Below are 143458 nucleotides of genomic sequence, written 5' to 3'. Positions count from 1 at the left end.
CTGGATCTCTGGCTCTAGATAGCCCACGCAGCAAGCCCTAGTACATGTGAAATGATGCTAAAGTGGGACCCCTGGAGAGAGGAGTTCACTCTGCTCAGCCAGCCTGACCTGGGAAAATAACTAGACTCTACAATCTGAAATACTATCAACTTTCTAACTTCTTTCCTTTTTTTTTTTGAGACGGAGTCTCGCTCTATCCCTAAGGCTGGAGTGCAATGGCTGATCTCGGCTTACTGCAACGTCTGCCTCCTGGGTTCAAGCAATTCTCTTGCCTCAGCCTCCCGAGTAGCTGAGATTACAGGCACACACCACCATGCCCGGCTAATTTTTTGTATTTTTAGTAGAGATGGGGTTTCACCATGCTGGCCAGGCTGGTCTTGAACTCCTGACCTTGTGATCCGCCGCCTCGGCCTCCCAAAGTGCTGGGACTACAGGTGTGATCCACCATGCCTGGCCTATTTCTTTCCTTTCTTTCTTTCCCTCCCTTCCTTCTTTCCCTCCTTCCCTCCCTCCTCTCCCTTTCCTTTCCTTCCCTCCCCTCTTCCTTTCTTTTCCTTTCCTTTCCTCCCTCTCTCTCTCTTTCTCTCTTTCTTTTTTCTTTCTTTTATTTTCTTTTTTTTCTTTTGAGATGGAGTTTTGGTCTTGTCACCCAGGCTGGAGTGCAATGGCATGGTCTCAGCTCACTGCACCCTCTGCCTCCTGGGTTCAAGCAATTCTCCTGCCTCAGCCTCCCAAGTAGCTGGGATTACAGGTGCCCGCCACCACGCCCGGCTAATTTTTTGTATTTTTAGTAGAGACGGGTTTCTCCATGTTGGTCAGGCTGGTCTCAAACTCCCGACCTCAAGTGATCCACCTGCCTGGGCCTCCCAAAGTGCTGGGATTACAGGCGTGAGCCACCGCACCCGGCCTCCTTTTTTTTTTTTTTTGTCTAAGACAAGATCTTGGCTGTGTCGCCCAGGCTGAAAGGCAGTGGTGCGATCTCAGCTCACTGCAGCCTCAACCTCTAGGCCTCAAGCAATCCTCCCACCTCAGCCCCCCCGCAAGTAGTTGGGACCACAGGCATGCACCACCACGCCCAGCTAATTTTTTTTATTATTTGTAGAGATAAGGTCTTGCTAAGTTGCCCAGGCTGGTCTCGAACTCCTGGGCTCAAGCGATTCCCAAGCCTCGGCCTCCCAAAGTGCTGAGATTACAGGCATGAGCCACTGCACCCAGCCAACCCACTCTTGAGAATACCCATTTCATTTCCTAAAAGCTCCTTTTGTAGATCTTGAATTCCCTGCTTCCCCCTTTTGCTTCCACATAGAGCTTGCATATCTTATTTTGAAATGTTTTAGCCGGGCACGGTGGCTTACGCCTGTAATCCCAGCACTTTGGGAGGCCGAGGCGGGCAGATCACAAGGTCAGGAGACCAAGACCATCCTGGCTAACACAGTGAAACCCAGTCTCTACTAAAAATACAAAAAATTAGCCGGGCGTGGTTGCAGGCGCCTGTAGTCCCAGCTACTCGGGAGGCTGAGGCAGGAGAATGGCGTGAACCCAGGAGGCAGAGCTTGCAGTGAGCCGAGATCGCGCCACTGCACTCCAGCCTGGGCGACAGAGCAAGACTCGGTCTCAAAAAAAAAAAAAAAAGAAAGAAAGAAATGTTTTTATTAAGTAAAGCAAAAACCAACCCCAGCTAGCTTAGGTTGAATGGGGGCACTTACCAAAAGACAAGTTGAGGGGTGTAGCCTGACATGGATGAGAAAGGACCAGGCCTAAGAAGTGGAAACACTGGGGCTCAGGAAGACCCCCATCTCTCCACTCTGCCTCTCTCTGCATGTGTTCGTTCTCCTCTCTCTTGCAGATTGACTGCATCTGAGGAAAATGACGGCGTCCAGGGCTCCCCTGAGTAATTGGACTTACTTCAGTGCTACTGTGCAGATGACATCTCCTTCAGTAATTATTCCAAATTTTCAGGGCAGGGTTAGATTTACCCAGTATGCGTCAAGTCTTGCTCCCGTTTCATTCCGTAACAGTTGGGAGAGCAGAGTGTTTAGTACAAGCCAGAAGCTGGGGGCCCACTGCATGCAAAGAGGAGGGGAGAGGGAAGTTAAGGAGTCATCATGAGCCGGGGGCATTCCACAATGTAGCCCCTACACCTGGCCTTTCCAAACCTGCCATTCACCTACCACCTTCACAACCAGCTATGTCACCCTGAAGAATGCATTTAGCCGCTCTGTGACTCAGTTTCCTCATCTGTGGGATGAGAATGGTGAGGACTGAACAAAGTTGATCTATGTAAAATTCTTAGAACTGTGATTGGTGCCTGGGAGTGGTGGCCCACGCCTGTAATCTCAGCACTTTGGGAGGCTGAGGCGTGAGGATCATTTGAGGCCGGGAGTTTGAAACCAGTCTGGGCAACAAAGGAAGACTCATCCCTAAATAATTTTTTAAAAAAACAAAACGAACAAACTGATTGTCACACAATGAAGATATAAAAAAACACTTAGTTTCATCTATAGTTTTGGTACAATTTTAAAATAAAATAAAATAAAAACACTTAGCTATTATTTTGCTAAGAGCCTTATTTTTTAGTGTGGTTTTTGTGTGTGTGTGTTTTGTTTGTTTGTTTGTTTTGGAGATGGAATCTCACTCACTCTGTCGCCCAGGCTGGAGTGCAGTGGTGTGAGCTCAGCTCACTGCAATATCTGCCATCCGGGTTCAAGTGATTCTTCTGCCTCAGCCTCCTGAGTAGCTGGGATTACAGATGTGCGTCACCACACCTTGCTAATTTTAGTATTTTTAGTTGAGGTGGGGCTTCACCATGTTGGCCAGGCTGGTCTTGAGCTCCTAACGTCAAGTGATCCACCCTCTGCGGCCTCCTAAAGTGCTGGAATTACAGGTGCCTTATTGTTTTTAAATTTCCTCATGAACCATGTTAGATTATTACTATCATTTATTTTTAATAGACAGCTTCTACTTTTTTTTTTTTTTTGAGCCAGAGTCTCGCTCTGTCGCTCAGGCTGGAGTGCAGTGGCAGGATCTTGGCTCACTGCAAGCTCTGCCTCCCGGATTCACGCCATTCTCCTGCCTCAGCCTCCAGAGTAGCTGGGACTAGAGGCGCCCACCAGCATGCCCGGCTAACTTTTTTTTTGAATTTTTAGCAGATACGGGGTTTCACCGTGTTAGCCAGGATGGTCTCGATCTCCTGACCTCGTGATCCGCCTGTCTCGGCCTCCCAAAGTGCTAGGATTACAGGCGTGAGCCATCGTGCCCGGCCGACAGCTTCTACTTTAAATTAGTTTTGTAAAATGAAACTGTTAGAGGTGATGAATGAAGGCCAAAAAAAGAAAGTGTATCACTTCTGTAAATGAAAAATCAATATCATTTTCCATAAACAGAAGGTAACCACTGAAAAATATGCCAAAAAATAAAAAAAAAAAAGCTAACTTCTAGCCAGGTAGCATTGCCTGCCGAAGGCCCTGATGAAGGTGAGACCAGCTCTCTTGGTTCCAAAGAAAGGTCTGCAAGTATTAGAAAGTTGTTTAAGGCATATTAGCACAGTGCTGGGCGCGGTGGCTCATGCCTGTAATCCCGGCACTTTGGGTGGCCAAGGTGGGGGGATCACCTGAGGTCAGTAGTTGGAGACCATCCTGGCCAACATGGCAAAACCCAGTCCCACCAAAAACACAAAATTAGCCAGGCATGGTGGTGCATACCTGTAGTCCGGCTACTCGGGAGGCTGAGCCAGGAGAATTGCTTGAACCTGGGAGGCGGAGGTTGCAGTGAGCTGAAATTGTGCCACTGCACTCCAGCCTGGGCAACAGAGCGAGACTCCATCTGAAAAAAAAAAAAAAAGACGCATTAACGCTAAATTGAGACTTTCTTCTGTGAGTAAGCATAAGGATGCATCATCATAAGTAAGGGCATTATGTTCTCACTTTGGGATTCTGTGAGATTAATGCTTCCTCCTTGTATCACTAAAATTCTCTCCCGTGCCGTAAACAGGGAACCACTTTGTTATATCGTCAAATCTCCATTCATATTACAACAACCAGGCTTTTGTCTAGCAGGGATCACCACTTCCTTCACCACACCTCACCAGCACTCCACACTACCCCAGTGCGACTCCAGCACCTGCTGTCTTGCTGGCTGAGTTGACTGGCCCTCAAGAACTAACACACCATGGCCAAATGGTCCACTTGGGAAAACACATGTTGGTCCACTTTGGAAAATATTCTGGCAGCTCCTCTAAAGGTTAAACGTGGAGATAGCCCATGACTCAGCCATTCCACTCCTGGCTGTAGGCCTAAGTGAATTGAAAACAAATTCGGCCGGGCATGGTGGCTCACACCTGTAATCCCAGCACTTTGGGAGGCCGAGGTGGGTGGATCATGAGCTCAGGAGATCAAGACCATCCTGGCTAACACGGTGAAACCCCGTCTCTACTAAAAGTACAAAAAATTAGCCAGGCATGGTGGCGGGCGCCTGTAGTCCCAGCTACTCGGGAAGCTGAGGCAGGAGAATGGCCTGAACCCAGGAGGCAGAGCTTGCAGTGAGCAGAGATCGAGCCACTGCACTCCAGCCTGGGCAACAGTGCCAGACTCGGTCTCAAAAAAAAAAACAAAAACAAATTTGGCCGGGCATGGTGGCTCACGCCTGTAATCCCAGCACATTGGGAGGCTGAGGCAGGTGGATCACGAGGTCAAGAGTTCGCCAAGATGGTGAAACCCCATCTCTACTAAAAACTACAAAAATTAGCCAAGCGCACTGGCAGGTGCCTGTAATCCCAGCTGCTCGGGAGGCTAAGGCAGGAGAATCGCTTGAACCCGGGCAGTAGAGGTTGCAGTGAGTCAAGATCGTGGGCGACAGAGTGAGACTCCATCTCAAAAAAAAAAAAAAATACATTCATAGTAGCCAAGAAACGGAAATAGCCCAAATGTCCATCAACAGAAGAATCAATATGTAAAATGGAAAATTATTTAGCAATAAAAAGGAATGAAGTACTCATACATGCTACAACATGGATGAACTTTGAAACCATTACGTGGCCGGGCGCAGTGGCTCACACCAATAATCTCAGCAGTTTGGGAGGCCGAGGCAGGTGGATCACCTGAGGTCAGGAGTTCGAGACCAGCCTGACCAACACGGTGAAACCCAGTCTCTACTAAATACAAAAAATTAGCTGGGCGTGGTGGCGGGTGCCTGTAATCCCAGCTACCTGAGAGGCTGAGGTAGGAGAATAGCTTGAACCCAGGAGGCGGAGGTTGCAGTGAACGGAGATCACACCATTGCACTCCAGCCTGGGCAACAAGAGCGAAACTCTGTCTCAAAACAGCAACAAAAAAAGAAAACATTATGTTTAGTGAATGAAGACCAACACAAAGGGCCACATACTGTATAATTTCACTTATACACAATGTGCAGGATAGGCAAATTTAAAGAAACAGAAAGTAGATTCGTGGTTTCCTAGGGTTGGAGGGGAAATGGGAGGAGAGTGTTAATGAATAAGGGGTTTCCTTTTGGGGTGATGAAAATGCTCTGAGTGAGATAGCAGTGATGGTCGCACAACTCTGTGAATATGCTAAAAATCATTGCGTTTGTACACTTTAAATTAGTGGGTCATATGGCATGAGGATTATATTTCAATAAAGATAATTTTATCTTTTTTTTTTTGTTAATCCCAACAATCTTTTATTTATTTAACTAGTTTTTGGGGAACGGGTGGTGTTTTGTTGCATAGAAAAGTTCTTTAGTGGTGATTTCTGAGATTTTGGTGGCCACATCACTTAAGCAGTGTACACTACACCCAGTGTGTAGTCTTTTATCCCTCAACCCCCTCCCACTCTTTCCCCTGAGTCCCCAGAGTCCGTGATATCATTCTTATGCCTTCGTAAAGCTAATTTTAAAAGTATATAGCTAACTCATGCCTTAAAAGGAGTTGGATGATTGATGTTCCACTTCCTCAGAATGTGTGGCTAATTGCTGTCCTGCCAAACCCATTGACTCAGGACTGGGTTGCAGCCACCACTTACTTGGATCTGTTTGTGTGTGCACGAACGCTGCCTGTAGCAACAGATTTGAATATGTGAAAAGCTTTCCCTAGGAGAACGGTCACTATGGTGCACCCAAATACTAGCATTTAGCATTCAGGGTGGCTTAAGCCAATCCACTTCAAAAAACATGTTTCAAGCACCTACTGAGTGTCAGGCAGTGCCATCACAGCTGGACACACAGCAGCAAATGGGATTGAACGAGGCAGGTGGCTGGGCCGGGGGACATGGCCCTGACAGAGGCGACACCCGAACAGGAGAGACACAGGAAAATTAGCTGGATGTGGTGGCACATGCCTTAGCTGTAACACATAAAGCTAAGACAGGTTAATCCTGAAAGGGATGAAAAGTGCTCCAATGGTAATAATATAATGAGAGAGTCAGAGGCTACGGGAAGGGCCTTCATTTTTTTGTTTGTTTGTTTGTTTGTTTTTGAGACAGAGTCTTGCTCTGTCGCCCATGCTAGAGTGCGGTGGCGTGATCTTGGCTCACTGCAACCTTCATCTCCTGGGTTCAAGCGATTCTCCTGCCTCAGCCTTCCGAGTGGCTGGGATTACAGGCACCTGCCACCACTCTCAGCTAATTTTTGTATTTTTTAGTACAGACGGGGTTTCACCATGTTGGCCAGGCTGGTCTCGAACTCCTGAATTCAGGTGATCCACCCATCTCAGCCTCCCAAAGTGCTGGGACTACAGGCATGAGCCACCGCGCCCGGCCTCCAGGTCAGTTTCTATGGCTGCAGTAGGTTCCAAAGTGTCTCTGATGGGTTCATTAACAAAGTCTTTTTTCCTTTTGACTCTAACGATCATACTTTGTTGAGACTGAAAAACTCTACTATTCCCTTTTTGAGCTGCTTCCCTCCAGCCATTCACAGACCAGCTCATGTATGTATAAATGGACAGATTTGAGGGTATTTCATGTGACACAGCTTCATAATCTCACTCTACATATTCAAGACAAAAATAGCAACCCCTGCTTGGGGCTGAAGTCCTTCTAGATCCTTCCCTGTCCCATAAAGCCTTCTCCCAATGGCCAATCGGCTGTCAAACCCTATTGATTATATCCCTGCAGTGCCCTAGAGTCCTCCTGCCAGTCCTACTGTCATTGATTCAGCATCTTCAGGACCTCTTACCTACATAATTTAATAGCGTCTCTTCTTCCAGTTTTTCCTGCTTCCCTGGTTAAAAACACTATGAGTCAGCCGTGATACCTCCTTCCTCCTCACCTTGCTTGTCTAAACCATCAACCTGTCCTGCCAATTTTGCTGCCCAAGAATCTCTCAAAACTGTTCACCCATCTTCATCTTCCCCACGGACACCCGTCCAATCTAACCTCCTACAGTTGATAATTGCAGGAGCTTCCACACTGACCACACTGGACCCTTGGCTTCCACTCCTGTGCTTATACAATCTATCTCCCTGCTCTGCTGCCTGAATAAACTGGTGTTTTGTTTTTTTTTTCTTTTTGAGACAGGGTCTCGCTCTGTCACCCAGGCTGGAGTGCAGCAGTACAATCATAGCTCGAATTCCTGGGCTCAAGTGATCCTCCTGCCATCATATCCAGCTAATTTTTTTTTCTTTTTTGTAGAGATGAAGTCTCACTATGTTGACCAAGCTAGTCTCAAACTCCTAGGCTCAAGTGATCCTCCTGCCTCAGCCTCCCAAGGCACTGGAATTATAGGTGTGAGTGACTACACCCGGCGCTACTTGCTCTTATCTAAAGACATCTGCATGTTTTCCTCATGCCGGCTCACTTTTTCCCCATCTATTCACCTTGAATTTTTTTTCCCTCCAATTCATTCTTTAAAGTCCATCTCTTTTTTCAATTTCAAAAAGTATGAAGTTTTAGAAGCCAGAAATCTAGAGCCTTTTTTTTTCTTTTTGAGACGAAGTCTCGCTCTGTCACCCAGGCTGGAGTGCAGTGGTGTGATCTCAGTTCACTGCAACCTCTACCTCCTCGGTTCAAGTGATTCTGCTGTCTCAGACTCCCAAGAAGCTGGGACTACAGGTGCATGCCACCATGCCCGGCTAATTTTTTGTATTTTTTTAGTAGAGACAGGGTTTCACCATATTAGCCAGGATGATCTCAGTCTCCTGACCTCATGATCTGCCCTCCTCAGCTTCCCAAAGTGCTGGGATACAGGGGTGAGCCACTGCACCCATATAGGGCCTTTTTGAAAAAAATGTTTTTTCTAATTGTTAAATTTGTCAACTTTTAAAAAAAAATTCAATCATCACCAAAAAAAAAAAAAAGAAAAAAAGAAAATTCAATCATCCGGCAAAGCCATTAAGCTTAATAAGGCAGACCCCAGTTTCTGCCTGTGTTTTACCTAGATCTTCTTATTTGATCCCCATAACATTTTTAAGTGGGTCACTATCGTTATCCTGATTTTCTGGAGTGGAAAACTGAGTCTCAGGAAAGTGAAACAACCTGTACACATCCACATGATTTGTTAGGGGCAGAGTTGAGATTCAAACACACACAGTCTAGCTCCAGAGTTTAAATGCTTAGAAACAAAGCTGGGCATATTGGCTCACGCCTGTAATCCCAGCACTTTGGGAGGCCAAGGTAGGTGGATCACTTGAGCTCAGGAGTTTGAGACCAGCCCGACCAACATGGTGAAACCCTATCTCTACTAAAAATACAAAAATTAGTTGGGCATGGTGATACGTACCTGTAGTCCGGGCTACTTGGGAGGCTGAGGCACGAGAATCACTTGAATCTGGGAGGCAGAGGTTGCAATGAGCCAAGATTATGCCATTGCATTCCAGCCTGGGCGACAGAGCCAGACTCTATCTCAAAAAAATAATAATAAAATCCAGCCACGGTGGCTTATGCCTGTAATCCCAGCACTTTGGGAGGCCAAGGAGGGTGGATCACCTGAGGTCTGGAGTTCAAGACCAGCCTGACCAACATGGAGAAACCCTGTCTCTATTAAAAATACAAAATTTGGCCTGGCAAGGTGGCTCACGCCTATAATCTCAGCACTTTGGGAAGCTGAGGTGGGCGGATCATGAGATCAAGAAATCGAGACTATCCTGGCTAACATAGTGAAACCCTGTCTCTACTAAAAATACAAAAATTAGCTGGGCATGGTGGTGCGTGCCTGTAGTTCCAGCTACTTGGGAGGCTGAAGCAGGAGAATCGCTTGATCCCGGGATGCGGAGGTTGCAACGAGCCGAGATGGTGCCACTGCACTCCAGCCTGGTGACAGAACAAGACTCTGTCTCAAAAAAAAAAAAAAAAAATGAGCTGGATGTGGTGGCACATGCCTGTAATTCCAGCTACTCGGGAGGCTGAGGCAGGAGACTCACTTGAACCTGGGAGGCAGAGGTTGAGGTGAGCCAAGATCGTGCCATTGCACTCCAGCCTGGGCAACAAGAGAAGAACTCCATCTGAAAAAAAAAAAAAACTGCCGGGCACGGTGGCTCACGCCTATAATCCCAGCACTTTGGGAGGCCGAGGCAGGTGGATCGCGAGGTCAGGAGTTTGAGACCAGCCTGACCAATATGGTGAAACCCCGTCTCTACTAAAAATACAAAAATTAGCTGGGCGTGGTGGTACACACCTGTAGTCCCAGCTGCTCAGGAGGCTGAGGCAGGAGAATTGCTTGAACCCAGGAGGCAGAGGTTGCAGTGAGTCAAGATCGCACCACTGCACTACAGCCTGGGCAACAGAGCAAGACTCAGTCTCAAAACAACAAAAACAATAGCAAAAAAAAAAAAAAACAAGAAGCAAGTGAGTCTTGTTTTATTTGGAAACCAAAATAAACTGAATCAAATCAAAAGGCGTCACACTTTTAGTTTTATGTGAGGGACGGGAACAGATGTGAGTCACATAAGACAAATAAGGCACTAAGCCCTGTGAATGCCTTAACCCTCTTGGTTTTCTTCTCAATTCAACTAAACAGGACTCCTAGAATGAAAGTAAGTTATAAGTGCTTGGTTTGTTGGGTTTTTTTCCTTCTGTCTGTCACCCAGGCTAGAGTGCAGTGATGTCACCACAGCTCACTACAGCCTCAAACTTCTGGCCTCAAGTAATTCTCTAGCCTCTGCCTCCCCAATAGCTGGGAATACAGGTGCACACCATGATGCCCAGTTAATTTTTCTGTTTTTCTATTTTTGTAGAGACAGTCTTGATATGTTGACCAGGCTGGTTTTGTACTCTTGGCTTCAAGCCAATTTTCCCACCTCAGCCTCCCAAAGTGCTGGGATTATATGTGTGAGCCGCCACACCTAGCAGTTATAAGTGATCTTGATTTGCAATCAGACAGATCTAGTTTTATAATCAGCACCACCATTCAATAGCTGTGTGTCCTTGGGCAAGTTACTTAATCTCTCTGGGTCTTTCTCATGAGTAATACATGGATAATAATATCATCTCCTTGCATGTTTCTCTGGATTAAATGAGACAATCTAGGCTGGGTATGGTGGCCCATGCCTTTAATCCTAGCACTTTGGGATGCCAAGGTGGGAGAATCACTGAGCCCAGGAGTTCAAGACCAGCCTGGGCAACATAGTGAGATCCTGTCTCTACTTTTTAAAGTAGAAAAAAAATTCAGAGAATCTATTTAGAGTTCTTAGCATAGAACCTCAATAAATGTTAAAAATAAAGCAATAATTGTTTAAACTGGTTTTCATCAGCTTGATATTTACAGTGCCTGTTGCAGAGCCTAGCACTTTTAAATACTGGGTGTTTAAAAAGAAACTTGGGTACTTATTTTCATGTTTAGGCTGAAATACATGAATACATATCATGCAATCAGGCTCAATTATAATATTTAGGTTTTTTCTTTTTTTCCCCATCTCCACACCCCTATATTTAGATTTTTTAAATACAGTGTATTAATAAATTACTCATGAAAGGAAACCAGCTTGTCCCAAAATTATATAGGAAATAATGCATATCCTACAAAATAATAAACCAGTTCATTTCTTTTAGAAGGAAAGAAGGAAGGGAGGAAGGAAAGAAGGGAGGGAGGGAAGAAGAGAAGTCCACAGGGTTTTCCCACAGAAAGAAAAAGAAATCTCACAAATCGGTATAATGAGAAAGATCAAAAACTCCATAGGCAATAGTATGAAATGACAAGTATAATTTCAGTTCTAATATTACCATAATATGGTTTTCAAAGAACTTCATTCCTTTTTAATCAAATAATTATGGGAATAATATGCCAGTTGGCACAGAAAACTGTAAAAGTATTTTATTAGAGAAGACTAATTAGAAAATCTAGCATTTCTTTTAGCATTTAAAGGCCCCACAGTTTGGGAGGTTTTATTTAGCGCGAAGAGAGAAAACTTTCAGTTCTCTTTTGAGTTAGCAATCCATATTATTTTTATTTTATTTTATTTTTTTTTTTTTGAGACAGAGTTTCGCTCCTCACCCAGGCTGGAGTGCAATGGCACGATCTCAGCTCACCGCAACCTCCGCCTTCTGGGTTTAAGTGACTCTCCTTTCTCAGCCTCCTGAGTAGCTGAGATTACAGGCGCACACCACTACGCCTGGCTAATTTTTTTGTGTTTTTAGTAGAGATGGGGTTTCACCATGTTGGAGGCTGGTCTCAAACTCCTGACCTCAGGTGATCCACCCACCTCAGCCTCCCAAAGTGCTGGGATTATAAGCGTGAGCCACCACACCCGGCCATATTATTATTATTATTATTATTATTATTATATATTTTTTGAGACAGAGTTTTGCTCTTGTTGCCCAGGTTGGAGTACAGTGGCACAATCTCGGCTCACTGCAACCTCTGCCTCCTGGGTTCAAGCGATTCTCCTGCCTCAGCCTTCCGAGTAGCTGGGATTACAGGCGCCTGCCACCACGCCCAGCTAATTTTTTGTATTTTTTTAATATAGACGAGGTTTCACCATGTTGGCCAGGCTGGTCTCGAACTCCTGACTTCAGGCTATCCACCCACCTCGGCCTCCCAAAGTGCTAGGAATACAGGCGTGAGCCACAGTGCCCGGGCTGGGCCACATTATATTATGTTTATTAATTAATTAATTTATTTATTTATTTATTTATGTTTTTTGAGACGGAGTCTAGTTTTGTTGCCAGGCTGGAGTGCAGTAACACAATCTCAGCTCACTGCAACCTCTGCCTCCCGGGTTCATGCGATTCTCCTGCCTCAGCCTCCCGAGTAGCTGAGATTACAGGCACCCGCCACCACACCCAGCTAATTTTTTTTTTTTTTTAGTAGAGACAGGGTTTCACTATGTTACCCAGATCTCCTGACCTCGTGATCCGCCCATCTCGGCCTCCCAAAGTGCTGGGATTACAGGCATGAGCCACCGCGCCCGGCCTATTTTTAAACAATTACAATTCAGCAGCCCATGGATACTCAGACTGTGAACTGCCTTAGGGCTGAGTAGCTGGTAAAGGTGAAATCCACGTTTCTGAATTCTGACCTGGTAAACCAGCTTCCTCAGACCTTGTAATGAGTAAGATGGGTGCCCCCAACTGCAGCTTAAGTGACAGTTTCTTCCACCCACAGGCCACTTGCTTCCCGCTGTGAGGAACCACAGGCCACACTCTCCTCCCTACCCCCACCAGACACATATCAAGCCATCTTTGGTAGCTGTAAGAACTTTCTGCAGACACAGTCTGGCTCACTTTTGGGGACTCTAATCACGTTCAGTATTATTGGGAGTTGGATTCTGACATGGTCAGTAGATGAATCAAGATCAAAATACTTTCTAAATTAGTACTAAAATACTCAATATAATAACCCAGTGTTTTCAGAAAGAAATCTGCACAGCTGGGGCTTGACTTTTTCTTGTTTTTGTTGTTGTTGTTGTTTGTTTTTGTTTTGTTTTGTTTTTTGGCTCTTGTTTGTTTAAAATAGATGGAGAATGTATGCAAATAGGCAAAATTCTAAACTTACTGGTCATAAGTAAGGCCCTCTAATTACTAAGCAACACTAGACATTTCAAGAATTGACTGCATTTACAGAATGCTTTCCTCACTGTAAAATGTGGGTAAAATTAGAACCTGTCACACTGGGTCATTGTGAAGGTTAAATGAATTAATACCTGCTCAATAAATATTATTTTTTCAAGTGTTCAGTCCTCCCGGGGGGTGGTCTCTCTTAGGTGTCACAATGTCTAATAAGGGCCAGCTACATAATTTGTAAGGTCCAGTGCAAAATGAAAACACGTGGCTTCTTGTTCAAAAAATTATTAAAAATTTCAAGGTGGCCGGGTGCAGTAGTGCATGCGCGCAGTCCCAGCACTTTGGGAGGCCGAGGAGGGAAGATTGCTTGAGCCCAGACATTCGAGACCAGCCGCTTCTGAGCACAGAGCCCTAAGCAACTGCTGCCCAAGACACACACCAATGAAGCTGGCCCTGTGTCTAGCAATTCCGTAACTTAGGGTTAAGAATACTGAGGACCATACATTTACTCACTTAGCGTAGACATTAAACAAACAACACTTCGTTAAGTCTCCTGAACAAGTCACCCAATCCTGTAAACCTATGGGTGATAAAATCTGGGGATTATGCTGTAAAACCAAGTGTCCTTATCTTGGAAGTCTAGGGAATCCATAAATAAATTTGGAGAATATTAATGAAACCCCTGTAATTGTGCACCTAATCTGTTTGTGTGTCTTTTCCTGGGGAAACGCTCCATGAAGAATCCGTGAATCCAAACACAGGGAGTTGGAACTCCTCCACCAGCCTTTACATTCCTAAAATCGACCGAGGGCGGGGACTCACGCCTGTAATTCCAGCACTTGGGGAGGCTGAGGCGGGATGATCACTTGAGCTCAGGAGTTTCAGACCAGCCTGGATACCATAGTGAGACCCCTGTCTCTACCAAAAATACAAAAAATTAGCCAGGTGTGGTGGCACGTACCTATAGTCCCAGCTACTCAGGAGGCTGAGGTGGGAGATGTCTTGCGCCTGGGAAGCGGGGGTTGTGATGAGCCGAGATTGTGCCACTGCACTCTAGCCTGGGTGATCCAGCAAGGCCCTGCCTCCAAAAAAAAAAAAAATCTTATTTATTTATTGATTGATTGATTGATTTTTGAGTCAGGGTCTCGCTCTGTCACCCAGGCTGGAGTGCAGTGGTGTGATCTCGGCTCACTGCAACCTCCACCTCCTGGATTCAAGTGATTCTTCTGCCTCAGCCTCCCAAGTAGCTGGGATTACAGGCGCCCACCACCACACCCAGCTAATTTTTGTATTTTTAGTAGACACAGGGCTTCACCATGTTGGCCAGGCTGGTCTCGAACTCCTGACCTCAGGTGATCCACCCTCCTTGGCCTCTCAAAGTGCTGGGATTACAGGCATGAGCCACCATGCCCGGCCCAAGAAAAACCTTATGTGAATTCCAAAGATCTTCTGTAGGCCAGTGTTGAAAAAAGATAAATCAGTCAATCAATCAGTCAATCCCTAAGATCAGCCGGGCACGGTGGCTCACGCCTGTAATCCCAGCACTTTGGGAGGCCAAGGCAGGCAGATCACGAGGTCAGGAGATCGAGACCATCCTGGCTAACAAGGTAGAACCCTGTCTCTACTAAAAACACAAAAAATTAGCTGGGCGTGGTGGCGGGTGCCTGTAGTCCCAGCTACTCAGGAGACTGAGGCAGGAGAATGGCCTGAACCCAGGAGGCGGAGCTTGCAGTAAGCCGAGATCGTGCAACTGCACTCCAGCCTGGGCAATAGAGCAAGACTCCGCCTCAAAAAAAAAAAATCTCTAAGATCTTTGTATTCCCCATTGTTTAGCATAGGTGTCGCATCTAGTGGACAATCAGTAATGCCAGTTAGCAAGGTAGGTAGGAATGAATGCCAAGTGGGTAGGGAACAAATGGCATTAAGTCCCTCCTTAATACTATGGTAAGAAAACAGAAGAAAGAAAAATCAAGTTAAGCATCAAGGCTGCTAACATTAAAATCCCAGCCCCACTGTCACTGCCATGTGAATTTACCTGGTCACTTCATGTTGTTAAGCCTCTGTTTTCTCATCTGTGAAATGGGAATAATAAATAATGTCTCCTTCACTAAGCTGCTCTGGGGATTAAATAAGCTAATCACTGAGAAGTGTGCTGGGTATACTGTGAGTCTCAACTTCTGTTAGATCTCTTTTTTTTTTTTTTTTTTTAATTTTTTGAGACAGAGTCTTGTTCTGTCATCCAGGCTGGAATGCAGTGGCTCCATCTTGACTCACTACAACCTCCACCTCCCAGGTTCAAGGGATTCTCATGCCTCAGCCTCCCAAGTAGCTGGAATTACAGGTGTGCACCACCAGACCCTGCTAATTTTCATTGGTTTTTGTTTGTTCTTTTTCTGCTTTTTTTTTTTTTTTGAGATAGAGTCTTGCTCTGTCACCCAGGCTGCAGTGCAGTGGCACAATCTCGGCTTACTGCAAACTCTACCTCCCAGGTTCAAGCGATTCTCCTGCCTCAGCCTCCCAAATAGCTGGGATTACAGGTGCACGCCACCATGCCCAGCTAATTTTTGTATTTTTAGTAGAGACAGGGTTTCACCATGTTAGTCAGACTGGTCTCAAACTCCTAACCACGTGATCTGCCCGCCTCAGCCTCCCAAACTGCTGGGATTACAACCATAAGCCACCGCACCCAGCCTAATTTTCGTATTTTTAGTAGAGACGGGGTTTTACCATGTTGCCCAGGCTGGTGTCAAACTCCCGAGTGCAATCAATTTGCCCACCCCAGCCTCCTAAAGTGCTGGGATTACAGGCGTGAGCCACTGTGCCTGGCCACATGTATTTCTTGTGTTTAATTTTGTACAACTTCAAGCCAATCTGTAAAAGAACAGTAAAGAAAACTTTGCATCTCTAAAATTATATGGCATGGCCTTTATCATACAAGTATATAAAGAAACAAACAACAGTATATATATTTTTGGGGACTAAATCTTTCTCTGTCACCCAAGCTGAAGTAGCTGGGACGACAGGTACATGCCACCATGTTCAGCTAATTTTTTTTAGTTTTTATAGAGATGGGGTCTCACTATATTTGCCCAGGCTGCAATAGTTTTTTTATAAAAGTAACTCTTTTTGGCTGGCTGGGCACAGTGGCTCATGCCTATAATCCCAGCACTTTGGGAGGCTGAGGCAGGCAAATTGCTTGAGGTTAGGAGTTCAAGACCAGCCTGGCCAACATGCCAAAGCCTGGTCTCTACTAAAAATACAAAAATTAGCCAGGTGTGGTGGTGTGCACCGGTGGTCCCAGCTATTCAGGAGGCTGAAGCAAGAGAATCACTTGATTCTCTCTTAGGAAGCAGAGGCTGCAGTGAGCCAAGATTGCATCACTGCACTCCAGCCTGGGCAATAGAGCAAGACTCTGTCTCAGAAAAAAAAAAAAAAAAATTAGCCAGGCATGTCATGCACCTATGGTCCCAGCTACTTGTGAGGCTGAGCCCAGGAGGTCACAGCTGCAGTTAAGCCGTGATCATGCCACTGCACACAAAACAAAACAAAAAGAAGCCAAAAAGGAATAACTAAAATAAGATTTTCTGGTATTTCTGCAAATTTGGTGTGTTTTCATTATCTCTTTTTTTTTTTTTTTTTTTTTTTTTTTTTTTGTAGATACAGGGTCTCACTATGTTGCCCAGGCTGGCCTTGAACTCCTGGTCTCTAACAATCTTCCTGCCTTGGCCTCCCAAAGCACTGGGATTATAGGCATGAGACACTATGCCCAGCCTCATTCTTGTTATCTCTTTTTTTTTTTTTTTGGAGACGAAGTCTTTTGTCCCCCAGGCTGGAATGCAATGGCGCGATCTAGGCTCACTGCAATCTCTGCCTCCCAGGTTCAAGCGATTCTCCTGCCTCAGCCTCCCGAGTAGCTGGGACTACAGGCGCCTGCCGCCTCGCCAGGCTAATTTTTGTACTTTTAGTAGAGACGGTGTTTCACCATGTTGGCCAGGTTTGTCTCGAACTCCTGACCTCAGATGATCTGCCCGCCTCGGCCTCCCAAAGTGCTGGGATTACAAGTGTGAGCCACCAGGCCTGGTCTCTCGTTCTCTCATTCTCTCTTAATACTCTCTCTCCTGCCCCCTTTTTTTTTTGAAACATGGTCTCACTCTGTCATCCAGGCTGGAATGCAGTGGCAAGATCATGGCTCGTTGCAGCCTCGACCTTCTGGGCTCAAGGGATCTGCCTGCCTCAGCCTCCCAAGTAGCTGGGCCTGCAAATGAGCACCACCATGCCCAGATAATTTTTTTTTAATTTTCGTAGAGACAGGGTCTTTCTGGTGCCAGGCTGGTCTCGAGCTCCTGGGATCTAGCAATCCCCCTGCCTTGGCCTCCTAAAGTGCTCGTTATTATAGGCATGAGCCACTGCACCTGCTCCCTTCTTCTTTACACATGAAAATCAACAGTTACTCGCTATTACCAGCATAGCTTCATTCCTCTAAACCTGAGTTTATCGTGCTTTCCATAAAATACTTTTCCACGCCGCGCGCAGTGGCTCACGCCTGTAATCCCAATACTTTGGGAGGCCGAGGCAGGCAGATCACGAGGTCAGGAGATCAAGATCATCCTGGCTAACAAGGTGAAACCCCGTCTCTATTAAAAACACAAAAATTAGCCGGACGTGGTGGCACGCACCTGTAGTCCCAGCTACTCTGGAGGCCGAGGCAGGAGAATTGCTTGAATCTGGGAGGAGGAAGTTGCAGTGAGCCGAGATCATGCCGCTGCACTCTAGCCTGGGCGACAGAGCAAGACTCCTGTCTCAAAAAAAAAAAAAAAAATTAAGTCCAACTTCCAACTTCCAGGCCAGGCATGGTAGCTCACACGTGTAATCACAGCACTTTGAGAGGCCAAGGTGGGTGGATCACTTGAGGTCAGGAGTTCAAGACCAGCCTGGCCAACATGGCAAAACTCCGTTTCTACTAAAAATACAAAAATTAGCTGGGAGTGGTGGTGGGCACCTGGAATCCCAGCTACTCGGGAGGCTGAGGCACAAGAATTGCTTGAACCTGGGAGGCGTAGGTTGCAGTTCACTCCAGCCTGGGTGATAGAGCAAGACTCGATCTCAAAAGAAAAGAATTAAGTCCAACTTCCAAACGCTGTTTTCTATAGCATAGGAACATTTTCCAGGTAGCTGGATCCATAGGCAAGCCATTCTACTTTAAGTTATTAATAAACACACAAAAGCCAACTCATCAAAATAGAAGCTATGGAAGTATTTTAAGTATAACTGTGACCACATACTAAACAACTTCTAAGACCTAGCTTTAGCCAGGTGTAGCTAAACGTTCTATGTACATTATCGCCTGTTATCTTTGCAATAACCAAATGGAATGAATTCTTTTTTTTTTGTTTTTGAGACGGAGTTTCACTCTTGTTGCCCAGGCTGCAGTGCAATGGCGCAATATCCACTCACCACAATCTCCGCATCCCAGGTTCAAGCGATTCTCCTGCCCCAGCCTTCAGAGTAGCTAAGATTACAGGCATGTGCCACCACGCCCGGCTAATTTTGTATTTTTAGTAGAGACGGGGTTTTTCCATGTTAGTTAGGCTGGTCTCAAACTCCCGACCTCAGCTGATCCACCCACCTCGGCATCCCAAAGTGCTGGGATTACAGGTGTGAGCCATCACACCCGGCCAGAATGAATTCTTATTAAACCCATTTTATAGCTGAGGGAGCAGGGGTGCAAAGCAAAAGCTTGATGAATTTGTCCAGGGTCTTAAAGAGTGAGCAGATCAGCCCAACAACTGAGCAGTAACTTTGAATCATGCACAATTCCTGGAAATGGGGGCAAAGCAAAAGTCTACTCCCAGTTATTTATTTTTTCCCATTTCTTTTTTTTTTTTTTTTTTTTTTTTGAGACAGCATCTGGCTCTGTCGCCCAGGCTGGAGTGCAGTGGCACGATCTCAGCTCACTGCAACCTCCCCACTCCCCGCTCAAGCGATTCTCTTGTCTCACCCTCTTGAGTAGCTGGGATTACAGGGGCCTGCCACCAAGCCCGGCTAATTTTTGTATTTGTAGTAGAGATGGGGTTTCACCATATTGGTCAGGCTGGTCTCCAACTCCTGACCTCAGGTGATCTGCCCACCTCGGCCTTCCAAAGTGCTGGGATTACAGGCGTGAGCCACCACACCGGCTCCCAATTCTTTTTTTCTGCAAAATCTATTGTCCGTATTACTGTTTTTGACACAACACCAACCTTGGCATTGGCGTTGTGATTCTCATCTAATCTCTTCTCTTTCCTTCCTCATGAGGTGATGTATTTGTGTCCCCACCTCCTATAGTCACCTAGCCCCTGAGCAATGGGTGATTTATGGAGAGAAATTCCACACTCATTCCCTAAACAATCCATGCCTCACATTCAGTATTCCATCACTTTCAAGCCAGGACAGCACTATTTATTTCTTTTTTATCATCCGTAATCTGTTTTCAGTGTCTGCATTATCATCTGCTAAATATAGTCTAATGTGCTATTTGTTTCTAGGTGCCAAGACCTAGATGTGTCGCTTTGCCCCCACCTCAGGAATTTCCCAAATAAATCATAAATCATAAAATAGAGGACAATTGAAGTTAAGAGCCAGGCCAGTGCCTCACTCCTGTAATCCCAGCACTTTGGGAGGTCAAAGTGAGCGGATCACTTGAGGTCAGGTGTTCGAGACCAGCCTGGCCAAGATGGTGAAACCTTGTCTCTACTAAAAATACAAAAATTAGTCAGGCGTGGTGGCGGGCACCTATAATCCCAGCTACTTGGGAGGCTGAGGCAGGAGAATCCCTTCAACCTGGGAGGCGCAGGTTGCAGTGAGCTGAGATCATGCCACTGCACTCCAGCCTGGGTGACAGAGCAAGACTGTCTCAAAAAAAAAAGTTAAGAACCAATCCCAAGGATCCAGAAAGAAGTAGCCTAGGTAAACATTTGCTTATATGTCGCCTGTATTCTCTTCCCACCCTAATCCCATCATTTCTTCTTATAGGAAACATGCAGTGATTAATAAAAGCGCCTCCTTGAGCACTGATTTATTTTTGTCTCTGAAGGAATTAGAGGTCAGATAGTCTCTTGATTATCTCGCCCTGGCCTGAGGCTGCTCATTCATTCAGTCCTTCCCTCAAAGGATCTCTCTTTCACCTTTTCAAAAGCCAACCCCTTCCTTTCATTTTGGAAGGCTTCAGTCAAAAAGGGCTACAAGTTTGTGGCCGGGGAGGTCTCCCTGCTCTTTCTGAGAGGCATGGAAGCAGCCAGCAGCCTGTTCTGAAATCAGAACTCTATCTGCATGAGACTCCAAGTCAGCTTGGAGACCACTAACATTCCCATACCTAGGCCGTGAGGATAGAAGCATGCCTGGTGTGTAAGAATTTCAGGGTAAGCAAGTCTTTGAAAACCAGTCTTAAATTGGCCCTCAGGGAGCCGTTAGAGTGACTGTACATTTTTGAGCTCAGCATCAGATTTTTTTCTTCTTCAAATGAACATTTAAATTGCCCCCTCTGCCATTGTATTGTAAGCACTATAATTAGCATGATTTAAACAATGCAGCCACAACTAAACCAGATTATTTATCTGGACTTAATCTAGAAAGAACAAAGAAACCCATTCAATTTGCCCTGAAATCCAATTTGATACATAAACATGAATAGGGAAAAGTCAACATTCTGGGTAACTTTAACACAATTATATGATTTTTAAAGTACGGTACTCTAGAAAAAGACAAATGTCTTTTTTAAAAAATGACATACATAAACTCACACTTGCCACTATTCTCACTTAGGGGCCTTTCTCATTCAGGAGAAAGCCATTCCAGCTGCTACATGAAAGATACTTATTGAAAACTGCTTTGTGTATCACAGCTGTTTGTGTATTAGGACACCCTCCCAGATGCAGTGACCTCTAAACTGGCTCATTTAATCAAGATATAAATAAAAATATAAAAAAATATAGCCGAGAATTCAAAATGCCCAACTTTCAAGAGCTGATCATGTTAGAAGCAAAATCAGTAGTGTTTCTACCTCTTCAGGCTCTTTGCAACAAGACCCCAAAAAAGATAGTCTGTTGAAAACACAGACTTCTCCCACCCCTTTGTCATTTTGTTTTGGTAGGGCCAACTGTGTATCTCTTTTTCTTAATGTTACAATTGTTAAAATAAAAATTCATTTGACACAATCCAATTTTAGGTTTGTTTATTATTATTTTTAAAATATCCAATATGTTCAAGCTTTCTCTGCAACCTTTGCTTTCTGTTTAATACTATTAATTATTCTTGTTCTTGCTGCTATAAGCTGCCCCTATCAGCAGAGATTCAAGAGAGATTTGAAAGAGTGAGCATATTTATCAAAAGAGAAAAAAATAAAGAAAATAAAGACAGCACGAGAGCATATTGGATACATAAACTGTTCTTCCTGAAAAGATAAATGATTTGGTAATGAATAGATCCTTTAGGCCATAAAAAATCCATTTATTTTCTTTTGAATTTGAATAGAAGAGATTTGCATTTTTTTCCTGCGCAGTTACACTTAAATTAAAATGCAGAGCATGAGGCTAGCATACAATCAAACTAAATAATAACTAGGGCATACTGTATTATTCATAAAAACAAAATTAATAGTTTGGGGAAGGAAATCATTGTGGTAAGAAAATGTACATTGACACCAAACACCTACTGTCAGAAGGAAAAATAAAGCGATGCAGACTACTTACGAATGGGTAATTGAAGTTTGGCATTTTATTTGGGAATGGGGAGCAAGGGTCAAGGCGTTTATCTTGTACGGAATCTACAAAGTCGAAAATGTCTGCTTTTCTGATAGCAAAGTGCTAAGAACATTTCTCTGTATTTTGATGTCTAATTATACAAAGAAAGAGAGTCAACAGTATTTTTTTTTCTCAAAGCAGAGTAGAATCAAGATATTTTTCCCCCCCAAAAAAACATACTACAAGCGCATGTCTTTCTGTAGCTGGTCTGACAGGCACGATTGGCCCAGAACAGGAAGGTTGAGCAACAGCCCTCCTAATCTTTATGCTTCTTCCTTTCTCTCAACCTTCCCTTCCCCCAACCCGCACACACAGGAGAAAGTATTCCGATGTCTTTGATTGCCATCAACCTACAGTGGAGTCGGCTGAGAGATGGTTCTCTCTAGAGAGTTGTTCCTGCTACTCTCTCTGGTGACGACAAAGAACAAAGCCCAGGCCATCACAGAAGGTTCAGCAGCAGTGAGGTCTTGAAAATTTGGGAGAGGGCAAGAAAATTTTTTTGAATTGAGGCAATAATCTAAGATCTTCAATGTACACACACCAAACTTAAAAAGAGAAACAGGCTGTGGCAAAGTGAAAATGCCTTCCCAGGGCCAGGCAGGTGGCAAAAGAGAGGCCGGCCACCAGGTGGGGGCCGTGGCAATCAAAGGAGGAGGGGGCGGGTGTCCCTTGCCCACAGCCCTTCTATGGCCATGCGGCTTGGAGTTTGGACCTGGTGTGGCCAGAGCTCACATTTTGTTAAGGAAAGCCAGAAATCCCAATTCTTATGTAGAAGCTTTAGAAATGTTGGCGACTATTTCAAAATGTTTGAATACCATCTGAGCCAAAGAAAACATGACTGTTGCAACGCCAACACTTGTCCACCAGTTTCCTATCTCTCCTTAGGAAGAACGCAAAAGTCCAGAAAAGGATTATTTAAAACACACTGGACTTACACCATCGGTTACCTATTAATAGCTTCTGAACAACTGGCTGATTAGATAAACTGACTGATAGGACAGATGCTTTACTTTTTAACTTTGTAATATGCCATTTATTCATTCAACTTTTTTTTTTTTTTTTTGAAACAGAGTCTCCCTCTGTCTTCCAGGCTGGAGTGCAGTGCCAGGATCTTAATTCACTGCAACCTCTGCCTCCTAGATTCAAGCAATTATCGTGCTTAAGCCTCCTGAAGTAGCTGGGATTACAGGCGTGCGCCACTGCACCCGGCTAATTTTTGTAATTTTAGTAGAGACAGGTTTTCGCCATGTTGGACAGGCTAGTCTTGAACTCCTGGTCTCATGTGATCCATCCACCTCAGCCTCCCAAAGTGGCAGGATTACAGGTGTGAGCCACCACACCTGGCCTCAACTTTTTTTTTTAATTGAACATCTACTATGTACTGGGAACTGGGCATTGCATAGAATGCTCTTTTCCAGGGGGAAATACACCATCAGAAACTCATTGTTTGGGGCATACATAGTTAATAATTCCAAGAATTTGAAAGGGAGAAATTTGAAAGGCAGTATTACCTCTTATATTATTAATAGTGGGTCACTTATTATATATTAAGTAATTAAATCTTTGATTTAATAGATTTACATCTATTTAAAGGGACTCATAAGAATTTCCCAAGAGCTACTTGTATTACAATGTTGAACTCAAATTTTGCCTTCATGCTGCTTGAAACATTGCCTAATTCCCTGACAGGGATATTCACATTTATCTTTTGGCATTGGAAAATTGACCAGCTTACTGTATTGTAGGCATTTTTCTTTTCTCTAAAGTGATCCATTTCACAATACAACTAAGCGTTTTTCCTTGAATACATTAAAGTGGAGATCTCAAGATAGTGAAGTGGTCTCATAAATGGTTAAAAAAGTGCAGATATGGGCCAGGCACTGTGGCTCATGCCTGTAATCCCAGCACTTTGGGAGGCCAAGACGTGCAGATCACCTGAGGTCAGGAGTTCAAGGCCAGCCTGGCCAACATGGCAAAACCCACGTCTCCACTAAAAATACAAAAATTAGCCAGGTGTGGTGGCGTGTGACTGTAATCTCAGGTACTTGGGAGGCTGAGGCAAGAGAATGGCCTGAACCCGGGAGGCAGAGGTTGCAGTGAGCCAAGATCACGCCACTGCACTCCAGCCTGGGCTACAGAGCGAGAGTCCGTCTCAAAAAAAAAAAAAAGAAAAAAGAAAGAAAAAGTACAGATATCAGGCTGGGCACAGTGGCTCACACCTATAATCCCAGCACTTTGGGAGGCCGAAGAGAGCAGATCACTCAAGCCCAGGAGTTCTAGACAAGACTGGGTAAAATGAGGAAACACATCTCTACAAAAAATACAAAAATTAGCTGGGCGTGGTGGTGTGCACCTGTAGTCCCAGCTACTTGGGAGGCTGAAGTAGGAGGACTGCTTGAGCCTGGGAGGCAGATGTTGCAGTGAGCCATGATGGTGTCACTGCACTCTAGCCTGAGTGACAGAGTAAGACCCTGTCTCAAAAAAAATAAAAGTTTCCACCGGGTGCGGTGGCTCACGCCTGTAATCTCAGCACTTTGGGAGGCTGAGGTGGGCGGATGACAAGGTCAGGAGCTCGAGACCAGCCTGGCCAATATGGTGAAACCCTATCTCTATTAAAAATACGAAAAAATTAGCCGGGCGTGGTGGTGGGCGCCTGTAATCACAGCTACTCAGGAGGCTGAGGCAGGAGAATCGCTTGAACCTGGGAGGCAGAGGTTGCAGTGAGCCGAGATTGTGCCACTGCACTCAAGCCTGGGTGACAAAGCGAGACTCCATCTCAAAATAAATAAATAAATAAAATTTTTAAATAAAAATAAAAGTTTCTTGCACATTCAGAATAAGGGTAATTTGGTATAACCTTTCCAAAAGGCAGTTAGGCAATATAAAACAAAAAATAACACAGGTTCGCTTTGATGCAGATATATTACCTTTAGGGATTTACCTTAAAGAGAGGCCGAGTGCAATGGCTCACGCCTGTAATCTCAGCGTTTTGGGAAGCTGAGGCAGGCTGGTCAACCTGAGGTCAGGAGTTCAAGACCAGCCTGGCCAACCTGGTGAAAACCCGTCTTTACTAAAAATACAAAAATTAGCCAGGCATGGTGACACATGCCTGTAATCCCAGCTACCTGGGAGGCTGAGGCACAAGAATCACTTGAGCCTGAGAGGCAGAGGTTACATCAAGTAGAAATCAAGCAGAGATGGCGCCACTGCACTCCAGCCTGGACCACAAAGTGAGAAAAGGCATTTTAAAAAAAAAGGAGAGCATCTCTCAAAAGGTTTTTTTTTGTTTTATTTTGTTTTTAAGACGGAGTCTTGCTCTGTCACCCAGGCTGGAGTGCAGTGGTGCAATTTCGGCTCACTGCAAGCTCCGCCTCCCGGGTTCATGCCATTCTCCTGCCTCAGCCTCCCACCTAGCTGGGACTATAGGCGCCCACCACCACGCCCAGCTAATTTTTTGTATTTTTAGTAGAGACAGGGTTTCACCGTGTTAGCCAGGACAGTCTTGATCTCCTGACCTCATGATCCACCCGCCTTGGCCTCCCAAAGTGCTGGGATTACAGGCGTGAGCCACCGCGCCCGGCCACATCTCTCAAATGTTAAAGTCTGGACACACAACGGTGTTTGCACAAGGCTCAATTTAAAATAATTATAAATTGCCAAGAAACTAAATGTCCCTCAAAAGCTGTCAAAGGGGGCTGGGTGCGGTGGTTCACGCCTGTAATCCCAATACTTTGGGAGGCCTAGGCGGGCAGATCACCTGTGGTCGGGAGTTCAAGACCAGCCTGACCAACATGCAGAAACCCCGCATCTACCAAGAATACAAAAATTAGCCGGGCGTGGTGGCACATGCCTGTAATCCCAGCTGCTCAGGAGGCTGAGGCAGGAGAATCTCTCCAATCCGGGAAATCGGAGGTTGCAGTGAGCCGAAATCACGCCACTGCACTCCAGCCTGGGTGACAGAGCAAGACTCTGTCTCAAAAAAAAAAAAAAAAAAAAAGTCTATGACATATTGCACAGAATTTGTAGAGTTTAATTGTATTTATGTAAAATTACTGTGTAAGAGAAGCCTAAAATGATGTTCACCAAGAGTTAAGGATGCTGTTTTCTATGCAGTAGAATCTTAGATGACTTCAAGTCTCTTTGTACTTTTCTTTAAAGCTGAACACAAGTGGTTTAGACAATAGCAAAATATCTTTTCAGAAGAGTTGGGAACATATGAAGCAGAGAAACAACTTGGCCTGGAGTGGTGGCTCATGCCTGTAATCCCAACACTTTGAAAGGGACTGAGGTGAGAGGATTACTTAAGGCCAGGGATTTGAGATCAGCCTGGTCAATGTAGCAAGACCCCCACCTCTATTTATACATTTTAATAATAAAGCGTAAATAAATAATACAGAGAGAAAACTTGAGTGCAGAGGAGGCATGAGAAAAAACCAAGAAAGTGTAAATAGAAAAACTGAATAAATAACTTTCTCAATTAAATAATATTTCCGGGCTTGGTGGCTCTCACCTGTCATCCCAGCACTTTGGGAGGCTGAGGCTGGCGGATCACCTGAGATCAGGAGTTCCAGACCAGCCTGACCAACATAGTGAAATCACGTCTCTACTAAAAATACAAAAATTAGCTGGGCATGGCGGCGCATGCCTGTAATCCCAGCTACTCAGGAGGCTGAGGCAGGAGAATCGCTTGAACTCCAGAGGCAGAGGCTGCAGTGAGCCGAGATCAAGCCATTGCACTCCAGCGTGGGCGACAGTGTGAGATTCCATCTCAAAAAAAAAAAGAAGGGCCGGGCGCGGTGGCTCACGCCTGTAATCCCAGCACTTTGGGAGGCCAAGGTGGGTGGATCATGAGGTCAGGAGTTCAAGACTAGCCTGGCCAATATGGTGAAACCCCACCTCTACTAAAGAAATACAAAAATTAGCCAGGCATGGTGGCGTGCACCTGTAGTCCCAGCTACTTGGGAGGCTGAGGCAGGAGAATCGCTTGAACCCAGAAGGCGGAGGTTGCAGTGAGCCGAGATCGTGCCACTGCACTGTAGCACTCTAGCCTGGGTGACAGAGTGAGACTTCCTCTCAAAAAAAAAAAAAAAAAAAAAGAAGAAGAAGAAAGTAAAAGTCAAAAAAAAGAAAAAGAAAAATGAATGAGCTGGTCATTTGCCTGCCTTGCCTCCTGGATTCTAACCAACATCTCATGTGAAGTTGCGTTCTAATTCCGATGAGTGTACCATGCTTGCTTGGGTTTCTTGTAGACACAGCAATATGTTAGAGTTTTCCAGATTACATTCCACAATGTTAATAAGTTGTAGAATACACTACAACAAAAATTTCTGTGGTCAAATCAGCATAGGACACGCTGGGTTAGAGAAAATCAAACTGTTTTCTTTCCTACAGAACTTCTTAGTGCATTTTACATATGAATACGTGTTGCAGATTTTCAAGGGGAGATTATATTTCCTGAATTTATTGACCATGGAACTAGTCACTCCTCAAAGAACAACTGAGTTCTTCAAGAGGATAAAATGTGAGTCATCCTTGTTTTTTTTTTTTTTTTTAATTAAAAAAAAAACCTATATTGGCCAGGCGGGGTGGCTCGCGCCTGTAATGCCAGCACTTTGGGAGGCTGAGACGGACGGATCGCAAGGTCAGGAGATCGAGACCATCCTAGCTAACACAGTGAAACCCCGTCTCTACTAAAAATACAAAAAAATTAGCCGGGCGTGGTGGTGGGCGCCTGTAGTCCCAGCTACTCGGGAGGCTGAGGCTGGAGAATGGCGTGGACCCTGGAGGCGGAGGTTGCAGTGAGCCGAGATCGCGCCACTGCACTCCAGCTTGTGACTCCGTCTCAAAAAAAAAAAAAGACCTATATTTTATTATCCTGTTTTAAAAATATTCTACTATTTCCTAACAATCCACAGCTATTTTTTCCATTACTTTATTCCACCATCTCCTAAACCAGTGGTTTGCAAAGATGTTTGTGTAAGGGACAATTGTTTGTGATGTTTGTGTAAGGGACAATTCATAAAAGATGAGGCCGGGTGTAGCGGCTCATGCCTGTAATCCCAGCACTTTGGGAGGCCAAGGCGGGTGGATCACCTGAGGTCAGGAGTTGGAGACCAGCTTGGCCAACATGGTGAAACCCTGTCTCTACTAAAAATACAAAAATTAGCCAAGCGTGGTGGTGGGCGCCTGTAATTCCAGCTACTCGGGAGGCTGAGGCAGAAGAATTGCTTGAACCCAGGAGACAAATGTTGCAGTGAAGCCAACATGGTGCCACTGTACTCCAGCCTGGGTGACAGAGTGAGACTCTGTCTCAAAAAAAAAAGAAAGAAAGGATGAAAATGTTTTTAAAGGTATATATAGTCCCGCAAAGAGCTTTATTGCATTGGGTGGGGTATATTTTTATGACTTAATTTACCCACCTTGATGGATTCTACGGTGATGATTAGGAATGAGAAAATGTCTGACATGTAATAAGCACTGTCTTAGTTCAGGCTCATATAACAAATTACCATAGATTGGGTGGCTTAAATAACATGTAGTTCTCAGTTCTGACAGCTGGAATTCCCAAGATCAGGGCACCAGTATGGTTGGGCCCTGATGATGGCCGTCTTACCAGTTGTACACAGCTGAATTCTCCCTGTAGTCTTACATGGTGGAAAGAGGATTAGCTAACTCTGTGGCCTCTTCTTCTAAGGGGACACTAATCCCTTTCATGAGAGATCATCCCTCGTAACCTATTACCTTCCAAAAGCCCCACCTCCAAACACCACCATATTGGGGACTAGATTTTAACATGAATTTTGAGGAGACACATTCAGAGTCCATAACAAGCACTCAGTAAATATTATCCAAACATAACGTTTTATTTTCTTTTTTCTTTTTCTTTTTCTTTCTTTTTTTTTTTGAGATAGAGTCTCACTCTGTCGCCCAGGCTGGAGTACAGTGGCACGATCTCAGCTCACTACAACCTCCGTCTCCCGGGTTCAAGCAATGCTCCTGCCTCAGCCTTCCGAGTAGCTGGGATGACAGGCGCCCGCCACCATGCCCAGCTAATTTTTGTATTTTTAGTAGAGATGGGGTTTCACCATATCGGCCAGGCTGGTCTCGAACTCCTGACCTTATGATCTGCGCACCTCGGCCTCCTAAAGTGCTGGGATTATAGGCATGAGCCGCCACACCTGGCCAAACATAACTATTCTTATAGTTATAATAATTCCATGAAATAGGTCCTACTACCTCCCTCTTTTTTGTTGTTGTTGATTTTTAATTTTTAAGAGATGAGGTCTCACCATGTTGTCCAGGCTGGACTTGAACTCCCAGGCTCAAGTAATCCTCCCACCTAAACCTCTTGAGTAGCTGGGATGACAGGCGCACACTACCACGGCCAGCTAGCTCCTTTATTTATTTATTTATTTATTTATTTATAGACAGGGTCTTGCTCTGTCGCCCAGGCGAGAGCAGAGTGGCATAATAATGGCTCACTGCAGCCCCAACCTCCCAGGCTTAAGCAGTCCTCCCACCTCAGTCCCCAACCTCCCAGGCTTAAGCAGTCCTCCCACCTCAGCCTCCCAAGTAGCTGGGATCACAGGCGTGTACCATCACACCTGGCTAATGTTTTTATTTTTGTGGAGATGGAGTCTCCTTATGTTGCCCAGGCTGATCCTGAACTCCTGGGCTCAAGTGATCCTCCCATCTTGGCTTCCTAAAATGCTGGAATTACAAGCATGAGCCACAATGCCTGGCTTACCTTTCTTATTTTACAGATGAAAAAATGAAAGCAGGGTGGGGCGCAGTAGCTCACGCCTATATCCCAGTATTTTGGGAGGCCGAGGTGAGCAGATCACCTGAGGTCAGGAGTTCAAGATCAGCCTGACCAACATGGAGAAACCCCATCTCTACTAAAAATACAAAATTAGTCGGGCGTGGTGGCACATGCCTATAATCCCAGCTACTCAGGAGGCTGAGGCAGGAGAATCGCTTGAACCCGGGAGGCAGAGGTTGCGGTGAGCTGAGATTGTGCCATTGCACTCCAGCCTGGGTGAGAGTGAGACTGTCTCAAAAAAAAAAAAGAAAAAAGAAAAAGAAAGCCATGTGTGTTGGCACGAACCTGTGATCCCAGATACTTGAGAGGCTGAGGTGGAAGGATCACTTGAAACCCAGAGGCAGAGGTTGCAGCGAGCTCAGGTGGCACCACTGCATTCCAGCCTGGGCAACAGAGCAAGACCCTGTCTCAAAAGAAAACAAAACAACAAAATCAAGCCAAAAAGAAAAAGAAAGTTGCACAAAGTCACGTAAGAGTAAACAGTAGGACAGGGATTAAAACCCAAATCCTCTGACCCAAGAGCTCAAACTCTAAGCCAGAAAAACATTTTTTGTTTTGCTTTGTTTTAAGGAGCGAAAAGTTTAACAACCAAGAAAGAAGGAAGAAAGAAGAGAACAGCTCCCCCATACAGAGACAAGGGAGGGGGTCTTGGAACAAACAGAAACCCCCAGAAAAGCTTTTAATGAAGGTAGCTCTGAGCCAGGCAGAAAGGAAAAGGTTATTAGGCAGCTATTATTATGCCTATGTTGTGCTAAATGCTCTCGGTAAGGGAGTGGTTCTCAGCACTAGATTGGACTTCAGTCTTCAGATGAAGGACTCCTGAGCACAAGTTTATAACAACCTGCAATAGGGAAATAAACCCTATAAATGTGGGCGGGGCTTTCTCCAACATAAAGTTTATCCATTCACTTAGAACATCCCACAGCAAAGGCCGGGCACGGTGGCCCATGCCTGTAATCTCAGCACTTTGGGAAGCCGAGGCAGGCGGATCACCTGAAGTTAGGAGTTTGAGACCAGCGTGGCCAACATGGTGAAACCCCATCTCTACTAAATATACAAAAATTAGCCGAGCGTGGTGGCACACGCCTGTAATCCCAGCTACTTGGGAGGCTGAGGCAGGAGAATCGCTTAAACCTGAGAGGCAGAGGTTGCCGTAAGCCGAGATCGCACCACTGCACTCTAGCCTGGGCGACAGAGGGAGACTCCATCTCAACAGAAAAAAAAAAAAAAAAAAAAGAACATCCCACAGCAGAAGTTCGTTCATTTATTCATTCATTTATTTTATTGTTCAACAACTACATCTTAGTGTTACAACTCTTTTAGAATTTGTCTCGCAGGCTTTCTGGTTTTCGCCGGAAAGCCACCTTAAAAAAACTAAAAAAAAAAAAAACAAACAAACTAAAAAAAAAACCCCTACATCTTTCTTTCTTTTTTTTTTGAGACAGGGTCTCACTCTGTCCCCCAGGCTGGAGTGCAGTGGCATGATCTCAGCTCACTGCAAACTCCACCTTCTGGGTTTAAGCGATCCTCCTGCCTCAGCCTCCCGAGTAGCTGGGATTACAGGCACACGCCACCACGCCCAGCTAATTTTTGTATTTTTAGTAGAGACGGGTTTTCACCATGTTGGCCAGGCTGGTCTCGAACTCTTGACCTCAAGTGATCTGTCCACCCCAGCCTCCCAAAATGCTGCGATTAGAGTCGTGAGCCACCACTGCACGTGGCCAAAAAACGACATCTTAAGCACCTATTAGAAGCCAGGCACTGTGTTTAGTTTTGTGCCCAATGTTGTGAATACAATATTCAGCCCACAAAGGCAAGGATCCCACAATCCTTACTCAAACACAGTGATCATCATCAAAATAATGTGAATTTTAAAAGGTTGGAAATTGGGAGGCCAATGCAGGTGGATCAACCTGAGATAAGGAATTTGAGACCAGCCTGACCAACATAGTGAAACCCCGTCTCTACTAAAAATACAAAAATTAGCCAGGCATGGTGGCACATTCCTGTAATCCCAGCTACTTGGGAGGCTGAGGCAGGAGAATCGCTTGAACCCGGGAGGCAGAGGTTGCAGTGAGCCAAGACTGTACCATTGCATTGCACTCCAGCCTTGGCGATAAGAGTGAACTCTATCTCAACAAATAAAATAAAATAAAATAAATAAATAAAAATAAATAAAAGTTGGAATTTAAGATTGGGTAAGGTATTTGATTTTCAATCATAAACTTATTATTTTGTTTTCTTTTGTTGTTGTTGTTGTTGCTGTTCTGCCTGGACAATCCCTACTGCAGAAGAAAGTAATTTTTTTTTTTTTTTTTGAGATGGAGTTTCACACTGTCACAGGGGCTGGTGTGCAGTGGCACAATCTCGGCTCACTGCAACCTCTGTATCCCGGGTTCAAGCGATTCTCCTGCCTCAGTCTCCCGAGTAGCTGGGATTACAGGCGCCGGCCACCATGCCTCAGCTTCCCGAATGGCTGGCACTACAGGCGCTCACCACTATGACCGGCTAATTTTTTGTATTTTTAGTAGAGATGGGGTTTCACTGTGTTGGCCAGGCTGGTCTTGAACTCCTGACCTGGTGATCCGCCCGCCTCGGCCTCCCAAAATACTGGGATTACAGATGTGAGCCACCGCCCCCGGCCATAGAAGAAAATAATTTTAATGTATCCTTTTTTATTGGATCTGAAAATAGATTTACATTGTTCAACTACAAAAAAAAGCTAGTGCTTTCTGGGCATAATAATTGCTAATGTATGTGTAATACACTAAAGTTTAAAGTGTGCTTGTGCAAACAGTGTTCAAGTAGTTCTCTAACGTCTTACAGGAAAATAAGATGTGAAAAGCAAGGCTCATGAAGGATAATGGATTTGCATGAGATCACTTGGGCAGCAATCCTGACCCAGCTATTGGTATGATGGTTATTGTTATTATTATTGCCATATGCCATTCCCTTAATACCTCAAGTTAGCTGAGACACCTCTCTTCCCTACAAACTTCAAGAGTCTGCCCGGTGCGGTGGTTCATGTCTGTAATCCCAGCACTTTGGGAAGGCCGAGGCGGGCGGATCACTTGAGGTCGGGAGTTGGAGACCAGCCTGACCAACATGGAGAAACCCCATCTCTACTAAAAATACAAAAATTAATTGGGCGTGGTGGCACATGCCTGTAATCCCAGCTGCTCAGGAGGGGCTGAGGCAGGAGAATTGCTTGAACCCGGGAAGCGGAGCTTGAGGTAAGCCAAGATCGCACCATTGCACTCCAGCCTGGGCAATTAACAGTGAAACTCCATCTCCAAAAAAAGAAAAAAAAAAAAAAAAAAAGAGTCTAATCTACATTCCCGAGACTGTAGGGTATGTGTGCACAAGTGTGTATACATAAAAATTCTTTATAATCTCTATTGCTAAATTTGAAATGTGAGTAAAGTACAACTATCAGGAGCATCCAATTCCAGGTACTTCTGGTCACATTAGACAGCTTCAAAAAATATATATGGAAGGCGTGGTGGCTCACACCTGCTGCAATCCCAGCACTTTGGGAGGTCAAGGTGGGATCTACTTGAGGCCAGTAGTTGAGACCATCCTGGGCAACATAGTGAGACTCTCATCTCTACCAATAAAAAAGTAGTGGGTGTGGTAGTTGCATGCCTGTGGTCCCAACTACTGAGCAGGCTAAGGCAGGGGGATTTTCCTGAGCCTGGGAGGTTGAGTCTACAGTGAGCCATGATGGCACCACTGCACTCCAGCTGAGGCAACACAGCAAGACCCTGTATCACCCAGGCAGAAGATGGGTGACCACATAGAACAGAGACAACCTGTCCCAGCTAAGGACCCCTTGAGTATCTGTATCTGTGACAATCAGTGGATGCGGGAGCAAGGCAATCCTAGACTTGCTGACCAAAGACACATGAGAGAGCCCAGTAGAGATCAACCCATCTGGCTAAATCTAGAATATGCCAGGTGCAGTGGCTCATGCCTGTAATTGCAGCATTTTGGGAGGCCAAGATGGGAGGCTTACTGGAGCTCAGGAGTTCAAGACCAGCCTGAACAACATAGTGAGACTCCATCTCTACAAAGATAAAAAAGATTAGCTTGGCATGATGGCACATGCCCGTGGTCCCAGCTACTTGGTAGACCAAGGTGGGGGGCTTAGGCCCAGGAGGGCAAAGATGCAGTGAGCCATGATCGTACCACTCTACTCTGGCCTGGGCAACAGAGTGAGACCCTGTCTCAAAAAAAAAAAAAAAAAAAAAAGGAAGAAGAATATGGCCTATAAAAAATGGTTGTTGCTTTAAGCTATTAACTTTTCGGGTGGTTTGTTACACAGCAAAAGCTAACCAATACAGCCAGACATGGTGGCTCATGCCTGTGATCCCAGCAGTTTGGGATGTTGAGGTGGGAGGATCATTTGAGCCCAGGAGTTAAGCCCAGCCTGGACAACATAGCGAGACCCTGTCTCTACAAAAAAATAAAAAAGCCAGGCCTGATGAAGCATGCCTGTATTCCCAGCTAATTTGGAGGATGAGGCGGGAGGATCCCTAATCCCAAGAGTTGGAGGTTACAGTGAGCTATGATCCGCCCACTGCACTCCAGGCTGAGGGACAGAGCAAGATCCTGTTGCTTAAAAAAAAAAAAAAAAAAAAAAAAAAAAAAAAAAGAGCGTGGCGCGTTAGTTCACGCCTGTAATCCCAGCACTTTGGGAGGCCGAGGCAGGCGGATCACAAGGTCAAGAGATGGAGACTATCCTGGCCAACATGATGAAACCCTGTCTCTACTAAAAATACAAAAATTAGCCAGGCGTGGTGGTGGTGTGGTGGTGAGCGCCTGTAGTCCCAGCTACTCAGGAGACTGAGGCAGGAGAATCGCTTGAACTAGGGAGGCGGAGGTTGCAGTGAGCCGAGATTGTGCCACCGCACTCCAGCCCTGGTGACAGAGTGAGACTCTGTCTCAAAAAAAAAAAAAAAAAGAAAAAAATTTTGAAAAATTGAAAAAAGCTAACCAATGCACTGAGTAAATAAATTAGGCTGGCCAGACTGCATTGGCCTGAGAAAAAAAAAATTTTTTTCTTTTTTTTACCAGAGCCTACACCTGCTATCAGAGGCCCTTGGCTGTAAAGAAGGGGAAAACACTATCTAATTGCTTTGATTTTTTTGTTTTTGACTCCCAGAATTCCTTCAATGCTCATTTCTCTGAAATATACATATATATTTCCTTGTTGTTTCTTCTATTACCAAAAACCTGGTGTATTTCACACACATTGTTAATTACACAGGCCATATGTAATTAACAAGCAAACTGTGGTTGGAAACTTAATTGCGCATACAAGTGGCCGCCTAAAGGTTCAAATTAAATGGTTAGCCATTCAACCACTACATTGTAAATGCAGGGGAAATTTCTCCCAGAACTTTTCAAGATTTGAAATGGTACCTAAAGTTCAATCTATAAAACAGTAGCTGAGACAGACACGATTCATTCATCAACACCCACTGTATGCCAGGCATTCTGCCAGGTGTGTAAGATACAGCAGAGAGCAGGACTTCACTGGGTTTCAGGCACTAAGGAGCTTATATCCTACACACCAAGTGCTTTGACTTTTTAAATTTCCTTGGCTGGGATCAAGTCAAGAAAGTTCTATTAAGCATCCACACTTTGAAGTGTGTTAGGAGAAATGGAGAGAAAAAGACATACTTTAAAATTTTTGTTTCAGCATTTCTTCAGGATACTTTGATATAAAAATCAATGCTTTTTTTTTTTTTTTTTTTTTTTTTTTGAGACGGAGTCTCGTTCTGTCGCCAGGCTGGAGTGCAGTGGTGGGATCCCAGCTCACTGCAACCTCCGCCTCCTGGGTTCAAACAATTCTCCTGCCTCACTCAGCCCCCCGAGTAGCTGGGACTACAGGCGCGCGCACCACCACACCCAGCTAATTTTTGTATTTTTAGTAGAGACTGGGTTTCGCCATGTTGGCCAGGATGGTCTCAAGCTCTTGACCTAGTGATCCATCTGCCTTGGCCTCCCAAAGTGCTGGGATTACAGGTATGAGCCACCACACCCGGCCCAATGCATTTTTTGATTGTTTTAATGGAATTGCCTGATTATTTGAATGAATAAAGAATATATTGTTTGGAGGCAGGGGGCAGTGGCTCACACCTGTAATCCTAGTACTTTGGGAGGCCAAGGCAGGCAAATCACTTGAGGTCAGTAGTTCCAGACCGGCCTGGCCAACATAGCCAGACAGGTTTTGTAGAAACCCCGTCTCTACAAAAATAGAAAATTGAACCGAGTGTGGTGGCGCACACCTGTAATCCCAGCTACTCGGGAGGCTGAGACAGGAAAATCACTTGAACCTGGGAGCAGGAGGTTGCAGTGAGCCAAGATCATGCCACTGCACTCCGCCTGGGCAACAGGGCAAGACCCTGTCTCAAAAACAAAACAAAACAAAAAAAGGATATACTGATAATATTGTTTGGGGCACTGGAGAGGCATCAACTATTATATACATGATGTATTCTCTGGATGCCTAAGTCCTCACTCACAGCCAAGGCAACTGGAGAACTGTAGCAACCACACAACTGAGGTTTCTGGATTGGCAAACCACTTAAGATTGTCTTTTCTTCGAGATACATTCTCGCTCCATCACCCAGGCTGGAGTGCAGTGGCACGATCTTGGCTCACGGCAACTTCTGCCTCCCGGGTTCAAGCGATCCTCCTGCCTCAGCCTCCCGAGTAGCAGGGATTACAGGCACACACCACCATACCCAGATAATTTTTTGTATTTTCAGTAGAGACAGGGTTTCACTATGATGGCCAAGCTGGTTTTAAACTCCTGACCTCAAGTGATCCACTCACCTGAGCCTCCCAAAGTGCTGGGATTACAGGCGTGAGCCACCTCACCCTGCCTCAAGATTGTCTTTTACTTGAATTATTTGGATGACTGTTCTTAATTTACCCCTTCATCATGCCCGGAAATGGGAAAGAGGAAATGTGTAGATTGCTTCAAATAACCTCTGAGCTATTGCTATGTCTCAGGCATTGTTCTAAATGTTTACCACAAAATCCTGCCCTGATGGAGCAGACGTTTTAGGCTGAAGAGACAGGTACTGGCTGGGCGCAGTGGCTCACACCTGTAACTCCAGTACTTTGGGAGGCCAAGATGGGAGGACTGCTTAAACCCAGGAGTTCGAGATCAGCCTGGGCAACACAGTGAAACCACTGTCTCTACAAAAAATTTAAAAATAAAAAAAATAATAATTTTTTAAAAAGAGACAGATAAGAAAAACACATATTGAGTGAGATAATAAGTGCTGTCTAGAGACATCCATATATTCCATCTATGATGTTTTACAGATGTTATTTACCTGGTGACTGCCAAATACTCCCAATATAATCTTAATTATCTTTTTTTAATAGCACAAGGAGCTGGGCGCGGTGGCTCACGCCTGCAATCCCAGCACATTGGGAGGCTGAGGTGGGAGGATCACCTGAGATCGGGAGTTCGAGACCAGCCTGACCAACATGGAGAAAAACCCTGTCTCTACTAAAAATACAAAATTAGCTGGGCATAGTGGTGCGTGCCTGTAATCCCAGCTACTCGGGAGGCTGAGGCAGGAGAATTGCTTGAACCCAGGAGGTGGAGGTTGCAGTGAGCAGAGATCGTGCCATTGCACTCCAGCATGGGCAACAAGAGCGAAACTCCATCTCAAAAAAAAAAAGAAAAGAAAAAAAGAAAAAAGAAATAGCACAGGGAATACTGACCACATTTCTGCCTTTGTTCAGTTCAGATTGACAAATATTTGTTGAGCTCCGACAAGCAGGGAGAGGGACAAGGTGAACCAGCCCTTTCCTGCCCCTAAAGAGCAGCATAGCCACCAAGTAAACACATCATTTCAATATACTGTGGTAGCCCCTGGATAGAGGGAACTAAAAGTTGCTACAAAAACATGAATGCTATCTAGAAACTCCTGCATTTTCTCTTGAAGCATGTGAAGGAGTTCATCTGAAAAAGATGCCAAAAAGCCAAGAATCCAGCATCTACGTGATCTTAGGAGGGAGCAGGGATAGGTAGGGAGGAACCACCAGCTCCTGGATATTCCCAGATGCTAAAAGGTAAAGTGAATTCTTCCATAAGGATGTGTCTATCTAGCTAAGTCTGCAAAGCCTCCCCACAGTAAATCTGAAGTTGAGAATGCGAAAATATTTGCTTTCATCTAACTCTGACAGACGAATAGAATACAAAAATAAAAACATCTCTCTTCTACCCTCATTGTAATCTTTTTCCTCTTTTCAAAATCTTTTAAACAAAATGCCTCTTTACTGTGGAATCTGTTCTATTGATTTGTTTTAATAAAAGATCTCTCTCCTAAAGAAAGGAAAGCCATCTTTGATCTGACTTGACAAAAAGATCTAATCAAACAATAAAATCTATAAAGAAAAAAAAGAAAAAGAAGCAAGCTTCTTTGAGCCACATCAAATATATGAAAGAGAAAATACTTCATTTAAATGCTAAAAACTAACACAAAACAGCTTGAAATGTAATAACCTCTCCTGAATAAGTGAAACCACATGTTGATCTGACATGAGTTTCTAAGACACAATTAAAGGTCACTTCGTGTACAAACATCTCATTCGGAAGTGAGAAGCTTGAATTGCTGTCAGTATTTTTGGCCACCACGGGGCAGGTGCTCCCACCTGGCACAAACCATATAGATGCCCCCAGAGGGAATGAAGGTGATACTCCACATACTGGAAGCTTCACATCTAGCCGCGCCAGGAAATGTTCAGCCCTGGATTTCAGCTGTTTCTCCCTTGATGTCCTAACAGAGAGGACTAACTAAATGTGAGAATCCTTGCTGTTTTAGCAAGCCCATGGAAGTGGTTTTACTTAAAAAACTAAAGCACGGCTTCCTTTCTGCTCTGTCCGTCTTTATGACCCACCAGGGTCCTAGGAGAGAAGACGTTAGGGTGTTGCAGCCACAGAGTCACATTTGGAAACGTCCTCCAGCAGCTGGGATGTTTCAATTCAAGACTCTTTAAGGGAACACAGGGTATTTGGAAAGTGACTTTAAAATGCCCTGGCCTCCAGGCCTATCTCCTCTTACCAAATCCCTTTAAGAAAGGATGTGCTGGGGAAAGACTTCAAAGTCTTTCAAAAGGGAAATCACATCTTGAAAGCTTTTCTCAGAATGAGAAAGAAACACATTATTTGATTTGAAAGAGAAGTAAATCTTAAGCAGCAATGAAGGAGGATCAAAGAATAGGTTCATGTGAACTTAAGAAGTGATCCTTTCCAGCGGAACGTGACTTTACTCTTTCCGATGCCCTGAACGCATTTTGGGGATTGTAAGTTTACTCGAGAATCAAAATAAAGAAGCGAGCCGGCGTTCCAGAAAATCACGTGGTCTCCCCCGCCCCCCAATCTATTTTACAGCCCTCTCCAGCTTCGAACTCGCGCCAGGCTGTGCGCACCGACTTCGCGCGGGCGGCGTGGACGCTGCGGCCACTCGCGCGGCTGTTGTTGCTGCTGCTGCGTGGAGGCACGCCGCTCCTTGCACACGCGGGGCGATTCTGTGGTTGGGGAAGGAGGAAAATGGCTGAGAAAAGGATCGAAGAAAGCCTTCAGGGTGGGCCCCCATTTCTTCCTGCCCCGCCCACACCCTGCCACACTCTCCCGCCGTCCCCTCCCCACCCCCTCTTGTTCTTTGGACCTGACCGGTGAAAAATTCAACTAATACCTAAATAGATTCTTCTTGCAAAAAAGTAAAATCTCAAAGCAAAACAAAACACAAATTTGTTAGGGGACAAATCATCTGTGAGGTGCCCTTTCCATTCTAGCTCCCTCTCCCCTCTCCGTTTCCCTAAATGTTATTCTCTATCGATAGACACAGAGATGTGGATATTACCTATAGATAGATATTTTAAAATTGTATTTATTTCTGAAAGACACTTCCATAATCTAATATACAAAGGAATTCATAAACTTAAGAGCGGAAGTTGTCACATAAATAAAAAACAACCAATACTTTTTGATCAATAAAATCACTGATTCGGCTGGGCGCGGTGGCTCACGCCTGTAATCCCAGCACTTTGGGAGGCCAAGGCGGGCGGATTATGAGGGCAGGAGATGGAGACCATCCTGGCTAACACGGTGAAACAAACCCTGTCTAAACTAAAAATACAAAAAATTAGCCGGGCGGGGCGCCTGTAGTCCCAGCTGCTCGGCAGGCTGAGGCGGGAGAATGGCTTGAACCCAGGAGGCGGAGCTTGCAGTGAGCCGAGATTGCGCCACTGCACTCCAGCCTGGGCGAGGGAGTGAGACTCCCTCAAAAAAAAAAAAAAATCACTAATTCTTTGTAAAGTCCAATAAAATTAAGTTTAAGTCCATTGGTAAGAATGAGTAAGAAAAACAAGAGGGAATGTACTTATAAACAACATCAAGAATAAAAGTAGATACATAATTACACATACAGGGCTGGGCAAGGTGGCTCACACCTGTAATCTCAGGACTTTGGGAGGCCGAAGTGGGCGAATCACTTGAGGTTAGGAGTTCCAGAACAGCCTAGCCAACATGGAGAAACCCCATCTCTATTAAAAATACAAAAACTAGCCGGGCGTGGTGGCACATGCCTGTAATTTTACACCCAGCTACTCAGGAGGCTGAGGCATGGGAATCCCTTGAGCGTTGCAGTGAATCGAGATCACACCACTGCACTCCAGTCTGGGCGACAGAGCAAGACTCTGTCTGAAATAATAATAATAATAGTAATTACCCATACGGAGCAGCCTTTTGAAATTTTAAGGGACCGTTTTCTACAGCTGTGTACTGTTTGGCTTGAAAACCTAGCTTTGTCTAAGGAAAAAAAACAAATTACCAAAATCAACCCAATCCAGGTGCTGTATTTACACCTGAAAGTATTGCTTTTCTTTACCTGCTTGCTCGATGTAATATACATTAAATAGCCACTGTGGAAAATCACGGGAAATTTTAATATTTTCCTTAGAAGCTTATTAGTTAATCCAACTCTAACCCGGAGAAAGTTGCTGCATTAACAGTTTCTCAACAGACAAAAAATGGCCACGAAAACAATGGCTAGTCTTTATTTGGGGCTTACTCTATACCAAACATACACATTAGCATATTTGGCCTCCATAATGCCGCTTAAGGCTTGATACCATTGCTATACCCATTTTATAGATGGCAAAACTGAAGTGTGAAGAGGTACCCAAGGTCACACAGCTTTGAGGGGCAGAATGGGGATCCCAATGGAGAAAAGTTGTGACTGTTTAAAGTGTCATTCAAAGACTACATTACATCATAAGAGAATCCAGCCATATCTTCCCTTATCACATTTTAACTGAGAACCGCATAATTGTGCCATGAATAGTGCACCTATCTTACATAGATGGTCTTTAGCAAGAGTGTGAATTTAAAGTAGGAAAAACATTAAATGCCCTCAAGAAAGATGACTAAAAGATTTGAAGAAACTGAGGGAGTGTCAGCTAGGGTAAGGTTTACTTAATTGGAGATTTAGGGGATAAGTATAAAAAGAAAGTGTTAGCCTATACCTGGCACCCCAGAAACATCGACGTAGTTTAGCTATCGAGATCATTATATTATTGTCAGGATTAATCTATTTCTCCCTACTTTTAATTTTTTTAAATTTCTTTTCTTCTTTCTCCCTTCTCCTTCCCCCTTCTTTCTTCCCATATCAAAAGGACTAAATGTTAATCCACTCAAAAGACCTGATTGGCTATAAATACCATATTTGCATTCCAAAAGAAAAGAATTATTGTGCCACAGCTATTGAGGGTAGGTAATGAGGATCTCAGTCCTCCTAAGCTCCTCTCCTCCTCACCTCTCTGCCCCCTCCCATCTCAAGCAGCTGTTTGCTCTCCCTCTCCCTTGCCTCCCGTATCATCCAGAGGAAGCACATGTGGAAGAAATTCATGGAGTCCGTAGCCCAAAGTCATTGAGGTCTATTTCAGTGAATATTATAGAATATAATACGAATATTACAGATCGTTAAGTCTCCAATTGTTCTACGTGGTTGCAAACCCCTCCTGGCTGGAATCCAGATTCCACTTTTTTTGTATATGGACATTCCTATTTGTTCATGGAGAAAGTTTTAGAATACTCTAGTAACCGAAAACAGAAAATACACTTTGAGAAAATTATTGTAGGTTTAATTTATACAGGACTTGAATTACACTTCTTCTTTTTTTGTTTTGTTTTGTTTTGTTTTGTTTTGCTTTTTGCTTTGCTTTGATTTTTTTTGTGTGTGTGTAGTTTGGTCCTAAAGATTCTACGTATGTGTATGATCTGATTCAGATCCCACTGCCATTAGCTGCAGGGAAACTCCATTCTTTGAATGGCAGCTTATTGCTTTCTGTTGAAGGGCATGTCTGTCCCTTTCAAAGTAATATGAAAAACACAAGCCATTTTTGCTTTCTTGGAAGCACAATTCCAGTGGCTTTTTAAATAACTAAACTTCGCTTTGGGCAGAAGCAAAAAATAATAATAATAATAATAGCCTGCATTTATTCCATAAGATCGCTAGAACTTTAGAGCAGACAATTTATAACAACTTGGTTACATTTTTTGTTTTGTTTTGTTGTTTTAGGTAAAGTTGGTGCTTTCAACTACTTCAGAAATCCTTCTATTGGTAGTGTGATGTTTCCATATGACCTTTCCAAATCTTTTATAATAATGTGAGCTTTGTTGTAAATGTGAAATCAATCAAGAAGCAGGAATATGTTAGTGTATTGCCTGTATTTTATAGTTTTTCTTTCTCAGGCACGTTATTTTTAGAGGACACAGATTAAGCAACTTCTTTCTGAATTAAAGTATTGCTCAATCTGTTTGCTTTCTTAAGAATTGCCTTAAACCACTAAACTATGTATGTGTGGGATTCTGGTTTTGAGCAAGTCAGTAATGAACTTTTAAAGTTCAGTCTACTAAGATGAGTCAATGTGATTGATTTATTAATTAGCAAAAGCCATCCTCTGAAATTACCTTGCATTAATCACAATTCATGCAAAATATATCCAATTAGTCTTAAGATGTGGGTTTGACAAACTATCCTTTCTTCAGAGACTACAGTCAATTTTAATGACCTTTGCTGGATAAATCATTAATGTTCAGCCTGAAATGATGAGTGGCTGAGGAAATTCCAAAAAGTACAACAGGCCTATTCCTCCAGCAAAGCTGAAAACTATGTAAAATGGAGACAAGACGGCTGGGTAAAGCAGGAAACAAGATTCTGACAATTCTGGATAGTCTAGTATTTGCTGCCACTTGCATTAAAGGAATTGACTCTAATTGGATTCTTCTGAGTCGAGGGCTGGTAAAAATACACAGAAGCAAATGTGTGGGGGAAACCCAAACTGCCAGAAGCCAACCTTTTAAAGGACAGCTAATACCTGTCCAGGGCCAAAATAAATGAATCCATTGGTTAAAAAGGTTGGGCTGACTAGTCATTTGGACTCCTGAACATCATCCTCTTTTGCATGCTCCAAAACCCCCGTGTTTGCAAAATCAGATACATTCAACTAAATTAAAAATCGTCTTCCAGTGGACCTATTTTACAGGTGAGGAAACAGAAACCCTCAAGGTTAAGTGCAATATTTATTATGTGGCAAATTCAGGACCAGAATCCAAAGATCTTCAAGCAAGCTAAATAACTTCTCTCAGCCCAAGTATCCCTTTCTATAATGATAGAGCTGGAATAAACACAATTGTATGGTTTCCAATTCTAAAGTGTTGTGGTTTTAGTATCTGGATTCCAAGACTACTTTCTCAATAACCTCACTGTGTGTAAGTATTTACGTATGGATAAACATAAAAAATAGATATATATGTGTGAAAATATACAGTGAAAATTCTATAGGAACAAAGTTTAAAGGACTCAGGTTTAAATGATATATATATGACCAAATTTTTTAAATGTGTATAATATGTTCACTTCCTATTACTACATGTGGGTTTTTTTTTTTGACCTACTGACTACATAAAAAAAAAAAAAAAAAAGGAAGCCAGATATTTCTGGAGATGTTAAATTCCCCATTCTTTAGATAAAATGAAAATGATTTAGAGACATATAGTGGATTTTTTAAAAATCCACCTTCTCCTTTTATTGGAAAGATTTAAATATCTCTAACTGTATTCGAAAAATGCTGAACTGTATCAAACCCAAGTAATCAAACAGTGAGTTTTAATAAATTCATCTCCTAAAGATAGTTCACTACCGGTGGAGTGTGGTTCCTGAATTATCTTGTGAGCCCAAGTGATTAATCAGAAATGAAGGCAGGGCTAAGCTTCAGGGAGGTTTCACAAAAAGGCAGAAAATGTCCATAGATAATGTTATTGGGGGAAATTCTCTCCCTTCTGGAGGTGCTCAACATTTTATTAAGTAAACTACAAAACTCTCTTTCATATTAATGAACTATCAAATACTTGGGGTTATTAAAGAGAAAGAGAGAGAGAGAGAGAGAGAGAGAGACAGAGAGAAAGACCTCTGTCTTAGACTAGGAAAATCCTACATGTATTAGGAGAAGGAGTAGTTTGGGAAGACAACTCTTGGAAATGAGTTTACTGCTTCCTTAACTTTGAAACTCTTAACTCTTGATCAGTCAACACTTAGCCAGTTTCAGTTCTGTAATTAAGGAAGTAAAACCCTGAATCTGGAGCGCTCCTGGTGAATCGTGACCGGTATCTGCCCAAGTTTCCCTCTGGCCAGGGATCCTCACTCAGCATTCAAAAAGGAAAGCTGCGTTCGCGGTTCTTTATTACTTATTTATTTTGAGGGTTTCTTTATTACTTAATTAGTTATTTTGAGACGGAGCCTCGGTCGCCCAGGCTGGAGTGCAGTGACACAATCTCGGCTCACTGCAACCTCTGCCTCCCGGGTTCAAGCAATTTTCCTGCTTCAGCCTCCCAAGTAGCTGGGATTACAGGCGCATGCTAGCACACCCAGCTAATTTTTGTATTTTTAGTAGGGACAGGGTTTCGTCATGTTGTCCAGGCTGGTCTCGAACTCCTGACCTTAGGTGATCCGCTGGCCTCAGCCTCTCAAAGTGCTGGGATTACAGGCCTGAACCACCTTATCCCGCCCCGCGGCTCTTTAAATGTTGTACTCTGAACAAAAATATATTTCGGGGAATGTTACCTTTTAGAATGAACTAATAGAGTGATTGAACTTAATTTAACGTTTTCCTTTTGTTTTGAAGGCCTCTGGGGAAGTTGATAAAGTTATAATTTATCGTTTTGCAAGGGACATTCCAGAAAAGCAGTTTGTTTAATTTTTTTGTTTTTAAAGACAAGCAAAGGTCATAGAGACCAACTCAACCTTTTTTTTTTTTTTTTTTTTTTTTGAGATGGAGTTTCACTCTTGTTGCCCAGGCTAGAGTGGTGCAGTGGCACGATCTTGGCTCACTGCAACCTCCGCCTCCCAGGTTCAAGTGATTCTTCTGCCTCAGCCTCCCAAGTAGCTGGGACTACAGGCACATGCCGCCATGCCCAGCTAATTTTTGTATTTTTAGTAGAGACGGGGTTTCACCATATTGGCCAGGCTGGTCTTGAACTCCTGACCTCGTGATCCGCTGTCCTTGGCCTCCCAAGGTGCTAGGATTACAGGCGTGAGCCATTGTGCCCGGCCCCAACTCAACTTTTAATTTAACTTTGGGAAGGCTGTTTTGAAAAGAGGGGTTATTTTTTAAAATTTGGAGTCTTTGGATTTATTTGTCAAAAATACATAGTTTAACAAATAATTTTAAGTATATAATAATACAGAAATGTACTCTTTTTTGTAAAAGACAATTCAATATGGAGTAAAAGGTTTATGAAGAAATTGATTTCATAAGGGACATCTGAAACTAATCAATGAGTATCCTCAATCCAAAGTCAGGGGCGGTGGCTCACGCCTATAATCCCAGCAGTTTAGGAGGTGGAGGCAGGCTGATCACCTGAGGTCAGGAGTTTGAGATCAACCTGGCCAACATGGTGAAACTCCATCTCTACTAAAAATACAAACATTAGCCGGATGTGCTGGCCCATACTTGTAATTCCAGCTACTTGGGAGGCTGAGGTACGAGAATCACTTGAACCAGGGAGGTGGAGGTTGCAGTGAGCCAAGATAGCGCCACTGCACTCCAGCCTGGGAGACAGTGAGACCCTGTCTCAAAACAAAACAAAACAACAACAACAACAAAAATGCCCCAAGACAGGTCCAGGGAACTGGATGGTAAATTTCCAAGTAGAAACACCCTAATCCTGAAACCAAATTCTCAGTCCACAACTTGCCGTATGCCTGAGCTCCATTATTTATTTTTTAAATTGATTTTTTAGCAACCAGCTGAGGCCTCTGCTTCCTTCAAATATGCAACTGTCATAGTTACTTCCCTCTACTCCTTCCCTCCCGTGGGCCCAGAGGGCAAACACAAAAATTTCCCCCTTGATAAATGCTGATAGCAGTGTGAGAACAGCTGCTTTTCCCCAAGCTTGGACAGGCCTTTTCTCAATTTTAATATGTATCGGCCCTTACTGACTAACCTCGGCTTTGCAAACCCTTGCTTGGCTGGAAAGACTTACCTCCTGCAAAATAGAATGGTGGTGTTAAGAATTTTAGCTTGCAGATAAACACATTTAAATGCAGTGATAGCTCTTGAACATTGCACTCCCAATTTAATCTTTAATATCTCCCAGATACGCAGTAAACTTGAAATGGTCTTTAAAAATAAAGATTAAAAAAATTAAAAAGCACTAAAAGCTTTAAGGATACATGTCCAAATTACCCTATAAAGAGCTGTTTACCAAACAAAACAAACAAAACACCACGTTCACGGAGATTAATTACAGGGGACCTAAACTGAGAACTATATAGTATCATAAATGATCATGATAACCGACAAAACTGAATTAGCATCAGTTTGAGACCTCACAGTTAAAGAAGGAAACAGAAAAAAAAAAGTCTACTGTTTGAAAAGTGTTTAAACATTGACTGCTGTGAAAAGGGGTATAAAAATAAAACCGAAGAGATGGAAGAACTGTTTTCTGTGTGCAGTGGGAAAGTTTACACAGATGACAAGCTGTCATGTGGGGATGTCCCAGCAACATTCAAAAGTCTATTTCCTTAGATCAAAAAGGACAGACACAAGCCCAACATTTATATTAATATCTGTGCTCGTTGGTCATAGTCCCTCTTCCCCAGAGTAATTATATGCTGCATGCATGGAGCAATGTGTCTAATACCTTAATTCTCTGAGTACAAAGACCAGTGGGGTCATATGACGTTGCTATATTTAGAAAAGGACCTGCTTTCTGTTTTGCTCAACTCTTAACAATTTTCTGCTCTGAAGAGAGTTTCAAATGTACATTGATCTTTCTCATATCGTGAATGAACTGAATTAGCACCTGTTTTCAACTGCCAAGATACTTATTTTAAAAAAGGGAAAAGAGAAGTCTGTGTACTCTTAATTCAACAAGGGACAAGGGAGGTGTAATTTTTTTTTCTGCCTTCTTCCACAGAACTTAACCAGAAAGCAGTAATATTTACCAAATTTTACAAAGGCTAAGGTAGGTACTGTACAACTGAACAAAGCAACATGTGGAATGGTGATTATATCCCATGGTGATTTAGATGAAAATTTTCCAAAAACAAAACAAAAAAAATACTACTAATGTTGGGAAGAGCTAACTCATGTAACTACGCAAAGTAACTGTGAATAATTAACTCTAAGGAAGCAGAAAAATAATTTATTAGTTACAGAAATGTCTGTGTAAGCCCTTTCCTCATAAAATACCTGGAAATAATAATGATTGTTTAAATGAACAGGTTTTGTTTCCTTTTTTTTTTTTTTAAATCATAAACATCAATTGACTACAACAAGTCCAATCCCTTTGGAAGCATGCTTGCCATCTATCAATATAATTTTTTTAGTAACCAAAGGTTAATTTTATGTTGAGAAAATGAAATGTACAATTAAAGTTAGAAAATGTATAAACTTTTATGCGCAAAGAGTATAATAAACATATGTAATGATAATAGCTTAATTTAAAAAAAAAAATTTTCTTTTGTGATGAAGTTTTGCTGTTATTGCCCAGGCTGGAGTGCAATGGTGCGATCTTGGCTCACCGCAACCTCTGCCTTCTGTGTTCACGCGATTCTCCTGCCTCAGCCTCCTGAGTAGCCGGGATTATATGCATGTGCCACCACCCCCGGCTAATTTTGTATTTTTTTAGTGGAGATGGGGTTTCTCCATGTTGGTCAGACTGGTCTCAAACTCCCGACCTCAGGTGATCTGCCCGCCTTGGCCTCCCAAAGTGCTGGGATTACAGGCATGAGCCATCGTGCCCGGCCTATAATAGCTTAATTTTTTAAACTTTTATTTCAATAACTTTTGGGGTACAGGTGGTTTTGGGGTTACATAGATAAACTCTTTAGTGGTGACTTCTGTGATTTTAGTGCACCCGTCATCCAAGTAGTGCATGCTGCACCCAATATGTAGTCTTATTCTCAGAATATTCTTTTTTTTTTTTTGAGAAGGAGTCTCACTGTGGCGCCCATGCTGGAATGCCCTGGTGGGATCTCAGCTGACTGCAACCTCCACCTCCCAGGTTGAAGCTATTCTTCTGCCTCAGCCTCCCAATTAGCTGGGATTACAGGCGCTCAGCCGCCATGTCCAGCTAATTTTTGTATTTTTATAGAGACGGGGGTGTTGGCCAGGCTGGTCTCGAACTCCTGACCTCAAGTGATCCGCCCACTTTGGCCTCCCAAAATGCTGGGATTACAGGCATGAGCCACTGCACCTGGCCCAAATACTATGTTTTATCAATTCTAAAGTGCACTTTAGTTTTTACATTTTAATATAACTAAAATCAATATGTATTTTGCAATCAATGGCATCTTGCTATTATTTGAAAACATTTCTTTAATAGTCCGTAAAATAATGGAACATGCCCAGATGCAGTGGCTTATGCCTGTAATCCCAGTACTTTGAAGGGTTAAGACAGGAGGATCACTTGAGCCCAGGAGCTCGAGACCAGCCTGGCCAATATAGTGACAGAGACCCCAACTCTACAGAATAGATAAATAAGTAAATAAAATAATGGAAAATCTTACAAATGGTGATGTTTTAGGTTCGACACAATACAGTAACTAGCCCATTTAGTTTTCTGAAATTATTTTGATGTTATTGCTTAAATATTTGTTCTGTGGTACACAAGCATAGGATTAATAATATTGATGAAAATAATAAAAGAATAATAAGCATGTATTGAGCTCTTCCTGTGTGAAGTTCTGGACAAATCCTCATAAAGCCTTAAAAGGCAGATACTAGGCTGGGCGTGGTGGCTCACGCCTGTAATCCCAGCACTTTGGGAGGCCGAGACAGGCAGATCACGAGGTCAGGAGATTGAGACCATCCTGGCTAACATGATGAAACATGGTCTCTACTAAAAATACAAAAAATTAGCCAGGCATGGTGGCACGTGCCTGTAGTCCCAGCTACTCAGGAGGCAGAGGCAGGAGAATCGCTTGAACCTGGGAGGCTGAAGTTGCAGTGAGCCAAGATCGCGCCACTGCTCTCCAGCGTGGGCGACAGAGCAAGACTCGTGTCTCAAAAACAAAACAAAACAAAACAAAAACAGGCAGATACTAGGCCAGGTGCAGTGGCTTATGCCTGTAATCCCACACCTTGGAAGGCCCAGGCGGGTGGATTACCTGAGGTCAGGAGTTCGAGACCAGCCTGACCAACACTGTGAAACCCTGTCTCTACTAAAAATACAAAAATATTAGCCGGGCGTGGTGACAGGTGCCTGTAATTCCAGCTACTCAGGAGGCTAAGGCAGGAGAATCGCTTGAACCTGGGAGGCGGAGGTTGCAGCGAGCCAAGATCTTGCCACTGCACTCCAACCTGGGCAACAGAGGGAGACTCCGTCTCAAAAACAAAAAAAGGTAGATACTATCCCATTTTATCCCATTTTGCAGATTAAGCAACAGGAGCAGAGAAACTATTGCAGGGCTCACCTTGCCATCCTTATCCTAATATCAGTTCTGTCACTATATAAAAGTTTGATATTTTGTTCATCATGGGCTGTTTGCATTTATTTTTATTTTATTTTATTTTATTTTGAGACAGAGTCTCACTCTATTGCCCAGGCTGGAGTGCAGTGATGCAATCTCGGCTCACTGCAACCTCTACCTCCTGGGTTCAAGTGATTCTCCTGCCTCAGCCTCTTGAGTAGCTGGGATTACAGGCATGCACCACCATGCCTGTCAATTTTTTTGTATTTTTAGTAGATCTGGAGTTTCACTATGTTGGTTAGGCTGGTCTCGAACTCCTGACCTCGTGATCTGCCTGCCTCGGCCTCTCTAAGTGTTGGGATTACAGGTGTGAGCCACGCCCGGCCTATTTTGATTTTTTTTATTTTTCTTTTTGAGATGAAGTCTTGCTGTGTCACCAGGCTGGAGTGCAGTGATGCGATCTTGGCTCACTGCAACCTCTGCCTCCCAGGTTCAAGAAATTCTCCTGCCTCCACCTCTTGAGTAGCTGGGACTACAAGCATGTGCCACCACGCCTGGCTAGTTTTTCCATTTTTAGTAGAAACGGGGTTTCACTATGAGGGCCAGGGTGGTCTCAAACTCCTGACCTCAAGAGATCCGCCCACCTCGGCCTCCCAAAATGCGGGGACTAGGCGTGAGCCACCATGCCTATTATTATTTTTTTGAGTCAGTCTCGCTGTGTTGCCCAGGCCGGAGTGCAGTGGCGCAATCTCGGCTCACCACAACCTTTGCCTTCCAGGTTCAAGTGATTTTCCTGCCTCAGTCTCCCGAGTAGCTGGGACTACATGGGCGTGCCACCATGCCCGACTAATTTTTTTTTTTTTTTTTTTTGAGATGGAGTTTCGCTCATTGCCCAGGCTGGAGTGCAATGGCGCGATCTCAGCTCACTGCAACCTCTGCCTCCTGGGTTCAAGTGATTCTCCTGCCGCAGCCTCCCGAGTAGCTGGGATTACAGACATGCACCACCATGCCCGGCTAATTTTGTATTTTTAGTAGAAATGGGGTTTCTTCATGTTGGTCAGGCTGGTCTCGAACTCCCGACCTCAGGTGGTCTGCCTGCCTCGGCCTCCCAAAGTGCTGGGATTACAGGCGTGAGCCACTGTGCCCAGCCTAAAGTAGTATTTATATAGGCCCAGTGCAGTGGCTTATGCTTGTAATATCAGCGCTTTGGGAGGCTGAGGTGGGAGGATGGCTTCAACCCTGGAGGTTGAGACCAGTCTGAGCAACACAGTGAGACCCCATCTCTATATAAATAATTTTTTAAAAATAAAACATTGAAATAATTAATTAATTATTTAATAATTAGCCAGGTGTGGTGGTGCACCCCTGTGGTCTTAGCTACTCAGGAGGCTGAAGTGGGAGGATCACTTGAGCCCAGGAGTTCTAGGCTGTAGCGAGCTATGATTGCACCACTGCACTCCAGCCTGGGTGACAGAAGAAAAAGAAAAAAATCGTATATATATAAAATTTATGTAAATCACTGAGTTTTTGGCATCGTTGAAATATTGTGCCTGGCCCTGGGTCAAGAACAAAAATTATGACTCTGGTTTTCTGACCTTAGGCCCCGTTTCCTTCATAGCAATTATCACGATTATTAATAATGAACCTGTTTGCTCTCTTGATCGCTTTCAGCCTTTCTTGACTAAAACATACACTCCAGGAGGGCAGGGAAAATGTTCATTATCAGGGGTTAGAACATAACCCGCTAGCAGGGCAGGGTTGCTCATAGCTATAATCCCAGCACTCTGGGAGGCTGAGATGGGCGGATCACTTGAGCCCAGGAATTTGAGACCAGCTTGGACTACACAGCAAGACCCCCATCTCTACCAAAATATAAAAAAATTAGCCAGTTGTGGTGGCACATGCCTATAGTCCCAGCTACTGGGGTGGCTGAAGTGGGAGGATCACTTGAGACTGGGAGACAGAGGTTCCAGTGAGCCAAGATTACACCACTGCACTCCAGCCTGGGCAACAGAGCCAAAAAAACAGAACCTGCTTTCATACCTTTCAACAAATTAGCCTCGTGTACCTGCGAGGTGTCATATTAGGTGCCAGATACAGCTGTGAGCAGGTTTCTGTCCTCTTGGGGTGACTGTCTTTGTATAAAAAAGTAAAAAAAAATAATAAATTCATGGCCAGGTGCAGTGGCTCACGCCTGTAATCCCAGCACTTTGGGAGGCCGAGGCAGACGGGTCACTTGAGGTCAGGAGTTCCAGACCAGCTTGGCCAACCTGGTGAAAGCCTGTCTCTACTAAAAATACAAAAATTAGCTGGTCATGGTGGTGCACACCTGTAATCCCAGCTACTCAGGAGGCTGAGGCAATGAACCCAAGAGGTTGAGGCTGCAGTGAGCTGAGACCGAGCCACTGTACTCCAAACCTGGGCGACAGAGTGAGACCCTGTCTCAAAAAGAGAGAGAGAGAGAGAGAGAGAGAGAGATGAGGTCTCCTTACGTTGCCCAGGCTCGTCTGGAACTCCTGGGCTGAAGGGATCCTTGGCCTCAGCCTCCCAAAATGCTGGCATGGGGGAGCCACTACGCCTGCTGCTCTTGGGAATTCTTGAGTGTTGCCTCTGGTTAAGTTCTACTTAGAAGTTAACATTCTCCCCAAGGCCAGGCATGGTGGCTCACACCTGCACCTGTAGTCCCAGTAGTCCCAGCTACTCAGGAATCTAAGGCAGGAGGATCAATTGAGCCCAGGAGTTCAAGGCTGCAGTGAGCTATGATCGTGCTGCTGCACTCCAGCCTGGGCGAGAGAGTGAGACCCTGTCTCTATTAAAAAAAAAAAAAAATTCTCCCTTACAAACAAAATGCTCATTGACTGTAATTAGAAGTGCCCATGCTGGGGACTGGTATGGGACGGGGCTCTACTTTGAACTGATTTCCAGCTGGGGTGGTGAGCTAATGATGTCTCACTCCATTCTTTTTCAGCCCTCTTTCTTCTTTTTTTTTCTCTTTTTTTTGAGATGGCGTCTCGCTCTGTCACCCAGGCTGGAGTGCGGTGGTCCCATCTCAGCTCACTGCAACCTCTGCTTCCCAGGTTCAAGCGATTCTCCTGCCTCAGTCTCCCGAGTATCTGGGATTACAGGCACTTGCCATCATGCCCAGCTACATTTTTTTTTTTTTCTAGTAGAGACAGGGTTTCACCATTTTGGCCAGGCTGGCCTCGAAACTTCTGACCTCAAGTGATCTGCCTGCCTCAGCCTCCCAAAGTGCTGGGATTACAGGCATAAGCCACTGCGCCCGGCTTTCTTCCTCTGCCTCTACCCCATGATGCACCAACCAGTATTCGGGACCCAATTTTATTTTGTGTCTGCTCTAAAAGGTAACTTTACCAGGGGTTTAGGCCATTAAAATACATTATTTGAAGTTTGAAGAATGCATTTACATTTTATCTTATGATCATTACAGCTTCAAAAAAGAAAAAAGATGGTAATGTTGGTTTCCTTTCACACTGACCAACTTCTCTTCACATCAATACAAGCCAGTTGAATGGCATTCCAATATTACATAATTATTTGCACTCTAACTGAAATTGCAGAATACTGAAAAAGTAGATTGGGATTATTTTAAATTGAAACTGTGCCCAAAGTTTTATTATTTATCAACTTTCTCTGAATGCTATATCATGACAATTATATTTTATTATCACGAATTATGTTAACTTTATATTTTACAAAGCACACACTACATGTGCAAGGCCTTTGCTGAACCCAGGGAAAGGAAGAATGATAAACAGAAGCTGATCTTTGCCTTTGAGTTTACTTAACATATAAATAGCAGGTATCTTCCAGATGCAAGTAACTGTACTAAATACTTTAGGGGTCAGTAAACATTCTGCAAAGCATCAGCTAATACCTATTTTAGGCTTTGAGCGCTAGAGGCTTCGTCTTAACTAGAAGTAGAACAGAGGCCATTGCCAATATGTAAATGAGTAGGCTCAACTGTGTTCCAATAAAACTTTATTTACAGAAATAAGCAGCTGCCCAGATTGACCTAGATGGCTGAGACCTGCTTTCAATGGATTGTCATCCATCTGTCACAGCCCACTCTTTTTTTGTTTTTCAGACAGAGTCTTGCTCTGTCGCCCAGGCTGAAGTGCAGTGGCATGATCTTTGGCTCACAGCAACCTCTGCCTCCTGGGTTCAAGTGATTCTCTTGCCTCAGTCTCTAAGTAGCTGGCATTACAGGCGCGTGCCACCATGCCTGGATAACTTTTGTATTTTTAGTAGAGACGGGTTTCATCATGTTGGCCAGGCTGGTCTTGAATTCTTGGCCTCAGGTGATCTACCCATCTCGGCCTCCCAAAGTGCTGGGGTTACACCGCGCCCAGCCGCACAGCCCACTCTTAAGACCAGCACTATTATTATTATCATCATTTCATTTCATTTTATTTATTTTTTTGAGACATGGTCTCGTTCTGTCGCCCAGGCTGGAGTGCTGTGGCCTGATGTCGGCTCACTGCAACCTCTGCCTCCCAGGCTCAAGTGATTCTCATGCCTCAGCCTCCCCAGTAGCTGGGATTACAGGCACGTGCCACCATGCCCAGCCTGGGCGACAGAGTTCCTGTCAAAAGAAAGAAGAAAGAGAGAAAGAAAGAGAAAGAGGGAGGGAGAGAGGGAGGGAGGAAAACCACCTGAATATTTGTGTCAGCTTAAACTCAATTTCAGCTGTAATCATGGAAATCAAATTTATATAAGAAAATATCAGATTAATTCAGTTTTCATACACACATTCACTCGAATTTTTAAATTTCATCAACTGATTTTAGAAAAGAGCAGCATAGTGAAAAAAAGTGAAGAACTATATTCTTGCCAGATTTACACCTAAATTTTACTGAAATATTAATTAGTTGTTTTTTTTTTTTTTTTTTTTTTTGGAGACAAGGTCTTGCTTTGTTGCCCAGGCCGGAGTTCAGTGACAATCTTGGCTCACTGCAGCGTCAACCTCCCAGGCTCAAGAGATTCTCCCACCACAGCCTCCAGACTAGTTGGGACTACAGGTGCACACCACCACAACCAGAGATCTCGGCTCACTGCAACCTCTGCTTCCTGGGTTCAAGCGATTCTCCTGCCTCAGCCTCCCTAGTAGCTGGGATTACGGGCATGCACCACCACGCCCAGCTAATTTTGTATTTTTAGTAGAGACGGGTTTTCTCCATGTTGGTCAGGCTGGTCTCCAACTCCCTACCTCAGGTGATCCACCCGCTTCGGCCTCTCAAAGTGCTGGGATTACAGGCATGAGCCACTGCGCCTGGCCCATTTTTCATAAGAATTATAAAATTGCATTGTTTCTGACATGGGCGTAATCTATGACCTGCCTTCACCAAAAACATGCAGAGGAAAATAAAATACATATTTTTTATTTTTAGTTTCTCTGCTCTTTTGGCTTTATTGTTTGAAATCTTTTTATTAGTAATAGATATGTTTGGTGTTCACTTTTTCCATACAGTGCATTAATGCAGGTTTTTGGTTTAAATACAAATTTAAGTGCAAAATTTTAAGATGGTAGCCTGGAAAGGCCCATCTGGACAGATGTGGCTTATTAAAAATCCCAGCTGGGTGCAGTGCCTCATCGCTGTAATCTCAACATTTTGGGAGGCTGAGATGGGCAGATCACCTGAGGTCAGGAGTTCAAGACCAGCCTGACCAACAAGGTGAAACACTGACTCTACTAAAAATACAAAAATTAGCTGGGCATGTGCTGGGCACCTGGAATCCCAGCTACTCAGGAGGCTAAGGCAGGAGAATCCCTTGAACCTGGGAGGCAGAAGTTGCAGTGAGCCAAGATCGTGCCATTGCACTTCAGCCTGGGTGACAAGAGCAAAACTCGGTCTCAAAACAAAAAAAAAAAAAAAAAAAAAAAAAAAATCACAATTTTCGAATTTCTTTTAAAACTTAAAAATGGAGGAGAATTTCCAGCATCCTGCTACTCGGACGGAGGAAACAGAACAGGAACAAAGCTGAAGTGAGCTAGGCAGGCCGACGGAACCTCTGGCTGCCTCCCATTGCTGCTGCACGCAGGTAATGCGGTTCATAGCCTGCCTTCCAGCCCTCGTGTTAGAAGACTTTCGGTTACAGTATTGTGGTGAATCATTTCCTTCCAAAGCTCAGGGTGATCTATCACACGGGCGTGTTGTCTAGATTTTAACAACAATATGAGCAGAAAAGTTCCTCATTCCAGAAATGCAAAACAAATTACATAAGGAGTGTATTCTTTAAAGGAAAAAGCAAAGTCTACATAAAGGCATAATGAATAGGAAGAACAATTATGCGTGAGAAAACAAAGCTCTTTAAAAAAATCATCAAAGAAATGAGGTTTTTCTTCCCTTGTCTAATTTATAACAGTGACATTCCTTTTGAAGACAGGAGCAGGGGCATAGGAGCTGGAGTATCGGCCTTAGCTGTGCCTTTTGTAATGTCACTAGGGACAGGGAGAGGGAGGAGTTGTGACAGTGTTGGAAACCCTGGCCCTGGTGTATTATTGTTTGCACTACAGGAGTTTTTGGTTGCCAAATCAATACCTTGGTTGTCCTTGAAAAACCCTGCAGGTCTGTTTTTAATAGCTTGCTACACAGGTGAAATTACCCTGATTACTTAGCAAAGGCTCACCTTTGATCCACTGATCTAGTTAGAGACCTGTGAGAGACAGAGAGAGAGCCTGTAGCCCCAGAGATATTAACAAATTAGAAGAAGGAAGGGAAAACTGTAACTTACAGAAATACAGGAAGTCTGAGGTTTGTCAGTTGTTGAAACATTTGATATTGTCTTTGAAGAGTCTCCGTGGTCTGAGAGCTTTCTTTGGGATAACAAAATACTAACATTAAAGAGAAACGGTCAGGCACAGTGACTCACGCCTATAATCCCAGCACTTTGGGAGGCCGAGGCGGGTGGATCACAAGGTCAGGAGTTCGAGACCAGCCTGACCAACATGGTGAAACCCTGTCTCTACTAAAAATACAAAAATTAACCAAGCATGGTGGCATGTGCCTGTAATCCCAGCTACTCAGCAGGCTAAGGCAGGAGAATCGCTTGAACCCGGGAGGCAGAGGTTGTAGTGAGTCAAGATCGCACCACTACACTCCAGCCTAGGCGACAGAGCAAGACTCCGTCTCAAACAAACAAACAAAAAAGAGCAACAACAATAAAACCACAGAAAAGCCACCTGCTATTCAAAATCAAGAACAGTGGATCAATCCAAATTAAAGAATGGTGGCTGGTATTGTTTTCCACCCCACTCTCCCAAGAGATACATATGCCCAAAAACATTTCCATTTCCTGTTCATGCAGCAGTGAAGTGAAGGGTCATTTTCCTTCCAATTTTTGTACTCATTAGACAGAGTGCCTTTTAAGCATTTATTTATTTTTAAATTAACAGACTTTATTTATTTATTTATTTATTTATTTATTTATTTTTGAGAGGGAGTTTTGCTCTTGTCACCCAGGCTGGAGTGCAATGGCATGATCTCGGCTCACTGTAACCTCTGCCTCTTGGGTTCAAGCAATTATCATACCTCAGCCTCCTGAGTAGCTGGGACTACAGACATGTGCCACCAGGCCTAGCTAATTTTTTTGTATTTTTAGTAGAGACAGGGTTTCACCATTTTGGCCAGTCTGGTCTTGAACTCCTGACCTCAGGTAATCTGCCCGCCTCAGCCTCCCAAAGTACTAGGATTACAGGCGTGAGCCACCACGCCCGACCCAGACTTTATTTTTTTAGAGGAGTTTTAGTTTACAGAAAATTGACCAGACGGTGTGGCAAGTTCTCATATGCCCTCTTCTCCAACTCCCTCCTTCCATCTGTACAATTCCCCCTATTAGTAACATCCTGCATTAATGTGGTCCATTTGATACACTTGATGAACCAATAGTAATACATTATTAGTAATTAACGTGCATAGTTTACATTAGAGTTCATTCTTTGTGTTGTACAGGACTATGAGTTTTGATAAATGCATAGTGGCATGTATCTACCGTTACAGTATCATACAGAATAGTTTCACTGCCCTAAAATACCCTCCTTTTATATTTCAACAAGCTGCCCTTCCAAGTTCTGTCCTTTCAACATAACTGCTCATTTTTTTTTTTTTTTTTTTGAGACGGAGTCTTGCTCTGTCGCCCAGGCTGGCGTGCAGTGGCTCGATCTCGGCTCACTGCAACCTCCGCCTCCTAGGTTCAAGCAATTCTCCTGCCTGTCTCCTGAGTAACTGGGATTACAGGCATGCACCACGACACCCGGCTAATTTTTTTATATTTTTAGTAGAGACAGGGTTTCACCATATCGGCCAGGCTGGTCTTAAGCTCCTGACCTCGTGATCCACCTGCCTCGGCCTCCCAAAGTGCTGGGATTACAGGCGTGAACCAATGCACCCAGCCCATAACTGCTCATTTTTTCTCGTTTTTCCTTCTCCAAGGTGCTTTTATTTTAGGAATAGATGAAAGTTGATTCTCTTTGTTGGCAGAGACCTACAGAAAGTCACTTTGTGGCCAAGCATGGTGGCTCACGCCTGTAATCCCAGCACTCTGGGAGGCCTAGGTGGGTGGATCACCTGAGGCCAGGAGTTCGAGACCAGCCTGGCCAACATAGGGAAACCCCATCTCTACTAAAAATACAAAAATTATCAGGGTGTGGTGGTGCACGCCTATAGTCCCAGCTACTCAGGAGGCTGAGGTGGGAAAATCCCTTTAACCAAGGAGGCGGAGTTTGCAGTGAGCCAACATTGGACCACTGCACTTTAGCCTGGGCAACAGAGCAAGACTCTGTCAAAAAAATAAAGGCCGGGCACAGTGGCTCACGCCTGTAATCCCAGCACTTTGGGAGGCCGAGGCAGGCGGATCAGGAGGTCAGGAGATCGAGACCATCCTGGCTAACACAGTGAAACACTGTCTCTACTAAAAATACAAAAAATTAGCCAGGCGTGGTGGAAGGTGCCTGTAATCCCAGCTACTCAGGAGACTGAGGCAGGAGAATCGCTTGAACCGAGGAGGCAGAGGTTGCAGTGAGCCGAGATCGTGCCATTGCACTCCAGCCTGGGCGACAGAGTGAGACTTTGTTTGGCTGCAACTTGGATATCCCTGTAAAGTCTTCCATCCTGGTGTTCATATCTTCACCCATGCAGAATCAGACCAAAACTTGCCTTGCCAAACACCCAAGAGAAGCCCCTTCACCTGCAAAGATAGGGCAGACAAGGAACTGGAAAGGGACTGTCCAACCATTGCCTGCTCCTCCCGTCTCATCTCACTTTATTTTATAGTTGCCTATCCTGATCGTCATATAAAACTGCCCAAACTCAGGAATGTTTCATCTTTCCCTCCTTGTCTGGAAGGTGCACTGTCTGGTTCCCAAGTCCCCTCTGTTACTGCCTACATGTCTAGTGTCGAAGCCTGTGACTGAGCCCAAAGCCTTCTCCTAAACTGAGTGTTTATGGGGTACATTGCTAGGCTTTTGGGTAGAAAATGCAGAATGTAAATAGCAGAAAATTATTGTACCTTCCTTATTCACTCATTAAATTTAACACATATTTGAGTTTCTATGATGTCAGGCTGTGCTCAACGGTAAGACAATTTCCGTGCCCTAGTGGAAGCTTACAGTTTCACCAAAGAAGACAAACACTAAACATACAAATTTATAGGCAGAAAGAAAATAAAACAGGGTCATGGACACAAGACGAACGGGGAGCTGTTTGGTTAAAGGAGTTGGGGAAGGTCCCTGCAGTGCTCATATTTGGACCAAGCTATGAATAAAGTAAACCAGCAAGCCATGCAAAAGTCTATGAGTATTCCAGGCAGAGGAGACTGCAGACAAAGACCCCAGGGCTGAATGAGCTGGCTCAGCCAGAAGAAAGGAAAGGATAGTGCAATGATATTAATAGCTAATAGGCCAGGAGAAAATTGGTAAGACTAGTGCTCTGGGCCGGGTGCGGTAGCTCATGCCTGTAATCCCAGCACTTTGGGAGGCCTAGGCGGGTGGATCACGAGGTCAGGAGATTGAGACCATCCTGGCTAACACGGTGAAATCCTGTCTCTACTAAAAATACAAAAAATTAGCCGGGCATGGTGGTGGGTGCCTGTAGTCCCAGCTATTCAGGAGGCTGAGGCAGGAGAATGGCGTGAACCCGGGAGGCGGAGCTTGCAGTGAGCTGAGATTGCACCATTGCACTCCAACCTGGGCGACACAGTGAGACTCCATCTCAAAAAAAAAAAAGACTAGTGTTCTGGAAACATTGACATGGTAAGAACTTTAGATTTTATTATGCAAAAAGATGAAAGCCCACTGGAAAGGTCGTCTGTGGGATGGGGTAAGCAACAAGCACGGTATAAGTTACATTTTCTCTTTCCCATCTGCATCCCTTGTCTCAGTGATGTCGTCCAGTGCTATGGCCCTACAATGCTGACACCCACATATGTATCTCAAACTTAGACCTTTCCCAGCTCTTGCTTTCCATATCCAGCTACTTACTTAACAGTTCCACTGGAACATCCAAAAGGCATCTTAAACTTACTATAACACAAACTGAGTACCTTGTCTTCCTCCATCCAACCTGCTCCTCCCACAGTCTTCTCAGTTCTGGTAAAGGAGAGTCCAGCATTTATTGGCTTAGGCCAGAAACCTCGGAGTCATCCCTGACTGCTCCCTCATGTGTCTAGTCTAGAGCAAATCCTGTCAATTATACCTTCAACATGGGTCTAGAATCCCACTAGATAAATTCCAGCTCCTCTGTCAGCTCCCTGGCTCAACCCCTCATCATCTGTCATCCAGATTATTAGAATGCCTCCATTGCTAGTTTCACTGTTTCCATTCTTGCCCTCCTTTTAACTCTATCTTTCACTCTATTCTTTTTTTTTTTTTTTTTTTTTTTGAGATGGAGTCTCACTCTGTCACCCAGGCTGGAGTGGAGTGGCGTAATCTCGGCTCACTGCAACCTCTGCCTCCCAGATTCGAGCTATTCTCCTGCCTCAGCCTCCCAAGTAGCTGGGATTACAGGCAAACGCCACTACACCTGGCTAAGTTTTGTATTTTTAGTAGAGACGGGGTTTCGCCATTGTGGCCAGGCTGATCTCAACCTCAGGTGATCTACACGCATCGGCCTCCCAAAGAGCTGGGATTATAGGTGTGAACCACCGCGCCCAGCCAGTCTATTCTTAAAATAGAGAGATCCTGTTAAAAATGAGCCAGACCACATCACCCCTTGCCTCAAAACCGCCATGGCGGGCGGGTGCAGTGGCTCACAGCTATAATCCCAGCACCTTGGGAAGCCAAGGTGAGGGGATCACCTGAGGACAGGAGTTTAAGACCAGCCTGGGCAACGTAGCCAGATACTGTCTCTACAAGAAATTTTAAAATTAGCCAGGCATGGTGGCTCATGTCTGTAGTCCCAGCTACTGGGGAGAATGAGGTGGGAGGATCACTTGAGCCCAGGAGGTCGAGGCTGCAGTGAGCTATGATTGCACCACCATGCTCCAGCCTGGATGACAGAGCAAAACCCTATCTCACACACACACACACACACACACACACACACCCCTGCCATGACTCCCATCTGCCTCAGGCTAGGAGCAAAGACTGTGCATGATCTGGTCCATCCTTGCTTTCTGACCTCATCCACTCTGCTCCAGTCATAGTGAGTTTCATGCCTTGCCAAGAACACAGCAGACATCCTATTTCAGGGTCTTTTCATTTGCTGTGACATCTGCTAGAATATTCCTCCAGATAAATGCATGACTGGCTCCCTCACCTGCCTCAGGTGTCTCTTCTAATGACATCTTAGGGCAGGAGTCAGCGAACTGTAAAAAACCAGAGAGTAGGCTGGGTGTGGTGGCTCATGCCTATAATCCCAGCACTTTGGGAGGCCGAGGAGGGCGGATCACCTGAGGTCGGGAGATCAAGACCATCCTGGCTAACATGGTGAAACCTCTTCTCTACTAAAAATACAAAAAATTAGCCAGGCGTGGTGGCATGGTGTTGAGCGCCTGTAGTCCCAGCTACTCGGGAGACTGAGGCAGGAGAATCGCTTGAACCCAGGAGGTGGAGGTTGCAGTGAGCCAAGATCGCGCCATTGCACTCCAGCCTGGGCAACAAGAGCGAAACTCCCTCTCAAACAAACAAACAAAAAAGCCGGAGAGTGGATATTTTACAGGGTCTCTGTGGCAGATACTCAACTCTGCCTTTGTCAGGCAAAAGCAACCACAGACAGTAAGTAAACCAATGAGCATAGCTGTGTTCCAATAAAACTTCATTTATGCCGGGCGCGGCAGCTCACGTCTGTAATCCCAGCACTTTGGGAGGCCAAGGAGGGTGGATTACCTGAGGTCAGGAGTTCAAGACCAGCCTGGCCCCATCTCTACTAAAAATACAAAAATTAGCCAGGCGTGGTGGCACACCCCTGTAATCCCAGCTACCTGGGAGGCTGAGGCAGGAGAATTGCTTGAGCCTGGGAGGCAGAGGTTGCAGTGAGCCGAGATCATTCCACTGAACTCCAGTCTGGGCAACAGATCGGGACTCAGGGTGAAAAAAAGAAAAAAAAAAAAAAAAGAAACTTCATTGTGGGCACTGAAATACAATGTCACATAAGTTACTTTCAGGTGTCAGAAAACATTCTTCCTTTGACTTTTTTCAACTATTTAAAAATGTAAGACAATTCTTAGCTTGCCATTGTACATAAACAGGCAGTAGGCTGAATTTGGCCTCAGTCCGTAATTAGTTGACTCCTGCCTTAGGGAGTACTTCCCTGGTCATGCTCTCAAAAATTACACACACACACAATCCCTATTCAACCTATCCCTTTTCATTTTCCTTCCTTTCTTCCTTCCTTCCTTCCTTCCTTTCCTCCTCCTCCTTCTTCTTCCTCTTTTTCTTCTTCTTCCTCTTTTTTTTGTTTTTTTTGTTTTTGAGACAGGGTCTTGCTCTATTGCCCAAGCTAGAGGGCAATGGCATGATCATGGCTCACTGCAGACTCAGCCTCCTGGGCTCAGGTGATCCTTCCATCTCAGCCTCCTGAGTGGCTGGGACCACAGGCATGTGCCACCAAGCCTGGATAACTTTTTAAAAATTTTTGTAGAGACAGGGTCTTGGTACGTTGCCCAGGCTGGTCTCAAACTCCTAGCCTCAAGCAATCCTCCTGTCTCAGCCTACCAAAGTGCTTAAATTGCAGGCATGAGGCACTGTACCTGGCCTTTTCTTTTCTTCCTTTTCATTTCATTTCATTTCTTTTCTTTTCTTTTTTCTCTTCTCTTCTTTCTCTTTTCTTTCTGTGGCCAGCTTTTCCTTTCTTCTCTTTCTTTCTCTCCTTCCTTCCTTCCTTTTTCTTTCCCCTCTCTCTCTCTGTCTCACTCTGTCATCCAGGCTGGAGTGCAGTGGCACATTCCTAGCTCACTGCTGCCTCGAACTCCTGGGCTCAAGGGATTCTCCTGCCTTAGCCTGCCTCTGAAGTAGCTGAGAGTACAACTGGGCGCCAACATGTCTGGTTAATTTGTTAATTTTTTTTCTTTTGTGTGTGTGTGGCCGGGCTCTGTGGCTCACGCCTGTAATCCCAGCACTTTGGGAGGCCGAGGCGGGTGGATCACCTGAGGTCAGGAGTTCAAGACCAGCCTGATCAATATGATGAAACCCCATCTCTACTAAAAATACAAAAATTAGCCGGGTGTGGTGGCATGTGCCTGTAATACTAGCTACTTGGGAGGCTGAGACAGGAGAATCACTTGAACTGGGGAGGCGGAGGTTGTAGTGAGCCCAGATTATACCATTGCACTCCAGCCTGGGCAACAAAAGCGAAACTCTGTCTCAAAAAAAAAATTTTTTTTAAGAGATGGAGTCTTGCTATGTTGTCCAGGCTGCTCTTGAGTTCCAGGCCTCAAGCGATTCTCCCAGTTTGCCCTACCAAAGCACTGGAATTACAGGCAGGAGCCACTGCACCCAGCCCTATCCTTCTTTCTTAACAGCTTATCATCATCTGCCTTTCTCTATATTTAACTTACTATCTTGTTTATCTTTTTTTTACTGACCCCTCCCAAACCCCTAAGCTGTTACCTCCATGAAGACCAAGGTTTCTGTCTGTTTGCAGTAATGTGTCCTGACGTATCTGGCATATAGTGGGAACTCAACAAAGATCAGTGGCATGAATGGCACCTGTGAAGAGAAGAGCCCGGAGGGGAAGTTGGGGTGGAGGTGCAGAGAGTGCTTAGGAGGCTACTGCTGTTGTGATGATCAACTTGATTCTTCAGCCTGGAGCCTGGAGCCTCGTCTCCAAGGAGCAAGGCGGGGAGAGGAAGGTGCTCTTGTTGGGTACACTGCGCCAGCATCGTGCTTCAGGCTTCACATCTCATGGGCACAGAATACTTTTCAGCTGAGAGCAAATTTAGCCTGGAGAGCAGATGTTTTATGGATGGTGACATCATGTGGTGGGCAGAGAGGCTGTGGTTCTCAGGCCTGGGTCTGCATCAGAATAACTTGAGGGAATCTTCCAGAAAGAAATTAAGTCTCTCGGGTTGCATGCCACGCTTTCCAAAATCAGAATCCCTTCAGAGTCAGATAGTTGAGAGATACAATCCAGCTTTACCCAAGACCAACCATATGAACTCGGGCAAGTTACTTCATATTTCTGAATGTTTACTGCAGCCAGGCACAGTGGCTCACGCCTGTAATCCCAGCACTTTGGGAGGCTGAGGCAGGTGGATCGCCTTAGGTCAGGAGTTCGAGACCAGTCTGGCCAACGTGGTGAAACTCCCATCTCTACTAAAAACACAAAAATTAGCCAGGCATGGTGGCACATGCCTGCAATCCCAGCTACTCGGGTGGCTGAGGTAGGAGAATCACTTCAACCTGGGAGGCAGAGGTTGCAGTGAGCCGAGATTGCACCACTGCACTCCACACTGGAAAACAGAGTGAGACTCCATCTCAAATAAATAAATAAATAAATAAATAAATAAATAAATACTGCAGAACATAGATGGTAGATACCTCATAAACTTGTCCTGAGGGTTCTATGAGTTCATGTAAATGAATCTCTCAACACAGTATTTGGCATACGATTTGCAGTAAACACCAACTATTTTTTATTTTTCGGGAAAAAGGCATGCTCACTGTGAAAAAAAATAATAAAATTTAGATCAGCAAAAATAAGGTCACCCTACTTCCCCAAAATAACTACTGATAACGTGCTGGTGTACATCCTTCTAGATTCCACTCACTCTGTGTGCTTTCTAACACAATACCGAGAATTAGGTTGCCTGTCATCTTCAACTGCTCCCAAGAATCAACCCTGCATCTAATCAAGCCTCCAGGTCTAACTCCTGGTTTACAGGAAGTACAGAGAATGGAGAAACAGGTTCAACGACACCAGGGAGTTGGAAATCACTAGAGTTTAAAATGTGGGGAACTTCTACAGACATGTGTCCAGGTTTCTCTAACACGTTAAAAGGAAAAATAGCATTTTGGGAGGCTGAGGCGGGAGGGTCATTTGAGCCCAGGAGTTTGAGACCAGCTCTGGCAATATAGCAAGACCCAGTATCTAATAAAAAATAAATAAAAACATGACCTGGTGCGGTGGCTCATGCTTGTAATCCCAGCACTTTGGGAGGCCAAGGCGGGTGGATCACTTGAGGTCAGGAGTTTGAGACCAGCCTGGCCAACATGGTGAAACCCTGTCTCTACTAAAAATACAAAAATTAGTGGGGAGTGGTGGTGGGCATCTGTAATCCCAGCTACTTGGGAGGCTGAGGTAGGAGAATCGCTTGAACCTGGGATAAGGAGGTTGCAGTGAGCTGAGATTCCGCCCCTGCACCGCAGCCTAGGTGTCAGAGCAAGACTCCATCTCAAAAAAAAAAAAAAAAAAAAACTGTCTATCTATCTATCTATCTATGAAAAACAGAGTCAGATGAATCCTACAGAGCAATGCTGTCCAACTGAACTTCCTGTGATGGTAGAAATCTACATTTGTGCTGTCCAAGATGGTAGGGTCAGGCCACATGTTGGGCCACATGTTGTTGTTGTTTTTTTTTTTTTTTTGAGACGTAGTCTCGCTATGTCGCCCAGGCTGGAGTGCAGTGGTGCGATCTCGGCTCACTGCAAGCTCCGCCTTCCGGGTTCACGTCATTCTCCTGCCTCAGCCTCCTGAGTAGCTGGGACTACAGGCACCCACCACCACACCTGGCTAATTTTTTGTATTTTTAGTAGAGATGGGGTTTCACCATGTTAGCCAGGATGGTCTCGATCTCCTGACCTTGTGATCCGCCCGCCTCAGCCTCCCAAAGTGCTGGGATTACAGGCATGAGCCACCGCGCCCGGCCTACATGTTGTTATTGAACACTTGAAATGTGGCTTCCGTCACTGAAGAACTTAATTCTTAATTTTGTTAATGTTGATTTTTTTTCTGAGCAGGCATGATGGCAAATGCTTGTAGTCCTAGCTACTCAGGAGGATGAGGTGAGACGATTGCTTGAGGCTAGAATTTCAAGGCTGTAGTGTGCCATGATTGTGTCTGTGAATAACCACTACACTACAGCCTGGCCACCATAGTGAGACCCTGTCTTTACCAAAAATTTTAAAAAATTAGCTGGGCATGGTGGCACAAGCCTGTAGTTCCAGCTACTGGAGAGGCTGAGGCAAGAGGATAACTTGAGCTCAGGAGTTCCAGGCTGTAGTGAGCTATGATGGTGCCACTGTGCTCCAACCTGGGAAACAGAGCAAAACCATGTCTCTATTAACAACAATGAAAAAAAAACCATATCAACCAAGCACAATGTATAGACATTATCTGGGTTCTATTCAAACAAATGAATATTATTATTATTACTGTTATTATTTTATTTCTTTTTGAGACAGAGTTTCGCTCTTGTTGCCCAGGCTGCAGTGCAATGGCACAATCTCAGCTCACCACAACCTTCGCCTCCTGAGTTCAAGCAATTCTCCTGCATCAGCCTCCCGAGTAGCTGGGATTACAGGCATGTGCCACCAGGCCCAACTAATTTTGTATTTTTAATAGAGACAGGGTTTCTCCACGTTGGTCAGGCTGGTCTCAAACTCCCGACTTCAGGTGATCGTCCGCCTCGGCCTCCCCCCTCTCAAAGTGCTGGGATTACAGGCGTGAGCCACTGTGCCTGGAAAATTATATTTTTTATTTTTGTTTTATTTTGTTATTTATTTATTTATTTTTGGAGTCAGAGGTCATTCTGTTGCCCAGGCTGAAGTGCAATGGCATGGTCATAGCTCACTGCAGCCTCAACATCCTGGGCTCAAGTGATCCCCCCATCTCAGCCTCCTGAGTGGCTGGGACCACCACAGGCATGCGCCACCATGCCTGAATAGCTTTTTAAAATTATTTGTAGAAACAGGGTCATGCTGGGTTTGTTGCCCAGGCTGGTCTCAAACTCCTGACCTCAAGCAATCCTCTTGCCTCAGCCTCTGAAAGTGCTGGGGTTACAGGCATGAGCTACCATCCACAGCCTTTTCTTTCTTTCTTTCAAAATGACATTTTCTTCAGAATTCAAAGGGGATTCTTTTTTCTCTCTTTCTTTCTTTTTCTTTCTTTCTTTTTTCTTTCTTTCTTTCTCTCCTTCCTTCCTCCCCCCCTTCTTTCTTTCTTTTTCTTTCCTTCTTTTTTTTTTTTTTTTTGAGATGGAGTCTTGCTCTGTCGCCCCAGGCTGGAGTGCAGTGGCGTGATCTCAGCTCACTGCAAGCTCCGCCTCCTGGGTTCACGCCATTCTCCTACCTCAGCCTCCCAAGTAGCTAGGACTACAAGCGCCCACCACCACACCCGGCTAACTTTTTGTATTTTTAGTAGAGACGGGGTTTCACCCTGTTAGCCACAATGATCTCGATCTCCTGACCTCGTGATCCACCCGCCTTGGCCTTGCAAAGTGCTGGGATTACAGGCGTGAGCCACCGTGCCTGGCTCGCTGTTTCTTCTCTCTCTCTCATCACCCAGGCTGGAATGCAGTGGCACAATCCTAGCCCATTGCTGCCTTGAACACCTAGGTTCAAGGGATTCCTTCTGCCTCAGCCTCCCAAGTAGCTGGGAATACAGGTGGGCACCACCACGCCCAGCTAATTTTTTTTTTTTTTTTGAGACAAAGTCTTGCTCTTGTCACCCAGGCTGGAGTGCAATGATGCGACCTCGGTTCACTGCAACCTCTCCCTTCCGGGTTCAAGCAACTCTCCTGCCTCAGCCTCCTGAGTAGCTGGGATTACAGGAATGCACCACCACACCTGGCTAATTTTTGTATTTTTAGAAGAGACAGGGTTTCACCATGTTGGTCAGGCTGGTCTCAAACTCCTGACCTCAGGTGATCTGCCCGCCTTGGCCTCCCAAAGTGCTGAGATTACAGGTTTGAGCCACTGCTCCTGGCCTGCCCAGCTAATTTTTATTTTTATTTTTGTTTATTTATTTATTTATTTTGAGATGGAGTTTTCCTCTTGGTGCCCAGGCTGGAGTGCAATGGCATGATCTTGGCTCACTGCAACCTTCATTTCCCGGGTTCAAGCAATTCTCCTGCCTCAGCCTCCTGAGTAGCTGGGATTACAGGCATGCACCACCACGCCCGGCTAATTTTTCTACTTTTAGTAGAGATGGTGTTTCTCCATGTTGGTCAGGCTGGCCTGGAACTCCTGACCTCAGGTGATCTGCCCACCTCGGCCTCCCAAAGTTCTAGGATTACAGGCGTGAGCCACTGTGCCTGGCTGCTCAGCTAATTTTTAAAAATGTTGCTCAAATTTGTTTTCTTTGTAGAGACGGAGTCTTGCTATGTTGTCCAGGCTAGCAACATCGCTTGTAGCTCCTGGCCTCAAGCGATTCACCCAGCTTGCCCTACCAAAGCACTGGAATTATAGGCATGAGCCACTGCACCCGGCCCTATTCTTCTTTCTTAACAGCTTATCATCATCTGTCTTTTCTATATTTAACTTACTATCTTGTTTATCATTTTTTAAAAATCTCCCCTCCTAAACCCCTAAGCTGTTACCTCCATGAAGACCAAGGTTTCTGTTTGCAGTAATGTGTCCTGACGTATCTGGCATACAGTAGGAGCTCAACAAAGATCAGTGGCATGAATGGCACCTGTGAAGAGAAGAGCCCAGAGGGGAAGTTGGGGTGGAGCTGCAGAGAGTGCTTAGGAGGCTACTGCTGTTGTGATGATCAACTTAATTCTTCACCCTGGAGCCTTGAGCCTCGTCTCCAAGGAGCAAGGCGGGGAGAGGAAGGTGCTTTTCTTAGTTACACACCCTGCACCAGCATCAGGCTTCAGGCTTCATATATGATAGATGCAGAATAACAACCAAGCGCAATGTATAGACCTTGTCTAAGTTCTTAACGAATTATTATTTTTTGAGAAAATGTCTTGCTCTGTGGCCAAGGTGGGGTGCAATGGCACAATGTTACAAAGATTTTACAAATCTTTACGATTTGTAAAAAATAACAGGGTCTCATTATGTTTTCGAGGCTTGTGTGGAACCCACTGGGCTCAAGTGACCCTCCAGGCTCAGCCTCCCAAGGTGTTGGGATAACAGGGGTGAGTCACTGTGCCCGTGCCCAGCCTTTACTATTTTAAAAAGTAGTCCTGGCTGAGCGCGGTGGCTCACGCCTATAATCCCAGCACTTTGGGAGACCGAGGCAGGTGGATCACCAGAGGTCAGGAGTTCACGACCAGCCTGGCCAACATGGTGAAACCTCATCTCTACTAAAAAATACAAAAATTAACCAGTCATGGTGGCAGGCACCTGTAATCCCAGCTACTCAGGAGGCTGAAGCAGGAGAATTGCTTGAACCCAGGAGGCAGAGGTTGCAGTGACCCGAGATGGCGCCACTGCACTCCAGCCTGGTGACAGAGCAAGACTCTGTCTCAATAAATAAATAAATAAATAATAAATAAATAAATAAAGACAGGTTCTTGCTCTGTTGTCCAGGCTGGAATGCAGTGGCACGATCATAGCCCACTACAGCCTCAAACTCCTGGGCTCAAGCCAGGCTCTCATTTTGGTCTCCCAATTTGCTGGGATTATAGGCATGCGCCACTGTATTTGGCCTAGTGGATATTAAGAATAAATAAGCTGGGGCCGGGCGCAGTGGTTCACGCCTGTAATCCCAGCACTTTGGGAGGCCAAGGCATGCAGATCACGAGGTCAGGAAATCAAGACCATCTTGGCTAACACGGTGAAACCCCGTCTCTACTAAAAATACAAAAAATTAGCTGGGCATGGTGGCAGGTGCCTGTAGTCCTAGCTACTTGGGAGGCTGATGCAGGAGAATGGCGTGAACCCGGGAGGCGGAGCTTGCAGTGAGCCGAGATCGCACCACTGCACTCCAGCCTGGGCCACAGAGCAAGACTCCGTCTCAAAAAAAAAAGAATAAAGAATAAATAAATTGGGTCCAGGTGAGGTGGTTGATGCCTGTAATCCCAGCACTTTGGGAGGCCCAGGACGGCAGATCACGAGGTCAGGAGATGGAGACCAGCCTGGCCAACATAGTGAAACCCCGTCTCCACTAAAAATACAAAAATTAGTTGGGCATGGTGGCATGTGCCTGTAGTCCCAACTACTTGGGAGGTTGAGGCAGGAAAATTGCTTGAACACGGGGAGTCAGAGGTTGTCGTTAGCTGAGATCTCGCCACTGCATTCCAGCCTGAGCAACAGAGCGAGACTCCGTCTCAAAAAAAAAAAAAAAAAAAAAAGAGGCTGGTGTGGCGGCTCACGCCTGTAATCCTAGCACTTTGGGAGGCTGAGGCAGGCAGATGATGAGGTCAGGAGTTTGAAACCAGCCTGACCAACGTGGTGGAAACCCGTCTCTACTAAAAATACAAAAATTAGCCAGGCGTGGTGGCACGCACCTGTAATCCCAGCTACTCAGGAGGCTGAGGCAGGAGAATTGCTTGAACCCGGGAGACGGAGGTTGCAGTGAGCTGAGATCACGCCATTGCACTCCAGCCTAGGCGACAGAGCAAGACTCTGTCTCAAAAAAAAAAAAAAAAATAGGACTCTAGAGATGACATGACAAAGTATACTGGAGAATATGTTTAGGTTATATGTAAATGGTACACCATTTTATATAAGGAACTTGAGTGTCTGTGAATTTTGGTATCTATGGGAGGGCCTAGAACTTAATCCCCCATAAATACTGAAGGAGGCCTGTATTTACAGTTTTAATTCTCCTTTTACCTCGCAGTTACCAAAATACATTACCTTTGTTCTATAACGGTAAAGAGTAAGTATTGTGAAACTAAAGTCTTCATGAATATGTTTACAGTCAGACATAAAGCTTTTGGGAACATTTCTTTTTTCTCAGCATACATTTATTGAACCCTTACTGTGTGCCAGGAAGTAAGCCAGGTGCTAGAAATGGCAAAGGAGCAGGGAAGAGGCGGGTCAGCTGCTGGGTTGACCCTGGTTAATACAGGGTACGGATTAACCCTTCAGGCTCCCTTCCGAGGGCCTGGGCCGGGTCTTGGGGCCGCTCCTGCCCAGGTGTTCTTTCCAGCAATGGAAAGGGATTCAGCGAGGTAAGACCCTTCCCCTCTCCTCCATTCAGGGAGCGGCACACAGGAAATCTCCTACACACTCTTCCGAACTCACCCTGACATGCCCGGATGCATCTCATACTTAGATATGCACACACGCACACAATCAGAGGCATGGTCACGCAGTCGTATGAGGATGCAGCGTACAGGTGCCGCCTACGTGACCGTGCCTTGAGTCGCCCCACTCAGCAGAAACCTCACTCAGCAGAAACCTGTCCACCAGTGATTGATTATCTCGAGCAGCTATTTGGCCAAGTCTTACCAAAATGTGAAAGCCGCAAAAGAAAAGTGAACAAGAGAAGAGTTTCTTAAGGCTTTGCTCAGAGAGGGCTTCGGAGAAGGGTGGGGTCGGCAGATACAGACCTTACTTTTTTTTTTTTTTTTGAGACGGAGTCTTGCTCTGTCGCCCAGACTGGAGCGCAGTGGCACGATCTCGGCTCACTGCAAGCTCCACCTCCCGGGGTTACGCCATTCTCCTGCCTCAGCCTCCTGAGTAGCTGGGACTACAGGCGCCTGCCACCACGCCAGGCTAATTTTTTTTTTTTCTTTTGTATTTTTAGTAGAGATGGGGTTTCACCATGTTAGCCAGGTTGGTCTCGATCTCCTGACTGTGTGATCCGCCCACCTCGGCCTCCCAAAGTGCTGGGATTACAGGCGTGAGCCACCGCGCCCGGCCCTAATTTTTGTATTTTTAGTAGAGGTGAGGTTTCACCATGTTCGTCAGGCTGGTCTCAAACCCCTGACCTCAAGTGATCCACCCCCCACCCCCACCCCCCACCCCCCCCCACCCCACCCCCCGCCTTCGGCCTCGGCCTTCCAAAGCGCTGGGATTACAGGCGTGAGCCACCGCGCTGGGCCCAGACCTTACTTTCTTGACTTGGCCACAAGTCTGTCCTGCTCAGAGCTGCTGAAAGTGGCTCTCCTGTTGTATGGGCTTGGGTGTGGGGTGGTGGCCCTTTCCCTGTCCCAGCTGCCTTCTTCCTGGGCACTGAAAACGATGCTACCATTGTTAAGTGCCAGGCGTCCCACCGTGCGGGTCTTCACTGCGTATCCACGTAGCTGCACCGCGCAGGCATTCTCTCCTCCCTTTTGCAGATGATAGCACCAAAGTTCAAGACTCGCCCAGGGCCACCAAGACAGTCCTCTAGCCTTTGGTCTTCCCTCCTTGCCTCCTCGGTGTGAGGTGGTGGAACCTCGGTCTGAGAAGGGTCGAGGTCTGGGCGCTGCCAGTGGCCCTGGCTCAGTCTCAGAGCTGCCCGGGGGCGTGAGGATGGCTAACTTAAGGAGCACAGGCAGAGGCTTCTTGCTGGCAGGAAGAGGGCAGAGCTGCGGCGGGCCACCAAGGTGGAGTGTGCTGCACCTCCTTCAGTGGCCTTCAGGAGCTCTGTCCTCACCCAGGGATTGGGGTGAGTTAGGGCATGGGGAAACAGGCTCACAGAGCCCACCTGCTCACCCTGACCACCCCACCCCAGGGGGCCCCAGGCTCCTAACTCTCAGAATCCCACAGTCTGTGTTGGCAGAAGACGGGCTGGCACCCTTGAGTTGGGCCCCTGGTCGTTGGCACAGATAAGGGGAGCTGCTGCTGAAGGAGCCCGACGGCTGATTCTGCGGAGGCTTCTCAGAGCTCCCGGCAGGAGCCCCTCACCGCAGGAGACCCACAGCACATCCCCCAGCCCCTCCCAGCTGCATATCGGCTCACATTCACGCGCTTTTGGGAACATTTCAAATTATAATAGTCATGATGACAACTGGATTATCCTGCCTATCAAATCTCAGTATCTAAGAAAACTTCTGAAAGACAAAGAAGTTGGTTCATTTCTTTTTTTTATAAATTGGTTCATTCTATATGAAGAAACATGAACGCTTTCTTCCTTCTTTTTTCAGAGATATCTCCAAATCCTAACAAACAACCAAAACCTGGATGGTTATTAGCACTAAAAAGATAATAACTGGCCAGGTGTGGTGGCTCATGCCTGTAATCCTAGCACTTTGGGAGGCTGAGGCGGGAGGATTGCTTGAGCCTAGGAGGTCAAGGCTGCAGTGTGCCATGTTCATGCCACTGTAGTCCACCTTGGGCAACACAGTGAGATCTTTTCTCAAAAAAAAGAAAGAAAAAAAGATAATAACTAGCCTGGCGAGGTGGCTCACGCCTGTAATCCCAGAACTTTGGGAGGCCGAGGTGGGTGGATCACCTGAGGTTGGGAGTTCGAGAACAGCCTGACCAACATGGAGAAACTCCGTCTCTACTAAAAATACAAAATTAGCTGGGCGTGGTGGCGCATGCCTGTAATCCCAGTTACTTGGGAGCCTGAGGCAGGAGAATCACTTGAACCCAGGAGGCGGAGGTTGCGGTGAGCCGAGATCGCGCCATTGCACTCCAGCCTGGGCAATAAGAGCGCAACTGTCTCAAAAAAAAAAAAGATAAAGTAGATACTCATGTACTCATGTACAATTTGCAAACCAATAAAAGGAAATCTTTATCTCCTCTTGTAAGCAAACTAGAGATCAGGCAAAGGAGAGAAAAAAACAGACCATCTTTTCCCATTGTCTATAAGCCCAGCATTGACTGGCTTCTGTTTCTTTTCACACTATTCTTCCTCTGGCTGCAGTTTCTCTAACCAGTGTTACTTTCTTCTTCTTTTAGTTCTTCAAATGTTCCTGTTTCTTCCTACTCCAGGGGCTTTGCACGTCCTGTTCCCTCTACTTAGAAAACTACACTCCAGCCTGGATGACAGAGTAGGACTCTGTCTCAAAAAAAAAAAAAAAAAGAAAACTCTTCCTTGTTCTACCTTCTCAGTGCTCATTCCTCCCTGTCCTGCCTTTATTTTTTATTTATTTATTATTAATATTATCTTTTTTTGAGATGGAGTCTCGCTCTGTTGCCCAGGCTGGAGTGCTGTGGTACGATCTTGGCTCACTGCAGCCTCTGCCTCCCTGGTTCAAGCAATTCTTCTGCCTCAGCCTCCCAGGTAGCTGGGATTACAGGCACATGCCACCACGCCTGACTAATTTTTAGTGGAGATGGGGTTTCACCATGTTGTCCATGCTAGTCTCAAACTCCTGATCTCAAGTAATCCACCTGCCTTGGACTCTGAAAGTATTGGGATTATAGGCGTGAGCCATTATGCCCGGCCTCTGCCCTGACTTTAGCATAGTTGATTTCTATTCTCCCTTCAGGTCTCCACTCAATGGGTCCCTCCTACCTAGAAGCCTCGTCCAAACTCCCACCACCTCCAAGCTCTTTACAGGTTTCCATAGCATACACAGCCCAATCATGACTCTTAAGGGCCTGAGATATATTTGCCTTTGTGGACCCCTTCCTCCATAAAAGGATATGAAAAATTATATTTTATGACTACATTGGTCTGAAGAGGAAATATAATTCGGCTGAATTCATTACTATATATTATATATGAATACTTTATATTACTATATATATGAATATTATTCATGTTCTCTTCTGTCCTTAAAATAAATTAAAATAAAAATATTTTTGTGGGCCCCTAAAATTATCATGGGCCTCGGGTATTGTATTTCCTGTGCCAAGGAGAAGCTGACTTGCAAACACTACGCAAGTTTTCTTTTCTTTTTTGAGACAGTGTCTCTCTCTCTCGCTCTGTTGCCCAGCCTGGAGTGCAGTGGTGCGATCTCGTCTCACTGCAAGCTCTGCCTCCCGGGTTCACGCCATTCTCCTGCCTCAGCCTCCTGAGTTAGCTGAGATCACAGGCGCCGCCACCACACCCGGCTAATTTTTTTTGTATTTTTAGTAGAGACGGGGTTTCACCGTGTTAGCCAGGATGGTCTCAGTCTCTTGACCTCGTGATCCGCCTGTCTTGGCCTCCCAAAGTGCTGGGATTATAGGCGTGAGCCACCGCGCCTGGCCAAGTTTTCTTTTCTTTTATTAGAGACAGGCTGTGGCTCAGGCTGAAAGGCAGTGGCACAGCCTCGCCTCACTACCTTCCTCATTTCCTCACTGAGCCTGACTTCCCAGGCTGAAGTGATCTTCCCACCTCAGCCTCCCGAGTAGCCAGGACTACAGGCACACCAGGCTAATTTTGTTTATTCCTGGTAGAGATAGTGTCTCACTATGTTGCCCAGGCTGGTCTGGAACTACTGGGCTCAAGTGACCCTCTCATCTCAGCCTCCCAAAGTGCTGGGATGGCCGGGCACAGTGGCTGATGCCTGTAATCTTAGCACTTTCGGAGGCTGAGGCGCGTGGATCACTGGAGGTCAGGAGTTCGAGACCAGCCTGGCCAACATGGTGCAACCCTGTCTCTACTAAAGATACAAAAATTAGCCAGGTGTGGTGGCAGGCACCTGTAATCCCAGCTGCTCAGGAAGTTAAGGCAGGAGAATCACTTGATCCCGGGAGGTGGAGGTTGCAGAGAGCTGAGATCGGGCCATTGCACTCCAGCCTGGGCAACAAGAGTGACACTCCATCTCAAAAAAACAAAACAAAACAAAAAGTGCTGGGATTATAGGCGTGAATCACCACACCCAGTCCAAGTTTTCTACTGAGAATTTATTCTTATCGTAGTTAATTACCTTCTAGAACGTGTGAGCCCAGGGCACCTGCCTCTGCATCCGTGGGGGTGACACTAGAGTGTGAGATCTCAGTCTCCCAGGGACATGCAAGCCAATGTGCATTTTGAACCAAGCTTTTGATTATTCTAATGCTTACAAATGGTTGAGAACCATTGTTAATGTCTGTTTACTTTGCTAAAATGTTGACTCCAGTTAGGACCATGCTTTTTGTGGCAATTCTGCATTTCTGCACCAATACAAACACTGACACAATGATTGGTCAATATGCTTTCAGTGAATAAGGAAAACACACACGCCTGGTCATATTTTGTAAGGCTCCCATTTTGTTACTTATGGCTGTAAGAATATATTTTCAAGGACGTCATGGGTGTTATATATCAACATGCTCCAAAGCCCTAAAGCATTGCCTGGCAGAGTAGGTCTTTGATAGATCTGTGTTGTTGAATGGTTGTCCATCAGTGCAAGATCTTCTTTTCTTTTCTTTTTTTGAGACGGAGTTTTGCTCTTATTGCCGAGGCTGTAGTGCAATGGCGCTATCTCAGCTCACTGCAACCTCCGCATCCCAGGTTCAAGCAATTCTCCTGCCTCAGCTTCCCGAGTAGCTGGGATTACAGGCATGTGCCACCACGCCTGGCTAATTTTGTATTTTTAGTAGAGACGGGGTTTCCCCATGTTAGTCAGGCTGGTCTTGAACTCCTGACCTCAGGTGATCTGCCCACCTCGGCGTCCCAAAGTGCTGGGATTACAGGCATGAGCCACAGCGCCCGGCCCAGGGTAAGATTTTCATGTATTGCACACTGACAGGATTTTTCTCAGATTACAGATCAGTCATGTCATATACCTCTTTCTTTATCTATTTGTCTTTTATTTGTTTTTATTTATTTTTATTTATTTATTTATTTTTGAGACAGAGTTTCGCTCTTGTTACCCAGACTGGAGTGCAATAGTGCGATCTCGACTCACTGCAACCTCCGCCTCCCAGGTTCAAGCAATTCTCCTGCTCAGCCTCCCAAGTAGCTAGGACTACAGGCATGTGTCACCACGCCTGGGGAATTTTTTGTATTTTTAGTAGAGACGGGATTTCACCATGTTGCTCATGCTGGTCTTGAACTCCTGACCTCAGGTGATCCACCCACCTCGGCCTCCCAGACTGCTGGGATTACAGCTGTGAGCCACTGCGCCCAGCCTTATTTATTTTTAATAGAGATGAAAAAAAAAAAAAAAGAAGACCAAAAAAAAAGTATAACTCCACTCAAGTCTGGGCACAATGGCTCATGCCTATAATCCCAGCTTTCAGGGAGGCAGAGGCAGGAGGATAGCTTTAGCCCAGGAGTTCGAGACCTGCCTAGGCAATATAGGGAGGACCCGTTCTCCACAAAAATGAAAAAAAAAAAAAAAGACAAAAAAATAGTAAGTGTAATAGAGATGGGGTCTTGCTATTTTGCCCAGGCTGGTCTTCAACTCCTGGCCTCAAATGATCCTCCCAGCTTGGCCTCCCAGAATGCTGGGATTACAGATGTAAACCACCCCACTCAGCTTGTATCTATTTGATTCTGAGATCTGTAATGCTAAAGATAGAAGGCAGCCATGGACTTTGCACAGATGATTTTTTTGGCTGCATTGGCTTACTATGTTTTCCTTTAGTGAAGGATTTCCTGAATGAAACATCTTCTGTTTGTGGTGAGGGAACACCACTTCTTGGTGCAGAGGGACTGGCAAAATCTTTTGCATCATGGGGTTTGGCTTTTTCTTATTTATTTATTTAGACACAGGGGCTCACTCTTTTGCCCAGTCTGGAGTGCAGTGGTGTGATCATAGCTCACTGCAGCCTTGACCTCTTTGGCTCAAGCAAGCCTCCTGCCCTTAGCCTCCTGTGTAGCTGGGACCACAAGTGTGCACCACCACATTCAGCTAATTTTTAATTTTCCTTTTTTTTCATAGAGATGAGGTGCCATTTTGTTGCCCAGGCTGGTCTCAAACTCCTGGGCTCAAGTGATCCTCACACCTTGGCCTCCCAAAGTGCTGGGATTACAGGTGTGAGTCACTTCACCTGGCCTGGTTTGATCAGTATGAGTCTATTATGCTCAGTAAGAATTTCAAAGTTCACGGAACTTTTTCATACAATAAAATCATTTACACTTTTCTCTTGGGATTTACACGGAGTTCACTTCAAAATGACAGACTTCGGTTCTTCTCATCATACACAGAATAGAAAGCTTAATTAAATTTATGCTGGTCATAGCTTTTGCCTGTGTCCTTCAGTGTTTAGAAACTGTATAATAAAGACAATTTTTAATGAACAATGTAAGTTCTGTGTACTTCAATTTCAATTGTGTCTCAAAGATCATTTTTCTTTCTCTTGTTAAAATTGCACTGCAATATTCTATATAGTGTGTGCCACATTAAAAAATATGTGTGTGTGTGTATGTATAAAAACTGAGCCTTTAGGCCAGGCGCGGTGGCTCATGCCTGTAATCCTAGCATTTTGGGAGGCCAAGGTGGGTGGATCATGAGATCAGGAGTTCAAGACCAGCCTGGCCAAGATGGTGAAACCCAGTCTCTACTAAAAATAAAACAATTAGCCGGGCACGGTGGCAGGTGCCTGTAATCCCAGCTATTCGGGAGGCTGAGGCAGGAGAATCACTTGAACCCAGGGGGTGGAGGTTGAAGTGAGCCAAGATCGCCCCACTGCACTCCAGCCTGGGCGATAGAGTGAGACTTCGTCTCAAAAAAAAAAAAAAAAGCCTTTAATTTTTTTTTTTTTTTTTTACTTTCTCTTTTGAAGGAGGAAGAGATAAATCATAAGGACAGAACTGATATTAAAGATTTGGTGGGAAAAAGGAAGCCTCCAGGGAATGTTATGAAGAGCCCATGTGGGTAAAACTTATTTGTACTTTCTATTTCATCATGAATGATTATTCAGATTCAGAATGAGAGCATTAAAGAACTGTGAATTCTCCATGAAAAATGATAGTTTTTTCTACTTGTGGTTTAGTTTATTGATATTCAATCTTGTTTCATAAAAAAGGATGTTTACCATATTAAACATGTTTAAAGATGGAAAACTATTTCTTACATATTGAGTACAAGAAATATTTATATATACATATAAATATATAGTAAGACATATTTAAAATATGTAAAGATGAAACAAAACCTTTATTTGTAGATAGCTGAGTAACTAGAAAATATAATTGGCCAGGCATGGTGGCTCACGCCTGAAATCCCAGCACTTTGAGAGGCGGAGGCAGGTGGATCACCTGAGGTCAGGAGTTTGAGACCAGCCTGACCAATATGATGAAACCCTGTGTCTACTAAAAATGCAAAAATTAGCCGGATGTGGTGGCAGGCACCTGTAATTCCAGCTACTTTTCTTTATTTTTTTTTTTTGAGACGGAGTCTCACTCTGTCGCCAGGCTGGAGTGCAGTGGCGCGATCTCAGCTCACTGCAACCTCTGCCCTCCGAGTTCAAGCGATTCTTCTGCCTCAGCCTTCCAAGTAACTGGGATTACAGGTGCCTGCCACTGCACCCGGCTAATTTTTTGTATTTTTAGTAAAGACGGGGTTTCACCTTCTTGGCCAGGCTGGTCTTGAACTCCTGACCTCGTGATCCACCCGCCTCGGCCTCCCAAAGTGCTGGGATTACAGGTGTGAGCCACCGCACCCGGCCAATCCCAGCTACTTATGAGGCTGAGACAGGAGAATCGCTTGAACCCAGGAGGCGGAGGTTGCAGTGAGCTGAGATCGTGCCATTGTACTCCAGCCTGGGCAACAAGAGCGAAACTCCATCTCAAAAAAAAAAGAAGAAGAAAATATAATTAAGCCAAATACATATTCTCCCAAGCATTATGATTAAACCTAATTTTCTGTTTGTTTTGTTGTGCTTGGTTTTTTGTTAGTTTATAGTTTGCTTATTCATTGCTGTTTTTTAAGATAGTAACTGTGAGTCCTTCAGCTGGTGAATAAAATCCCCCAAGTTTTAACATTTTACAATTGAATTATATAAACATTGAAAATTGGGTTGAAATAAATCTAGTTGTTCAAGAGTGTATGTTGTATTTTCTAGCTGACCTGACCTGGCTAGGGAACCACTGCATGTTTGTGTTGTAAGAACAGTGTTGGCTCATAGATTTTTAAGGAAGTATAAATGGGCAAAAATAAAAGTGTTGGCCTTGATCAGTGTCACACACCTCTTTTTCAATGGATTCCAACTTTCTGTTCAGTCTCAATCTGTAATGAGACTCTGACTTTCACCTATACTCGTGAGATTAGAAAAAAATTCTGCCTCTGGGACAGAGGTCAGAGAGCTAATCCCAGCCACGGAAACTTCATTGAAGGTTTGCAGGCTGCATGAATACCTCCGGGCGGCAAAGAAAAATAGGTCAGGGCATGGTGCTTAGCTGTGTGATCTCGGCAGGTTAGTTTACATTTCTGTTCCTCAGTCTCTTCCTCAGTAAAATCGGGATCCTAATAGCACGTATACCATAAGGCTGTAGGAAGGATTAACTGAGTTAATACATGTAAAACTCTTGGGAGAGTGCTTGGGACATGGTGAGGGCTTAAGAAAAATATCTGCCATTATTAGGACGTGAGTTGCTGATAACTTTTCCCCCTCCCCAAAATGGCTACTGCTCTGTAAATAAGAGATAAGAAAACTCCGCTGGAGAGGGAGGGATTTGTAACCCTTCTCCCTGTTGGGGGAGAAAATCACTTACTAAAAACAAAGTTTTCTTTTATATATCTTGAAAATGAAAACGTTCACAAAAGACAAGTATTCTGCCAGTAAAAATGCCAGTTAGGGAGAGAAAACGCTGACTCCTCCCAGTTCACAGCACGAGGAGGAGGGCAGAGCCAAGGGGACTTTTAGCTGAGTAATAGGCAGTATCCCTCGTGAACGCCACCCTCTGTCCTTCTCCCCAGGATTGGAAACCTCCGTAACAGACTGTTCAAGGTCTCCTAGGTATTTTACAAAAATCGTTTGAGAAAGACTTCCCGGGATCATCAATTTTTAACCAGTGCTTACCAGGCGTATTCTAAATTAGTGAGACCTAAACCCTGCCTAAGGGTTTGTCACGGAGCTCCTGTGATATTTTTTCCTACTGGTGTTAGTAATAACCACCCATTGTGTGAATTACACCATGTGAATTACACCATGTGAATTACACAAAAATAATAAGATTTTTTAAAAATAATTTTTCCCTAAATGTTAGAAAACCCCACCCTATATCATTGTTTAAAAAAAAACTGAAAAATACACACATATTCAAAGGGAATTAAAAAATCACTGGTGATCATTAGTAACATCTTAGTGGATGAGAAAGGTTTTTCTTTTTTTTTTTTTTTTTAAGTTCCTCAAATGTGTTGCAGAATTTGGGATTTTTTTGGTGCGGGGGACGAGTATTGGGATAAAATACTACCAGAATAAATTCAAGGAGAAAAAGAGGAAGCCATTTTACACTAATACCAGACTCTAGACCACTTCCTTCTCAAATAGGCACATCCCCTGTTGTGAAAACAGACCAGGAGCTTCAAGGTAGGGAGTGGAAATAGACTTGAATATTCCTTGTGAATTCTAGGAGCTAAAAGCTCAGGTTTAATGCAAAACCAAAGGACATATAAGTTCACAGAGTCCTGGTATACAGAAGGGAACATTCAGATCCAGTTTGTAAGGGGCAAGCTCAGCACTCTTGCCAGGGGGCCCTGGATTTAAGCATGGACTTTGCAATGTACTAATTTTGTGACCTTCGGAAGGTCATGGTCTCTCTGAGCCACCGTTTTCTAATCTGTGAAATGGGACATTCAACTTCCCCTCTGTACCTTGCAGTGACATTTTAAGATAATGTATCTGTAAAATCCTTTTAACAGAACAATGCAAACATAAGGTATTACGTTAAGGAGGCACAATTCCAAGCTTTTCTGTATTGTTTGGATCAAAACATTGTTTCCTTGTCTACATTATTTATCTACATGGACTTACAGTTGTTTGTGAAGATGAAATAAGCAGCTTCCACTGACGGCCTAACCAGAAGCTTCAGTGGTTTGACTCTTAGTGAATTTGCCTCAATTTATGTTTTTTAAAAAGTACCTAGAAATACTGTCTCACCAGGAAAGAAACAGAATGAAGCTGTCCCTAGGTTAAAACCACCTCACTCACAGTTTACTCCCGAAACAAACATTTGTTGACTATGTTTTTGACATGGTTTACTGGCCTAAGCTCACAAACTTTCCATAAATGCAACAAGAAGTCAGTATTTCCTAGCCAAACACATTCTCATCTGTATCCCATCTCTGGCCAAATTCCGTAGGGATCTGGCTGTAAATAAGTAATGCCTCCTAGGAACACGGTCCTGCCTATCTGCGGGCCCACGCCCTTTTGCTGTTCCACTTGAAACTTGGAGGCAGGCCAGGGATATGGCTAAATAATTACTGAGCCAGAACCAGTTAATCACAGGCCCTCCAGAGGTGGGGACCAGGCCCCTGTGCTCTGCACCCTGCGGGGGCAATAGAGGCACTTCAGAATTTACCATCCTGGTAGGACCTAAGCCTTCGGGGCATTACGAGTCTGTTAAATTACTCCAGTCTTGAGCTAATTTGGTGCAGGTTCCCTGGATTTAGGCCCCAGTGAGTAGTTGGCTTTTCTGTTTTTGGCACAGGTAAGAAAGGAGGAGGGGAAAAAAATGGTGTAAGCAAGTTTCGAAATCTTAGATCATTTCATGAATGACTCAGTGTTTCCTTCTGGAAAAGTGCAAATAATTGGCTTTCATTAATAACTTAGCTTTGAAAAAAATTCCTAAATAGTGAGCAGCCTTTCATGCTATCTGAACACTGCCATCCTCCAATCTTCAATTTTATAGCTTCCAGAGGAATTTCATTCACTTGATAACGTGTGCTTGTTGAAAAATAAACTGTCACCTACTTCCTCCTTGAGGCTTCCTGTTCTTTCTGAGAAAAGCATTGAGATTGTCTTTCTTTTTCTCTCTCTTTTGTTTTCCTATTTAAAAATATTCAGCCAGGCGCGGTGGCTCATGCCTATAATCCCGGCACTTTGAGAGGCTGAGGCAGGCAGATCACTTGAGGTCAGGAGTTCGAGACCAGCCTGGCCAACATGGTGAAACCCGTCTCTACCAAAAATACAAAAAATTAGCTGGGTGTGGTGGCACATGCCTATAATCCCAGCTACTCAGGAGACTGAGGCAGAAGAATTGCTTGAACCCAGGAGGCGGAGGTTGCAGTGAGCTGGGATCCTGCCACTGAACTCCAGCCAGGGCGACAGAGCGAGACTCCATCTCAAAAAAAAATAAAAATTCAGGCCAGGCGCAATGGCTCACAGCCTGTATTCCCAGCACTTTGGGAGGACGAGACTGGCAGATCACTTGAGGTCAGGAGTTCGAGACCAGCCTGGCCCTCATGGTGAAACCCTGTCTCTAATAAAAATACAAAAATTAGCCAAGCGTGGTGGTGGGCACCTGTAGTCCCAGCTACTCCGGGAGGCAAGGGAATCGCTTGAATTCGGGAGGTCGAGGTTTCAGTGAGCCGAGATTGCGCCATTGCTCTCCAAAAATAAAATAAAAAATAATAAAATAGGCCGGGCGTGGTGGCTCACGCCTGTAATCCCAGCACTTTGGGAGGCCTTGGCGGGTGGATCACAAGGTCAGCAGTTCAAGACCAGTCTGGCCAACATGGTGAAACCCCATCTCTACTAAAAATACAAAAATTAGCTGGGTGTGGTGGTGCACGCCTGTAATCCCAGCTACTCAGGAGGCTGAAGCAGGAGAATCGCTAGAACCCAGGAGGTGGAGGTTGTGGCGAGCCGAAATCGTGCCACTGCACTCCAGTCTGGGCAACAAAGCAAGACTCCGTCTCAAATAAAAAAAATTAAATTAAATTAAAAAAATAAAAATAGTAAACATATAGTTATTATTCTTTGAAAACTAATTATATGCAGCACAAAAGGAAATAGCCTATTCATAGAATGAGAATGTTATACTATATATTTCTTTAGTTAGAAATACATACATAAATATATTTCAAATATCTTTAATTCATTTGAGCACATTTCAGTTTTAGAATTTTTTTTAAAAAAACCTCTATTTGTCCGTCTCTCTCTTTCTCTGCACATAAACAACCCCTAAGTTTTCATACAGAAGACATCCATTCTTTCAGCATTGGTATGGTCGAATCTAGCTTCGGAGCTATAAACTCTGAAGATGTCTCAAATGACTCATTAATGGAATAAAGTGTTTCTCATGTTAAAGATATGCAAATGGACTTAATCAAGTGAAGGGAGACTCTGTAATTCAGTAAATAAAGCTGAGAATGTTACTGTGGTCACCCTGAACTCTATTTGCATACAAACTTACCTTGTTTCTAAAGCAGAAGGGAAAAAAAAGAGGAGGAAGAGAAAAAATCGCAACGTTCACCACACGTTGTTCTCAAAATAAAAATCTCATAAGGTGAAACAGTTAACAAAGCAAAAACTGCTTAGTATGGATGAATCCAAAATACATTGAAATTATTTTCTAGAACGTAGACAGCAAGCATAGGACCTGCCTCAGGTCCTCTTATGGAGAAAATTGCACAATCAAACTTTTTGCCATTCATGTCTGTTGTGTTAGGTCAGGACTGATTATTTATTTATTTATTTATTTATTTTTTGAGACGGAATCTGGCTCTGTCGCCCAGGCTGGAGTGCAATGGCGCGATCTCGGCTCACTGCAAGCTCTGCCTCCTGGGTTCACGCCATTTTCCTGTCTCAGCCTCCCGAGTAGCTGGGACTACAGGTGCCTGCCACTATGCCCGGCTAATTTTTTTATTTTTAGTATAGACGGGGTTTCACCGTGTTAGCCAGGATGGTCTCAATCTCCTGACCTCGTGATCCACCTGCCTCAGCCTCCCAAATTGCTGGGATTACAGGCGTGAGCCCCCGTGCCCGGCCTATTTATTTAGTTATTTATTTATTTTGAGATGGAGTCTCCCTCTGTCACCCAGGCTGGAGTGCAGTGGCGCGATCTCGGCTCACTGCAACCTCTGCCTCCCGGATTCAAGTGGTTCTTCTGCCTCCACCTCCTGAGTAGCTGGGATTACAGGCGTGCGGCACAACACCCTGCCAATTTCTTGTGTGTCTTTAGTAGAGATGGGGTTTTGCCACGTTGGCCGGTCTGGTCTCGAACTCCTGACCTCAAGTGACCTGCCCCCGCCTCAGTTGGCCAAAGTGCTGGGACTACAGGTGTGAGCCACCATGACCAGCCAGGCCAGAACTGATTCTGTTACTACTCTGGCTTCAGGAGTCAGCCCTGCTTGGGTTGTTGGACTAATCACAGCATGGGTCCCTGGCTATTTCCTCAAACCAGACATACAGTTGGATTAAAACAGAATAGAGGGCCAGGCACAGTGGCTCAACGCCTTTAATCCCAGCACTTTGGGAGGCTGAGAGGTGGATCACTTGAGGTCAGGAGTTCGAGACCAACCTGGCCAACATGGCGAAGCCCCGTCTCTACTAAAAATACAAAAATTAGTTGAGCTTGGTGGTGGGCGCCTGTAATCCCAGCTACTCAGGAGATTGAGGCAGGAGAACCGCTTGAATCCGGGAGGCAGAGGTGGTAGTGAGCCGAGATTGCACCATTGCACTCCAGCCTGGGCGACAAGGGCAAGATTCCATCTCAAAAAAAAAAAAAAAAAAAAAAGAAATAGAATAGAGATAGACGAAGAGAGGCACCCCATGTTAGATTCTCATGCTGGATATCAAATTACCAATCTTGCAACGTTTAATACCAGGAATGAAAACCAGAATCACTGTTATTTTCTTTGAAGGAAAGCTCAAATTGTGCATCATTTTTACATTTGTGTGAATACACACGATCTATTTTATGTTCTGGAAGAAAACTTGCTCCAGTGCAATGGCTCATTCATGTAAGGTGGAAATATTTCAAGGAAATAGGATGAGGAAAGTTCACACCTACTCAGGGAGAGAATGGATTTAAATAAATACTTCAGAACAGATCTAAATTAATCACGTGATTGGTCAAGTATGAGGAAAGGCCACCTGCAGCCTGGTTTAATTCCAGTGAGATATACCTGGGCTATTTTGGAAGATGATGCCGCTGAAGAAAGCCTTGCCTTGCACACGCAATAGCATCTCACGCTTTAGCTGGCAGCAAATCCTACTTAAGCCACCTCCCGGTAGCTGATTCGCCATCCTCGAGGTCCCACATGCCTAGGGAATGAGTGAAAAAGCCCTAGAATATAAACCACAAATAGTGTAAAGATTTATTTATTTATTTTTATTTTATTTTTTTGAGACAGAGTCTCGCTCTGTTGCCCAGACTGGAGTGCAGTAGTGTGATCTCAGCTCACTGCGACCTCTGCCTCCCGGGTTCAAGAAATTCTCCTGCCTCAGCCTCCTAAGTAGCTGGACTATAGATCTGCCACCATGCCGGGCTAATTTTTTGTATTTTTAGTAAAGACGGGGTTTCCCCACGTTAGCCGGGTTGGTCTCGATCTCCTGACCTCGTGATCTGCCCGCCTCAGCCTCCCAAAGTGCTGGGATTACAGGCGTGAGCCACCATGCCGGGCCTAAAGATTTATTTTATTTGGTTAGGCCATCTAGTTCTGGGAGTGTTGTCAAGGCTTTTCTGAGAATCTACTCAAGGGCAAAATAGAGGTGTCTTATGATTAGTTACTGTGTCCTTCACCCCACCCCTGCCCTAACCCTGAAAAAATTGATTCTAAAATAAAAAACAAGAGAAGAGCCGGGCGCAGTGGCTCACGCCTGTAATCCCAGCACTTTGGGAGGCCGAGGAGGGCGGATCACGAGGTCAGCAAATCGAGACTATCCTGGCTAACATGGTGAAACCCTATCTCTACTAAAAAAGTACAAAACATTAGCCGGGCGTGGTGGCGGGCAACTGTAGTCCCAGCTACTCGAGAGGCTGAGGCAGGAGAATGGCGTGAACCCGGGAGGAGGAGCTTGCAGTGAGTGGAGATCGCGCCACTGCAATCCAGCCTGGGCGGCAGAGCAAGACTCTGTCTCAAAAAAAAAAAAAAAAAAAAATCGACGTATGTATCTTTTATGAAGTTAAAACATAATTCTGTTATCAAAAGGTACACAGAGAAAAGTCAGTCTCTCCCCAACAAATGTGGTTCCCCTGACTCTCGAGTCCTCTTCTCCTTGCAGGGTCATCCCTAGGACCAGGGTAAAGATTATTTAATTATTTATTTATGAGACAGAGTTTCGCTCTTGTCGCCCAGGCTGGAGTGCATTGGCGTGATCTCAGCTTACTGCAACCTCTGCCTCCCAGGTTCAAGCGATTCTCCTGCCTCAGCCTCCTGAGCAGCTGGAATTACAGGCACCAGCCACCACATTCGGCTAATTTCTTTTGGTATTTTTAGTAGAGACCGGGTTTCACGATTTGGCCAGGCTGATCTTGAACTCCTCACCTCAAGTGATCCACCCGCCTTGGCCTCCCAAAGTGCTGGGATCACAGGCATGAGCCACCGCGCCCAGCCCGTATTTACTTATTTTTATTTGTATAAAAATGCAAAGATGGCCGGGCGCGGTGGCTCAAGCCTGTAATCCCAGCACTTTGCAGGCTGAGGCGGGTGAATCACCTGAGGTCAGGAGTTCGAGACCAGCCTGACCAATATGGCGAAACCCCATCTCTACTAAAAATACAAAATTTAGCCAGACTTGATGGCGCGTGCTAGTATTCCCAGCTACTCGGGAGGCTGAGACAGGAGAATTGCTTGAACCTGGGAGGTGGAGGTTGCAGTGAGCAGAGATTTTGCCACTGCACTCCAACCTGGGCGACAGAGCGAGACTCCATCAAAAAGAAAAAAAGCCAAGAATAGCTGGGCGTGGTGGCATGAGCTTTCAGTCTCAGCCATGATCCTGACATTGTACTCCACCCTGGGGGACAGTGCAAAGCAAGATCCTGACTCAAAAAAAAAAAAAAAAAAGCTTTACATTATTATTACTATCAATCATTAGAGAGAGAGTCTTGCTCTGTTGCCCAGGCTGGAGTGCAGCGGCGTGATCATGGCTCATTGCAGCATCTAACTCTCGGTCTCAGGTGATCCTCCCAACTCAGTCTCCCAGGTAGCTGGGACTACAGGCACATGCCACCACGCCCGGATAATGTTTCGTAGTTTTAGTAGAGACATGGTTCTGCCATGTTACCCAGTCTGGTCTTGAAATCCTGGGCTCTAGTCATCCTTCAGCCTTGGCCTCCCAGTGTGCTGGGATTCCAGGTGTGAGCCATCATGCCTGGTCTTATATTATTTTTGACACCTAAGAGAAATGATCATTGTAAAGTATCAGATAAAGAGTAGGGTTCAATTAAGTACTATGCCATTTTAATTTTTTTATTAATACATAAGAGTTGTACATATTTTGAAGATACATATGGCCATTTTTTTTTCTTTTTTATCATCCAGCCCAAAATGTCGCTTATGGCCATTTTTTTTTTTTTTAAAGCTGCAAGAAGGCAGCAAAATTGGAGCAGTGGTTATTTCTGCATGTTATGTGTTGGGTTTATGGGTGCAATTTTGAAATTTTCTATAATGATATGTAGGGCTTGATTTTTTTTTTGCAACAGGGTGTTGCTCTGCTGCCCGAGCTGGCTTGCAGTGGCACAGTCATGGCTCATTGCAACCTCCAAATCCTGGCCTTGAGCAATCCTCCTGCCTCAGCCTTCCAAAGCGCTGGGATTACAGATGCCCAGCCAAGTAAGGCTTTCTAATCATAAAAATAAAAAAGTATTCTTTAAGAATTATACATTGCGGTCGGGCACAGTGGCTCATGCCTGTAATCCCAGCACTTTGGGAGGCTGAGGCAGGCAGATCACCTGAGGTCAGGAGTTCGAGACCAGCCTGGCCAACATAGTGAAACCCCATCTCTACTAAAAATACAAAAATTATCTGGGCGTAGTGGCAGGTGCCTGTAATCCCAGCTACTTCGTAGGCTAAGGCAGGAGAATTGCTTGACTCCAGGAGGCAGAGGTTGCAGTGAGTTGAGATCATGCCATTGCACTCCAGCCTGGCCAATAGAGTGAGACTCCGTCTCAAAAAAAAAAAAAAAAAAAAAAAAAAGGCCAGGCGTGGTGGCTCACCCCTGTAATCCCAGCACTTTGGGAGGCTGAGGCAGGTGGATCACGAGGTCAGGATATTGAGACCATCCTGGCTAACATGGTGAAACCCCGTCTCTACTAAAAAATACAAAAAAAATTAGCTGGACATGGTGGCGGGCACCTATAGTCCCAGCTACTCAGGAGGCTGAGGCAGGAGAATGGCCTGAACCCAGGAGGTGAAGCTTGCAGTGAGCCGAGATCGCGCCACTGCACTCCAGCCAGGGCGACAGAGCAAAGACTCCTTCTCAAAACAAACAAACAAACAAAAAAGAATTATACATTGCATGACCAGAACAACAACAAAAAAAGAATTGGCCAGGCATGGTGGCTTACGCCTGTAATCCCAGCACTTTGGGAGGCCCAGGCGGGCGGATCACAAGGTCAGGAGTTTAAGACCAGCCTGGCCAAGATGGTGAAACCCCATTTCTACTAAAAATACAAAAATTATCCGGTGTGGTGGTGGGTGCCTGTAATCCCAGCTACTCAGGAGGCTGAGGCAAAGAATTGCTTAAACCCAGGAGGTGGAGGTTGCAGTGAGCCAAGATTGTGCCACTGCACTCCAGCCTGGGTGACAGAGTGAGACTCCATCTCAAAAAAAAAAAAAAAAAAATATATACATTGCATATTAGAGTGTGTCCTCTAATCTTTCCTAAGTGACCCTGTAAAATGTGAGGACTCTTGTATTTGAAATATGGCAGATACGCAGACCTAATAGCAGTGTTCTTCTAGTTTACTGTAAAGTTAACCTGAATCATTCTGATTCATTTACAGTGGCTTCTACTATATGCTATTTACGTTTGTTCAACACACATGTATAGTTGAACCATAGATACCATTTGAGCACGTATTCTCACATTTGGAAGATGGTACCTTTTATTTTATTTGCTTTTTCTTTAATTTCTTTATTTTTTTCCATTTTTTTGTTTTTTTCTTTTTCTTTTTTTTTGATGAAGACGGTCCTTTTTAACACTGTGCTGGACGTTCCATATAAGATCAATAAATACTAATTAAATTTGAGGATTGAGGATAGGATTAGCTTTTCAAAGGGTGGATCTTGAAACTTATAATAAGTCTGAGAATGGATTATAGATACTCCACCCTAATAATGCTATAAATACCTCTGGTGGTGGTTTCTAGGCTTGATCAGCTTAATGATTCATTTTACTTGCAATGGTCTTTTTCAGTTGTGTGCCTGTGTGTGCTTTAAAAAGGACAAAAATAAGTTTGGAGGAAAAAAAAATTTAATTGCTTTCAAATGTTCCAATAAATTCAAACCCATATACTCTTGCTCAAGAATTTCCTTGCTAGGTTATTACATACTTTGCCAAATCTCTCTAACTTTCTCCTATTTTCTTAATCTTAGGAACTATGGAAGATTTTAAGTGTTGCTGGCTGGTCAGAAAATGTAAATGTTTTCAAACAACTTAAACATTTAAATGTCATAAGAGAGATTTAAAAAAAATCAGATATCCACTCCTGAAAACATCTACAGGTTTAAGAATCAGCAAAAACCATCTTAGGCCCCCGAAGAGAAAGAGTATATATATTTTTCACATTCTTATTTAAATAACCATCTGTTATCTGCAAATGTAGTTCCTACTGAGAACATCCCAATAAAAGGCCGGTCTGTGACTAAGGAAATACTCCAACTAACGATCCACTGATAGGCAAAGAAATATCAACAAGGCCAGGAGGCCTCATCGGTTGCTACCTAACAGACCTGGTAACAGCAGCAGTACCAGCTAGATGGCAAAGGAGTAGTGGTTGTGCCCAAACCATTACAAGTTTGCTAGGATTATTTCAGTCCATCTAGCAACTCACTCCAGGTGGGCAGCATTTAGGCTGGATTCTATGCAAACAGAACACAATAGAATACACTGGCAATGAGGGGTGCCCTTGTGTTCCAGATAATAGAAGCTTTGAATTCTTATACCCTAAAATTTTAGTGTTTCTGTAATGGATCTACAGTGTTTTGCTGCACAACTTGAAAACTAAGACAGACATACAAAAGCTTAGAAAAGGAAAAAGGAAAAAAAGTCTAGAAATTTTTTTTTTTGAGTCTTGCTCTGTCACCCAGGCTGGAGTGCAATGGCGCGATCTTGGCTCACTGCAACCTCCACCTCCTGGGTTCAAGCGATTCTCCTGCCTCAGCCTCCTGAGTAGCTGGAATTACATACAGGCGCCTGCCACCATGCCCGGCTAATTTTTGTATTTTTAGTAGAAATGGGGTTTCACCATGTTGGCCAGGCTGGTCTTGAACTCCTTACCTCAGGTGATCCACCTGCCTCAGCCTCCCAAAGTACTGAGATTACAGGCGTGAGCCACCGCGCCCAGCTACATTTCTTTAAAACCTCTGAAGTTAAAAGTAAATAACTGTTACAATGGTTACATCCAATATTTACAAGTAGAATGTGTTTCCTGAGAATTCGCCCTTTCATTTAAGTTTGCAGTAGTGCTGCCACCACGTTTTCACATGTGATCAAATGTATCCCATTGGAAAACCATGTAATCTTGTTTGGAAATCCTCCTCAGGCTTTGGCATCCTGTAGGAGTTCTGCCAGAGAACTTTAATCCAAATCATAAACTTAAGTCATAGGTACTAAAAAAGAAACTTCTGGTCTAGGACTTTGAATCTTTTGACTGTTAATAATAAAGAAAGCTGTATTTTGTTTTGTTTAAAAAACAGAGATGACTGGTGGTGGTGGTGGCCGTGGGGGTGTGTGTGGGGGTGGTGGGGGCTGTGGGGGTGTGTGCTGCTCACGCCTGTAATCCCAGCAATTTGGGAGTTTTAGGTGGGCAGGTCACTTGAGGTCAGGAGATCGAGAACAGCCTGGCCAACATGGTGAAACCTCATCTCTACTAAAAATACAAAAATTAGCCAAGCGTGGTGGTGCACGCCTGTAGTCCCAGCTACTCGGGAGGCTGAGACATGAGAATTGCTTCAATCCGGGACAGGGAGGTTGCAGTGAGCCGAGATCATTCCACTGCACTGCAGCCTGGGCGACAGAGTGAGATTCTGTCTTTAAAAAAAAAAAAAAAAAAAGAAAGATTAAAAATAGAGATGGGGGGTCTCACTATGTTGTTCAGGCTGGTCTCAAACTCCTGGGCTCAAGTGATCCTCCCGCCTTGGCCTCCCAAAGTGAAAGCTGTATTTTCAAGTTGGTCAAGTGTTCACCTACTCTGCCACCAACTGTGATTTCAGTATATACAGACATCCATAAAGTCTGGAAACAAAGCATCTACGTCATTACAAACATCTTCAATGTGTAAAAATTAGAATACATACAATTGGATAGAGTATAATAGAATAAAGTAGGATAAAACAAAACAAAGTAAAATGAAATAAATTAAATAACACTGTGTCTCCAGACTTCATGAAAATCTTTTACGTGAACTTGAGGATGTACCGAGCCAGTGGAGTAGCTGGATGAAATGGGAACTCCACTGCAGGAAGTGGTGCTTTTCTGATGCTGCTAATTAAGGAATGTGGAACCCTTCTTTCTGAGTCAGCTTGGCGGTATGTAGAATTCTGTCCCGCTTAGTGCTTACGTGATTATTGCATGAAACTTTAGAAATAAACCAGAGTATCTTGCCACTTAACACTTAAGAGGCAAGAGGTGGTGTGTGTGTGGTGTGTGTGTGTGTGTTTTTAAATGGTTCCTAATCTTTAAAATGGTTAGTTGCAGCTGGCCTTTTTATCAGCTGATCATATTTACAGCAGTCTCAGATGGCACGGTGCCGTCCCAAAAGATTTGGACCATTTAGAAGCTCACATTTTAAGGTACACAGGCTTATCATAGAATTCTGAGGATTCACTAGAATTACACGGCAAGAAAAACTTTTCTGTGGAACTGTTTACTATTCTTATTTTTAATTTCTTTTTGGTAAAATAAATGTTAATTTATTTCAAAGCTAATATAAGTATATTATGAAAAATAGAGAAAAATAGAAAGTAGAAAAAGGGTCGTACATATTCCATTATTGAAAAACAAACATTAAAAAATTTTTTAAATATAACCCATCATAGGATTAAGGGTAAAAAAAGAAAAAAAGAAACAATTTTAATAAAAATTTTGAAATGTAGGCAAAAGTAGAGAGAATAATAAAAATAGTATAATGAGTAACCCCCATACCTGAGGCCCAGTTCTAGTTTCTTTTTTTTTTTTTTTGGGACGGAGTCTCGCTCTGTTGCCCAGGCTGGAGTGCAGTGGCGTGATCTCAGCTCACTGCAATCTCCGCCTTCGGGGTTCACGCCATTCTCCTCAGCCTCCTGAATAGCTGGGACTACAGGCGCCCACCACCACGCCCGGCTAATTTTTTGTATGTTTAGTAGAGATGGGGTTTCACCGTGTTAGCCAGGATGGTCTCGATCTCCCGACCTCGTGATCCACCTGCCTCGGCCTCCCAAAGTGCTGGGATTACAGGCATGAGCCACTGTGCCCGGCCAAGTTCTAGTTTCAAGATGTTAACCACCTTTGGTTCAATTCTCTTGTTTTTTAATTTACTAAAGTATTATAAATTCTCATATGTCATGTCATTCTTCTATATGCTTCAGTATACATCTTTAAATATATATATATACATATTCTGTGATAATCCGTGCCATTATCACAGCTAATGAAATAAAGTTTTTTTGTTTTCATATAATATTCAGTCTGTACTAAAATTTTTCTGATAAAATCAATTTTAATATTTTTATGTATATTGCATCCTTTTTTCGTTACTGATAAAAAAATTAGAGTTCATTAAAAATACAACTTTGCATCTCGGTTTTTTCATTTGCTACTATAAATATTTCCCAATGGCCTATTTTTCAAAACTAATTTTAAAATGGCTGTGTGTAATCGTGTGGGGATACCTAACTTGGATGACTAACCACTCCTTTATTTGTGTGCCTCCACACATGCATGGAGAGTGAACGTATATTGCTCTCCCGCTCGTAGTGAATCTTGTTACCACGAAGATCTTTGTTCCTAACACCTTTTCCTACATTAGGGCTGTTTCCTTAGGATTGATTCCAGGAGTGTTATTGCTGCATCCAAATGTATGAACATTTGTAAGGCCCTTGACTTGTCTCATTGAGTTGTTTACAAAAGGACTGTACCAATTTACACTTCCACTTACAAAGGATGAGAGAGCCTCTATTAAAATGTTTAAAGGCCGGGCTTTTCAGAGCTCTTATAAATCATTGGCTGGCTATAAGAGGCTGACTTAGGTTTGTCATATGGTCATAGTCATCTCAAAATAAATAAATACGCATTTTCTATAGCTATAAAAACATGGCATGCGCAGACTGCCAAACAACCACAAAGTAACTTTGATTAAAGGAGGAAACTGGTCTACTTGTTGAAAATGTGGTAATGAGATAGTTTCCACCCAGCCGGGAAGCGCGGCCCGGAGGGGGAGGGGAGCCTGCATTTCTTCATGCCTCTACCCATCCTGAAGAAGGTAGAAAGGAACAGGTCAGCGTTCTCTTCATTTACTTTGTAATTTTTTTAAAGGTGAATATTTAATTTGTTTCCATATGCCTGAGTTGATGATGCCAAAATACGGTTGAAAACTAGCAGAAAACTTCTCGTGGCAAGGGTTTCCTGTAAACAAACCCCACAGTACTGGGTAAGAGAGGATTAGGGCAGAGCCATTTTAGCTGCGACTCCAAATTCTATTTTGTTTCCTTGGGGACATGCTGTTTTTATTTGTGGGCTTCAAATAAAACTGCTGCAGAAACCGTTTATTTCTGTTCAGAGCATTCTTATTTTCTTTAAGGAATATATCATATCAGTTACAAATCTTTGTAGAAAATTCAGCTGTATTGGTTTGGAGAAGTTTATGTGTCAGTTTTTTTTTTTTGAGTCAAGAAGAAAGGAAAAACTCAACTACTGTTATGTTTATATGAGGACAAAAAAAAAAAAAGAGAAGGAAGTTGATAAGAAAATACTTAGCAAGACAGTCTTTAAAATCCAGCATGTGAATTTTTAATTCCTCCCTCCCTTCCTTTTTTAAGAAACAGAACAGGAAAGATGGTCTTATTATCCTTGTTCGCATTTCACTGTTTTCACCCCACTCAACCAGGACGAAGTCATTCCTCAAAGCAAGTAGGAACAAAACATAATCTCTTAAGATATTTTTAAGAGGACATGCTGACTTGGTCTTTGTTAAAAAAAAAAAAAAAAAGTCAACAAAATGTGCTAACCACATTAAAAAAAAGTTGTTAAAGGAGCCAAAGGGATTAGCCCTCATTGAAGGGCTGTATGAGAACAGGCAGCCTTCCGGGGCGAATCCTGGCTAACGTCATTTTGGCGGACGTTTATTGCGTATCGCCATGTGCCAGGCACCGTTTTAAGGCTTCATGGTGATGAGGGCATTTAACTCTCGGAACCCACCCATTCTGCAGGTGAGGCTGGGAAGAAGGTGAGGCCAAGGCCCGGGTCTCCCAGCGGTTAAGGGCGGCGGCAGGATTTGAATCCAGGCGGTCTCTGGAGACTGGGTTCTGAGAAAACCCGCTGTGTAAGTGCTGGGGGACCGCTTTAAGCCCTCCGCTGGAAGCGGTGAAGCAGCTTTGGGCCAACTCAGTTCCAAGCGCCAGTGTAGACGCGTGGCTTCAGTTTGTCCTGTACGCCAGTCAGGGGTGTGGCTCTGACCCTAATCTCATCTCCGGCCTTCCCCAGTCTCAGCGCCCTGTTGGGAGGGTGTGGTTGGGGAGGACACACCTACCTGGAGCTCGTCGGTTTCACCTTGTCTGCGGAGGGGTCGTCCGCAGTTGCCTCTCTTTCCTCCTAGGCCTGCCTCGACCTCCACTTTGGAGAAGATGCCCCAGGAACACTGAAGGGCCGGTCGTCTCCTACCTTCTATGAGGATTGCCCAGCTCAAGGTATACTCCTCAAAGAATTCCACTTGCTTTGTCTACACTGGGCGATCTAGCTGATGATTGAGCGACTCAGGTTCTGTAGGAGACGGATCCGGGTTCAGATTTGATCTCTTCCTTTCCTGCTCTGAACACCCTCCGGTGTAAGCGCCCCTGGCAGGTCCCTGCGCGGGTGAAGGACGCGTCTGTGGGTGTCCGCCCTGGTGTGCAGAGCGGGCAGGTTCTGCGGCCGCGGGCGGTGGTCGTGATCATAACGGCATGACTTAATGGAGCGCTGTGTGCCACCCCCCGACTTCCCCCACCCCGCGCCCGTTATTACCACGAGTGAGGTCTTGCTTATTGCTCCCAAATTCACTTGTCAGCGAGTACCATTTTTTAGATTTTATTTTTATATTTTAATTAATTAATTAATTAATTATTGAGACGGACGGAGTCTTGCTCTGTCGCCCAGGCTGGAGTGCAGTGGCACCATCTCACTGCAGCCTCCACTTCCCGGGTTCAAGCGATTCTCCTACCTCAGCCTCTCGAGTAGCTACGATTACAGGCACAGGCCGCAAAGCCTGGCTGATTTTTTGTATTTTTAGTAGAGACGGGGTTTCTCCTGACCTCAGGTGATCCGCCCTGTCTGCCTCAGCCTCCCAAAGTGCTGGGATTACAGGTGTGAGCCACCGCACCCGACTATTTTTTAATTTAATTTAACTTTTTGACATGGAGTCTCAAATACAAAAAAATAATTTTTGTATTTTTAGTAGAGACAGGGTTTCACCATGCTGGCCAGCCTGGGCTTGAACTCCTGACTTCAAGTGATCCACCCACCTTGGTCTCCCAAAGTGCTGGGATTACAGGCGTGAGCCACCATGCCTGGCATATATATATATATATATATATATATATTTTTTTTTTTTTTTTTTTTTCTGAGCCACCGCACCCAGCCTATTAATTTTTATTCTTTTTTTTTTTTTTTTTAATAAATTGAGATGGGGTCTCACTATGTTGCCAGGGCTGGTCTTGAACTCCTGGACTCAAGCAATCCTCCTGCCTCGGGCTCCCAAAGTGCTAGGATTACAGGCTTCAGCCACCATGCCTGGCTCATTTTTGTATTTTTTGTAGAGATGGCGAAGAGGGGTCTCGCTATGCTGCCCAGATTGGTCTCGAACTCCTGAGCTCAAGCGACCTGCCCACCTCGGCCTCCCAAAGTGCTAGGATTACAAACGGGAGACACCGCGCCCGGCCGTTAGGGAGTTCTATTATCCCCATCTGTAAAATGGGGAAAATGGAGTCAAAGAGAATTCAAAGGAAGTCCCAAAGCAGCACAGCTGGGGAATCGAGTTTTGGTTTGAACCCAGAGAGCCATTTTCAAGAGCTGAGCCCTGACCTGCTGCGGGGGTCACCGCTCCTAGGTGCCACTTTGTACTCTGGGAGACTTGGATTCTAACTCTGCTGGGGGATCTCAAAATGGAGGATGGTGTGCTTGCCCCAGAGTCAATGCCTAATCAGTGATTGTTATTATTATTCTGTTTTCCTAAGGCCAAGGTCAACCACTTAGGACAGAAAAGAATGGTATGAGTCAGCATGGCTTTTGGCATTGGATCTGGGCTAGAATCCCACTTTCTTCTAGCTGTAGATCTTCAAGTAAGAGAATTAAGTCAGAAAGTTAACCTCAGGCCCCAGTTTCCTCATCTGCAAATGGATTTAAGCATGAAGGTTATCAGGAGAACTAAGTAACACCATAATATAAATCAGCTTTGGAGCTGAGAGTGGCACATAGCGGGGGTGCAGTAAATCATTTTGTTTTTCCCCTTTTATTATCATTATTATTTTGAGGCACAGTCTGTTGCCCAGGCTGGAGTGCAGTGGCTCCATCTCTGCTTACTGCAACTTCCGTCTCCGGGGTTCAAGCGATTCTCCTGCCTCAGTCTCCCGAGGAGCTGGGATTACAGACATGTACCACCATGCCCGGCTAATTTTTGTACTTCTAGTAGAAACAGGGTTTCACCATGTTGGCCAGGCTAGTCTGGAATTCCTGACCTCACGTGATCCTCCTGCCTCTGCCTCCCAAAGTGCTGGCTTCCCACCGAGCCTGGTCTGTTTTTCCCCTTCTTATCCCTCCTCTTCTCCTCCCTGTTCTTCTTATTCATTTATTTTATTTTTTGAGACTGTCGGCCAGGCTGGAGTGCAGTGGCACGAACACTGCTCACTGCAGCCTCGACCTCTTGGGCTCAAATTATCTTCCCATCTCAGCCTCCTGAGTAGCTGGGATTATAGGCGTGTGCCACCAAGCCCGGCAAATTTTTATTTTATTTTATTTAAGACAGTTTCACTCTTTTTGCCTAGGCTGGAGTGCAATGGTATGATCTTGGCTCACTGCAACCTCTGCCTCCTGGGTTCAAGTGATCTCCTGTCTCAGACTCTTGAGTAGCTGGGATTACAGGTGCCTGCCACCACTCCTGGCTAATTTTGTAATAATTTTTGTATTTTGTAGAGACAGGGTTTCGCCACATTGCCCAGGCTGGTCTTGAACTCTCAGGTTTAGGTGAGCGCCTCGGCCTCCCAAAGTGCTGGGATTATAGGCATGAGCCACCATGCCCGGTTTCCCTTTCAAAAGCGATTTCAGCTGGGCGTGGTGACTCATGCCTATAATCCCACCATTTTGGGAGGCCAAGGCGGGCGGATCACCTGAGGTTAGGAGTTCGAGACCAGCCTGGCCAACATGGCGAAACCCTGTTTCTACTAAAAATACAAAAAATTAGCCGGGCATGTTGGCGGGCGCCTGTGATCCCAGCTACTCAGGAGGCTGAGGCAGGAGAATTGCTTGAACCCGGGAGGTGGAGGCTGCAGTGAGCCGAGGTTGTGTCATTGCACTACAGCCTGGGCAATAAGAGCAAAACTCCGTCTCAAAAAAAAAAAAAACCAAAAAAGATTTACAGTCTGTTACAGTCTGGTGAAGAAGAGGGTCCTGAATACAGGTATACCAAGAACTCAGGGGAGTGACACGGGAGGAAACTAGCCCTCAGGCAACCAAGTGAAACACTGTATTGCTGTTCCAGAATGTGGGGAGGGGAGGACAGTGGGTGCAGAGGTTTCAACCTTGCCCCAGAGCCACACATAACTGGTAAACATCCTGGAAATAGGGGGTCAAGAAATATGCATCAGTGTCAATTCTTAGAATTGAGGAAATTTAGGTTGGTGATAAAGGGGGAGTCTGACCTTGGGTTCAACTGGTGCATTGGCTTCATTGTAGTCGGGAAAGTAGGGAAACAAATTGTTAGCTGTGTGACCTCAGGCAGGTTACTTAATGATCCTGAGCCTTAGTTTTCTCTTTTCTCTCCTTTTTTTTTTTTTTTTTGAGACAGGGTGTCACTCTGTCGCCCAGGCTGGAGTGCAGTGGTGCGATCGCAGCTCACTGCAACCTCTGCCTCCCTTTGTATTTTTAGTAGAGACAGGGTTTCACCATGTTGGTCAGGCTGGTCTCGAACTGCTGAACTCGTGATCCACCCACCTCGGCCTCCCAAAGTGCTGGGATTACAGGCGTGAGCCACCGCACCCGTCAGGACTCCAACTTCTTACAGTTTCATGTCCTCTTTGTTAAACCAGGATGGGGTCTTTTGGGAGACAGTAATATCTCTTGGGAAAGAAACACTTACTTGACGTTCAATGGTTCTTTTGGTTTTATTTCCATTTCCTTTAGTGGCTTCCCAGTGCTCTTGGAATAAATCCCAGAGTCTTAGCATGGCCCACCAGATCTTGACAGCCATGTTCTCAGGACTTTTGTTTTGTTTTGTTGTTGTTGTCTTTTGTTTCATTGTTGTTTTCTGAGACAGGATCTTACTCTGTTGCCCAGGCTGAGTACAGTGGCACAATCTCAGCTTATTGCAGCCTCAGCCTCCCTGGCTCAGGTCATCCTCCCACCTCATCCTCCTGAGTAGATGGGAGTATAGGCACACAACGGCTAATTTTTTATTTTTTTGTAGACATGGGGTCTCGCTATGTTGCCCGGGCTGGTCTCAAACACCTGGACTCAATCAGTCCTCCCAACTCTCACTCCCAAAGTGCTGGAATTATGAATTACAGACGTGAGCCATCTCGCAAGCCATCTCGCCCAGCCGGGAACTTTGTTTTTATTCTAAGACGCATGAGGGCTGTGTTATCGGGAATTTGTTTTTATTCTAAGACGCATGAGGGCTATGACATAACCAGACGACGACTTTTGAAAAGGTCAATTGTGGCCGCTTAGAATGGGACGGTCTACATTTCTGCCCTGTAAACACAGGGACCTTCCATGTAGAGACGAAATCAGCAGTTGGAAATGTGTTTTGGGAGTTGAGGGGAAGAGTTTCAGGTGGGAAATATGGACATTTAGGAGCTTTCCAAATATTGATGGCATGTTGAACCTTCGGACTGGATAAAATCACATGAGTAAGAAAGTGTTGCTAGCATTGGGCCCTGGGCATGTCAGCACCTGGAAGTCAAGGAACAGAGTCTAAAGACGGAGCCAAGGGGACTAGGAGGGAGCAAACAGCGAGGACTGATGGAGATCAGGAGGGCATGGGGACCCAACTGCAAGGCAGGAAAGAGCTCTTTCAAGTGTTGCAGATGTGGCAAATACTAGGGAACAGAGAACTGATCACTGATAATCCTGCTGCAACGAGAGTCAAATCCCCGGTCTTCACACGGGCCTGCCTTGATTTCTTGCTCCTCTGTCCCTACCTTGTCTTCATTCCATGGCCCCCAGACACACTGGCTGCCTTCCAGTTCTTTCTCCAAGCTTGGCTCTCTTCCTCTTTGGTCCTTCTCACCTTCTGTTCCCTCTGAATGAATGGAACACTCCTCCCCATCCTGGTATGATTTGCCACCTGACTTCCTGGGAGGTCTCTGCTCCTCAGGGAGCCTCAGTCTAAAACAGCAGGCTTTTCCCCTCTCCTATGACCCAGTCCCAGTAGGTTGCAAATATAACTACCGGTGTGTTGTCTGCTTCCCTCAAGAAGATAAGCCCCAATGGGACAAGGAATTCATTTGTTTTGCTTACTGTTCTATCTCCCATGCCTAGAACGGTGCCAGGGCCCCCAAAACTCTAGGCTCACAAGCTTTGTAGTGTGTCTCATTTCATTCTCCAGAGTCTTGAAGAAATGTGACTATTACTTATATAAGTAACACAAACAATTATTATAATTGTCTTCTTCATCATTCCCCTTTTATAGATAAGGAAACTGAAACCTGAGAGAGATTAAATAATATTCTAGGATTATGCAGCTCTCCAGAGGTAGAATCTGAGTATCTGAGCCCAAGTTATTGGAGAGAAGATGTTCATAACCAGGGCACTATGTCAGAGCCTCCCCCTTCCAGGGAACTAGGGGTTTTAAACCACTCTCAGAAAGAATAGAAGCCAAGTTCTTGAAGAGAATGAGAAAGGAGGTGCTAGGCAAGGGGAACCCCAGGGCTGAAGGTTCTAGGTCAGAGAGAAGGCTGGAGTTTAGATGCCTCAGTGAGGGGCTTGCTAGGACTTGAGGCTGGAGTTAGGCAGGGACCAGATCTGCAGAGCTGGTGGGGGGAGCTGTGGAGTTTTTTTTCCCTCAAGGCAATAGGAAGCCATTAAGGGGTGGTGAATTTATCTGATATCCACGGTAAAAGTCTTTTTGGGTAAAAGTCTTGGATTATAGGTAAAGAAAGCATTAAGGGAAACCTAGAAAGGAAGACGTTTGGAGAAACCTGCATATACAATACTGTCTCTGTCTGGAGGAGAACATGTGATGGAGCTGACACCCTTTCTTCCCTTGCATTTGGGTCCCCATGCTCTCCTGAGGTCCCTCAGACCTGACTGCCTGCTCCCTCTCAGTCCCCTTTGCTCTCTTTCTCTTCTCCTTGACTTCCAGGCGCTGAACCACCCAAGGGCCCAATACTAGCACCTCTTTCGGGCGATTTTATCCAGTCTGATGGCTCAACATGCCATCAGTATTTGGAAAGCTCCTAAATGTACATAATTCTCACCGGGAACTCTCCCTTCCCAACACATTTCCAACAGCAGACTCTGCGTTCACGTGCATGGCACCTGCCAGTGGTACCTGGTGTAGGCTTTTGTTAGAGATAAAGATAAATGGACACCATTGAGACATATGAAGGTTTGCTGACGGATGCAAGGTCTGTGTACAGTGGAGTAGATGGAGATGAAATTATCCTGATTAGATTTTAAGATTTTGGCTTGAGATTATAATGATGATTGAATTTCAATAATGTTAGTTACCTTCTTCTTCCCCTCCGTCCCTCATTCCAAAGCTTCCTGTTTGGAATATCTAATGAAGGCAGAAAACTTTAAAGAGGTGTTCCCAGTGTTGTGTTTTGTGTGCAATTTTTAAGAGAGTTTACATTAACATTTTGAGTGAAGGTAGTTTCAGAAAACTATCCAGAATATTAGAGGAGTCATGAGTTGTGCTTGCAATGGGGGAGAGCACTCATCGAATAGGACAAATCCAGTTAAAAAATGCTGTCAACCTCATCAAGATTGACTAATCCAATCAAGTTGGGAGGGTACTGAAACCTTTATTTAAATTAAGCCTTATTCTTGACCCCTCCCTTTTTGCTGTGCTTATAAAAACCAGCAATCACATCTCTTCCAGTATTGTTCGGAGCCAGGTAGAGTGAAGTCCTACAGAGTTATCAGGTTCCAGACCCTGCCTTCTCTTCTGAAAGGTAAGTTCTGCTATATATATATATATCTCTATTTTTTATCGTATATTATTGTGATACTTTACAGAAGAGTGACTTGCATGGGATCAAGAAACTTAATAGAAAAGAGCAATGTAGTGCTCCTTTGAGCTGTTTGTTATTCCTACTTACTTTAGTGCATTTAGTCTTGTACAAAGGGCTGTCCCTGTTTCCTTCTCAAATGTCCTTTGTAGTTCGCAGATGCTGGCAGGTTTGCCTAACTTTTTCATGTTCTTTTCCTGCTAACTCCTCACTGCAGTTTTTCAGGTTTTCCTGCTCTGAACACTGAATTCTTTTACGTCCCGTATCTATGTTGGCTCTGTTTCAGCTCCAGGGATTTACACACAGTTTCCAAATAGTTTTTCTATAATAGTTCCACAGTAAAATCAAGTCTTGTGAAATAAGAAGATCATACCTCATTCTGTTCTTCTAATTAAGGCTGAGTCTCAAAAGAGGATTCCAGTAAGTGTTAAATACAGCAAATCAAAAGTTTTGGTTTTTTTTTCTTCTTCTTTTTTTTTTTTTGTTATGTTACTAGATCTGAGCATGCTGTGACTGGCAGAATCTGGATAGAAAATCAGATGTTGGCTAAACGAAGAGGCCTTATATCACTAGGATTAAATTAGAGATAATGGTGTGATTTTATAAGCGCATACTAGGAAATATGTCTTAAGGAGGGCCTGTTTGGATAATTGTGAAAAATGAGGTGTAGCTGATGTTTGCTGCATTGAAACAAGGTGAAGTGGGGCTTTTCTGCCCCTTCTCCAAGTACCATGTGCAGAGCTTTTTTTTTGGTTCCCTTCTTTGTTTTTTTTGCTGGCATCTAGTAGCACCTGACTCCTTTAGAGATGGCCTAGGCAGGGAGTGATGGCGAAGCTGGATTTCTTGTGGGTGGAGCTAAGCATAGGAAGACCAATGTTCACTTCGTGCAGTATGAGTTCCTAGCTTTTATTACAAAACCAAATGTTTCCAGTGTTCTCCTGTTACTTTTGGAGTTTCCATATTTTAATTGTTTGAACTACACATGCTTTCCAAATAAATGGGAAGTATGAGTCTCACATTCTAAGGGAAAAATGTGTCTCAGGGAAGCCCTCCCGGGCGAATTCAGATCCCTCTATGTCCTTCTGAAAACACAGTATGTATTTGCAACCCAGCAGTCAGTCACTGGCAGAATTTTGCAACGATTTCCCAGTTTCGTTGGCACGACTCCAGGACAAGGTTCTTTGTAATTCTTTGCTCAAACATAAGGAGGATCACATATAAATAAAACTCTTAGCAGATAGATCAGTGAATATAATCATCTTTCAATTTTAAAAGCTACAACATAATAAGGCGCTCTCTTTTTTTTTTTTTTTTTGAGGGAGGCGGCGAAACAGTAACAAATCATGATGCTATAATGTGAACAAAGTGGTAACTTTGGAGGGCACAGGGGGAAAACAAGCACAACCGTTTTTGCTCAGAAAACAATTCAGTAGCAACAAGGTCTGAGAGCCAGGAATCTCCTTGTTCTTACTGAAACGATTATTTGTCAAAATATTTGATTGTTTCCCTATTCCCCCTGAAAAGTTTGGACTTCTCTTTTTGCTCGATTTTGACACTAGAATTTTTAACTATCAGTGCTATTGTGTTTACAGCATTCAAGGTCTCAGAGTTCAAAGGTTATCCATTAACATGTAGAATGAGGCTACACTTAAGGCTCAACCTGGTTCCACTTGTTCATAGTTTCTTTGTTGTGTAGCAAGGCTCATAGTCATTTGTTTTCATAAAGTTAAATGAAGTTTCTTGTTTATGAAGTGTTTTTGGACTGTGTTTTAGAATGTGACAATAAGATTAAAACATATATTTTTGAAGGAAGGTATTCATCTTTTGTCAGAAAAGGAATCCTAATACTAAAAGTGATCAATATCAGTGGACTTGAGTGAAAAAAAATTCACCCAATTTAGTTTTTTAGTGCTGGCCTAAGAATCTACTGGCACTGCTAATTAATTGTGAGTAATTGATTCGCTTCCTTTTTAAAAAAGACTAACCAGACCATATGTGGGGTTAGTAGTTATATATAAAATGACAGCAAAACATGACCCTTGGCAAATTCTTCCCCTTTGCTGAGCTGTCTTCTCAAATTCCTTTTCCTATTTATTAAGATTGCATTGCTTACCGGCTCCGTATCGTTTCTGTAGTGCGTTCTTTTGATTTAGAAAATAGATATTTTAAATGCTTTTCTTGATGTGTTTTAAAGTTTTTTCATTTTGGATATGCCGAAGGCCAGTAAAAACAAATACTTGGCTATTTTGTTGGTAGCGACTTGCATAGATCCATTTCACATTTGCATTAGTTTGCATTTTGGGGTAGAAAAATTGTGGATGTGCTTGTTATGTCTATGGTTCCTCGAGGCTTACTTAAAATGGGGAAATATCACAGGCCTTAGGAATCAGGATCTTTTTTTGTCCTTTTTTTCAGTAAGGAAAAAAAAACAGTTGGGAAACGCTTTAAATGAGTTGTGCGTAGGGAGGAGGGGAAAGGGTAGCGGTTTTTTGTTTTTTTTTTTGTCCCCACTTTTTTTGTCCCCGGTTTCCTCCAAATGGATTTCTATCAAAACCAAGTAGATTCTTGGAACCTAGGCTAAGTTTAGAAATCTCAAGTTAGAATAGCGCAAGCCCAGCCCTTTCAGAAAAAAAAAAATCAGAACAATTAAATAGCTTTCTGAAGATACTCATTTAAAAACTGTTTATCTTCTCGACCTTCCTCACGCTTGAAGAAAATATGAGGTGTTTTTCGCGCACAGCTGCCTTCTAACCCGCGAGCAACGGCGTTAAGGTTTTTGTTTGTAATTCGGGGTGACCCAGGGGTTCGGGCCGCGGGCCCCTCCCCTCGCCCGGGCACACCTTGCAGAGGAGGGGGCGGAGGGGACGGAGCCCGGGTCTGCGCCTGCGCACACCCTCGCGGCAACCCCCCCCCCCCCGCCCCGGGTACCTGTCACGGCTACCGCCGCGGCGCGCGCCCGCCACGTTAAGCCGGATGGCGGGAGGAGGGGTGCGGGGCGGGGGGCGCGGGAAGGGTGGCACGGCGCGCGCGTGCGCGGGAGTCGCCGGGCGAGAACTGTGAGTGCGCGTGCTCGCCGCTCGCTCGCGTCCCGGAGGCGGAGTCTGCGGCGGGGGGCGGAGCGGGGGCGCGCCTATGCTAGTCACGTGGGCGCTGGGGCGGGGCAGGGGCGGGGCCGGGCGGCCGGTGAAGGCAGTGGGCGGGGCGTCTCTGAGCGGCGGGGCCGAGGGAGGGCGCAACAGCTGCTCCCTGAACACTTTCTGACCCAACAGTCCCCCAGCGCCGGACGCGCCGCGCCCCGGCGGCTCTAGGGACCCCCCGCGCCTGCACTGTCCCCGCGCGGACGAGTAGGGGGCGCCCGCGTCTTTGCCCCCCGTGCGCACCCCCGCCCCGCTCACCTTAGCCCCGCGCCCGAGGTGAGCCCGGCCCCTAAATCCTCCGGGCGGGGGCGGGGGTGGGGGTGGGGGACGCTCCTTTTTTATTGGGGGGGGGTTCTTGGAGGCGCGAAGGCACTAGGCGCCTCAGCGGATGGCTGCACTCCTCGCCCGGGGCTCCCCGTGTCTTTTGGGGGGCCGGGTGCGGGCGCGGAATCCGGGAGGTGTCCGCACAAAAGGCCGAGAGAAACTCCGCGACGCCTCCTTGCCTCCCTCCCTCCCTCCGCCCTCCCCGCCCCCTCCCCTCCGCGCCCGCTCCTCCTCATTCAAACCCGGCCGGCCCGAGTGGTGTCAGCTCAGTCCCGGCCGCCGCCGCGCGAGGAAATGGCCGAGGAGCCGGAGCCGCAGGTAAAGGGGGCGCGCCCCCCGCCCGCGCCAGCCGGGGCGCCCGCCCGGTCCTGCGGAGGCTCCCGCGCCGCCCCCGAGGCGCCCGGCTCTCGTTGTCTTGTCCCCCCCGCTCCAGGATGACCCCAGTTCCCCGTCTCAGCTTTCTATCCGCTCCTCTAGGGCGCCCCCTCCCCAGCCGGCTCCTGCGCTTCCGCCCGCGGGAAGGTGCGGGCGATCCCGGGCTGTATCCGCTCTTGGCCGTCACACTCACGCTGCACGATTCAGAAGGGCTTGGGGTGCGGGGTTCCCTGAATCTCCGCCGGGAGCGGGGGTCCGGGGCTCTGCGGGGGTGGGCGGTGGGGGGCTGTTTCGAAAAGTTGGGTCGCCCCGTGGGGTGGGTCTCCCAATTTGCCCAGTCGGCCCTTGGGGCGCGGGCGGAGGGGGGACGTCGGCGTGGGGTCCCCCGCGATGCCCCGGGAAGGGTCGGGGCAAATTGGAAACGGCCAAAACAATGCGTCCGGACGGGCATCCCCCGTAAACAATGGCCGGGACGGTCCACACGGGCTGGGCGGAGGGCGCGTCTAAGGGACCGCGGGAGGGGCTGGGCCTCGCCGCGGACCCCGACGCGCGCCCCGTGACTCCCTCGGGTGCCCAAAAATCTGTCCCCGGGAGTCCCGGGGCGCCTGCTCATTCCTGAGCAGGGATGCACGGGGCTGTGTTTCCTGGATGTGTGCGATAAGGTGGCTTTTTTTTTCCTCCTCTAATTTTAAAGATTTTTTTTTTAAGTCTTAATGTTCTGTAAACACTTAAAGAATATCTTTACAACTCAATTCTAGTGGAACACCCAAAGCCAGCTGGAAGCAGAACTGGGAACTCTAAAGGGCAGGAAGGATTGAAATACTAGCCCAAAAGTGCTGCTGCTTTTTTTTTCTTTCTTTCTTTTTTTTTTTTTTTAAGGGAAGTTTCTGCCAGTAGGTGCCGAGTGGTGAAACCGCTCAGTTTCAGGCACAGCCCTCTTGTCTCTCGATTTGGCCCCGACTGCGAGCCGGACGGGATGGTGGAGGGGCGGAGGGCGCTGCTGGGGGCCCGGGAGGCTGGATTTGGGGCTGCCTGGGCGGTCCCGCCCGAGGGGCAAGACCCGGCACGCGGGGCGCGCGCCGGAACCTGGGTCCCGGGGATTTGAGAAGAGGTTCAGGGCCCCGGTTGGAACCCACATTTTGGGATTCTGGGTAGGGCCATCGAAGACGGGAAGGCGCATTCTTGGGCGGGTGGGGGTGGGGTGAGCAGGCGGGGAGTTTTCCGCCAGGTTTAGTTACAGGAGCTAGAAAAGGCCACTTCTGGGACCCTGGCATCCGGGCCACCCTGAGAGCCCCAGAAACTTTCTTTTTCTTCCCCCCCTACCCCCCAGAAAAGGATAGTCATTTCAGGTTTAAGGCTTTGGTGTATTGTTCCACTTCGAAATTCCTTGAGCCTCAGTTTATCTTCCTGAATCAGCGTATGGGGCTTGGAGCGTTGAACATTCCTAAACACGGAGGAAGTAAATGGCGGTTGCAGTGGTCCACTGGCCGGTTTGGGGGTCCTGTATTATTGGCCACTCTGTGTCCTACAGCGTAGCTAGGTTTCTTAGTTTTCTAGATCGTTTGGAAGCATTAAGCTGTATGTTTTAAGAAGCCTAGGTCTGATTTAGTTCAGGTTGATTCAATTATGTCTTCATCGCTTTTGAGTTGGTTGAATGACTTGACATGAGATTAAGCTCAACAAAAGAAAAGGCGAGGTAGCAACAGCTGCCGTCCAGGCCTGGCCACTAGGTAGGGGTCTTAGGAGGCCTTTTACCTTTTCTTTGTATGTGTCAAGAAGGACATTTACAATGTTCTTATTTTACTGTACTTCTTTCCCCTGAAGTGGATGTTCTTTCTTGATTGATATCAAACAAGACTTAAAATGCTAAGTTTTATGATAGACAATGAGTAATAGATGTAGTTTCTGAAAGCCTTTATGTGTCTGCAGTGACAAGTGCAGAGGAATAACCTCATTGCTTTTTGTCTGAAAATATAACAGGCAAGCCACTAGTTTGTGCTTACTTAATGTGTGCTAAGAACTTTTAAGGTGTGTCCTTAATGGTAGATAACTTTTTTTCCTTCTGAGAAGTCGTATTTATTTTAGATATTGTTTTGTTCAGTGTTCTAGAGACTAATAGTGTTTCGTTTTGTTTCTTAACCCTGATGTTGCTGCCATTTTTAATCGGTTATATTTAAATTCAAGAGGCAGTGACTTATCTAAAATTCAGTTGTCAGTAGTTACAAGGCAGATTTATCATTTATTTTAATTGTTAGAATAGGATTAATAATCTGTTTGGAATTTTAATTATTTGGCGTGATGAGGAAAGCTAGTCCTTTAGAATTGTGTCTTTATTTGCCTACAGAAGGAGGAAGTAGAGGACAAGATATGACTTCTATGGGTGAAGGACACACACTTTTTTCTTTAGTGGCCCACTTCTTTTAATCCTTTTGTCTTCACAACACTTTTCTAACGCTTTGCAGTTTGACCTTTGCTGTTTTTTAATAACTTGTGAGATCGAAGTTTAGCAGTTGTGTTGGGTTCCTATTCCCTTTCACTTCTTACTCAAAAAAAGGAACTAATACACCACTTAGAAAAAATTTGTAGAAAACTTTTCTCCCCTTTACCCTGAGGAATCTATTTTGGTAACCGGTCAAAATTTTTTTCCAGGTAGTAGGGGAGGAAGGAGGAGCAGCGAAGGTTTTGACTTTGACTGCCTTTACTTTTTTAAGGTGGGGGTAGATTTGCATTTTCTTTGTGAGCCTCCATTTTTGGCAGGAAAACTTCAGGGAGGAGTAGGAGCCCCTAATCCCCTTCCAGTGGACTTGTTTTGGAGGAAATCTGAAAATAAGACTTAATCATCAAGTCACTTATAAACTGATGAAATAATTAAGGAATATAATGGCCTGGCAATGACTAAGTCCTTCTATCTCCTCATTGCAGATACATGCTAATCACTTTTTTCTCTCTTGACAACATTTATTATGAAATGGCATGTTTTCGCCACAGCAGGGTAGCCATTTCCCAACCCTGGAGCACTCTTAATTCTGAGATGCCTGATTAGAGCCTCAGGGGTCCCAAAAGATGTGCTGTTTTCCCACTTTATAAAATTACATTCTTTTCTCACAGTTGTCACAAACATGATATTGGTTGATAAGAACTTTGGAGTAGTTTTAATGACTCTTGACTGCCTAAAAGATGCCACTTTAAAAAAGGAGCTACTTTTAGCTGACTCTATTTGAAAGTAAATGATTGGACCCTTTTTATGTTTTATATGAAGCTTTGTTTCCATTTGCTTAAAAAAAAATTCAAATTGTCCCATCTCCTGTATGCCCATATGGCCTGTATGTTATAGATTTTGAGGTTGCTGGGTATGATTTGTTTTAAATGGTTCCTTCCTAATTTCCCATTTCAGTTTAATCCCTGAGCAGAATGTTTAATGAATGAATTGGGAAGGTGAAGCTGAAGGACTGAGCAATGGCTGTTTTCAAGCCTTAGAATTAGAAAGTAGGAATGAAAAACATGAGACAGTTGCATAAACTGAGTATTCCACTAATAAAATAAACGTAATAAGATTTTAAATAGTTACTATAATTGAAATCTAAAAACAGAATAGTTTTTAGATTACTGGGATATTAAAAAATAAAAACCTGAAAGGTATTTACAGAACAGCTACCAAAATGGAATTAAAGGAATCTCAATCTTGTTAAATATTCTAAAGAGTGAAGGGTTTGGTTACAGCATGTAAATTAAACTTGAGACAATGGCGGGTGGGGGGGTCTTGATGCGCACACCTCTTCTCCAGATTCTGCGGGGGGGAGGGGTGTTAAAATTTAAATGCACATGGAAGAAAAGAAATTTATTACACAAAAACGGCAGGAAATTTCTTAAATTCGGGTGAAGGAAGCCTGATTATTGAATATCACTTAATGGCCTCATTTTAGAGGCAGTATAAAAACTTTTCTGAAATGCTGATGTTTTTGGAGTAAGGTGAACTGGGTTATTTTTCCCCAACCAGTAATAACAGACAAATTTGCAGTAGTATCTGGGGCAAAGGTTTTTGAATTTAGACCACGAGGAGAGATAGAAATCTGACTTTAAGGAAGTGGAAGAACAGGGACCATTCTTTCCTAAAATCTGCAGCTCATGATGACATGCTCAATTCTTGTACACATCTATCTTCCAGATAAATAGGGGGGAAGCCCCCGCTAGCCAGCTGCCGCCACGTATTACCCTTTTATATTTAACGTTGGAATGCTTTCCATTTGAACATTTGTTGACTGACTGTTCTGAACATCTCCATTACTTCCTGCCCAGGGTATCAGCATAACTGAGTTACTGGAAATTTGGGGACAGTTTGGTAATTTTATGATAAAGTTGAGAAATAAAATTACTAAACCTGAAAAGACAGCTGAAGAAGTTGTATGTGAGAGTTAGTTGGATTCCTTACTTAGCCTTTGTTCTTATTAAGCTTTACAAAACTTGTTTCTGACCTCCACATGACTGTACTTCCTATAGAAAAGCTCCCCCAGACTCAGAAGCTAGGTTTTTAACGGATTCGTGTAGTGTTTCTGTATTGGTGTTCCATTATTTTCTGGTGTGTCTGGAAACCTTTGGAATTGAAAATGTAGTAAAATGGACTGGAAATGTAGACTCTAGACATTTCTTGAATCAGAAATAATTAGAAATAATAGTTACTTTTACTTCTACCTCTATCAAATAAGGATAACATAAAGCATCTCAGTTATACTGAAGGAAGTATTTTTCTTCTTTTGTAATCAATATAGAGTTTTTCTTCAGTTTATAAATCTACTGAACAATGATTGTATTATTAATTGAAAGGAGACTTTTCCCCTTGATTTTGAAAGCAAACAGGTAACTGGAAAGAGCCAGATATATAACTTTAGTATGTAGTCAGCAAAAGATAGGATGGGGAGGGGAATATTTAAATCTTGCAAAAGAACAATCTTATGCCTTAAAAGGCATTGCCTAAGCTTGTATTTAACTAGGTTACTTGAATTGTGTTTAATTCAGAGCGCTCATTGGAAAAAGTGGTATGGTGTAGTGGTCTAGTAGTGGGCATAGTTATTTGTGTGTGTGTATATATATAGATAGATGTGTGTATACACACGTTCGGTGTTTTCATTGCAGAGAGTTAGTGCAGGTAAAGATAGAACAAGTTTATTAACAGTTAATTAATTTGCTGAAATCTTTTTTTGGTGCAGTTAGGCCTGTCAAATTTTTACAGATATTTAAGGTTGTATTGGTTAAGTAGTAGTAATAGGAGAAAGAGATAGCAATGCTTAATCTTGCTTAAAGTTTTTAAAAATTCACTTTCCTTATATTATAACTTTTTTTCAGATCAGGATATTTTTAAAAACCACTTTGGGGATGACAGTATCTGTTAATATTGAAACTAAAACTAGTATTTTATACTTTAGTATGTTCTTACTAAGATCCCTTAACTGACCTTAACTGATTTAGGATGAATTCAGGCAGTTTCTAGTTAATGACACTCAAATATGCTATATGATTATATTTTTATAGTACTTTGGTCTCTAATCGTATTTAAAATTGGTAATTTATGAACAGTTTCAGCAAAATGAAATTATTTCCTTTACAAGCATCCCAAGTTGAAGAGTTTAGGTTGTAACCTTAAATATAAACTTTGAATATTCCAATCTTTTTCTTTCGCTTAACTTGGAAGCATCTTTCCACAGCTAAATTAGGAAAGTTGGGTTGACCATTTAGCCTCATGGGTGTGACCCCTAGTAATTTCCTTGAAACAGTGTTGAAGAATTTAGAGCATTAAAAATAAAAAAACCTGTAGCTTTTTGATTTTTAGTAGATGGCTATGCAGAGTTTTCTCCACTTGTCAGATTAAGAAAAAATACTGTGTGTAAAAGACAGGAAAAACTTTCAGAGAAAATGTAAACTTCTAGCCAGGTCTTGAAGATAATTTTGTAGTTTTCAGGGTACAAATGCATTGGCCAGAGAATAGCAATTTAAGTTGAATTTTTTAATAACTCCTTATTTGGACACCTCGGTAAGGGGAAAAAGTAGCTTTATTAGCAGTATGACAAATTGTGTATAAATATAATTTTTCTGTGTTTTTGAGGACTTTGAATACCTTATTGCTTCATATTATGGTAGATACATATTCCATATCAACAATGTAAGATAACCTGTTAAGCAGAAGAAACAAAGAGGCTGTGCTGTTTCTAACAGTTTGAGTACATCAGGATGTAAAGAAAAATATTCCCAAGTTACAGTAATTGTCAGCAAAGTGGCTGTTGTACCTAGTTAGTTGTACTTAAGCACAGATTGCTGTGCTTTTTATTAAGCGGTGTCCGATGTGTCCTATTTGCTGATTTCAAGAGCTACAGGTAGTGGTAGAATTCATAGTAGCTTAGTCACGAATCAGTGTGTAATCAGTGACCTAAAGAACATCACACTTCTATTCCAGCCTTTTCTAGCAATATGGTTCCTACTGGATTTCAAAGATTATGCTCTGGTAAATTTTAAAAGTATCTACTTAAATAATCCCAACAGAAGTTTCTTTCAAAATATGGCTATACTCAATAGCCCACTTGCCTTAGGTGTTAGGGGGTATATGAGTTAAGTTCTGTTGTTTACCTGAGTAAAGATTTTAAAATGTTTTTAAACATTGGAAAACATTTTTGTGAAGTACTTTTCAGTAAGCTTAGCGTGTTCATAATGCTCACTTTCTTGCAAGCTAGAAGCATTTAGATTATAGTGTTGGATTATAATATCCTCCTTTTCCCCTCCAGTTCTTTGTCGAGAAAGACAATTTACTTTATCAGCAGTGCCATCGGTTTACTGCTGCCTTCTGTGTGCAGGAGTGTGGAGAGCTGGAGGCTTCTGGGAAGGCTTGTGTTTGTGCACACACCCCATTCAATTGGAATGGTGATTTGCTGTTAGTAGATTAGAATTTCTATTTTGCTGTATTCTGTTATTAACGTCTTTATTGTTAAAACCACTTTAACGATTACTGATGAGCAAATTGGTTTTAAGCGATGTAAACCTGGTTTAAAGTATTATTCATTGTTTTAGAGTTTAAGGAAGTGTTTTGTCTAGAATGTTAGCAGTTTCTAAGAAAGCTGAAGGCATTTGCTGTCAGAGATAGCCCTAGGATGCCCAGCATTTTTGTTTTGGAGGGTCGTAAGGAGAGTGAGTATAAATCCAAATAGTGCAGTTTTTTTTTTTTTTTTGCTTGTGCTGATCAGCTTTATGGTGCGATTAAATACGATTTTTTAAATTACGCTCTTGAAATTGCACTCTTGAAGTTGCAGAATGGCAATTAGATGGCAGTCACTGATAGCCATGTACAAGTTTTGATGAATGTGCAAGTTAATTTAAATTTCTGATCAGTTATGGTTAGTGACTGGCCAAACATGTGCGTACTGATTCTACACGTGTGCTAATTCCGTGATGTTTATTCACCAGCTATGTGTCCAGTGCCTAATCCTGTGTCAGGCACCTTGTTCCAGGCATTGGGGAGCAGCAGTGGACAAGGCAACAGAGTCCATCCTGAGGTGTTACTTTTAGAAAAAGACAGTTACAAGCAAACAAACAGGATGGTTTTAGATCTGGACAGAGGTTTTCAGAGGAAGTCATCCTTGAGCTGTCACAATGCTTTGGGGGTAGGGGTGTGCTGGGTAGTCAGGGATGGCACATTTGGGGTGCCTAAGGATTGCTGTGGCCCTGGGAGCCTAGGACAGTTGGTCACAATTGACTATTAGAGTCCAGTCTTAGAAGCTTTCCTGGAGAAAGAATTGCTGCTGTTTTGCCAGGAGGGTTTCCTTCCCCATCTGACCAAACAAGAAGACCCGTTGGCCTAGAATGCTTGCCCTCATCTCCAGGTCTCCCAGGCTGTTCACCCTCCCAGGCAAAGTGGAAGCTTCCTCTATCCTAAGATCGTTTCCCACTAAACCTCCTTCATTGTCCTTCACTGCAGAGAAATAATCCTACAAGGTCTTGTGTGAAGAGTGATGGTAACTTCTTTAACCCAGATAATTGAGAATTGGAACCAAAACATCTTTCTATTAATAAATATTTTCAGTAACTAAGTTATGCTTTATTATTTCCCTGAGTGGGAAATAATAAAGTTACACTCCATCATATTTCTTTTTTTTTGGGGGGGGGTGGGGAGGCAAAGTCTCGCTCTGTTGCCCAGGCTGGAATGCAGTGGCGCACTCTTGGCTCACTGCAACCTCCACCTCCTGGGTTCAAGTGATTCCCAAGTAGCTGGGATTACAGGTGTGTATCACCATGCCCAGCTAATTTTTGTATTTTTAGCAGATAAGGGGTTTCACCATGTTGGCCAGGCTGGTCTCCAACTCCTGGCCTCAAGTGATCCACCCACTTCAGCTTCCCAAAGCATTGGGAGTACAGGTGTGAGCCACTATGCCCAGCCTCACATCATATTTCTAATCCCGAGACTGAGTGTAGAGCTGGTGTCTCTTTTTGGAAAGGATGTCAGTAGAGAAGTGGAGTTCCCCAAAATTAGTTTCACATATTAGTCAAGTTTCTAAAATACAGTAATAATGTTGAGAGCTGACATAGGGACTAACTTAGTTTTTTTTTTTTTTTTTCCAAATTCTCACCTAACTTTGATTTTGCTAAATAAGGACATTAAAAAAAAAAAACAAAAACTCCACTATTGCCTATTGCCACTATTTGATTTTTTAAAAAATAAGTGTATTTTAGCATCTAAAAGTAGGAAGGACCTCAAATAAATGAGTCTTTGTTCTTGGCCAAGGAGAACAGCGTTGTCAGAATTTGATAACTGTTTTTCTAGGGTATGTGCTGTTATTCAGTTAAAACTTTGCCTGGGACGCTGGCATTCAGTAAATACTTGTTGAATAAGCAAATGAAACTTAAGCTTCTATGTATAGAAACCTAAGTCACTTCACATTATGATTAGCAGAGTAATTGAATATTCTTTTCAGTAGAATATTGGAACTGTAAAGGCCATCCTATAGTTTAACCAACTGCATTAAATAGATAATAGAAAGATGTGGTATGTGGCAGTGACACCTTGAAGGTTGTGACTAGAACTCGGGTCTCTGGAGTGTTCTATTATATCACACCAAGCTGGTCACCAGCCCATGTGTTGATCCTCCTCCATTGTGATAGCAACAAAGAAAAGACTTCAGGACATTCTTTCCTTTACCCTAATCTTTGATCTGCAGTCTTATTTAGAAAAGCTTAATGTTAAAGATCTAGTTTATTCAAAACTAAAGATAACAAGGAGTATGAGAATTTCTATTTCGGAGTGTAAAGGAGGAGATGTTTCCTTGGCTTCTCTGAGCCTACAGGCCCTCCTTGCTCTTTAAGGAAGTAGAGAGAAGGAGGAAAGTAAAGTATGCTTTTGTTTTTTAAGGTTACTTTGCTAGGAGTAGTTTGCATGCCTTTTGGTTTTCTTGGGTGGAATTAACTGACTTAAGTTTTAAGTAGTTGGGACTATTTAAAAACAATGCCTATCCAATGTTTGCCATAAAGGCAGAGGGTATTGGCTTTAGAAGTTAATTCTTCTCCAGGAGTGAAAATTAGCTTCTAAACCAGAAGCAGCAGAGCTAAATAAATTTTCCACCTGGCCAGTGCATGATGTGAAAGGTAGATTAAAAAAATGAGAGGACCCATTTTCTGATGAAAGACTAAGCCATGTTGAAACAGCCCTGTTGAGGATTTTATTTTAAATCTATACATTTTACAAAGGAGCTTTGTGTATGTCTTTCCCTATTTGTTGTTTGGACTAGGAAGCCCCACCCAGTGCTTGCTGAAGGCAGAAAGTTGTTGAAAGCAAGCCGGGATTTGAACAGTGGATTGAGGTTTCGAATATCCAGTGAACCAAAATATATCAGGGTTCCCCTGGCCAAGATGAGTGACCATTCTGAGGTGTTTCGTATTTCTTGAATGGGGATTTTAGGAGAAAAGTTTCTGTATTTCTGTGCTCATTTTGTTGACCTCTGTATGTGCAAAATCTCTAAGGGGGTTGGATGCAGATTTGTTTGTATATGAAACATTTTAAATTGTTTTGTATACACTGGATTTAAAATATTTTAGTTTACTAAAGTGTTTTAATTTTTTCATCTTAATTTTCACAGTTCTTATAGTCTTTAGATTTAGGGAGGCTGTTGATGGCATCCACATGTGCATTTTAGTGGCATTTAAAATGTATTCAGCTGAATTTAACAATTTCTGACCTAAAACTTGACATTTTAGATTTAAGTCGGTAAAGCACTGACTTAAACTGGATTTTAACTGGATGAAATTCTGATTTAATAAGTGTACTGACTGGATAAAATGCCAGTGATTTAATTAACAAGCATGTTTAACAGGATGCCTTATATATTAGTTAAAAGTGAAGCAATTGAATTAGGTACCTTCTCTGCTGCGTGGAAAAGACCGTATGACTCACCCACACCAGCCTTCTCTTTGCTCTGAGTGTAGCTAACCGTTTCTGTTTTTTTTCCTCTAGGGTTTGGAAATCCCTTGTCTCCAGGTTGCTGGGATTGACTTTTTGCTCAATTGAAACACTCATTCAATGGAGACAAAGAGAACTAATGCTTTGTGCTGATTCATATTTGAATCAAGGCATTTGGGAGCCTGTATGCCGTGTTTGTGGAAAGAACCAGTGACACCACCACTGAGCTTCCTAAAAGTTCGAAGAAGTTAGAGGACTATACACTTTCTTTTGAACTTTTATAATAAATATTTGCTCTGGTTTTCGAAGCCCAGGGCTGTTAGAGGGGTGAGTGACAAGTCTTACAAGTGGCCTTATTCCAACTCCAGAAATTCCCCAACGGAACTTTGAGATTATATGCAATCAAAAGTGACAGGAAACATGCCAACTCAGTCCCTCTTAATGTACATGGATGGGCCAGAAGTGATTGGCAGCTCTCTTGGCAGTCAGATGGAGATGGAGGACGCCATGTCAATGAAAGGGACCGCTGTTGTTCCATTCCGAGCTACGCAAGAAAAAAATGTCATCCAAATCGAGGGGTATATGCCCTTGGATTGCATGTTCTGCAGCCAGACCTTCACACATTCAGAAGACCTTAATAAACATGTCTTAATGCAACACCGGCCTACCCTCTGTGAACCAGCAGTTCTTCGGGTTGAAGCAGAGTATCTTAGTCCGCTTGATAAAAGTCAAGTGCGAACAGAACCTCCCAAGGAAAAGAACTGCAAGGAAAATGAAGAATTTAGCTGTGAGGTATGCGGGCAGACATTTAGAGTCGCTTTTGATGTTGAGATCCACATGAGAACACACAAAGATTCTTTCACTTACGGGTGTAACATGTGCGGAAGAAGATTCAAGGAGCCTTGGTTTCTTAAAAATCACATGCGGACACATAATGGCAAATCGGGGTCCAGGGGCAAACTGCAGCAAGGCTTGGAGAGTCCAGCAACGATCAACGAGGTCGTCCAGGTGCACGCGGCCGAGAGCATCTCCTCTCCTTACAAAATCTGCATGGTTTGTGGCTTCCTATTTCCAAATAAAGAAAGTCTAATTGAGCACCGCAAGGTGCACACCAAAAAAACTGCTTTCGGTACCAGCAGCGCGCAGACAGACTCTCCACAAGGAGGAATGCCGTCCTCGAGGGAAGACTTCCTGCAGTTGTTCAACTTGAGACCAAAATCTCACCCCGAAACGGGGAAGAAGCCTGTCAGATGCATACCTCAGCTTGATCCGTTCACCACCTTCCAGGCTTGGCAGCTGGCTACCAAAGGAAAAGTTGCCATTTGCCAAGAAGAAGTGAAGGAATCGTCGGGCCAAGAAGAAGTGAAGGAATCGTCGGGGCAAGAAGGGAGCACCGACAACGATGATTCGAGTTCCGAGAAGGAGCTTGGAGAAATTTGGAATGCGAATAAAAGCCATTCGGAAGGTTCTGGAAAGGCCAAAACAAATAAGGGCAGTTGTACAGGCCTCTCGCAAGAGAAAGAGAAGTGCAAACACTCCCACGGCGAAGCGCCCTCTGTGGACGCGGATCCCAAGTTACCCAGTAGCAAGGAGAAGCCCACACACTGCTCCGAGTGCGGCAAAGCTTTCAGAACCTACCACCAGCTGGTCTTGCACTCCAGGGTCCACAAGAAGGACCGGAGGGCCGGCGCGGAGTCGCCCACCATGTCTGTGGACGGGAGGCAGCCGGAGACGTGTTCTCCTGACCTCGCCGCCCCTCTGGATGAAAATGGAGCCGTGGATCGCGGGGAAGGTGGTTCTGAAGACGGATCTGAGGATGGGCTTCCCGAAGGAATCCATCTGGGTAAGCTGCCTGTCTCCGTCTCGTGCTGTTCCGCCTGTGTCTGTCTGTCTGTCTCCCCCTCTCTATTCCCATCTTCAGACAACGCTGGCCAGGAGTGGGGTTTGGAGAGCCAGAGTTAAAGTCCAGGCTGTTTTTGGTATCACTCTGTGTAAGTCATTTAACCTCTCAGGGCCTTATTTTTCTCATTTCTGTAATAACAGGGTTCAGTTAAGAGGTCTCCTTGTTCTGAAAATCTTTTTTTTTTTTTTAAACGTGTAATGTTTTGCTCACAAAACACACTTTTTTTTTTTTTTTTTTAAATAACTTGTGCATCCAGACCAAATGCACTGCTTCTTAACTGGGGCGATTTTGCTCCCAATCAGTATCTGGCGATGTCTGGAGGCATTTTGGTTGTCATACTGTGTGTGTGGGTGTGTGCATCCACGTGTGCGTGCATGCGTGCCTGCTGGCATCCAGTGGGCAGAGGCCAGGGACACTGCTCAGTATGGTACAGTGCATAGGACAGCCCCATCATCAGAGAATTATCTGGTCCCAAATGTCAGTAGTTTCAGCATTGAGAGACCTTAGCCTTCACTTAAGTTTTTCTGGCGTTTCTGATCTTATCTGTAGTGAATTTCTAGTGGCCATAAAAGGTACTGGGAGTGATGATCAACTAGAGCCAGGAATATTATTTGGGCAGCCATTTGGTGCTGTCCGTTTGTCGTTTCTGTCTGGCAAGCTGCTATCCATTAATAGGTACTTCAGGAACCCAAATGATTTGTCATAAAATACAAGGAATGTGAGCACACCAAAGACATTTTTAAGAAGGCTCATGTGCTCAGCAAAATTTTCAGTGTACTAATGGCATTTATAGAAAGAGAAGGCAATCACTGTGAAGGCATGCTCACATAATATTCCTGAGCCCTGGTGGGCATTATCTAGGGCGAAGGATTCCACCTGTGTTTGGAGTTGCGCCCATCCTCACTGTAGCCAGAGCTTCTCCTATCACAGTTTAATATTTTGTTTGAGTAGAGGATGTTGCTGCTTAAAACAGTTGAAAAGACCCCTGATGGGCAGGCCATAATTGACAAGTGAATGATGGGAACATGAATCGGTCTTAGGGAAGCATCTATTAAAGTGGTCCTCGGTTAAAACAAGTGCCTCCTCCTCTCAGTGTAACTTGACTGTGTGCTTGAATTCTTTGGAAAACTGTGTTTATGACACCCACGATGAATTTGCCCACACGATTGACTGGACTCTTCCTTCACCTGGTCTTTAGCCAGTGCCAGTTCCTTTTCTGATCATGTGATGTGAGAACTGTAGTCTGTATATCAAATCTTTAGAATGTTTTTGAGTTTCCTGGGACACAGGAAACCCAGCACTTAGCATACTACAAATCTAATGTCTTAATGGCATCATAAAAAGAGGCTTTAAACACAGACTCCAGTTAGCTAAGTGGTTTCTGCTAGTGCCGGTACTGTTGTAGGGGCCCCATGAGATGCCCCAGTTCCCTGAAAGAAATGAAAAGGCCAGTTACTGGTAGGTGGTGTGGAAAACATGGGCTAGATTGTCAGGCAGGACAGAATGCCTGGCTGTGGGTGGGAGCACCCCGGCTTGGCGTTGAGTTCTGGTTCTACCACTGCGTTGTTTGTGACCAATTACGAGTTGCTTAACCTTTCTTTGCTACTATTTCCCTGTTTGCAAAATGCTTCATTGTCCCTTGTCTTCCACTTCCCAAGGACAATTTCAACAGCCTATTTGTAAAAAGATCACGGTCCTTTAAAAAATATAACTGTAAAGTCAGAGGTGATGCTTGAAAGAGCGGGAACCAGGTAGATGTGGAAATGTCATGTCCTTTGTTCTAAAGAAAAAGCATTTCATAGCTTTTTGGATATGACGCAACATACCATAAATCCTGACACATAGTTGGGAGTCGGAAATTGCAACAACGCCCAGTTATAAACCCAGCTAGTTTGGGTATGATTCTAAGAAAAAAAAGCTGGCCATTCTGTATTTGGGGAATTGATTTTCCTAAACTTATATTATCTTAGTAGTCTAGATTTATCATATTGTACTATCACCCTGGCTTTTTTAAGATTTAAGATCAAGTAAATTTTTTTTTCTTTCTTTAAGACACTATAGATCAAGGGTGTCTCTGTCTTACAGGTGGATAGTGATATGATCTACAGTAAGGGGACATTTATTTAAAACTTAAACATTCATGTGTTTTGGGGGTGGTATTTTAACGGCAGCACCTCTGATTGTCTTCTGGAGGGCTGGTGTGTGTTTGAAGTTCCGTCCTCCTTCCAGTGGACTTGACTGATGCACGTGAGACACATTGTCCTGTTGTCCTGCAAAGCCTAAAGCCAAACACTGTGTCATTTGGGGACAGGTTTTCATTTGTCAGATCTGTTTCGCCCACATGAGTGTTTGTGGACAATACAGCCTGCTTTCCAAAACTTTGCTAAATTTTGACAAACTTTCCTAGGTGCTTGCCCAAAGCCCAACTTTCTTTTCTGTTGAAGATTAAGTTGTGCTTGCTGCCCTCTAGTGGTCAGTTGTTTAATCCTAACCTTAAACGGCTTATTTTTTTCCCCTGGTGTTTGGGAAGTTGACGGTTTGTAATTGGCTCATTTTTCTAAATTATTCTGAAGAAGATCATTTTTCCCGCCAGTATGTATGTCCACCTTCAGTTTGCCAGATCCTGTCTGCTCAGAGATACTGAGAACCGGAAGCTGCCCGGGCAATTCAGTCTATTAAATGATCTTTCTTGGATTAAGGCAAACGAAGAACTGAATATTTAATAGTATACTCTGCTGTACCCAGAAAAAAACAAAACAAAACCATGTTACAACACTCTAAAACTTCAAAGAACCTCAAAACAGCATTTGGTGTGTGTCTAGCCTTTTTGTTCTAACCCGATGTTATATAAAAGAATTTTTTCATGCTTTCCAAAAATGTTTATGTCAAGAATATTTAAGTCAGCATGCCTTATTCATGTACTTCAGCTACCTTCTTATATAAAAATTTTTGTTTTTCCTTTAAGATAAAAATGATGATGGAGGAAAAATAAAGCATCTTACATCTTCAAGAGAGTGTAGTTATTGTGGAAAATTTTTCCGTTCAAATTATTACCTCAATATTCATCTCAGAACGCATACAGGTAAAGAACTTTTATTTTTTTAACCATGCATTAGTTAAATTATGTAGTTATCTAATTTTTTTTTGTTGTTGTTCAGATACTCTGCCAGATCCTTGGACTAGCTTAAGGATAAATATGTAGCATGTTGATTGCAGTGGTTATTTTTATTCTTTTAGTGCCATTGTAACTTGAGCCATTGTTCTTATTTGCAGTTCATTTCTTTTCTTTCTTTTTTGTTTTTTGAGACGGAGTCTTGCTTTGTCACCTAGGCTGGAGTGCAGTGGTGCAATTTCGGCTCACTGCAGCCTCTGCCTCCCTGGTTCAAGCAATACTCCTGCCTCAGCCTCCGCAGTAGTTGGGATTACAGGTACCTGCCACCACACCCGGCTAATTTCTGTATTTTTAGTGGAGATGGGGTTTCACCATGCTGGCCAGGCTGGTTTCGAACTCCTGACCTCAAGTGATCTGCTCACCTTGGCCTTCCATAGTGCTGGGATTATAGGCGTGAGCCACCGCGCCCAGACAAAGTTCATTTGTTTAGTTTATGACTGCTGTATCCTGACTCTTATCTTATTAAAAGCTACAGTATTTTAAAATGCTGCATCTTATGTCTTTATGATTGAGAATGAAATGAGAATCTATTTAGTAGTCGAGATTGTGAAAGGAGCTGTGACATCATGATGTAGGAGGCTGCGTAGATTTGAAATTTCATCTCTTCCACTTACTATCTGTGTACCCTTGGGCAAGTTATGTAACCTTTTTGTGCTTTTAGTTTTCTTTGCTGTAAAAGTAGAATAATACATATTTCTCTAGGGCTGTTAGGAAGATTAAATAAGTTAGAAGTGTTGCTGTTAATTTTTCTATTGAAGATAGGTATTCACAATTTCAAATATTTATAGTAAGGGTGATAAAGAACTGATGAGAAATCCTACGTGATAGTAGATCGAGAAAGCAAAAGGAGGAAAGAAGCCTGTTTTCTCAATAAATAGATATTTGATCTATTTCAATGCTTTTCATACACTTCTGTAATAAAGTGCCATTTCTTGCCTTAGGTGAAAAACCATACAAATGTGAATTTTGTGAATATGCTGCAGCCCAGAAGACATCTCTGAGGTATCACTTGGAGAGACATCACAAGGAAAAACAAACTGATGTTGCTGCTGAAGTCAAGAACGATGGTAAAAATCAGGACACTGAAGATGCACTATTAACCGCTGACAGTGCGCAAACCAAAAATTTGAAAAGATTTTTTGATGGTGCCAAAGATGTTACAGGCAGTCCACCTGCAAAGCAGCTTAAGGAGATGCCTTCTGTTTTTCAGAATGTTCTGGGCAGCGCTGTCCTCTCACCAGCACACAAAGATACTCAGGATTTCCATAAAAATGCAGCTGATGACAGTGCTGATAAAGTGAATAAAAACCCTACCCCTGCTTACCTGGACCTGTTAAAAAAGAGATCAGCAGTTGAAACTCAGGCAAATAACCTCATCTGTAGAACCAAGGCGGATGTTACTCCTCCTCCGGATGGCAGTACCACCCATAACCTTGAAGTTAGCCCCAAAGAGAAGCAAACGGAGAATGCAGCTGACTGCAGATACAGGCCAAGTGTGGATTGTCACGAAAAACCTTTAAATTTATCCCTGGGGGCTCTTCACAATTGCCCGGCAATTTCTTTGAGTAAAAGTTTAATTCCAAGTATCACCTGTCCATTTTGTACCTTCAAGACATTTTATCCAGAAGTTTTAATGATGCACCAGAGACTGGAGCATAAATACAATCCTGACGTTCATAAAAACTGTCGAAACAAGTCCTTGCTTAGAAGTCGACGTACCGGATGCCCGCCAGCGTTGCTGGGAAAAGACGTGCCTCCCCTCTCTAGTTTCTGTAAACCCAAGCCCAAGTCTGCTTTCCCGGCGCAGTCCAAATCCCTGCCATCTGCGAAGGGGAAGCAGAGCCCTCCTGGGCCAGGCAAGGCCCCTCTGACTTCAGGGATAGACTCTAGCACTTTAGCCCCAAGTAACCTGAAGTCCCACAGACCACAGCAGAATGTGGGGGTCCAAGTGGCCGCCACCAGGCAACAGCAATCTGAGATGTTTCCTAAAACCAGTGTTTCCCCTGCACCGGATAAGACAAAAAGACCCGAGACAAAATTGAAACCTCTCCCAGTAGCTCCTTCGCAGCCCGCCCTCGGCAGCAGTAACATCAATGGTTCCATTGACTTCCCTGCCAAGAGTGACAGCCCGTGGGCACCTCCAGGAAGAGACTATTTCTGTAATCGGAGTGCCAGCAACACTGCAGCAGAATTTGGTGAGCCCCTTCCGAAAAGACTGAAGTCCAGCGTGGTTGCCCTTGATGTTGACCAGCCCGGGGCCAATTACAGAAGAGGCTATGACCTTCCCAAGTACCATATGGTCAGAGGCATCACATCACTGTTACCGCAGGACTGTGTGTATCCGTCGCAGGCGCTGCCTCCCAAACCAAGGTTCCTGAGCTCCAGTGAGGTCGATTCTCCAAATGTGCTGACTGTTCAGAAGCCCTATGGTGGCTCCGGGCCACTTTACACATGTGTGCCTGCTGGTAGTCCAGCATCCAGCTCGACGTTAGAAGGTATTGCCTGAGGGGCGTTGTGTTTAAATGGCACTGATGCGTACAGTGACTAATAGCTAATCCATGCATTCTCAGTGGAGATGGTACCACTCCCAAGGGTGGGGGATAGGCAGCCAAAAGTTCTTGGGGGTCACAGAGAGAAGCATTCTTAGATCCGGCAGTGGTTTGTGGTCCTCCCAAGCTTACTTAACTCTGTGGGTTTAACTCATAACCCTGTGTATTTTATTCTTTTGATTTGTTTAGTCTTATTTTATTTTTAGAGAAAGGGTCTTGCTCCGTCATCTAGTTTGGAGTGCAGCGGTGTCATCATAGCTTACTGTAGTCTTGAATTCCTGAGTTCAAGAGATCCTTCTGCCTCAGCTTCCCAGGTAGCTGAGACTATATGTGCTGCTACCATGCACAGCTGATTTTTAAATTTTTTTTGTAGAGATGGAGTTGCCCCGGCTGGTCTTGAACTCCTGGCCTCAGGTGATCCTCCTGTGTTGACCTCCCAAGTATCTTAGACTATAGATGCACTCCACCACGCTTGGCTAACTTAAATTTATTTTTTTGTAGAGACAGGGATTTGCTTTGTTGCCCGGGCTGGTCTGAAACCCCTGGCCTCAAGTGATCCTCCTGCCTCGGCCTCCCAGAATGCCAGGATTACAGGCGTGAGCCACCATGCCCAGCCTTATTCTTGAGTAATTTTTCTTGTTGATTTTATTTTTCTGTTGTGGGAGTGATCATGGAAACAGTGGGTGAGAACACTGGTCTGTCTAGTCCATTCTTGTCTTGCTGTTGAAATTCCAGATGCAGCCAATTGAGGCCCCAGCTTGCCTCACTTCATCACAGCCCGTTTTCTTCCTTTGCACATGTATGGTGTGCTCAGTAGTCAGTGCCAATCCACCTAGAGTTGCGGGTTTTCTTTTTTTTTTTTTTTTGAGACAGAGTTTTGCTCTTGTTCCCCAGGCTGGAGTGCAGTGGCGCGATCTCGGAATGTTCTCGGCTCACTGCAGCCTCCTTCTCCTGGGTTCAACTGATTCGCCATGTTGGTCAGGCTGGCCTCAAACTCCTGACCTTAGGTGATCCGCCTGTCTTGGCTTCACAAAGTGCTGGGATTACAAGCATGAGCCACCATGCCCAGCAGTGTAGAGATGATTTAAAGTATATGGGAGGTGCTGGATGTGGTGGCTCACGTCTGTAATCCCAGTACTTTGGGAGGCTGAAGCGGGCAGCTCGATTGAGGCCAGGAGTTGGAGACCAGACTGGTCAACATGGTGAAACCCCGTCTCTACTAAAAATACAAAAATTGGCTGGGTGTTTTGGTGTGCCCCTGTAATCCCAGCTGTTTGGGAGGCTTAGGCATGAGAATCACTTGAACCGGGGATGCAGAGATTGCAGTGAGTAAGTCTAGATTGCACTGTTGCACTCCAGCCTGGGCTAAAGAGTGAGACTCTGTCTCAAATAAATAAATAAATAAATAAATAAGTAAGAAGTAAGTATGTGGGAGGATGTGAATAGGTTACACTATGATACTGTAAATTAATAGTACTACAAGGCCGGGCGCCATGGCTCACGCCTGTAATCCCAGGACTTTGGGAACCAGCCTGACCAACATGGAGAAACCTCGTCTCTGCTAAAAATACAAAATTAGCTGGGTGTGGTGGCGCATGCCTGTAATCCCAGCTACTTGAGAGGCCGAGGCAAGAGAATCACTTGAACCTGGGAGGCGGAGGTTGCGGTGAGCTGAGATTGCGCCATTGCACTCCAGCCTGGGCGACAGAGCGAGACTCCATCTCAAAAAAAAAAAAAAAAAAAGAAAAAATAGTACTACAAATACAATGAATACTGCAGATACGACACTTTTATATTAGGGACCTGAGCGTCCATGGATTTTGGTATCTCTTGGCCGGGGTGGTGGGGGTGGGTGGTCCTGGAGCCAGTGCCCCTTCGGATACTGAGGGACAACTGTATTAATTTAAAACCAACCTTATTTCCCCCATAGGTAGATTGTTAACCTCATAGATGACTGGGATTTTCCCCATAGAAACGTGTCCTGGTGGTGTCACTTCGTACAGGTGTCTGGCACGTACCTGTATGTGTAAAAAAGTAGCTCAGTGTCCCAGGGACATCTTCCCCTTGGCAAACTTGATCAAACCGCAGTGTCTTCCTTTATCACATAGAAGCTCTACTGGTTTGTGTTCCCCAAAGAAACAGATTCAGTTTTACACATTTCAATTTGTGTTAGTTTCAAACTGAGGATTCTGTGTGGTGACAACACTCTATCAAGAATTGCTTGATGCTGATTGGTTCAGTAGAGATAGCAAATTAAAAAACAATTGCTTTCAGACACTCCAGCAGATTTTATAAAAATTGTGATGAAATAGTAATTTTTACTGCCTTTTGGTTAAAAATCTTCATTTCCCCCCCATGGTGCTTAAAATGGACATGAATCAAAACTTTGTCTTTACTTAAAGGGGGAAAAGGCTCTGTGTGTTGCAAGTCAGATCCTCTTTTTTTTTTCCCGCTCTCTTTGAGACAGGGTCACACTCTGTTGCCCAGGCTGGAATGCAGTGGGGCAATCATGGCTCACTGCAGCCTCGACCTCCGGGGCTCAAGCAATCCTTCCGTCCTTCTGTCTCAGCCTTCTGAGTAGCTGGGAATAAAGGTGCATGCCATCATACCCAGCTAATTTTTTATTTTTAGTAGAGAAGAGGTCTCACCATATTGCCCATGCTGGCAAATCCCCTTTTAAATGATTTAAAAAAAAAAAAAAAAAAAAAAAGCAACACTTTTACATAGTTTGGTTCATGATGCATATACGTTTCAAGTATTTTGTGATGTCATTTTTTTCCAGCTTTTTAATTCCTTCTAGTGACAGCCCAGACAATTTTAATTTTAGTGACATCAACCAAATTCTGTGCTAACAAGTGTCATAAACACAATTCAGCTGTAACTGAAAACACTTGCATGGGACTGTGTGACTTTTGTGTTGTGATTACATTATCAGTGTCAGGAATTTTGAAAATTGACTTCTAACAACCTATACACACCTTACCTAATTGTTGGACCTTAACTCTAAACATGTTTTTTTTTTCAATCAGGAAAAAGGCCTGTGTCATATCAACACTTATCTAACAGCATGGCACAGAAGAGAAACTATGAGAATTTTATTGGGAATGCACATTATCGACCAAATGACAAAAAAACTTGATTCACTAATTAGGGGGAGAAAAGGTGAGCATATGTTTCAATTAAAAACACCGGATTGGCTGAGCGCGGTGGCCATTTGGGAGGTCAGGGCGGGCGGATCACCTGAGATCGAGCATTTGAGACCAGCTTGGCCAACATGGTGAAACCCCTGTCTGTACTAAAAATACACAAATCAGCCGGGCGTGGTGGCGGGTGCTTGTAGTCCCAGCTACTTAGGAGGCTGAGGCAGGAAAATCACTTGAACAAACCCAGGAGGCGGAGGTTGCAGTGAGCAGATTGCACCACTGCAGTCTAGCCTGGGTGACAGAGCGAGTCTCCGTCTAAAAAAAAGGGGGGCGGGATTGATTTCACTTGATCGGAAATAAACCATTAGCTTGTCTAATATAATGTAACAAAATTGCTTTTAAGTTGGATTTTGATTTTTTAGGTGTTTTAAAATTAGAGTCCTCAGGATCTTTGGATATTAGTGAAGATAATAGGAAAAACAGTCATAGTGACTGGAATTGACTGAGCATTTACTTTGTGCCAGGCATTGAATGAAGTGTTTTATAATCAAGATCTCATTTAATTCTGTTGCAGCAGAGGGCTTAGGTAAGGGATGAGCAAACTAGCTTTTCGTGCATCGTCATCAATAAAGTTTTATTGGAACATGACCATGCCCGTCTGTTACATATTGTCTGTGGCTGGCTCCTTGCTGCAGCAACAAAGTCGGGCAGTTGTGACAGACCACGTGGCCTGCAAAGCTGAAACTATTTACCGTCTGGCCCTTTACAGAAAAAGTTTGTGACCCAGCATTAGGAGATATTGTGCATGCTTTTCAGATAAGACCGAGGCATGGATTATGCAGTTTGCTCAAAGCCCCCCTCTGCCTGTGAGAGGCAGGAGCCTGGTTTTTGTCCTAAGTCTGCAAAGATCCAGGTTCTATGCCCAGCGTTCTAGTTTAAGAACTTGTTCAAAGACTTGGCAAGTACTTACCTGTTGGAGGGGAACTGGGACAGGAGCAAGTATGTGAGCATGTGGTTCACATGTTAAAGGTCTCACTGTAGTGCACCCCCATCCCGTAAGGCTCAAGTAGTAGTATCAGAATTATGCATGTTGGTTTTGTTAGTTTATATTTAGTTAATTAGTTTGGGCAGAAGGTGTGATGTGTGTGTATACTATGTTATACTATGACTCATTCAACAATAAGATTAAATGGAAAGCTTGGGGCTCACGGGCAGATTTAGTTCTTTCTCAGATAACTCTTGTCCTGTGAAACCGTCACTGTATATTTGTTGAGCAGCCTCTTCACCACGTGCCTGCTGGCTGCTAGGATACGAAGATGAAAAGATGCTCGTGGTCCAGGACAGAATTTCTCTGTCATATTTTCGCTGGGACTCATATGGGAACTGAGATGATGTTCTCCCCGGGCAGCGTGAGCCTTGTGTGGTTCTGCAGCCTTTTCTCCTGCTTAGGATAATAGATGAAGAACACGAGGGAGTAAAGCTTTGTCATTACAGGAATAAGATTCAGTCCACTCTATATTAAAGGATAAAAATAACGTATGAATTATGAGGAGCAGACTTTGGTAGCAGGTTACTTGCAGCATCCATTACAACTGATCAAGTAGTTGCAAACAGCCATGCTCCTGTATCTGGAGCTGGTGTCTCTCGGGGAGCTCTGAGCTTCTCTGCTTGTGTTTCCTTCACCTGGAGAACATCCTGCCTGCACTGTCTTTGCTTTCCAACCTCTTCTTTCTGATCCTTAGGACCAGCTCACATATTGGTTTTGTTTGTTTGAGACAGGGTCTGGAGTGCAGTGGCGTGATCTTGGCTCACTGCAGCCTCGAACTCCTGGGCTCAAGCAGTCCTCCCACTGCAGCCTCCTGAGTAGCTGGGATTTTCTTGTGCATGGCAATTGTCTTTTACTCAATTCTGATTCTTGGTTAAGTCATCTCAGTTAAATTACTAAAAGCAGCTCCACAGTTTGCAGCATTATCTAGTTAGTCATTCTCCTAATACTTTCATGGCAAAAGTTGAACTTAAATAGAACCCAGGGCCGGGCGCGGTGGCTCACGCCTGGAATGCAGCACTTCGGGAGGCCGAGGCGGGTGGATCACTTGAAGTCAGGAGTTAAAGACCAGCCTGGCCAGCATGGTGAAACCCTTCTCTACTAAAAATACAAAAAAATTAGCCGGGCGTGGTGGTGCATGCCTGTAGTCCCAGCTACTTGGGAGGCTGAGGCAGGAGAATCGCTTGAACCCGGGAGGTAGAGGTTGCAGTGAGCCGAGATTGCGCCACTGCACTCCAGCCTGGGCGACAGAGCAAGACTGTCTCAAAAATAACAACAACAAAAAACAGAACCCATTGCATTTCTAGGTCAATTTGGTTCTATTTATTATACTTTTTTAAAGAAAGAATTTTCTGAACTGTATTCACTGTATTCAGTTTTGATGTTAATCATTTTAAAAATGTTTTTTCCTTAGGTCTTGGTGGATGTCAGTGCTTACTCTCCATGAAATTAAAATTTACTTCATCTTTTGAGAAGCGAATGGTGAAAGCTACTGAAATAAGCTGTGATTGTACTGTACATAAAACATATAAGGAATCTGCAAGGAACACTACAGTTTTGTAAAGTTGTTCTGTTAACTTTTGTACCAAATAGCAATAAAAACTAGTTGGAACAGTTGGAACCTACATACATGGGGACTGGAAATCTCTATTTTGTCCCTGAATAATATTTTTTTTAGAATTGACCAAATAAGAAGTGGAATTTTTGCATACTTGAGCGCTGCTGAAGAGAAATCATTTGGGTTGGGTGGGGCGGGATGGGGGAAAAGTATATAATGCTTGCACCTCAGGTAAAAATCTGTAAATATCTAAGTTGTAAACCTGCTTGTTCAAATACTGTGTGTATTCCTTTTCTCTAATACAGCTCATCACTTGGAGCAGTTTCTGCTATTGTGCTCTTTCATTTAAAATGTATGTTTGTTTTTTTTTTTAAACTGTCAATGATTTTGTATTATGTTGAATCCACCCAAATCTATTGTTGTCTTAAAATTGTTAATGGAAGTATTGACCCTCTATGATATGTGCTGCAGATATCGAGGTCAGCCATTCGGAAGTTGGCAGCATTTTATTGCAACTTTGAGCATCTCAGCTGGGGAAGGCACCTTCTTCCTCGCCTCTCCAGATTGTCCTGGAACCTCCAGGAACCTTGACTGAGGGAGTTGGGATGGCTTGTAGGATTTTTAAGAGAGTGTGTCTACAGACAAGCATTTTCTCTGTAGAGCAGCCACACATTGTGTAAACATAAGAAACTGTATGTGCAGTTATTTAAATTTGTTTCTATCAAATTAATCATTTTTGTTGGAAGATTCAGTGGCGGGGGGTTTGCCTAAATTAGTATATAAAAACAAAAATGCTAAATTATACCTGTGAATTGCAGGTATTGGGGAACAGTTTTAAGGGAAATTTTGGGGGGAACATTTTAGGTTTGTATTTGGTAGTCTTAATGTATCTGGCATTTGGGTGAACTGTGGACATACTAGAGTTGATTATAGACACATTGATTCTGAATAAGGAACTGCTGGCCGAGCCTGCTGGGAGTCTAGAAAGAGAAAATCTGTTTCTAGACCTCAGTTATTTTCCCATTTTTGGTTGTTTTGAAGCAGTAACATTTTTCTCAGTGCACATGCAATTTGAGTTTTAGAGAAGATGGCCACCAGCTGGCTTCCTAGATATTTTAAACTTCTGTTCTTTAATGTGCTGTCCATGGCTGAGTGTATTAGTACATGGGCTTAGTGACCACAAAATATTTTATTAAGAAACTGTTTCAAAAATAAATTTGCACTGTTCATTTTTCTGGCCTCGCTGTTCTCCATAGAGCAAGGGTAATCCTAGAAGATTATTTTTTTTTTTTAAATTATGCAACGTAGGAGGTCCTCCTTGATAGAAGTCTTAGCTCCCGTGTTACAAGGGAGAACTCATTTTGAGATCAGTCTGCTGGCATTGCAATGAAGTGCTTTGTATCAGGAAAGTGTACACTATTGACCTTTTTTTCCTGTTCACAAGCTGAGCCATATGTACATAATCTAGATTTTGTTTTCATAGTTTTGCACTTTTATAGCCTATTTTTGAAGATTAACACATTTGCAAGATGATTGACTCAATCTTTGCCTAATCCAATGAGTGTTACAGAGAGCTTGCTGTGACTAGAACCATAAATCTTAAAGGGGGTATGTGATAATAGAGGGCTGGAATTTAAACCTGTATTTAAAAAAAAGAATCACCAAATCTATTTGAAAACAAGTCAATTTGTATTATGCTGGAAGTTTTTGGGCTTTTCAGATTTCTCTTTTTAACCACATTTCTGAATGTATAAAAATACCAATTATTTTCCTACAGCCCTTTGTACTTCAAAATATGTTTTTGTGTCCATCAGTATTAACTATTGGTATACTACTGGTTTTATATTTTTTTTCTTTGAGACAACAGTACATATAATAGAGGTACAATTCGTTGGATTTTTGTTTATGTATTTATTTCATTCCAGTTTGATTTATTTTAATTGTTGATACTTAAGTTGTCAAACAGTAGACATTACTTGTTTTATTTATGATATATTTCAGCTTAAAGTTATGTTATTATATGTGGAAGTGTAAATATAGATTTGGTGTTTTGCAATCTTGAGTGTTAGTGTTTATTGTGTTTCTGGTTTGTGATTTTGTTTCATTTAACTTTTTAGTTTTCTTTCTTATTTTTTTTTTTGAGATGTGCTCTCTCTCTGTCACTCAGGCTGGAGTGCAGTGGTGCAATCACGGCTCACTGCAGCCTTGAACCCCTGGGCTCAACTGATCCTCCAGGTCTCAGCCTCCCGAGTATGGAGCCATCATGCCTGGCTTATAAACACAATTTTAAGGCCAGCACGTGGCTCACGCCTGTAATCCCAGCCCTTTGGAAGGCCAAGGCGGGTGGATCACTTGAAACCAAGAGTTTGAGACCAGCCTGGCCAACATGGTGAAACCTCGTCTTTACTAAAAATACAAAAATTAGCTGAGTGTGGTGGTGTGCACCTGTGGTCCCAGCTACTCAAGAGGCTGAGGCATGAGAAATCACCTGAACCCGGGAGGCAAAGGCTGCAGTGAGCTGAGATCGCACCATTGCACTCCAGCCTGGGCAACAGAGCGAGACTCTGTCTCAAAAACTAAAGAAACCCCACACTTTTTTTCTTTTTTTGAGATAGAGTCTTGCTCTGTCGCCCAGGCTGGACTGCACTGGCACAATCTCTCCTTGCTGCAACCTCTGCCTCCAGGATTCAAGAGATTCTCCTGCCACAGCTTCCCGAGTATCTGGGATTACAGGCGTGTGCCACCACGCCCTGCTAATCTTTGTATTTTTAGTAGAGATGGGGTTTCGCCATGTTGGTCAGGCTGGTCTTGAACTCCTGACCTCAAGTGGTCCACTTGCCTCGGCCTTCCAAAGTGCTGGGATTACAGACGTGACCTACCACGCCCAGCCCACCAACCTTCTTAGGATTTTAGCTGCCATTGATGTTGCAAAAGTCACTTTTAAAGACTTCCTAAAATTCCACATCTGTTAATTGAAATTCTATTAAGAAGAGCTTCCTTATGATTATTTGGTTACCCTGAAACAGTTTCAATCAAAAAAAGGAGAAATGCTTGTTTTGTTTGTTTTTTATTCCTCTTGATTACCAGCTTTGAGGATGAGTTGGTGCCAGCATTCTCCAGAGGTGACCCAGGAATAAGCTTTTACATTTTTGGTATGAGCTTACAAGTCTTATACACTTGATGTGTTGGGAGCATGTGGTCATCATTTTGATGCCTCGAGTCTCTTTGTTTCTGGTCAGTGGGAGTTCCAAGTTGGCCCAGTGTTTGCAGGACAAAAGTCTGAAGGCTTCTTAACTTTTTGTTAAAACATGTTCTGGCTGGGCATGGTGGCTCATAACTGTAATCCCAGCACTTTGGGAGGCCGAGGCGGGCGGATCACCTGAGGTCAGGTGTTCCAGACCAGCCTGGCCAACACGGTGAAACCCCATCTCTAGTAAAATACAAAAATTAACTGTGAAACCCGTCTCTACTAAAATACAAAAATTAACCAGGTGTGGTGGCAGGTGCCTGTAATCCCAGCTACTAGGGAGGCTGAGGCAGGACAGTTGCTTGAACCCGGGAGGCAGAGGTTGGAGTGAGCCGGGATCGCACCACTGTACTCCAGCCTGAGCAACAGGGTGAGACTCAGTCTCTAAAAACAAACCCCAAAACAAAACCCGAGATGTTCCAAATCCCACCTGTACTGACCCACACCTGGGAACCGTCATTTATCCAAGAATCCTGGGTTCCTTTTATGGGAAGCAGTAATTAGGGCAATTTGGGCGTAAGGGGCACTCAGTCCTACCTGGGTGGTTGTGCTCCTGGCCTTTTTAATGTAGGGAAAGGAAATCAATATTATCAAAAAGGAAACCTCAGTGAATTATACTGCTATTTCCAACTCACGTTTTAGAGTTTTCTTTGATTTGATTTTTGATTTTCTGAAAAGCTGGGTTCCTGGCTTTAACCTACTATATATAACAGAAACAATGCCGATGTTATTACTCTTATCACTGCTCAATGAACCTTTCAGATTTCTTTTTTTTTTTGAGATGGAGTCTCGCTCAGTCTCCCAGGCTGGAGTGCAGTTGCGCCATCTCAGCACACTGCAAGCTCTACCTCCTGGGTTCACACCATTCTCCTGCCTCAGCCTCCTGAGTAGCTGGAACTACAGGCGCCCACAACCACATCCGGCTAATTTTTTGTATTTTTAGTAGAGATGGGATTTCACTGTATTAGCCATGATGGTCTCGATCTCTTGACCTCCTGATCCGCCCGCCTCAGCCTCCCAAAGTGCTGAAATTACAGGCGTGAGCCACCGCGCCTGGCCTCAGATTTCTTATAGTTCTGTTGGTCTATAGTTTTCAAGTTGTCCCTGACTGGCAAAATCATTAAGAAATTGTTAGAAATGCAGATTACTGGCTTTGCCCTGGACATGCTCCATCAGGAACTCTGCAAGTGGGGCCCAGCAAGTCAAGCCCTCCAGTGGACACTGGTCTCTACTGGGCAGATTCCACTGAAGGAATACCAAGTGGGCATCACTGAGCCTGTTGAAACTGTGTGTGGCTATGCCAATCCCTTCATATGCAGAATCATCGTTTTCCATCTTTAGACGCTGCTGTGCTGTTTTTTAATGTTTTGTTATGCAAAACATCTACATAGTTTCAAAGTCAAAACTAGAAAACCAGGTATAATCAGAGAGGTCTAGCTTTTCATCCTTTCACCCTGTTCTTTCGCCATCTATAAAGTAAACTTTTTTTTTTTTTCGGACGGAGTCTCGCTCTGTCACCCAGGCTGGAGTGCCAGTGGCCCGATCTCCGCTCACTGCAAGCTCTGCCTCCCGGGTTCACGCCATTCTCCTGCCTCAGCCTCCCGAGTAGCTGGGACTACAGGCGCCCAGCACCATGCCCGGCTAATTTTTTTTTTTTTGTATATTTAGCAGATACCAGGTTTCACCGTGTTAGCCAGGATGATCTAGATCTCCTGACCTCATGATCCACCCGCCTTGGCCTCCCAAAGTGCTGGGATTACAGGCGTGAGCCACCACGCCCGGCCTAAAGTAACCATTTTTAAAAATTATAATTTTTTTTTCTAAGAATGAGTCTTTCTCTGTAGCCCAGGCTGGAGTGCAGTGGCATGATCTCGGCTTACTGCAACTTCCGCCTCCCGGTTCAAGCAATTCTCCTGCCTCAGCCTCCTGAGTAGCAGGGATTGCAGGCGCACGCCACCAAGCCCGGCTAATTTTTGTATTTTTACTGGAGATGGGGTTTCACCATATTGGTCAGGCTGGTCTTGAATTCCTGAGCTTAGGTGATCCATCTGTCTCAGCCTCCCAAAGTGCTAGGATTACAGGTGTGAGCCACTGTGCCCAGCCTAAAAATTAATTTTTGATTTGTCTTTTCATTATTTCTTTTTGAAAACACAGGCATATTTGCAGGTCTATTTATATCTCCCTTTCTTACATAAAAAGGAGTTTACAGTCCACACTAGCACAGGCTGATTTTAGCACTTTCATTGTTTTCCTGGAGAATGAAACAGCACACAGACACACACACACACACACAGAGTCAGGAACAAAATGCTGAAAAAAAAATTTTTGAAAGAACACGGTTTTCTGCTGAACATCAAATGACTCGAAGAAATCTACTTTGGAGAGGTTGAAGTTGGTGGTCTTTTCTCTACCTGCTTTTATTTCTTCAGTATATCTTTACTGAGTTTTCACTAAGTGCCAGGCACTTAGGGCTAGTACTGGCTGGGTGCCAGGGACATATGTCTCATGAACCAGGTAGCATTTCCTACTGTCATGGGGCTGTCTTTGTGGGGTTGCTGGTGGTGGAAGATATATTGAAAATAGGTCATCATGGCTGGGCGCGGTGGCTCATGCTTGTAACTCCAGCACTTTGGGAGCCCCAGGCCGGTGGATCACTTGAGGTCAGAAGTTCCAAACCAGCCTGGCCAACATGGTAAAGCCCTGTCTCTACTGAAACTACAAGAATTAGCTGGGTTTTGTGGTGTGCGCCTGTAATCCCAGCTACTTGGAAGGCTGAGACACAAGAATTGCTTGAACTTGGTGGGAGGAGATTGCAGTGAGCCAAGATCGTGCCACTGCACTCCAGCCTGGGTGACACAGCAAGACTCTGTCTCAAAAAAGGAAAGAAAAGAAAAGGGCTAGGCCGGGTGCGGTGGCTCAAGCCTGTAATCCCAGTTCTTTGGGAGGCCGAGGCGGGCGGATCACGAGGTCAGGAGATCGAGACCATCCTGGCTAACACAGTGAAACCCCGTCTCTACTAAAAAATACAAAAAATTAGCCAGGCATGGTGGTGGGCGCCTGTGGTCCCAGCTACTCGGGAGGCTGAGGCAGGAGAATGGCTTGAACCCAGGAGGTGGAGCTTGCAGTGAGCTGAGAATGCACCACTGCACTCCAGCCTGGGCGACAGAGTGAGACTCCATCTCAAAAAAAAAAAAAAAAAGAAAAAAAAGAAAAGGGCTGGGGGAGGGGAGGGGAGGGGAAGGGAGGGGAGGGGAAGGGAGGGGAGGGGAGGGGAAGGGAGGGGAGGGGAGGGGAGGGGAGGGGAGGGGAGGGGAGAAAAGGTCAACAGACCAGTTATGGCCCTGCTGTAGAGGCGGGGGAGGAAATCAGCAGGAGACAGAGAATAATTAGGAGAACCCACGAGAGCTGGGTGGTCAGGACAGGACCTAACAGGTCCTAGAGGATGAAAGGAGGTGGCCATGTAATTAATGCTTTATAAAGAATCTTGGCCAGGCGTGGTGGCTCACGCCTGTAATCCCAGCACTTTGGGAGGCCGAGGCGGGCGGATCACGAGGTCAGGAGATCGAGACCATCCTGGCTAACGTGGTGAAACCCCGTCTCTACTAAAAATATCAGAAAATTAGCCGGGCGTGGTGGCGGGTGCCTGTAGTCCCAGCTACTTGGGAGGCTGAGGCAGGAGAATGGCATGAACCTGGGAGACGGAGCTCGCAGTGAGCTGAGATCATGCCACTGCACTCCAACCTGGGCAACAGAGCGAGACTCTGTCTCAAAAAAAAAAAAAAAAAAGAATAGGTTACAGCTATTGATATTTACCTTAATAGATATGGAAAACTATTAAATAACTTACAAATTCAAGAACAACAATAATCCCACTACATGTTAATATAAAGAAAATCTGGCTGGGCGCAGTGGCTCACTCCTGTAATTCCAGCTCTTTGGGAGGCCAAGGTGGGCAGATCATCTGAGGTCGGGAGACCAGCCTGGCCAACATGGTGAAACCCCATTTCTACTAAAAATACAAAAATTAGCCAGGTGTGGTGGTACTCACCTATAATCCCAGCTACTTGGGAGGCTGAGGCAGGAGAATCGCTTGAACCCAGAAGGCAGAGGTTGCAGTGAGCTGAGGTTGTGCCATTGCATGCCAGCCTCAGTGAAAGAGTGAGACTCCGTCTCAAAAAAAAAAAAAAAAAAAAAAAAAAAAAGAAAAAATCTTTTAGCCAGGTAGCCAGGCGTGGTGGTTCTTGCCTATAATCCCAGCACTTCTGCAGGCCAAGGAGGGTGGATCGCTTGAGCCCAGGAATTTGAGACCAGCCCAGGGAACATGGAGAGACCTCATCTCTACAAAAAATACAAAAATTAGCCGGCCATGGTGGTGCATGCCTGTAGTCCCAGCACTTTGGAAGGCCGAGATGGGAGGATTGCTTAAGGCCAGGAGCTCGAGACCAGCCTGGGCAACAGAATGAGACCTCTGTCTGTACATAAAATAAAATAAAATAAAATAAAATAACATAAAATAATTAGCTGGGCATGGTGTTGCAAACCTGTAGTTCTAGCTACTCAGGAGGTTGAGGTGGGAGGATCACTTGAGCCCAGAAGGTTGAGGCTGCAGTGAGCTATGATTGTACCACTGCACTCTATCCAGTCTGGGCAGCAGAGCAAAACCATCTCAATGGAAAAAATAATAATAACTTGTTTTTCTTTGAGGCAGAATCTCACTCTGTCTCCCAGGCTGGAGTACAGTGGTGCGATCATGGCTTGACCTGGGTTTAAGGGATTTTCCCCCCTCTGCCTGTCCAGCAGCTGGAACTACAGGTGCTTGCCACCATGCCCGGCTAATCTTTTTTCTTTTTTGAGACAGAATTCAGTCTGTCACCTAGGTGCAGAGTGCAGTGGTGTGATCTTGGCTGATTGCAACCTCTGCCTCCCTGGTTTAAGTGATCCTCCCACCTCAGCCTCCTGAGTAGCTGGGATTACAGGTACATGCCACCACACCCAACTGATTTTTATATTTTTAGTAGAGACAGGGTTTTGCCATGTTGGCTAGGCTGGTTTCGAACTCCTGACCTCAAGTGATCTGCTGCCTCAGCCTCCCAAAGTGCTGGGATTACAACTGTGAGCCACTTCACCCGGCCTAATTTCTGTGTTTTTTTTTTTTTTGTAGAGGTAGGGTCTTGCTATGTTGCCCAGGCTGGGTGAGTTTTGCAAAATGGTTATGTGTATGAATTTAGCTGAAGCAGTAACGAAGATTTGGTTGCATTGGGAACCAAACCAGTCTCTAGTTATGAAGAAGGCGATGAGCACAACACACTTCTGCCAAATTGTAGGGGAGAAGTGCGTTCTTGAAGACCACCAATAATTGAACATCTGAACTATTCAAGGCTATTTTTCTCAATGGAACTAACTGACCACTGACGGGGCATTTTACTTAGTGCTGTAAAGTGTCACCTCCAGGTGGCACGGGTGTTAACAAAGTTCGCCAGATCCTTGTTCTACCAGCTTTGAAATTCAACTTTGATAGTTGGAGCAACTTTTCAAGATGGAACATTTGTGTTATTTCAAATGCTGCGGGGAACATTTGTGTTATTTCAAATGCAGCAGAAAAGATGAAACTCTATTAGTAATGCTTTTAATAAACTTTAAATTTTTTATAATTCAAAAAAAATTAAAAGTTCCTTGAGCTAGCTTGTATGTTCATTACCTAGTGTAGTCCTTGCACTTAGTGATTGTAACAGCAGAGCAAAATGACACTGCTGTTATTTGGATATTTATTTCCAGTGATGCCAAAAGCCCAGTTTCTTTTTCTTTCTTTCTTTCTTTCCTTCCTTCCTTCCTTCCTCCCTCCCTCTCTTTCTTTCCTTCCTTCCTTCCTTCTCCCTCCCTCCCTTCCTTCCTTCGTTGTTTTTGACAGAGTCTTGCTTTGCTCTGTCACCCAGGCTGGAGTGCAGTGGAATGACCTTGGCTCACTGCAACCTCTGCCTCCCAGGGTTCAATCGATTCTCCTGCCTCAGCTTCCTGAGTAGCTGGTATTATAGGCATGCACCACCACGCCTGGCTAATTTTTGTATTTTTAGTAGAGACAGGGTTTCATCGTCTTGGCCAGGCTGGTCTCCAACTCCTGACCTTAAGTGATCCGCCCGCCTCAGCCTCCCAAAGTGCTGGAATTACAGATGTGAGCCACCACTCCTGGCCCCAAAAACCCAATTTAATTAAAAGAAGAAAAAAAGGAACTCTCACTGCCATTGTGTTCTCCACTTTGCCCCAGGTGCTGGGCTCTGAGAGCTCCAGGGGCAGGGCTTGTATTTTCTAGGGAGGATGTAAGGCAAGAAAGCCCAGGGGAAAGTAAATGACCCTGGGAAGGAGGAGTCAAGTCCTAAGAGACAGGATTTGGCCCTGGAGGGAAAAGGGAGAAAGCCAGTCCTGAAGGAAGGGAAGGAGTTGCTCAAGCTCCAGGCGAGGTGGGGTTGAGCCTGGAGCCGCTCCCCTCTCCTGGTTCTCTCACCCCTTCCTCCTGCCTTCTCATCTCCCCACTTCTCTTCCCTCTATCCCTCATTTGCAGATGGATCCATCAAGAACTTCTGGGCCGGATGCAGTGCCTCATGTCTGTGATCCCAGCACTTTGGGAGGCCGAGGCAGGCGGATCACCTGAGGTCAGGAGTTCGAGATCAGCCTGACCAATATGGAGAAACCCCATCTCTACTAAAAATACCAAATTAGCTGGGTGTGGTGGCACATGCCTGTAATCCCAGCTACTCGGGAGGCTGAGGCAGAAGAATCACTTGAACCCAGGAGGCGGAGGTTGTGATGAGCTGAGATTGTGCCATTGCATTCCAGGCTGGGCAACAAGAGAGAAACTTCGTCTCAAAAAAACAAACAAACACAAAAAAAACAAAAACAAAAAAAAAACTTCTCGAAATGGACCAGGCTTAGTGTGGTTTGTGGGACCTAAACATGACTAGCAAGGAAAATGATCCAACTCACCATTCGCCCCAAATGGGAATGAAACTCAGGATGACAGAGATCACAAGGCTTCTTGAACTTCTATTCAGATGCAACTTTATTTGTTTTGTTTTTTGTTTCGTTTTGTTTTGAGACAGAGTCTCACTTTGTCTTCCAGGCTGGAGTGTGGTGGCGCAATCTCAGCTCACTGCAACCTCTGCCTCCCAAGTTCAATTGATTCTCATGCCTCAGCCTCCTGAGTAGCTGGGACTACAGGTGTGTGCCACCACACCTGGCTAATTTTTGTATTTTTAGTAGAGATGGGGTTCGCCATGATGGCCAGGCTGGTCTCGAACTCCTGGCCTCAAGTGAGCCGCCCACCTTGACCTCCCAAATGCTGGGATTACAGGTGTGAGCAACCGCGCCCAGCCCAGATGCAACTTTAATGCCACAAATACCTCCTTGAGTGTGCCATGTGATGTCAATTATTCTGGTTACAGATTTTGTTAAGTACAGAAATAATGGTAGTACATGAACAATAATACCAATAGTTTGGTACTTTAAAATAGCATAAACTGGGCGCAGTGGCTCTTGCCTGTAAACCCAGCACGTTGGGAAGCCTAGGTGGGAGGATCGCTTGAGCCCAGGAATTCAAGAACAGCTTGGGCAACATAGCGAGACCTCATCTCTACAAAACAAACAAACAAAAAAGTAAAAATAGCAAAGGTGCAAAAGCCTGCCAAGAATGGAATGGATGAGTAAACTGTGGCATCTCCTTGCAGTGGTCAGTATACAGTGACAAGAACGGATGATCTACAATCATACAGCAACATGGAGAAACTTTGCAAACATAATGCAGAGCAAAAGACGCCAGACAAAAAGGAGTGTGTTCTGTATGACTTCACTCATGCAAATGACAAAAATGGGTAGCACTAGCCTATGCTGCTGGAAGTCAGGATGGTGTGTGCTATGCTGGTGGTGGTGGGCAAACAGCAAGCAGGTACAGACACGCTTGGGATTCTAGACCTTTCGTTCCATGGTCTGGGCGCTGGTTTATGTTGTGAAAATAAATTGAAGTCTACACTTATGATTTGGGCACTTTTTGTGTTTATATATATATATATATAAACTTCAGTTTTTTTGTTTGTTTTACAGAGAGGGTCTCACTCTGTCACTGGGATGCTGGGGTGCAGTGGTGTGATCATAGCTCACTGCAGCCTCCAACTCCTGAGCTCAAGTGATCCTCCTGCCTCAGCCTCCTGAGTAGCTTAGACTACAGGAATGCACCACCATGCCTGACTAATTTTAAAAAATCTTCTAAAAACTTTTCTTTGGTAGAGATGATCTGTTGACCAGGCTGGTCTTGAAGTTCTAGCCTCAAGCAATCCTCCTGCCTCAGCCTCCCACAGTACTGGGATTACAGGCACGAGCCACCATACCTGGCTGTATTATACTTCAATTTTAAAAAAGGAAAAAATAGCAGAGTAAAGTATGAACAAATTGAGGTTATGACTCACAATACACCTCCTTTTTTTTTTTTTTGAGACAGAGTGTGGCTCTGTCACCCAGGCTGGAGTACAGTGGCATGATCTCGGCTCACTGCAGCCTCTGCTGCCCACGCTGCTGCCCGGGTTCAAGTGATTCTCTGGCCTCAGCCTCCCAAGAAGCTGGGACTATAGGCATTCACCACCAGGCCTGGCTAATTTTTGTAATTTTTAGTAGAAATGGGGTTTTGCCATGTTGACCAGGTGGTCTCGAACTGACATCAGGTGATTTGCCCACCTCGGCCTCCCAAAGTGTTTAGATTACAAGCGTGAGCCACCACACCCAGCCCAATTTTTATTTTATTTTTTATTTTTATTTTTTGAGACGAATCTCGCTCCATTGCCCAGGCTGGAGTGCAGTGGTGCTGTCTCGGCTCACTGCACCCTCCCCCTCCCGGGTTCAAGCAATTCTCTGCCTCAGCCTCCCAAGTGGCTGGGATTATAGGCGCCTGCCACCACGCCCGGCTAAGCTTTTTGTATTTTTAGTAGAGACAGGGTTTCACCATCTTGGCCAGGCTGGTCTTGAACTCCTGACCTCGTGACCCACCTGCCTCGGCCTCCCAAAGTGCTGGGATTGCAGGCATGAGCCATCACATCCGGCCTGTTTTATTTTATTTTTGAGATGGAATGTTTCTCTTGTCGCCTAGGCTGGAGTGCAATGGTGGGATCTCAGCTCACTGCAACCTCTAATTCCCGGGTTCAAGAGATTCTCCCACCTCAGCCTCCCAAGTAGCTGGGACTACAAGCATGTGCCACCATGCTCGGCTAATTTTTGTAATTTTTAGTAGAAATGAGGTTTCACCGTGTTGGCCAGGTGGTCTTGAACTACTCACTTCAGGTGATCTGCCCACCTTGGCCTGCCAAAGTGCTGAGATTATAGGTGTGAGCCACCATACCCAGCCCAATTTTTAGCTTTTGCTCTAAGTGTGATGGGGAGCTGTGGGGAGGTTTAGCAGAGGATTTAAGTGACTGGACTTAGCACAGCTGTGTTTTCCATTATGGTGTCTGACCCGGGGGCCATTGCATCATTGATGTTAACTCCAAATGAGGCTGAATATTAATGCAGCGGAGACACCGACGGGGTTGACGGGAGCTGCTCCTCCCACCTCGTTGAACTTGATTGCCATTTCTGGAAGGTTTCATCTGTCAGTGCCCCCGACCCCCAGGAGGAGGGTTGGGAGGGCTTCCTGGAAGAAGAACTGTCTAATCTGAGGCTTGCACAAGGATCTGGGAGGGTTTGCATCTGCTGTTCCCTCTGAACTTCCCTCTTGGGAGGAGGTTAAAGGCAACAAGGCACGTTTCGGGGATCATCAGGAGGGGGATGCCCTTGAGTAAGGAGTTTTCTGCCAGAAAAGGGTATGAAGAGGCTGAGGAGGTGGCAGTGAGCTGGTTAAGGAAATTTGGGCATTATCTTGTGGTCAATAAAAAGACACTGAAGAGGCCAGGCATGATGGCCCATGCTTGTAATCTCAGCACTTTGTGGGGCTGAAGTGGGAGGATTGCTTGAGCCCACAAGTTTGAGAGCAGACTAAGCAACATAGTGAGACCCTGTCTCTACAAAAAATACCAACAAAGTTAGCCAGGGGTGGTGGCACATGCCTGTAGTCCCAGAGACTCTGGAGGCTGAGGCAGGAGGATCGCTTGAGCCCGGGAGGCCAAAGCTGCAGTGAGTCATGATTAACCACGGCACTCCAGCTTGGACAGCAGAGTGAGACCCTGTCTGAAAAAAAAAAAAAAAAAAAAAAAGACA

The 143458-nt window shown here is 44.5% G+C and overlaps 1 protein-coding gene, 1 long non-coding RNA gene and 1 other non-coding gene across 8 annotated transcripts; 2 read left to right on the top strand and 1 right to left on the bottom strand.

Annotated features, from left to right (window-relative positions):
* The first annotated feature begins 30828 nt into the window (after positions 1–30828).
* LOC112130393 (U7 small nuclear RNA) lies at positions 30829–30890 on the top strand. Its single transcript, XR_002912665.1, has one exon. It is a non-coding gene; the product is annotated as a U7 small nuclear RNA (small nuclear RNA).
* A 7798-nt stretch (positions 30891–38688) lies between these two features.
* On the bottom strand, positions 38689–95870 carry LOC112130341 (uncharacterized). Of its 3 annotated transcripts, XR_008517022.2 has the most exons (6): positions 95455–95679; positions 87792–87902; positions 85691–85829; positions 68525–68619; positions 63597–64648; positions 38689–39083 (listed from the first exon to the last, which is right to left on the bottom strand). It is a non-coding gene; the product is annotated as an uncharacterized LOC112130341 (long non-coding RNA). The 3 variants fall into 3 exon arrangements; XR_008517021.2 differs by lacking the exon at positions 38689–39083 and having other exon boundaries at positions 64586–64648; positions 85691–85851; XR_008517020.2 differs by lacking the exons at positions 38689–39083; positions 87792–87902 and having other exon boundaries at positions 64586–64648; positions 85691–85851; positions 95455–95870.
* On the top strand, positions 95519–132037 carry ZNF217 (zinc finger protein 217). Of its 4 annotated transcripts, XM_054541876.2 has the most exons (7): positions 95519–95611; positions 102217–102289; positions 116666–118454; positions 121480–121596; positions 122628–124181; positions 127265–127397; positions 129838–132037. In XM_054541876.2, the coding sequence occupies exons 3-6, from the start codon at positions 117008–117010 to the stop codon at positions 127372–127374; spliced, it is 3228 nt and encodes a 1075-aa protein (XP_054397851.1). In that variant the 5' UTR covers positions 95519–95611; positions 102217–102289; positions 116666–117007; the 3' UTR covers positions 127375–127397; positions 129838–132037. The 4 variants fall into 4 exon arrangements, with proteins under 4 accessions (XP_054397851.1, XP_024094772.2, XP_024094773.2 ...); XM_024239004.3 differs by lacking the exons at positions 95519–95611; positions 102217–102289 and adding an exon at positions 105538–105759; XM_024239005.3 differs by lacking the exons at positions 95519–95611; positions 102217–102289 and adding an exon at positions 105724–106125.
* The last annotated feature ends 11421 nt before the right edge of the window (positions 132038–143458 follow it).

The sequence above is a fragment of the Pongo abelii genome, chromosome 21 (assembly GCF_028885655.2).
Source record: "Pongo abelii isolate AG06213 chromosome 21, NHGRI_mPonAbe1-v2.0_pri, whole genome shotgun sequence".
Classification (NCBI taxonomy): domain Eukaryota; kingdom Metazoa; phylum Chordata; class Mammalia; order Primates; family Hominidae; genus Pongo; species Pongo abelii.
The sequence above is the reverse complement of the archived record's forward strand: the minus strand, read 5'-3'. Positions and strand labels throughout refer to the sequence as shown.

What these genes read in the sequence shown, in the direction of transcription:
- ZNF217 (XM_054541876.2), top strand. Translation starts at nt 117,008, where the DNA reads ATGCAATCAAAAGTGACAGGAAACATGCCAACTCAGTCCCTCTTAATG. An exon ending in TCCCGAAGGAATCCATCTGG is followed by an intron (nt 118,455 to 121,479) that starts GTAAGCTGCCTG and finishes TTTTCCTTTAAG; the next exon opens with ATAAAAATGATGATGGAGGA. An exon ending in ATCCAGCTCGACGTTAGAAG is followed by an intron (nt 124,182 to 127,264) that starts GTATTGCCTGAG and finishes TTTTTCAATCAG; the next exon opens with GAAAAAGGCCTGTGTCATAT.